At 36.6% G+C, this 144,179-nt stretch overlaps 7 protein-coding genes, 1 long non-coding RNA gene and 1 pseudogene across 12 annotated transcripts; 2 read left to right on the top strand and 7 right to left on the bottom strand.

Moving 5' to 3' along the window:
* The first annotated feature begins 23,297 nt into the window (after positions 1–23,297).
* LOC121246112 (probable pectate lyase 8) lies at positions 23,298–29,210 on the top strand. Of its 3 annotated transcripts, none has more exons than XM_041144125.1 (7): positions 23,298–23,590; positions 24,090–24,143; positions 25,448–25,519; positions 26,671–27,313; positions 27,412–27,515; positions 28,108–28,246; positions 28,359–29,210. In XM_041144125.1, exons 1-7 carry the CDS (start codon positions 23,484–23,486, stop codon positions 28,578–28,580), a joined length of 1,341 nt encoding a protein of 446 aa, XP_041000059.1. In that variant the 5' UTR covers positions 23,298–23,483; the 3' UTR covers positions 28,581–29,210. The 3 variants fall into 3 exon arrangements, with proteins under 3 accessions (XP_041000059.1, XP_041000058.1, XP_041000060.1); XM_041144124.1 differs by having other exon boundaries at positions 24,078–24,143; XM_041144126.1 differs by lacking the exon at positions 24,090–24,143.
* A 3,183-nt stretch (positions 29,211–32,393) lies between these two features.
* LOC121246131 (50S ribosomal protein L18, chloroplastic-like) lies at positions 32,394–36,221 on the bottom strand. 3 transcript variants are annotated; one of them, XM_041144147.1, is made up of 4 exons: positions 35,898–36,221; positions 35,354–35,425; positions 33,727–33,888; positions 32,394–32,831 (listed from the first exon to the last, which is right to left on the bottom strand). In XM_041144147.1, the coding sequence occupies exons 1-4, from the start codon at positions 36,093–36,095 to the stop codon at positions 32,685–32,687; spliced, it is 579 nt and encodes a 192-aa protein (XP_041000081.1). In that variant the 5' UTR covers positions 36,096–36,221; the 3' UTR covers positions 32,394–32,684. The 3 variants fall into 3 exon arrangements, with proteins under 3 accessions (XP_041000081.1, XP_041000080.1, XP_041000082.1); XM_041144146.1 differs by having other exon boundaries at positions 32,394–32,834; positions 35,898–36,217; XM_041144148.1 differs by lacking the exon at positions 35,354–35,425 and having other exon boundaries at positions 32,394–32,834; positions 35,898–36,213.
* A 1,638-nt stretch (positions 36,222–37,859) lies between these two features.
* On the bottom strand, positions 37,860–40,610 carry LOC121246121 (rhomboid-like protein 14, mitochondrial). The gene is given in 3 exon segments (XM_041144133.1): positions 37,860–38,803; positions 40,225–40,343; positions 40,346–40,610. Coding segments are annotated over 3 exon segments (978 nt in total). The 5' UTR covers positions 40,422–40,610; the 3' UTR covers positions 37,860–38,020.
* A 10,509-nt stretch (positions 40,611–51,119) lies between these two features.
* On the bottom strand, positions 51,120–52,275 carry LOC121246136. Its single transcript, XR_005937058.1, has 2 exons — positions 51,970–52,275; positions 51,120–51,630 (listed from the first exon to the last, which is right to left on the bottom strand). It is a non-coding gene; the product is annotated as an uncharacterized LOC121246136 (long non-coding RNA).
* A 1,248-nt stretch (positions 52,276–53,523) lies between these two features.
* LOC121246100 lies at positions 53,524–74,091 on the bottom strand. The gene is made up of 9 exons (XM_041144106.1): positions 73,906–74,091; positions 71,448–72,373; positions 60,529–61,204; positions 60,364–60,447; positions 58,900–59,148; positions 54,460–54,557; positions 54,167–54,266; positions 53,942–54,040; positions 53,524–53,849 (listed from the first exon to the last, which is right to left on the bottom strand). The coding sequence occupies exons 1-9, from the start codon at positions 74,011–74,013 to the stop codon at positions 53,787–53,789; spliced, it is 2,403 nt and encodes an 800-aa protein (XP_041000040.1). The 5' UTR covers positions 74,014–74,091; the 3' UTR covers positions 53,524–53,786.
* Positions 74,092–77,993: 3,902 nt separating this feature from the next.
* LOC121247358 (protein FAR1-RELATED SEQUENCE 5-like) lies at positions 77,994–80,599 on the bottom strand. The gene is made up of 8 exons (XM_041145721.1): positions 79,712–80,599; positions 79,297–79,590; positions 79,118–79,207; positions 78,915–79,022; positions 78,468–78,515; positions 78,312–78,359; positions 78,119–78,129; positions 77,994–78,027 (listed from the first exon to the last, which is right to left on the bottom strand). Exons 1-8 carry the CDS (start codon positions 80,597–80,599, stop codon positions 77,994–77,996), a joined length of 1,521 nt encoding a protein of 506 aa, XP_041001655.1.
* Positions 80,600–80,707: 108 nt separating this feature from the next.
* LOC121247357 (protein FAR1-RELATED SEQUENCE 5-like) lies at positions 80,708–81,385 on the bottom strand. Its single transcript, XM_041145720.1, has one exon. The coding sequence runs from the start codon at positions 81,383–81,385 to the stop codon at positions 80,708–80,710; it is 678 nt and encodes a 225-aa protein (XP_041001654.1).
* A 16,471-nt stretch (positions 81,386–97,856) lies between these two features.
* LOC121246105 (dihydroxy-acid dehydratase, chloroplastic) lies at positions 97,857–115,005 on the bottom strand. The gene is made up of 14 exons (XM_041144114.1): positions 114,287–115,005; positions 111,912–111,983; positions 111,246–111,293; positions 101,737–101,891; positions 101,453–101,647; positions 101,256–101,367; positions 101,030–101,099; positions 100,888–100,946; positions 100,637–100,760; positions 100,453–100,523; positions 99,032–99,133; positions 98,646–98,726; positions 98,339–98,497; positions 97,857–98,253 (listed from the first exon to the last, which is right to left on the bottom strand). The coding sequence occupies exons 1-14, from the start codon at positions 114,827–114,829 to the stop codon at positions 98,203–98,205; spliced, it is 1,842 nt and encodes a 613-aa protein (XP_041000048.1). The 5' UTR covers positions 114,830–115,005; the 3' UTR covers positions 97,857–98,202.
* A 2,303-nt stretch (positions 115,006–117,308) lies between these two features.
* LOC121246128 lies at positions 117,309–117,921 on the top strand (annotated as a pseudogene).
* Positions 117,922–144,179: the final 26,258 nt, after the last annotated feature.

The following is a 144,179-nucleotide window of genomic DNA, read 5'->3' as shown; positions in this document are numbered from 1 at the left end:
CAACTGTATACTTAACACCCTCGTCAAGCTGACAGGGGGTCATGATATGGTCAACTTGGAGCAGAAGAAAATTATGAATTGAGGGTGAGACAAGCTTTAGGTGAAGATATCGGCAGTTTACATATAAGAAGAAATAAACTGAACAATGGTAGAGCCAGATTGAAATCGTTCTCGAATGAAATGATAATCTAGAGCAATGTGTTTCGATCGAGGATGCGAGACATGATTAGTTGACATAAAAATTGCACTGCGATTATCACAAAAAAATAGTTGCAAAAGCTTTGATATCCAACATGAAGTTCAAGGAAAAGTTTCATGAGCCAAGTGACTTCAGCATTGAGGGCTAGAGAACAATACTTAGACTCGGCACTTGAGCGAGAAAAAATTGGTTATTTTTTTGTAATCCAAGAGACCATATTTGCTCTAAGAAAAATTGCATAACCAGAGTTTGAGCAACAAGTGTTAGGACAACCATCCCAGTTTGAGTAGGCCAGAATTTGAGTTTGAGCAGGCTAGAATTTGAGTTTGAGCTTTGGAAGAAAATCTGGAAGCTAAAGTGAAGAGTCTCCTTTATGTATCACAAAATTCTTTTGACAGCACATAAATGTTCTTTAGTAGGGGCATGCATGTATTAGCATACAATGTTGACAAAGTAAGCCAAGTCTGGATGTGTGATAGTCAAATATTGCAATGCATTGACAAGAGACCAGTACAAAGTAGGATTTGAGAAGAGTTTTCCTTTAGTTGTGAGACGTTGGCCAACGACCATGGGTGTAGCAGTTGGTTTAAAGTCTTGCAAAACAAAACATTGAAGGCGATCGAGAGCATATTTGGTTTGACTAAGGAAGAGACCAGAGGTGGTGTGTTAAACTTCAATGTCCAGAAAATAATGGGGGGACCCAAGATCTTGCATGGCAAAAACATGACTGAGTTGATTGATAAAATCAACAAGTAACTTTGAGTTGTTTCTACTATTAATAATAACATCTACATACAATAGTAGATAACACCAGAAGAACTCTTGTAATAAATAAGCTTGAGTCAACTTTGCTACAAATGAAGCCAAAATGTACCAAGAATGCACCAAACCAAGGAAACCAAGCCCTTGGTGCTTGTTTAAGCCCATATATGGCTCTTTGTAATCAACAAACATGATCGAGAAATTGAGAACTGGTGTATCCAGGAGGTTTAGAACTTCTTTATTTAAGGAGTTGTGAAGAAATGCACTCTTCACGTCGAGTTGATGGAGGGACCAGCCAACAGAGACAATAAGAGAAAGAATGATCCAAACCGTAGTTGCCTTAAGAACTGGACTGGATGTTTCATGGAAGTCTAGTCTAGGAAGCTGCATGTATCCTTTTGCTACTAAACGCACTTTATAACACTCAACAGTGCCATTGAGATCATGACGTTTGGTACGAAAAACCCATCGATAGCCTACAATGTTTTTGTTAGGTGGGCGTGGAACTAATGTCCACGTTTGATTATAATGTAATGCACGAATTTCCTCATCTATGGTTGAAATCCATTCTAGGTGTTTGGATGCAAGGATGAAACCTATAGAGAATAAAACACTGCACGAAATAATTTCAATGGAAACTGTTTACACACATTCATTGATTCACTGTAGAGCATTTTTATACAAGTCTAAAATTCTATCTTAGGAAATATACAACCTTTATGACTTAGAATATATAGCTGTTACATAGTGTTAAATATAGAAACGTATAAGCAAAATTTTCTCAACACTAATTGCAGAATATTCACACGTATTTCAGCTGAGAAGATTCATTTGTGATTTAATTGTGATTTGTGTCAATATTCTTAATACGCCCTGCAAGATTGTGTTGCCATCAGCAAGACCAATCTTGTTTCTTAGAAACTCTTTACGCTGTCTTGACAGTGGCTTTGTCATTAAATCAACACGTTGATCTTGAGTATGCACATGCCTGACATTAAGTATCTCTTTTTGAACTAAATCATGCACAAAGTGAAAATCAATTTGAATGCGTTTCATCCTTGAATGTTGAACAGGATTGAAGCTTAGATGAGTGGCACCAAGATTGTCACATAGAAGAGAAGGTGGTCCCTTGAGTGGAAAATCAAGTTCATAAAAGAGAGCTAAAAGCCACATTATTTCAACTACTGCATTTGCAAGAGCACGGTATTCAGCTTCCGTGGAGGAACGTGCAACCGCACGTTGTTTTTTGGAGCTCCATGAGATTGGATTGGAACCCAAAAATGTGATATAAGCCGATGTTCAAGTACTATCATCAATGTTCCCAGCCCAATCGGCATCACTATATGTGGTTAAAGACGAAGGAGCAGATTTTTGTAGTTGAATCCCATGAAAGATTATTTGCTTTAGATAGCAAAGAAGTCGCTTTGCTGCTGTCTAATATGTGATTGTCGGTTTGTGCATGAACTGTGACAGCTTATTGACCGCAAAAGAAATATCTGGACGGGACAATGATAGATACTATAGGCTGCCAGTTACACGTCTGAACTCATTGCTATCAGTTGCAGTAGTGCCATCTATCAATTTGAGGGAGGTGCTAGTTGAAAGAGGTGTTGAAATGTCTTTGGCACCATCCATGTTTGTGGATTTTAAGAGATCATGCACATACTTGTATCGAGACGAGAAGAAACATGCACAGGTTGGAATAACTTCTACTTAAAAAAAAAAAAAATGAAGCAAACACATATCCTTCAAGGAAAATTGTGCACCAAGTTTCTAAATAACAGAGGCCACAAAAGATTTATCACTTCCAGTAATAATAAGATTATCAACATAGACAAGAAAATATCATGTTATTGAAGCATGTCGATATATAAACAATGAAGAATCAACCTTTGAATTGTGAAAACCGAATTCCATTAGAGCATTCTTCAAGGCTGAATACCATACCCAAGGAGCTTGTTTAAGCTCATAAATAGCTTTTCTTAACCTGCATACATGATCAGGTTTGGACATATCTTTAAAGCCAGAAGGTTGCATCATATACACTGTTTCAGTCAATTGTCCCCGCAAAAATGCGTTGTTAATATCCATTTGTCTCAATTCCCATCCATGCATAATAGCTATGGTTAATACTGATCAGATTGTTGCCAGTTTGACAACAGGGCTGAAAGTTTCTTTATAATCAAGTCCAAGACGTTGATTATACATCTTGGCAACTAGCTGTGCTTTGAATCTATCGGTTGAACTATCAACTTTCCCTTTTATTCTAAATACTCATTTACATCCTATGGGTTACATTTTTCAGGTGGAGAAACCAAATCTCACTGGACATAGCATCACACCATTGAAGGTGAGATACAGCCTGACTAACACACGTTGGTTCAAGGAATGATGGGAGGGAATGTTTGGTGACTGTGTGCACTTGTTTCGGTTTGAAGATATTGTTCATTGGTTGTGTGGTCATTTGATGGGTTCGAGAAGGTGGGATTTCTGATTAAACAGGACTCGTAGGTGCAGATATTTCAGATGATGCATGAGGAATTGATAATGATGTCTGTGGGTATGACATTGAAATCTGAATTAGTGGATTGACAATTTGAACGTAAATCTCAAAGACCTAGGGCAACAGGTGAGTGTGTGAAATCTTGAGAAGAAAGAGGGGAAATGATACCTGAAGGTGATGCGGCAACGACAGCAGCAGTTTTCGTGAGCACTGGTGGCATTGATGAAGGAGATGAATCACCCATGAGCACGGGAGCAGAGTGCACAATTTTGAGAAGGAAATGGCATGGATCCTACGAAGAAGACAAAGGAAAAAATATTTGTGAATATGGTCTTTCATGGGTGGGTGGGCCGTGCACGGGAGTTGGGCTTTGCGCTTCATCAAATGTCACATGTCGTGATATGTACATTCGATTTGTTGTGGGATTCATGTTTTTATATGCATTTTAAGTTGGAGAATAGTCAAGGAAAATGCACGGAATGAACTTGGGGTGAAGTTTGTGAGTGTTGTAAGGTCGGGTGAAATGATAACAAAGGCACCCAAATTTTCTTAGTTTAAGATAACTGGGCTTTTGACCAAAATGGCCTCAAAAGGTGATTTGTTTTGTAAAAGGGAAGTGGGTTGGCGATTTATGAGATATGTGGCTGTTTGAAAAGCATGAGGCCAATATGAGCGTGATAGGGAGGCATCATGAAGAAGAGTAAGGCTCGTTTCTACAAGATGAAGATGACGATGCTCTGAAACACCATTTTGTTGAGGTGTGTAAGGGAGCAGTGGTGTAATGACTTATACCATGGAGATAAAGATATTTTTTAAAAATTAAAAATTCACCACCGTTGTCGGAGTATAAACTTTTAATTTTGAACTTGAAACGTGTTTCAACAAAATTTTTGAATTGCGGAAAAATGCTAGATACATCGGATTTGGTAGCCATAGGATAAAACCACATGTATTTTGTGAAGTGGTCAACAAGAATAAGATAATACCTAGATCCATCAAGACCGGTATAATGAGAGGGTCCTCAAACATCGGTGTAAATATTTTCAAGAGGTGCAAAACTTTGAAAACTAGTGGAACCAAACAGTTGTTGATGTGCTTTATTCATTGAACAAGAAGTACATGAAGAAGGTAATTTTTTTATGATGAGCAGAAGAGAAAATTGATTAACAAGATTTTAAACTATTTTAATGGACAGATGTCCAAGACGCTTGTTCCACCCATCAATTGAAGTTCGTTCATGCATATTAGCAAGCATTTTGAAAGGAGAAGCCACTAGTGATGTCGGAAACATGTAGACGCCATTTTCACATACACCTTTTAGTAGGATTGCCTCCATTGTTTGGTCCTTCACAAGAAAAAAAAGTGGATGAAACTCAATAAAAATATTATTTTGACTTGTGAAGTGATGCATAGAAATTAAATTTTTGTGAAAATTGGAACACAAAGAGTATCACGAAGATAAAATGCTTTTTAAGGAGAATGTAAGGCTAATGAACCAATATGTGAGACTGTCAAATCTGTACCTTCACCAAGAACAACTTCATCAATTTCATCATATTCAGAATGAATGGAAAAATTGGTGAGATCACCGGTGATGTTATGTGAAGCTGCCGAATCCATGAGCCATTTATTTTCACCTGCATGAGATGTTAGTAGTGCAATTTGTAGTCATTTCATTGGACTGCAATTGGGGGCAGAACTTGGTCGTGTGGCCCAGTTGTTCACAAAGCTGGCATTTGAGCTGAAAACGTCGATTATTGGAGTGACCCGAGTTGTTTGATCGACGTTGATCCTTGTTCTAGCCATTGGGCGAGCAGGTTGGCCCCTGTTGGCAAGAGTGCCCATTTTGCTTGTTAAAGCCTTTTGGCTGAGAGGCAGCAGAGAAACCAGATTTTCTGGTCGTGTAGTTGGCAGCAGCAACAAGCTGCTAGGTTGCCACCTCCATTCGACGCAGGTAACTTTCATGACCAACGAGCATATCGTGGAGTTCTTCAAAAGCAAGAGACTTTTCTCTTGCCTAAATAGGAGCTACGATTTCTCTAAAATGGGGACCCAAGCCATTTAGAACATAAAGGGTGAGATTGTCGTTTGAAATGAGATGATCGATGAGTGCGATCTCATCAGCCAAGACTTTGACAGCATGTAGATAATCTGGAATTGATTGATTCCCTCGCTGGATCAAAGTGAGTTCTTCCTTGAGTTGCATTGCTCTTGTGCGAGATCGGCTTGCATACATGTTGTTCAATTTCTTCCATGCCTTATGAGAGGTTTTGGCTATAGCAATGAGTGGTGTTATAGTGGTGGATGTGGATGCAAGAATAGCATTGAGAATAAGCTTGTCTTGCCTAACCTAGTGTGTTTTTTGGTAGGAAGATGAGGAAGTGCCATCAAAAGAGGGGCATTGAGACACACCATTGACATAATCCATGAGGTCGTATCCAATGAGAAGTGCTTCAAATTGAGCATGCCGTTATGGGAAGGTTGGGGGTATAAGTTTCTCATTATTCTAGGCAGTGATATTAAAAACGACAAGGGGACTTTCTTTGGAGGAGGAAGGCTGAGTGTTTAGGTTAGACATATTTGAATTGAGGATCGGGATCTTGGTGGAGGATGGGTCTTCTGATACCATATAGAGAATAAAACACTGCACGAAATAATTTCAATGTAAACTGTTTACACATATTCATTGATTCACTGTAGAGTGTTTTTACACAAGTCTAAAATTCTATCTTAGGAAATATGCAACCTTTATGACTTAGAATATACAGTTGTTACATAGTGTTAAATATAGAAACGTATAAGCATGATTTTCTCAACACTAATTGCAGAATATTTACACAGATTTTAGCTGAGAAGATTCCTTTGTGATTTAATTGTGGTATGTGTCAATATCCTTAATAAAACCTTTGTATTCTTTAAGAGCTAAGAAGGACTTAATGAAGGAGGAAGCTGGAACTTGAGTAATACTGTGATAAGTTTTTGGTTTTGAGATTCCAGCTTTGCCTCGTGTTACCATGGGATGAGAGTTCATTGGTGCATGTAGTGCCAAATGTTGTGGAGAAGTAGCAAGAGCTTCATTAAGTGATGGGAAGAGAAGATAGGATGAGCCTAGATCAATGATGCTACATTCACCCTTATTAATTTTATCAATTATACCGATCTTTGGCCTTTTGGCATCGTGCATTGCAAAGCTTAAGCTTATGTGAAGATGTATATTTAATTATTTGTATTATATTCTTAATACTCTCCCTCATGTGTTGACCAAACTCTTTCATAATGAGTAAGCCCAACATGTGGAATATTTAATTAAATGGGTTAAAATGTAGAGTCATGTTTCAAATTCAGGATTGTTGCTCTAATACTCCCATGGGAACAATCATCATGGATGGGGTTTCATTCTAAGAGGGACACCATTTTATTAGAAAACAACTTATTGAAAATGAGTTTTTGGATTTTCCAAGCTCACTTGTGAATTTTCTACTAACAAAAACACAAAAATTGAAAATCCAAGGATCTTTAGGAACAAGGAAAAACTAATTAGGGGTTAAACTTGGATCTAACTCGTCATCACATGATGATCTTTGAGACTAAGTACTGCAATTCTAATTAGAAAATCGTGTGGTGTGACTATTGCACAGTAATTGGCGGGGATATTTGGAAATAAAAAGGCATGATTGGTCAAAAGTATTACGATTAAGATTTAATTAATGAAAAATGATAGTTGCAGTCGTGAATGCGCAAGTGCCGTGCAATCACTTTGAAAAAAGTGAATAAATACGGAATTCACATGAAAAAATAATATTTTTTTAATAGAAGACTCCACTCTTTGTCAAAGCGACTGCATGTCGCTTGCGCATTCTACGATTGCATATAGTGTTACTCTTAATTAATAGATCATGTCAAGAAGATCAACTGATTAACTTAACAAGCTTGCTTGCTAGGGAACAATTAATAGAAATTAATTAAGCTGTTACTTTCTTTTTTATCATTAATTTCGAAACCATCTTCCATTGAATTCTAATTTCTCTAAACATTTGAGGTTAGGGGAATCAATCCCAAATATCCCATACACCCTCTTTCCTGATGAAATTACTTGCCCTTTTTTATTAGTTAATATATAGATATTAGTTTACTTAAAAATGTATATATAATTAATTAACCAAATTATTGAAATAAACTACAGATCAAAAAGGTAAAAGATCATTTCAGAAATAAATACAAATTATTCAGTTAGTTATAAGTTCATGATCATTTGATTCAAACTCACTTAAAAAATAAATGAATATTTTTAATTCGAATATTTCATGAATATTTCATGCTCAAATAAAAATTGAACTATGGGAAGGAAGAATATGACACCATAAAGATTATATTGTGATGCAGTAACACGATCATGAATCATCTAACTTGATCTATTGCAAGTTCTTGCCGATAGATCCCCGAAAAGTTCCTAAATTGGTTGATCCTCCAAACATTCTCCCTAATTAAATAGGAAATTAACCCCTAACAGTAGTAACAGTTATTTTCAAGTAAAATTAGTCTGCAACTAGCAAGAATAGTTTGAAAATAAATAAGATGATCATGAGTAGTCCCAAGTAAATTTGCTTCTTTTTTGCTAAATGTTGCCCTCTTTATAATATATATATATATATATATATATATATATATAGACATCATGATTGATCAGAATATATAAGAAAACCAGGTTCTTTATCCTGATCTCTATTTTGAGATTTTGTAATAATATTGCAAAAGGTCAAAGTTCATTTTTGGTGGATGTTCCTAATTAGTTGCTCAAACAACCACCATCTCCTTTAACTAAAGCTAAGACTTAAAAGCCATCTATAAAGTGCAAATAGACAGCCATGCATATATGCAAATTAAGGGTCAAGGACCTTTGAAAATTAGATCAAGATTGGTAATTAGGATTTGGTTAAAGTAACGATAAAATTAGTTTAATTACTACTTGCGTGCTTAGTCAGTGCGTATATAAACACACCAGTACTTACTGTGGAATACAGAACAATTATAAAAATATTGAGTACTTTCTAAATGACATTAATATATAATTTCAAACTTAATAAAGACAATAGAAGATCATAACATACATATCACGTACATACTAAATCTACAAATTAATAAGGGGCAAAGGTGGATTGATCTATGACAATATATATCACAGCTGCTTGGATATAGATATAGAGATCATGGATGCAGCTACATGCATGTAAAGAACGGTACTTGTCATTATCTTAGGTAGCACTACTGGTTTATTGGTTGGTGGAACCACAAGAATCTTTGGTTCATGGGCATGAGGAAAGATTTTAACCCATGCATGTGATTGTGGGGTGAACACCAAAGGCAATGTCTGTTGTCAATGGCTAGCTAGCTGTTTCTACTACTTTCTGGTATATATAACACATTTCATTATCTCTTGATCGATCCATACATCGCTTCTTGTTACTTTAGTTAGGCAAACAACCATGGGAGGACATGATCAACCACTCGATCGATGTTCAGTTAATACAGTACTTTAAAAGTATAACCGATGAGATTAATATATATAAATAAACTAAAATATATTAGAAGAGTTTTGTTATGTACAAGTAAGTTTGCGTACCAATCTGAATATTAATATTGTTGCCTTCATATTCTAAATTCAAATTAGCTTTATTTTTAATAAAATTTACTTTCTGACCAATCATATTGAATGAATGCACGTATTAGTGCGCAAAATCGTTTACAATTAAATTTTTTCATATTAGAATAGGTTGAGAATACTTATCCTCTTTAATTGTCTAATCGTCTAATAGATTGGATGGTACTCTTATTTTAAAAAGAGATAGATATATTATGTGAATCCTATAACATTTAATGCTAACCAGTACATACGGTTTTTGGGAGTAATGAATTCCACATAAACATTTAATAGTGTCTATCTCTCTATAATGTACGATCTAATCTAAAAAATAAAAAAATAAAAAGCTCAGAAAAGATACCAGTTGATTGAATTGTGAGCATATCATCATGGTAATAATTTATTATATAAGTATTATTATATGTACTTATAATTTTATTTATAAAATTTATTTTATTATTTTTTAAATTAAATTTTAAATTTCATAATTTTTCAGTCTATTAATAATTGATACGTAGAGAATTAAATTTTTTATAAATTTTTCTTATGCACCCTTAGCATTTTCCTTATTATATATCTCACAGGGCCACAAGCTTCTTTTTTCAAGATGACTTGATGTCTCTCTGGGCACACTATTAAATACTTGATAAATATTGTTGCGTGCATTTATCTCTAAATCTCCAATTATTGCCTTTTTGTATAAAATAATAAAACCCAACAAAATGATCACAAACCATATATATGCAAGTAGTCTTACGTACGTGAAAGAAGAAATAATAAAAAAAAAACAAGAATTAGTACACGTGAGTGGGGTATACATACAAGCATATATATATATATATATAGAGAGAGAGAGAGAGAGAGAATAGGATAGGTGATTGTCAATTATACATAGAAACTTATACTACTATTCCTAGCTCCTTCAAAACCCACTATATCCGCAACCTCTTTTCCGATACTTTCGATCTATATATGTATATAGAAAAATACTTTAGTAATAAAGTGATTACACAAAAATAAATTTACAAACTGATATAGCTTGATATAGTACGTCAGATTGTAAAGTTACTTTTATTATAAAGTATATCTAATGAATTCTATAAAATCACATCAATTTATGAGTTTATTTTATATAAATTTTTATATCTGTAACAGTGCTGATATAGGAATCCCTTCCAAACGGCTAACAATTAATTATCAGTTGTAAACAACTGATCCCCTAAAATACATATCAACCACCCAAGCCCACATGCCAATGCACACACAAACACGGCACATCTCTCTCTCTCTCTCTCGTTTGTGGATAAGAAGTCAAGTCATATATAGAATAGAAAGAAGATTCTTCAGTTGGCCAAGGGAATGGTTGCACCAACCAGGTTGACCGTACAGATACAACCACATGCATGGTCAAGTCATGATGTGCCCACATGCATGGTCAAGCTATAAGCTCTTTGCAACTTCCAAAAACATGAATTAAAATGCACAAAAAGAAGGTCGAAGAAAGTGGTCGACTACTCGATCGATCTGTATCAAATTAGATGCCCCCCCGCCAATCACTCTTGCCAGATCAATAGGTACTTTTATAATATAATTACATGCATTAGAGCCAACTAGATCAAGAAGTAAAAATAGAAAGAAAAGGACGAAAAGTGAAATATATATTGCTTGCCAATGCAAAGCAAAGACTAGCTAGCCAAGGTGGTTTAATAATGGCCAGAGGAGCTAGCAGCTTATTATAGCTAGCGGGACTCTTTTAATTTGCTCCTTGATGAACGCTAGCTAGCTGCATACGTGGCCAGGTGACACTGTGTTTGCGCATGTGTGGTGGGTGAATCTGGTACTTCCTATCTCATGATTGGCCAACCATATGTCCCACCATGCATATATATATATATATATATATATATATATAGGCTATAAGTAGGCCCCCAGGCCAGCCAAATGCATAACATTTCGTTTAAAGAGTAATGTTTTAAATGGTTTCATGTCACGTGTATGATCACCACTTAAGTCATGAGCAAAAGCTTAATTTAAATGTGATATATACAACAATAAATATAATGGAAAATAATAACGTTTAGGATGAAAACCATCCCGTCGATCTCTTTATTTGTTGATCAATTAATGTATGCATTGGTTGATCAATTTATTAATGTATGCACGTTTGAACACTTGCTACTTGATGTAATTTGGCATTAACTAAGCACCGGCGCCTGAAAAGTTTGGATCTGTATTCCAATTACTCTCTATGACTTTGCATTTCTCGTACATATATTGCTTAATACAAGACGACAATTAGTCACTCTTTGCACCTCGATCTTTGGCAACAGTACAAAGGGTTTACATAAATATCACTGCAATACAATTGAATTTTTATGACAATTTTGAACTTGTGACAGTCCTGAAACCGTCACAAAAAATGACGGTTTCAGGAAACCATCACTAAATGTGGACGAGAAATGGTTATGCATTCAAACTATATTAATGTTTCGTTCGAACGTAACTCAAAGGATGTTGTTTTGGAATGAGTATATGCGAATGTATAAAATGTTACGTTCGAACGGCTCATGTACGTTCAAACTATAAGCCCACTTACGTGCGAAAGTGTAAGTTATTCATTCGAACGTTAATTGCTTTAAAATTAAAAATGTAATTTCAAATTAAAAAAGATTGAAAATTGAAATAGAAAAACACTAGATATTTTAAATTATATTGTACATTACATAAAGTATAGAAAAAGAAATATATTAAAATATAAATACAAAATATGATAAAAGTGCAAAACACTTAGAATGAGTTGTTTACAAATGTATGAAATTCCTCAGTCAATGTGTTGACCTTTTCATTTAGGATATCTAAACGATGGCCAACCTTAGTGACACTCTGTTATACTGATGCGATATGCCGGTCAATGTGGGCAGTAATATCTGAGACCATTCCATCAACCCAAGCAGGGCGCGCATCCCCTGCATATGTACCCATTGGCTACTAACTAGTACTCTCACTATGGGGAGTAACATTGGCCCCAGACTGGGTCGGAGAAACAAGATCTGGTGTAAGCCCAGGCTCATGCGGAGCACACCCCCTTCCTTGTCCAATGCTCTGACAATGTAAGGTCATGCCTGGGGGTTCATCTGCTCAGTCAACCACTCCTCCGCTTGGGGTAGCACTCTCCGGTATAATAATAGTTGTGTAATGATCACCTCATAGGTAGGTTGTCAGTGGAGATAATACTCACCTCTTAACAGATCCTCTCAAATATCCACAGTAGCAAGTCGATGGACTTTCCACGTGCCACTCGTATGAGGAATTGTGTGTGAGTCCGACTGAAGGTGGCCTTATGTGCTACAAGATCCACGTTTGTTGCAACTATGAGATGCAACATGCGGAAAAATGGTAGCAGCAACGACTGTGAGAAAGTATTCTTCTTACTGAACGGTATGCGGTATCTCCTAGTGAAGATAAAGAAATTCTCATTGCAGTCATCATCCTGAGGTTGATCAATCCTCTCGCCCTCTGACTGGTCTACATCTATGGCCATAAACTCGATTGGGCCAGTAGATGATGCAGATATGCCTACATCTGGTGCGTCCTCAGCCTGAGCATCTACTGTAGTAGATTCCTTAGATACGTGACAGACCTCAAGTAGCTTGGCAATGACATCTGCCAAAATCTCGAACTGAACACTGCGTACAGTTACGGTATGAGATGATGTATCCTGATGCATGGATGACATCTCCATGTAAAACTTGCAGACCATGGAGGGGTAAATCTTCCCCCTCAGTGCTGTTGGTCCAACCTCTGGAAATAAAGATGAACCTCAAACTCTTCTCCTCCCATGTCAACTTGTTGAATTCGTTGATATACACTTCGTATTTGGCCATAACAGCTCTACAGTCTATCTAAGAAGTGTCTTGGGTTCCTTCCCTCCTCCGTTTCCTAATTGTCAAAAGATGAGCCATATTCTGCAAAAAGAAAAAACATTAGTATACATATAGATAAAGGGAAACAAATATAATCTATTCTGAAATACATTCGAACATAAAAGGATAACGTTAGGAGTCAAAAGTCTCATGAAACGTTTGCATCTGAACATGCGAGTGCATTCGAACATATTTAACTTAACGTTCAAACTTATGCAGATATACGTTCGAACGTTAGGATTAAAACGTTCCACGAGACCTTACATTCGAATATAAACATAAACGTTCAAACAATAGAAATGTTACTTTCAAACGTTAGGATTCAAACGGCCAGGAAAACGTTACATTCGAACGTTTTAGTGTATAAATGTTCGAATGTAGATTAACATACGTTTGGAGTACAGATGATCATTCAAACGTTGCCAATGAGACGTTTGAAAGTTGAAACCCAGAAATGACTGAGTCGACTTAGCCATTTTCGATTTCTTCAAATAGGACGTTAATCTTATAATGACCACCGTAGAAATGAATTATACACTGAGTGTAGACTATCTATGGTGGCCATTTGTCCATTGACCACTTATGGCAGTTGAAAAATCAAGTTACAAATTCGGCCCCAAATAGATTACCAAAACCCCTTAAAAACGTTAAAAAAAACACAATAAAAGGGAAAGAGATGGATACTAACCTTTTATGTGATGATTGTGGTGGCGATTGACGGCAGTGTGTAACAGATTCAATGGTTGAGTGCAACGGTTCAAATTTTAGATGTGGGTGAAAATTACGTTTGACGTTCAACATATATACAAGTAACGTGCGAACGTTACAACTAATACGTTCGAACGTAACTGTTATGGACAGCTTTCACTGCCACCACTTCATGACCACCTGCAACCAAAGAGCAAGACAGTTTAGGGGTTTGAGGGAACTCTTCTGATGCCTAAGTCAATGATTGAGAACTAACTGTTTAATACCAAAAGTCAGATCATTTTCACGTACCTAGATTCTCTCCTTATATAGAGTTTTATAAACTGTCCTCGTTCTTTTGGCGATAATAGTTATTCATTATTCAAATTTAAATCTGAATATGAAAGTTTATCCCTTAATGAATTCAAATGATAATTATTTTTATCTTCTATCACTGTTGAATGGTTACTCAATCGATATTGACAATAAGCTAGACTCTCTCGGTATTAATTAGATTTTTCGATAATGGTGCAAACCTCGAGCATAAGTAAAGGCCCATACCCATGTGGCAACTTTTTTCTCTTTTTGGGTCTTAAAATATCGAGTACTTTTGGCTACTACTAGACGCACGTAGTTGCTTTATCTATTGTCTCAAGTTATTCACAAGAAGCAAAACTTGAACGAATGAAATTTGCCTTTTCATAATTCCAAAAATAAAAGACATCATATAATTATGTATCTGCAGAGTTGTCGTACGAATACTTTCCGGAGATAATATCCTATATATATATATATATATATATATATATACATACATATACATGAAAGAGAGAGAGAGAGAGCTAATGAGAGAGACAAAGCATGTGGGGGATAAGTGGTACTACCCCATATAGTTTGCACAATGCACATGGCATTCACATGCTTGGTACGTAGCTCGTCATTATCAAATCAATATTGAACTGCTTTTTCTCTTAGAAGGTGATAGGATCTCATCCAAAACTACAATTAATGTGTATATATATATTACACACACACACGTAAAAACAGAAATTTCTTTCTTGACGAAATTAATGTATACGTTTCTTTGCAAAAAAACAAATGTCATTTTTGTCGAATTAAATTCCTTTTGTGCAGTGAAAATGAAATATTTTGCAACATAAAGACCTTTTCGTTGCATTGATATATGAATTATAATTATTAGATAACAACATCGATTTTAATTGCATAACATGTTGTGATAAGATGAGAATTAATATCAGTCGTATTAATAATCCATGAGTACTTAAAAACTTTTTCATGATCACCCAAAAAGTCTATATCCAACTTCAATGCTGGATGATGAATGAGTAAGAGTTGGTAGCGCATCAATTGGAAATTGATTCAAAGCTTTTTGAGATCACTATATACATGTAGCCATGTGGGAAGTTGGTATATGGTTGAGACATTTGGGGTCGATCGACTTGTAAAATACATGCTCATATACCTAACAGGGTTCATGATATTCATGTCGGCCGCCGGCCATCTCTTATATATATATTTCATCCATTTTTTGCTTATTAATTTTTCTGATCGATATTATCTATGAAAATGCATATATAATTCATAGAAACAACAATAATTCCTTTCCTGAATGCAGGCTGCGTGCATGTCAGAGTAACTCATGATGTAAGTTATATGGCCATTTTCTATTGCCTGCAGTCAACTGGAATATGATCGATGACTGGCCTATACATGATCAGGGAATAATATATATGCAGCACGCAAAACAATTCCACCTTAATTTATAGAATTTTTGTCTACTATGCTTTGCATATATTAAAATGAAATAATACTGATCATGTGCCAAAGTCTGATCATCAGTCAATTGATTTCAAAATAGTCATGATTGGGATTGAAAGAAAGAATTTTGTCATAGAATATCGTGTGGGACTTCTTGGGAATCTCTATCCAAAATTAGGAAAATCCTTGAAGAAAATTCATCTGAAGCTCACAGATATGATGTATCATGTACAATATATATATATATATATATATATATATATATATATTGTACATGATACATCATATCTGTGAGCTTCAGATGAATTTTCTTCATATATATATATATATATATATATATATATATATTTCAAAGCTTGAGCTTTGTTCTTGTTATAATATAGTTATGCATTAAAAGACAATGCATGGGTTTGGTTATTTAAGTTTAAGATATTTGAAAAGCTTGATATAATAAATATTACACAAATTAGAATTTTAAAATTCTAAAATATTTTGTATTCTTTCCTCTATAACGCTTCATCTTCTTCTTTCCTTTACATCTAATTTATTACCTTATTTCCTATCAAAGAAAAAGAATTATTACCTTATTAAAAACTGAATAATTCCATGTTGACTCTGATTATTCAGGCCCCCGTACCCGACCCGCCCGCCCCTGCTAGCTAGGTACTAGGATGACTACCCGCTCAGCATTTACAGGCAAACAGGCAGGTAAAATAAATAAAATCTAAGGGGCATAAAATCAAAGGGGCAGGTGCCTGTATATCAACTAACCGCATGTGTGTCTTGTATATAAGGGTTATTAACCCTGATTATAATTTTAAACCAAAAGTTTTTCTCCTCTCTCTTCTCATTTTCTTAGGGGTGTCAAATCGGGTTAATGGATCGTGTTCGTATCGTATCAAGACATGTATATTATACTATATAGGTTAACTCTAACCCGACCCGTTAATCTTATCGTGTCAAGATCTCAAATCCTAGCACGACCCATTAACATAACGGGTCGTGTCATGTCAATCCGTTTTGACCCGTTTATGTAAATAGATTGAACAGATCCAAAATTAACCCTCTTGATCTAGTTAAGTTTAGCATAATTTTATATAAATGTTAAAATCACAATATCTATAAAAAATATAAAACTAAGTACAAGTCTAAAATTACAATCCAAATAATAAAAATATAGAAATTAAAATCTCAAAAATTTTATTTTTTAGGTATAAAGGTATAATTGTAACTTTAAATTTCTTAACGGGTCATAACGGGTTGACCCGTTATCAACCCGTTAAGCTATCGTGTCTTAACGGGTCAACCCATTTTGACCTGAACCCATTAAAGCTAAACCTTAACCCGCTTTTATCGTGTCGTGTTTGTGTTGGGTTAACGGGTCGTGTCACATATTGCCACCCCTACATTTTCTCCCGCATGGCGCGAGCTTGCATAGCTCACACCTCTCCTTCATCATTTCTTCATCTTATTCCTTTCTACTCATCTTTTTCTTCTCCTCCACCAGACCCGCGCTTAGAGAGCCACAACATAGATTTGGAATGTCTCCAAGTGCGTGGTGGACTCCAAAGGCATATGGTGGTTGTGTTTTGTTTTTTTATTTTGATGGTTATGGTACGGTGGCTATGATATGGATTTATATCATAACACATTGGTGCTAGGGGGATCCGAATGGTGGATTGAACCACTTGTTTGCTCATCGAAGAAACAGAGCTAGGAAGTATATGGAAGCGGGTTGCGGGTGGGGAGATTGCCCGCCCATATAAGGTGGGTATTATCCCTATGATAAGCATTCATTAAAATCCCAAATCAAGTTATAAATAGATAATAAATTAATACTTTTATCATATATATATTGCGGGAGTATATATCCGACTAGTTGATTCTAATATAGGTTTCTCATACTCGTGCTACCCTTTATTACCATGAAGAGATAACGTATTTATGAATTCTATCCGGTTTGGCCTTTGAAAGTCCTTGGAGCTTAAGCTATAGTGGCCTTTGATCGTAGTAGGCTTTCATATTCTCCTTCCATTGTACTAATTTTTCAATTAATTATCCGAACAAGTTGGTCCTTTCCCAATTAAATTTCATACTTGGATAAGAAAATTAATTAAGAAGTCAGTAGTGTTAAAACATTTAGGTCTCATTTGTTTTTACAATTATCTTCATCTTATCTAACCATTACAACTTTCTCAAATTCTCACATAAAATAAAAATAAATAATTCAACTTTTTCAAATTCTAAAACAAAAATAATATTAAAAAAATATATTCTTACAACATTTTGTTCAACTTTCAACTTTTATTTCAAATTATCTCATCTCATCTGTGAAAACAAACGCGGCTTTAACATTTATGAATGATTATTTACGTGGTATAATTCAACCCACTAAGACCTCATTTGTTTTCAGCTCATCTCATCTCATCTCATTATTACAACTTTTTTAACTTCCAATACAAAATAAAATAAACAATTCAATTTTTTCAAATCTCAAAATAAAAATAATATTAAAACATATATTTTAATAATATTTTATTTAACTTTTAAATTTTAATCTCAACTCATCTCATCTCATCTCTAGAAATAAACTAGTCCTAAAATCCGTTCTTGAACAAATAATAAAATGTGATTACATGGTGTTTGTGATACGCAACCTAACCAAGGTAGGATCAACTTTTGGGCACACCTTTAGGGAGTAGTACTAGTGCATCCCGGATATATGACTCCAATTTTTTTTTTTTTTTTATAGGAGATGTGAGTCGATGACTCAACCAATTTGCTAAGAGATGTAAGTGTAATAGATACTTTACACCAATTACTTGACTTTTTCTCTGTCCCCAAACTTTAAAACGTCATGATGTCAAGGATATATATATATATATATATATATATATAGAATATATATGCTCTAATTAAGAACTATCCAAGAAATCGACTGAGTAGTACCGTTCTAACGACGGTTAGTTATTTTTTTTTTTTTAAATATATTTAAATATTTTTTTTTAAAAAAATACACTAATACATTTAAAATTATTTATTTAATCACTAAATAAAAAAAATATCAGATAATACATTTGAACGGTACAACTTGAGAGACAAAATAGCTTCTTCCTATTAAAATCATGACATGGCCGGCTGATTGCCCCAATTCTTGGTCGCTCCAAATTATGATGGTCCCTTCACTAGAGAATGTAATTCCTTGGGCGCACATGCACTTTGAGGACTGTCCAATCCAACTCCTGCTGGCTGCATCATCTCATCATCACCACAGGGGCATGCAGCGAGGCTAAATATAAATATTAATTAATTAATTAATTAATTAGACCCAGCTTTCAGATTTCTGGTAACAAACATTGGCCTACAAAATCTTTCTTTTCTTTTTCATTATGTAAAAAGATGCAATCTAGTGAAAAGTATTAAAAGCAATCCCACTGTCTCACACGTACGGTCTCACTCTCTCTCTCTCGACACTGTAATAATGCTTGTTCACTTGGAATATTTGATGATCTGGTACAAACATTGTCTTCCCTTAGAAAAAAGTTCAGCACCATCCACCTCAAATATATTGAAGCAAGCATGCATAGAAATTGTTAGGGATGATGAAGGTCCAAAGTGTTTTTTGAGTATGAGAGTATTTACATAAACTTTTACGTTTTCTAATAGAAGCACCGGCCGGGGGCTAATGAACACTCTAACCACAACGAGCGTGCCAGTAAACCGCGCGTGAGATATACATGCTCATGTCTATATATATTATTAATCTTATCCACCAATACGTCTCATTGATGGACCCATTGCTGCTACTTGCAACGTACGATTCTTTATTTATTTTTTCAATCAAATATGGTAAACTAACCTTAGGAGTAGTAGAGGGACTAGGGTTTTAAACTTGGATGGGTCTTTTTCACTATTTATTATGCTTACAAATGGGGGAATTTCATAAGTACTTTACTTGTAATATTTGTTGTTCTTTTCTAGTAACTAAAAAGGGTAAAGTAGGGGAGATTAAAATAAATGATATTTGTAGTCTAATAATGTGTGAGTTCCGCGCATTCTTTTTAAAAAAAAAAAATGATTAAATATGACATTCACATAAAATAAAATTATTTTTTTTAATGATGAACTCTATTTTTTTTTTAAATGAGTTTGTAAGGGTTATATATCCTAAAACTATATTTAATATTACTTAAAAAATAAAATATTAATATCGATATTTGGTACGAGTAGTACTAGAGATGTGTTGAGCGATATTCTACAGATAGAAAGCATACTGCATCGAGTAAACCTTCGTCTTTACTCTTGATTCTTGAATAAGACGGATATTCCATTCCACTTGTTTAAACTTTCAACTTGTTTATATATATATATATATAATTCTCAAAGCTCAAAGAAAGTCAAAGCCCTAAATCATAACTAACTCATGCTAAATTGGTCCACATAATCAATGGCCCTGGCCGGGAGGTTTGTTGTAGATCATGATGCTTTGTGTGTACCTTCTTGTACACGATGATGAGGGTAGAGCCGTAAATAAGGGGGACAGAGGAGGTTCTTGAACAGAAGTGACTATAAATTGCTATGATGGGAGCCACTTGGTGGTTGCATGGGAACATCATCTTGCCTTCAAAAAGGCAAATAGTCAAGGCCTCGAAAACATATATACGAATTATTAATTAATTTTATTTTTTGCTGCATCTGTAATATACAAAATAAACAAAATATTAATAAGAAATTCAATACCCTACTCTCCTTAGGTCTGACAAAAATTAAAATTTCACCATTTTGAATTTCTTTTCCCGCGTTAATCCTTTTATTCCAAGTTTCCAATACAAAAATACCTTAATGTTTTAATTTTTAGAATTTACAAAATAAATTCACTTTGCATATAATAATCAGTTCGCTTGAATGACTTCAAAGGCTTTTGAACCCTTGAAGAAATTTAAAATTGAGAAATGATATATGCACTCATACTCAATAGAGTGGGTAATTTTTTAAAATTAAATATGGACTCTTTTTGAAATAAAGTAAATAAATATGGACTACATGAAAAAATTAATTTTTTAATAATGAATTTCACTTATTTTCAAAAGAAATACACGACGATTGCAAAACTTATAACTGTATCTAACATTATTATTTAAAATTAGACAATTCTCAAGATCGTACAATTTCACTCGAGGCCGGAATCACTGTCAATGAGATTAGTGAATGGATTATGTTTTAATTTGGTGGTTTCCCTAATTTGTAACCCATATTTTCAATCCAAGCTATCTCCATTCACTGATTTTTGTTTCACTTCACCTTTTTTTTCAATTTTCTTTTCAAAAAAAAAAAATTAGAATTAGTACAAGGGAAAGGCTAATATAATGTTGCCGGTGGATATAATGATCTTATCTGTCAATATTTATCTTTTAATTCATTTTATATCACATAAGTTTTAATTAAGATATATGAAAAAGACAAGATGGATGTAGGGCATTTTCTTTCTTTGTAAGCAAAATGTTGGGGTTTAATAGGCTATTAATTTCAAGGCCTAAATCTTTAGTGCAAATAAATATTTTTTTTTTTTGATGAAATAAAAAAATAAAGCTTGTATATACGAGAATGTACCAATAAAATATTGGGTAAGACTCAAACCCAATTTCAAAAATTGAATCCATTGAATAAGAGATATGTATATAATAACACGACACAATGAACACGCTCACGAGTGTGTCCATTCAACCGAAATTCCAAAGAAGCCGAATCCTCAAATTGTGTATTGTGGAAGTTGGGAAAATAAACTTTGGATACTTGAACTATCCGTGACAAAAGACATGGATTTAATTAGGGGTGCCAATATCAACTAGCAATTTTCAAATTCAGTTGGCGGCCTCATGCCTACAAAAGATTGTCAACAAATAGGATGAATTGAAACTTAGAATCTTAATTTCCTACTCCTTGATGCAAGGCATTTATAAAGCATCATGTGAATGGTTTGATCAAATTTGACCAAAGTGGTTCGTATAATATTGGAGATCTTTATAAGGTTTCAAAACATGATCATCATCAATTTACACCGAATCTTCTGATTGTGTTATGTCTACAAAATCAAGTAGTATTTGTGTTTATCAATCGACGATATCTTTAAATTAACTCATATAGATTTATTTGGTTGATCTTAAGCAAAGTCACATGCATGCTACACTGAAATATGTGTGATCACATGTTGCTTTGAGCTTCTTCATGACTTCATGGTCATGGATTTATTTCAGCTTTGAGTTCATCTCGTTTGACCTCATGTCTTGCATGCAGCTCTTCGGCCCATGTACAAGAAATAAATAAATAAATAAACAAATAAAAAAAAACATTGTGATAATTAATTTTAGTGAATAATTTTACCAAACAACCTACCCCATAAATTGGGTTGGCATAATTATTAAAAAAGAAAAGAGACCGAAATAAAAAAAAAATATTAAAACAGCCTGTAAGCATTTTAAATTATACCCCTTCATCTGGTTGAAGCGTGTTGGGTTGGAGAGTCCAATATCTTGAAAAAGGCCGTGATTGGCGCCTGGGAATTACATCTATTTTAATATATATAATAAAATAAAATAATATCCACCTAACACATCAAAGTCGAAAACGAACAAATAATATAAAATAAACAAAAATAGCAATTCTTAAATGTTCGACGGTTAGTGACTGTTGGGGGAGGTGATTAGTTTCGTTTGGTAATACAATTCAAATAATCTTATTATATCTTATTTCATATAATTATTATAATTTTTTTAAATTCTTATATAAAATAAATAAATAATTTAAATTTTTTAAATCTAAAATAAAACTAATATTAGAAAACTATATACTAATAATAGAGATGAGATCTGTAAACTAATTTTATCTCGTCTCATTTCATTTCATCTTATATGTATAACCAAATGAGGTCGAAGAGTAAGCTTAGGTTAATTGCCCACATTGTGTGTCAAAGGAAGTGAGAAGATCCCCTCCCTCACATCTTAATTTTCCCACTTCCTCTCAAAACATAGGAGAGTAATTTAGGGTTTTTTTTGTGTGCCTATTGCTTAAGTCTCACATTACTTAAGTATAACTATTATATTGCATTGACTTCTTATATAAAAATTAGCCTATGAGGTTAAAACAATACAAAATATAACTCTAATAAGTCCTTGTGGTTATGCGAAGCTTTCTTTACATTATTCTTGAAATGTATGTATGTATTCCTTTTTGCTATGAAATAACTTTTGTTCCCTATCTTTACTATGTTATTTACAAGTTTAATATGTAATATACCATATCTACACAAATCCCTTATTGTTCACGCCATTGTATTTGTGAACCTAGTAAACAATGCGGTGTGTATACAAGTGTTACCAATTATCAATAATTTTTTAAAAAATTATTCTCATCAGTTAGTATTCACTATCCTCCATCTTACACTCTATGAAAAATATTCTCATACTTTATGAAAAACACTTACAAACCTTATGAAAAAACTATAGGTGTGACGTGTATGGGGTGTGAGAGTGAATAATAATTGATATATAGTAAATCTCTAATTTTTATATAACTCTTTTTAAAGAATAGAAAATGAAAGGCATAAAAAATCTTTCAAACTATGTTGTGGGTTAGTTTGTCTAATTTTAGTTTGTGTGGGGATTGGTTACGGGAAACCTAACCAGGGTCGAACTCGCTCGAGTTAACGGCGACGAAAATGTTTATTTCTGTTTATTTTTTTATTTTTTAGATTTTTTAGATTTAATTTATATTTAGTTGTCTTTCTCGTCTCTATAAAAAGGTCGCTTTGTTAGAGCTCGTTCTCTGACTATCTCACTTCTGCTTTTACTACTGCTTCTTCTGCCTTTTTTTCTCCTCTGCATTCGTGTGTCTCTCTTCCTCTGCTATACACATCCACAGAAAAAAAGAGAGGTTTAGAGGGAGACTAAGAGACATTGAGAATTTGAGAGAGAGAGAGAGAGAGAGAGAGAGGCAATGGCGGTATCTAGGAGATGGGTCGGTCTGTGCTCAATGGTGCTGGTGATGATGTTGTGTGTGGGGACAATAGCGAAGGTACTGGAGGAGCAGATCCCAGAAACTGAGTAAGTCGATCACTCTCCCTCTCCCTCTCCCGCTCCCTCTGTGAAATTCCGTACAGCATTTTCTCAGAAGTACATCTTCACCTCCTCTGTTTTCGATTTTGCGTAACGCATTTTCCGCCATTCCTTCCACTTTAGGGTTTTTCAAATACCTGTCTCTGAAACTTAAACCATCTTTCCGTAATTTTCTTTTTTCAATCTGGGACACGATAGGAACAGCTTCTGCGAAAGTTATAGCACAGAACACTGCGCCTCATGTACTCATGTATTTGCGGGCTCCATTAATGAGTGCTATTTTTCTTCTTTTCTTTTTCACCAAGCTTTCGTAACTTTGTCCCTCACATTTATTGTTTTTCTCCAAGGCCCACCTAATCCTTCTCTCCCAAAAATAGCAAGTAAAACCTTAATTTAGCTTCAATGGCGTCTCTAGAATCTCTCTCACGTTCTGTAAAAACTCTCCGAGGTAGTTTCAAAGCTTATCCCATGTTAGTCTGTCTTACAGGAATGGAGGAACAGAGAAATTGCAGAGCTCAAGCAAGTCGTCAATGGTTGCCGGGTCAGTGCCCATTAACCTAGTAAAACAGTTACTTAGGTGCTTGAGCTACCAAACAAACTGTACCCCCAACGTTAATGGCCGTTGTCGGTTGTTTATTTATTTTATTTTTGTTATTTTGTCCAAGTGCGATCGTTCGTGTTTTTAGACCGTTGGTTCATTTCGTGTTTCGTTGAGAAAATCTTTTCGAGCCGTGGTGGAAGAATATCAGCCGTTAGATCCATAGGCCAAGATCTGTATCGTTTATTCCTTTAATAACCCCAGACCCGACCCCCGAAAACAGAACTCTCTCTCAGACATTCCCAGAATTACCCTCGCACAATCTCTCTCTCTCTCAATGGAAACCGCTTTTTATAACGGTTTTACTAGAATAGTGAGCGAGCGACTACTGCTGCAATGTCCTCGAGCGTTGCGTACCGACATAGACCAATGTCTCTGTATACTGTCCCCCCCAACTCTCCATTTCCATTTCTGTCGTACTTACTCGCTATTACCTACTCGACACGTCGTCATTTCTAATTTGCCAAATAATATCCTGTATTTGAAGAAAAAAAAAAAAGGGTATTCGATATTAGAGATACGATTCAGTACGATATTGGAATCTATCCGAAATTATCTTTCATTTTCGGATTGGAGAGTGATAGAGTTATTATTTTATTATTATTTATAGTGTATTTATTTTTTACATTTTATAAAGTATTTTTTTAATATTCTTAATCATTAAAAAAAATTAAAAAAAATATATAATTTTATTAATAATAACTTTCTTAACTATTAAGTACAATAAAAAATTAAAAAAAAATCAAATATAAAAAAATATTAAATAGATAGTAGAAAAATAATAATTCCATTATTTTCTATTCTGGATTTGCTTCTTGATTTTTTTCGTTTTACGGAAATGTGAAATAATTGAACAGGTGTTAATTTTTTTGTACTTGTATTCGATAATCGTGATAGACAAATTGATCGATAAAATATAAATTTTGTCTTTTATTTTATTAATTGGAGAGAGAAAAAAAAGGAGATTTGGCATAAATTGCATTTTTATTAAAATTATCTAAATCCATATTATATATTTATTAAAACTATATTTATATATGGTTTTACATCGTATATGTTTTATATATTTTCTATTCGTTTCATGCCAACGTTGTCTGTTAAATTGTTAATGAATGAATCGTTAATAGTTTTGCGCAGTGAAATTAAGAAAACATTTGTTAATTGTTTATGTGCCTATATATATATATATATGCTAAATAGTGGGGTTGTTTCTTCTTCTTCACGTGATTTTTTCTTTTTTTAATCAGTTCGGAAGTGGCGGAGGGTTCGAACGAGCATGCAGTGGATAATCCCGAGGAGGTTGCTTCCATGGTCGAAATGTGAGTCTTCTCTCTCTCTCCCTTTATACCATTTTTCTTTTTCTTTTAGAAATAATTTGTTCAATATTTAAATAGATAATTTTCTTACAAGATATCTACTTTAAAAAAGTGAAAAAATAATTATATTTTATTAGTAAAATTTACTTTTTTATAAAGGTCTTGTATGAGACTTGTACCTAACATTACTCTTTTTTTAACAGTGTTACACCCACTAAGGATGTAGCACGAGATGGGTTCGATAAGGGCAAATATACCCTTAAACATTTTAAAAAAATAAAATTCATAACATCATTAAAAAATACTTACTTAATTACTAAGTTAAAAAATAAATAAATTGTCGAGACCCAATCGAAACCCAACTATCGGTGAGAGTAGCATTTTTCCTCTTTATTTATTTATTTTTGGTCTCTCCTAGTACTTGAAAAGGTACAACAAGGTATGCCGAGGCTGTTTGATTTTAGTATCATGTATGCAGCTGCTCCATATAGGCTGTTGGTTTTGGTTGATCGTTTTGCAGTATCAAAGTTATAATAAGAATAATAATGCGGGCGTCTACTGTTTGAAAAGTTGCTTTGTATTGTATGAGTGCATGTGGCATTTATATGTGTCCTGCAAAAGTAGCTAACAAAGATGATATTGGCTTTTAGAAATGGGTAGCTCAGTGTCAAAGATATTAAAAGCATCCTTCAACCTTCTAATATTATAATTATGAGGTTTGGTAGAATATTTAATTCTGTGTACCATAAGGCCAAACAGTGCATGTCATTCTGTTCCGTTACACTGAAAAAGACCCATTGACAAAACGGTTGCTGTTAGGTCTCTCTGTATGCTGCCCCTCTGCAAAGCTCAAACTTTGGTCGGTGTAGCACTTTAATACTTTATTGATATGAAGAACGTTTTACCTCCACCGACACACCTCGGAGGAATTGCTTGTCTTTTCAAGCTATAATAATTCTGTTAACGTTAGTGTAGTAAAATGTAAAACTAAACTAATTATCTTAGATTGTCATTTTTAAATGGTTGATATACAAAAACAGCTTTAAATGTGTCAAGATTAATAAGTGTGATCGAAAACGATTCAATTTGGGAATCCTTGAACAGCTTCGGAGATGTTAATGGTGGGAACTAAATCAATGTGTTTGATATGGCAGGAGCATCCGCAACAGCACTGAGAGGAGGAAACTGGGCTACTTCTCATGCGGAACAGGCAATCCCATTGATGACTGCTGGCGTTGTGACCCAAATTGGCAAACTAACCGCAAGCGCCTTGCAGATTGTGGCATTGGTTTTGGAAGGAATGCCGTTGGTGGCCGTGACGGCCGCTTCTATGTCGTCACTGACGCCGGCGATGATGACCCTGTCAACCCAAGGCCCGGCACTTTGCGCCATGCTGTTATCCAGGAAGAGCCTCTCTGGATTGTGTTCAAGCGGGACATGGTGATACAATTGAAGCAGGAGCTCCTCATGAACAGCTTCAAGACCATTGATGGCCGTGGGACCAATGTCCACATTGCGAATGGAGCATGCATCACCATCCAGTTTGTTACCAATGTCATCATTCACGGCCTGCACATCCATGACTGCAAGCCTACTGGGAATGCCATGGTGAGGAGCTCCCCGAGTCACTTTGGGTGGAGGACTATGGCTGATGGCGATGCCATTTCCATCTTCGGCTCGAGTCACGTTTGGGTGGATCATAATTCCCTCTCCAATTGTGCTGATGGCCTTGTTGATGCTGTCATGGGCTCAACTGCCATTACCATTTCCAACAATCACTTCACCCACCACAATGAAGTATGTTTATTATTATTGCATTTCTGCTTATTGATTTTGCTAAGATATATTCTCGAAATTGGGAGACCGACATCTGCTTTTTTGGGTTGCAAAAACAGGTGATTCTGTTGGGACATAGCGACAGTTACACGAGAGACAAGCAAATGCAAGTGACCATCGCGTACAACCATTTTGGAGAGGGACTTATCCAGAGAATGCCAAGGTAACATCTACTGCTTTTCATGTTAAAGCCCTTATATTTGAAAACAATTGTTGTTCAAACATGATTTTTTTCCCATTATAATTCATACATTCAGGTCTGGATTCCCATTTCATGATTGAACTGTCGAGTATTTTTATTCAATTCTGTAGTTTTAAAATTGCGTCAGTCCTAAGTTCTTATTTTTCTTTTTGAACTGAATCAGAATATAGGGGAACATGTCATACACACGGAGACCATACTCTCCCTTTATTATAGTAATTAAGATTACTTTTATATATATATATGTATATATATATGATATATCCAAGTACAAAATTTTAAAACAGGACAATTTAAGGAATCTAATTATTAAAAGAAAAAAAAAATACTAGGAAGTTTTGTAACTAAAGCTCACAGAAAAGACTCCTTAATTAGAGAAGGCAACCAATTGACAAATTTGCCACTACCCATGTTTGGGTTGGGCTCCTTTAAATTCCTAACCTCTAATATGACCTTTTACTGCAAAGAAATCAAGGAAAACTTTGTTCATATTGTTTTGGCTTGGAAGTTTTGATCAATCTGACAAGAAACCAATCTATGATTATCAATGCAGGTGTAGACACGGATACTTCCATGTGGTGAACAATGACTACACTCACTGGGAGATGTATGCCATTGGTGGAAGTGCAGATCCCACAATCAATAGCCAGGGCAACAGATATGCTGCACCCACAAACCCTTTTGCAAAAGAGGTATTGTATATAACTCAAAATATCCTCTTTTCTGCCAGCAGTCTCCATGGTCTTCTTGTCATTACAATGTGTGAACTCATTGATTGTGACTGACAAAATTTGTCTTGGGCAGGTAACAAAGAGGGTGGAGACATCTCAAAGCGAGTGGAAGGGCTGGAATTGGAGATCAGAGGGGGATTTGTTGTTGAATGGTGCCTATTTCACTCCATCAGGAGCTGGAGCTTCTGCCAGCTATGCCAGGGCCTCAAGCTTGGGTGCCAAGTCTTCTTCCATGGTTGGCTCTATAACTTCTGGTGCTGGTGCACTTGGCTGCCGCAGAGGCCGCCAGTGCTAAGTATATCACCCGAGTCAATTAAATTGGCCAAAAGAAAAGGCCATTACCCCAATTCTCTTTCCTTTAAATTTTCAATATTACAGCAGCATCCAATATCCATATTATTACTCCCATTGTTCTGTCATCTGTCTTTTCACATATGTCGACGACAAGTGTACATTCTTTACACATGTCATTATAATGGTACTGTTTGCCCCCATATCCCCCACCCCAACTCCGAGTTTGTGTACCTTTTATTTATTGCTCAACCTCCGCCTGCTTCAACTTGATGAAAGCAAAGCTATTTTGAGAAGCAGGTGCGGAAGAGTTGTTCATTGATATTCCGCTTCATGTGCTTCTCAGCCTCATCTCCACCCTCTCGCTCTCTCTCTCACCTTCTAACCACCCCCTGGTCTCTGTCTCTTTCCACTGTCAATCTTGGCCCCTACCCTACATACTGTTGTCTTTTGGGTTTTATAGCATTTGAGGTTATTCAAGTTTTTGTGTTTTTTTTTTTTTTGGGTCTCTTTACAATTATATTTTTTCGATGTTTTTGTCTAGCCATACAAAAGTATGAAACTATGAATGCCAATGGAGTTACGGAAAAGATTGTTACAGATGATGCATAGCAATAGCAGTGATGTTTTTTTTCTCTCTCTCTCTCTCTCTCTCTCAAAACTTTTTGGCCTCTTCTTTGGCAATGAAAGCACCTCTTTTTACTTGTGGTTGCGATTGTTCCATTGTGGGCTGTGTTAGGGTATTATTATAAGCGTGTGCTGAGCTGTCATTTGTTGTTTATTTTGCCGGCAATCGTGATTCTTCCATGTGATCAACCGGCATAGCCACATGACATTTGATCATCAGCTAACCAGCCAACAATTATGATCTTTTTCACCTTTTGGTCTTACCAAAACATTTCACTGCAAACCATTGGTTTAACTTTGACAATTTAGCCTTTAGTTTCCCAAATCCAACTCAGAAATTGTGATAACATATGAGTTCTCAACCTTGTTCCGACACATCATCACAAGAGGAGAGGAGAGAGAGAGACATGGGTGTAGTTAGCATTTTCCAAGTGAAAAACATAACGACTTCAACAAGCACATGAATGTAGCAACATCAACAATTCCTTTAAAGCCGCCGAAAAATTAAAGAAAGTGGAAAAAGAAAAAGAAAAGCTTTATGAGAACATGCAGCAGAACATGATAAATAAGCCCATGAGGAACTCCAAATGCCCCCACCACTTTGCTTCTAGGCAAAACTTAAATGATGTTTGCCCCCCACCCAACCCCAAACATGTCCATGGAGATCTATCTGTTCATTGCTAAACTGAAACGAAAAATGGATGATCCAAACCAGAGGCGCAGTAATGAGGATGAAGACCTAATTCACATGTTAGATAATGTACTATTCAGGGCTTTGCATATGCGATGGGGACCATATTGCATGTGAGTTTTTTTCTCTTTAAGAGATGGGTCCTTTTCATTCATTTTCCAACTTGCACACTCAGTGATCGAAGACGTGTGATAGCTGAAGAGAAACCGAGTTTTATGCACTACTGCCTCTTTCAGAGACCCTTTTCAAGCTATATTCATACTACAAACCCGAGTTCCCCCCCATCTTCAAGAGTTCTCATGTCGAACCACTAATTCTCCACCCAAACCCCACCAAAAAAAGCATATTTATATACCGTACCAGAAGTAGTTTCTGATAACCTGATTCCCATGTGGTGTGGGTCTCTGAATTAGTGGCATCGAGAGTCTCCTGCATGAGCTGTTTCAATTGCTTGAACAATCAGATCATGAGGCAGAATATCTTGGAGAAAACGTTGACTTTCATTACAATATCAACGCAGATGTTATACGGTTCACACGTTTCTTATATTGCCAAATTGATATGAATTTTCGCACTCCAAATGCCTGTTTTAGAAAGGAAGGAAAATAATTATTCATGTCTTAAGGTCAGGAGAAGGACAGCAATGTGCAAATATAATCAATCCTCAAACATGAAGGTTGAAAAACAAAATTAATTGTCGGTAGCAATTTGCCCAGATTGATGTCACAATCCTGTACCTCTACCGGAGTGGAACGGAGTCACCATGGACTTTGTTTTGGGATAATAAAGGGCTAGAGGTTTGGGCTCAGCACCGTTGGTTATTTGTAGGCTCATTGTCCATTTACTTGCTTTCTGTTCGGCCTTTTTGGCTTTTTGCTTGTGGAATTGGTCGTGTGTTTCGCCTTTTGTTATAAATGATGTTTCAGTGTGCTGGGCTTTGGCCCGTCATTTAGTAAAGGTCTTACTAGTATATGTAGTGGGTGTCGCTCTTTGTAATGGCAAAAAATCCTTAAAAGAAACTTTCATTTTCTCTCTCTCATCTTCATCTTCTCTTGAGGTTGCTCCCCTCAAAGGAGTTTGTTAGTAGAAGAATTACAGCAAGTATTTGGGGTGTATTACAATTGATCACATAATCATATCCTGGATGGATGTCAAGGAGTCCTGAATAGGCAGAGGATGATTTCAACAGGCCAGACTGAGACTGGGAAAGTTAGAAATAATGCTTGCAGAGGCAACAGCACTAGGATCTTCAACTCATCAAAACAAGTAATATAAGCTGTGTCAATTAAAAGCCCAAAGCGCTAAGCCTTTTAAAAGGTTTCCACATTTCTTTTAGGAACACTGTTATTAAAATGTTGTTAAATATTTACTTTTCAAATATAAAATATTTTTTTATTTCAAATTTTTCATTGAACCATTACAAGTTTTTCAAACTATCAAACAAAATACAAAATCCTATACAACTTTTCTAAACTTCTAAATAAAAATTATATTCAATCAATATTTTAATTTTATAATATTTATATTCAATTTTTTTCACTCATTTTTCAAAATCCAATAACATACGTTATATCCATAAATTTCATCACTAGGAGGTCTACACTGTTCGGATAGTCGGAGAATGCTTATCATCATTTCCTAATCCTGACACTGCTGCAATTGACAGCCGGCTCCATTCCGAGCAAGTAAATCCTACGCTTGTGTTCCTTCCAAAGTCCTCTCCCGTTTCATGCACTCCATGATTGGACTCATGATTGCACCAAAATTCCAAATGCAAGCAGCACCGATAAAACGAAGCCGAACAATATAGACTTTGAAAGTGCACTTTTGAAGATTTACATAAAAAGTTTTTCTGTTTGAAAGGCAATATTTAAATAATCACACAAGTAACAAGTAACTAAACTCTGCAATTATCTTCGAAGGATATCCCCACGAGTTTGTCCCCTTCCGTTGATTGAATGAATTACATTGCAAAGTAGCACTCTTCCTTCGAGCAATTCCATTTTGCCAAACATAATAAATGTGACTATGGGCAAAGGAGCGTAAAAGAAATGGCATCGTTAGCTAGGACCCGTGCTACATAGAAGCCTCGTAAAAAGATAAAATCACATGTTTTTAAATAACGAGCAGAATGTGAAGCTTATGTCTATAATTTTTCATGTTGTTAATTTGGATTGTACCTGCAAACAATTAGCCATTCAACGAGGGAGCCTTTTTCTGAATGGCTTAACCTATCCCATGTATATCCCATGATTTTTGGAGTGATCAAGCAAGAATTTACCTACTTTTAATAGCAGTTTGAAGGATCGAAAAGTAGAAGAGGGAAACAAGGATTCTTTTCAACATCTTTTATGCTCCAGGCGTTGGCTGTCTGTCTCTAGTTTCATCCCATGTGAAGCTCCTCCTAGAAAATGCTCCTACTATATGTCAAATTAGAATGACGACCTACTTTAAACGAACATATGTGAAATACCATCATGCAAGTAAAACTTAAAACACTTGTCTTCAAATACATCATTGAATATATTATGCTTGTCTAATGTTGGCTGCCAACTTAGTTGTGAGGCGGAAGGTTTGCTTCCTAAATCAGAGTATGCATTATGGCTATCAGCTACAGAGGAAAGATTCCAATTTGAAACTTCCTTTTCAATTCACATGAAGAAAGAAGGAAAAACAGAAGCAAAAGCCTTTCTAAAAACAATCCATTCACAAACTGATGCAGCATTCTTCCTTCCCAAGATTCCACATTAGAAAGACATGGTTTTGAAGAAAATATTGACTACCTAAATCTCAGAATTGAAGGCCATTTTCTCGAGCTGCATTGGCAAGGGCTTCAACACGTCCATGATAAGGGTATCCACCTCGGTCAAAGGCCACTTTTGTGATTCCTTTCTCCAAACAGGACTTTGCAATGACTTCACCCACCTTCTTTGCCACCTCCTTTTGTTAGAAATTTGCAAACATCAGGACTTTTTCTCTTGAAAAACAAAGTTCGAAAATATAACATTGAAGAGGAAGAAAAATAGCCAAATTATTAATAAAAAAGGGGATAACAATTACCAAATTACTAGCCAAGACACTTGGATTCAAGTGAACATGAGGCATGGGGCTTTGCCAGCATTTATTCACAATTGGACAATTCAAAAGTACGCAGAAATTACATATAAGGGTCAAAGATTTAAAAAACAAAAAAACCAAAAAAAAAAAAAAAAAAAAAAAAAAATCCCCCACCACATTGGTAACAGAAGCAATAAAAGTTTCAGACCCATAGAGGATCAAATATTGCCGTGACAACAGAGTACCCAAAAATCCAGCTTCAGATGATGATGCATTTAAGACAGCAGAAGATCAATATTGCCTAGTTTAGGAAGAGTACAGATATGTTTGATGGTGAGGGCAAGAGTCTAATACAGGAGCATAAATTTTGTATGATGAGGATAATGGATCTGAGAAAAAAATGAACTGGCTCATAAACTTGAATATATTACAACCTGCAATGACTAGGATACACAATAGAAGGAAATACAAAAAGGAGGCACTAGAATGGTTGAAGCAAAGATCCGGCCAAAGAGATACCTTAAGAAGCTGGTGTCTTTCTTTCTTTCTTTTTTTTTATAAGTAGAAGGTTGTGTCTTTCAAACAATACATTTTATTCTATTTTGCTCTGAACTTTGAGCCCAAATCCCCACCAATGTGTGGGTGTTTGATTTGATTAGAGAGAGAAGAGAGACTAAGACCAAGTCTGAGAGATCATCTTTTTAGACCAATGAAGACAGTTAGGTAGCAACCAGTTTAGTTCAGATAATAAACAGATAGATATTTGTGAACTTACAATAGTGGCACCAGAGCTATAATCGAACTCCTCAGATATGGGTTTCTGCATGGTTGAAGCCGAAGCAAGCGTGTGCATCTTGGTGTCATCAATCACCTGGACATAGAGATGCTTGTTGGAGCGGAAGACGCATAACCTTGGCCTTTCTGGTGTCCCTTCAACCTGATAAAACAAAAGATTGATGGCAAAATAGACAGTCACAGCATCACCAACAATCAAGATTAGCATATTTCAAAATGTAAAAGAAATATATTAACCCAAAGTACAGAAACAAAGATTCAAAGAAGAACAAGGTCATGCTCCCTCCTCCATAGGAAAAATTAACAAAGTAGGAAAAGAATACCACAACAGATAAATATCTAAGTATCGATGCAGTTGTATAACTACTGTAGAAAGTTTTATACATAACAAGTTGTCAACCTGTGCAATGTGCAGGAATAATAAAAGTAAGTAGTCAAGGGGTGAGGAAGCCAAATGGGTAAATAACAAAGAGTCAATAGCTACAATAAGATAAATAGTCTTTTTTTTATTATTATGAAAATGTAACAATAAAATGATAGAAAAGTTAAATGCAGGAAACTCATAGAAACATGTAATGAGAATTAATAACTACTACAAAATGAAAAGTCTTTATTTTTTCTTTCTATTGAACTAGTAATCATAAATGGCAGGAAACCTTTTGTCTTCAAACCTTTTTTTTTAACCTTAATTTCAAAAACTTGAGTGGGTTTATTGTGGCAACAAAAACGATACAATGAAAAGTCCTTTCTAGCATGTGAAGGGTTAGAAATTATATAGGTGATAGATTCAAAGAAAACACTCGCAAATGTTCATTTTCTAAAGGAAAGGTTGTATAACGTGGCAGGTAAGCAAGATACTCCTCAGTTTTAGGTTAGGCAGCAATAGAAAATAATTTAGGTACAATCATTTCATTCTAAATTTGCAGATCCTAAATTCTGGGAAGAATGCAAATGGTGTGCTTCTTCCCATTTTTCCTAATATATATAACTCAGAAGTATCAGCCTCGTGCCACTTGAAATGGATGGCAAGCACCCAGTCACAAAAGAATTTCCATTTGACAAAGGTTCTCGCCAACACCTCATTATCGTTGCATGTAGGATCCCAGCAACTCTTTGCTAAATCACCCCTAAAAGATTACTGACTACCATTTATATAAGATAAATGATTTGTATAAGCCCCAAATAAACAAGTCCCGCACAAGCCTTTGTGAAAAAGTGGACCTTATATAATATCTTGCTCCACTTTTTTTTTAGACCTGTAACACTAACTCTAGCCACAGGTAAAACCTCATATAAGCACTGCATGAAGTGTAAATTTACTGACCACGATGAATAAACTCAAAGCTTGTTGAGCAGGACCCCTCAGTTCCTTTCTCGTGAAGTAAGGGAGCAAAAAATGAAAAGTTTAATTCAACCAAATGCGAGTTTCCAAACCTCAATATCAACTTCAAGACATCAAGTCGTTCAATATCTTGAAATCAGATAATAAAAGACTCATCTTTATTAGGATATTACGCATCCCAATTAGAAAATGCAGGAACATTAAAATGCAGCTCAATCAGATCAAAGGAACCAACAGTGGTTAAAAATCCACAAGAGCTACCCACTTGACCAGAAGCAAAGAAGAAAAGATGAGAACGGCGGGGAGAGCCTTGATCAAAGAAAGCAGCTTTGTGCAGCTAAAATAAAAGCACCAAGATGAGAATAGCGATCGAGGAAGATTTGCATAAAATTTTCTCAAAGAAAGGTTAGAGCACCACTAAGATGAACATAAAATTTTCAAAATCACAACTCTTGCTCTGCCAATCAAATCAACTGGGTTACACAAGGTAAATCAATGATCACCGTTTCATTCAGGCATTTCATTGGCAATTTCCGAAACACAACGCCTGCCAAGGCGGAATTCTATTGTAGATGTTGGGTCAGTAGCCGACGATGAGTTTGGGAAATTTCAAAAAATTTTGTGAACTCTAATGTGATAATTAAACATATTTCAAGGTCTTCGGTCAAAGCCCAAGAAAAAAAGAAGAGATTAACAATATTCTAAAGCCATAGAAATAGATAGCTAAAATTTTACATTGAACAGACTACGATAGAGAACTACAACAACATTGTAGATGGCGAAGTAGAGAGATGGGCAGAAAAGAAAACCTTTTTTCTAATACGAGAATGGCGAGCAGTCCTGTCTTCCCTTCTGGTGGTGGCTTTGGCTTCAACAACAAGGGAAAGAGAAGGGCGTGGCCTTTGCGTAGAAGCAGAAGCAGAAGCAGAGCCAACAAACTTCGGCCCCATCCATAGCTGTTGGGAAGAGGCCAATGCACTCTGAAGAAACCAAGTGGAAGTAGACATTCTCTCCAATCCTTCCCCCCGCTCTCTCTCTCTCTCCCCCACAGCCCTCTCGGTAAGTGTCAACTCCTATTACTCCACACCTTATCCCTTCGCCCTTCCTACCCGACCTCGCTAAAATAGGATAGAGTCATAGACCCATCTTTTCTTCTTCTTTTCAATTGTAAATATATATATTTTTCTTATCAATATATATTTTAGGTTTCAATTATTTTTACAACTATTTTCAATTCATTATATTTTTTTTTTTATCTAATTATTATAATATTTTTAAATTTTCACACAAAAAAATAAATAATTCAATTTTTTCAAAAATCTTAAAATAAAAATAATTTTAAAAAAATATATTCTAACAATATTTTATTCAATTTTTAATTTTTATTTTAACTCATTAGCAAAAATAAACAAAGTTTATTATATACATTTGTATATCTATGATTTGGAAGAATTTGAATTTCTCTAATTCATGCAATATGGGACTTCATTTACTATCTTTCTTTTTCATAATTTTCGATTTAAAAAAGATGCAATTCAAATTTAAGCACATATTTATAAAAGATTGGTCAATGTTATAATTACAGTTTGAGTTCTTCTATCTAGTAGCTCTACTCTACATACCTAGAGAGAGAGAAAAAAAAAAATATATAATGTAAGACTGATGAGTATAACTTTTCATTACCATTATGGTAAAAGGAATTTTCCATTTTAGATATCGCGGGATCTAATTCACTACTTTCTCTTGCACAATCCAAGATATTAATAGGGCTATTTTCCCTTACACAATTTAAGGTATTATAATCCCTATTTATAAAATTAGTCAAAATTGTAACTTTTCATTTTTTTTCATAACTTGATTATGGAGTTTTCGGAATTTGACATTTTTTTATTACTAACAATAATAAATTAATTAATTTCAGAGAAAAGAATGAAGCATGATAAAAAGAATATGAATTATTTTGAACTTTTTAAATTTTAAAGTCTGACCTTTTAGATTAGTTAAACTTAAATAATCAAATTTATAATCATTTAAAACAGAACTGAATGACATTACTCAATACAAGCAAATTCATTGCATAAAAAACTACATATATGTATAGATGGGGAAATACCATCAAGTGGCAAGAACTCACCCTAGGAACAGAATGTTATCATATTAAAGTCTTATTTAGATTAGTTAAAAATAAATAAACTTATTTTAAATTTAAAAAATTAAATTCATGGTCATATAATATGGCTAGATGATATGACTTTAATAAAAACAAAATCCCTGCATTAAAAATTAATAAATATGTTAGAGATAAGAGGGATACCATCAAGTCACATTGAACTCACCCTTAAAAAAGAGTGTTATCAATTATCATATTAAGATCTTATTTTAGATTAGTAAAACTTTTCTTGAATGGAGTTTTGGGTCATACAAAGCGAGCTGAACCCCCGACCCTTTCAGATTTTTTCTTTTTTAAAAAATAAAAACTGCAACACCATCCTTATAACTTTAACAGGAAAGACCCAATTCAATATGATGTCGGTTCATGTCTTCTCTGATCATGAACATGAAAACACATCTTACACGGTTACATCCCAATGCCAAACATCAGGTGCACTACTTCCAGTCTTTCTGGACCTTCCAATTTAGTCATAAATTAGTGTTAAACAAACTGAGAAAATGAGGAGTTAACCCAGCAAAGAAGAAATATGTTAAGAGTTACTCAGCTAAAGTAGAAACCATAAAAGCAAACACAATATAGGGAGGGCCAGAGGAGTCGATGATGAGAAATTGAAAATATTATATTTAGAAATAATGTCTTGCTAAATATATCTGCATTCTTAAATTGAATCTTCTTTCTTCTTCTTGTGATTGTGTCTCCTGTCTTAATGACTGGACAAGCACGAGGGCCTCCATCATGAACTGAATCAATTGATTGATATCATCTCCCAAATCTTTCCATTCTCCTACGACGTAATTCATCTAAAGGAAGGTCACGAGAATGGTGTGATACCTGACGGGGAGAAAATCCATTGTCATTTCTATTTGTCCCACACATCTCACAAATGCTTAACCAACCAGAATTATCATATGTACATGCTTGGCATCTCCATCTATCTGAAACAGTCCTCCCTGTGTGATCCCGACCAACATTTCCTCTACCAGAAATTCGTCGTCGTGGGGATCGAAACAAGCCCTTTACAATCCTCACTGGCCAGCTCAATGCGCCAGCGAGACCCCTGAAGATTAAAGTCAATGGATCTGAGCCTGAATATCTACTTTTCAGCCGCAGATAGAGAAGCCCGGCTAGTATTCCACCAAGGTGACCGAGGAATGAGACACCAGGTACAAACATTTGGATGAGAATCAACTCCGCCCATGCAGCATAACGTGCCGGTACAACTACCCCATGCACGTAAGAGTAGTTTTCTGACTGAGAATTCAGAACAACTTTCATGGCAAAGAGAACACCAGAAAATCCAACAGAAAACTCGGAGTAGTAAGGTCTCTCGTAATCAAAGAACAAGAGAAGGGATTTTGCTAGTAGCAGTGTGATTCCCTGGGACATACCAAGAAGAGCAGTAACCATAGAGGCAAATTCAGCGCTTCCCATTGAAGTCTCCAACTGGATCCCCTTCCACAAGAGTGACATCATGTTATAGACCAGGTGAGATTCACCCACATGGTAGAATGCCGACAAGAAAAAACGCTTCAGGTCCCTGTGCTGCCAAAGCAAAAATTTGATTTTCCAAATGAGGAAAACATAGACATGCAATGATCATAAACAGCTTGAGAAAAAAAGGCCACCAAATTGCCCCCTTCTTCTCACCATAACCGAGTGAATCAGTCTTGAATGTGCTTATGAGGAAGACCCAATCGAGACAATATTAATGATACATAATATACTAGAAATGTAAATAGAAACTGGAAATTCTACAAATTTATTTTCTTATAGAAGCATATGCAAAATTTGGTAGTTTGGGACATTTAAGCCCTTCGGACATAAGCAGTATCTCACCAAAGATGCTACAGTAGTCATATTAGTCAAGACCAAACTATAAATTCCCACATTGAATATTCCTTTTCATATAGAAACCCAAACGATAGGGTTTGTTACCGTTTCCTCAGTTTGAAGTAATTGAGAATATTTCCAGCCAATACGTATGAACAATAGAAGGAAAAGAAAAAATAACACAAAATTAACTTCTTTTTGTGGATGTACAGGTAAGTAAACATCAATTCTTTACAGAGAATGTTCGTACCACAACGTCTGACATTTAATTTATTAGGTCTACTTGAGAGGTTTCAACCAATTCAGAAGCTGAAGTTATCCTGACATCTGTCCCAATTCTAAGATAAGTTGGGCTAGCCCATGACCCATCAGTGAGGAACTCAAGCGTCTATCAATATATTCTGCTGTAAATTATATCTAGGTACGGTTCCGTTCCGAACAAATAGAAGTAAGATTGGTCTAAGGAAACAAACTTAATGTCCCACAAACTTAGGCTTCGTTTGTTTTTAGAAAACATCTTATTTCATCTCATTTTATCATTACAACTTTTTCAAATCCCCACACAAAATAAAATAAATAATTTAACTTTTTCAAATCTCAAAACAAAAATAATATTAAAAAATATATTCTAACAATATTTTATTTAATTTTTTAACTTTAATCTCAACTCATCTTATCTCTGAAAACAAACAAGCCCTTAATGCTAAACCCCACCTCAACCTGAATCAAGTTGCGAACAATCCCCATCATGTTTTTAATTTTTAATTTTTTGCTTTCCTCTCTTCAGTTCCTGAACGGTAGACCCATGAGACTATTACTTAACAGAAAGAAAATCAATATAAATAATTGATTCTGTTCATATCTTGTACTTGATGAACAAAAGTTGTTTTGTTATTGCCTAGCTCAGGCATCCTGTGCCCTTGGTCTCATCGAGAACCATAAAATTGGTACTCTAATTATCAAGGGGAAAGGGATTAGGGTTTCGCAATAGTTTGTAATGCATTCGATTAGCAGAAGATGAAGTTTGTATTTATTTACTAGGAAACGAAGAATTCAGTACACGTAGAAGTAAATACCGAAGAAAAAAATTTCTTAATACGGAGAAGTAAGAGATGAAATGAGAGAGCGTGTACCTTAAGGATGAGGTGGGGATTGAACCAGACCTCGTCGATGGGAGGGAGGATGGAGTGGAGAAATCCGGGCCTCAGATAAATGACAGTATTGGCGGCGAGAAGGCAGGCAGTGACAGGGGCTTCCGGTCGAGCCTGTAATACTCGCTCGCGGCGTGGAAAGCCAGCAGTGGCAGCAATCTCCCTCTTCCTCCCTCCATTTTTTCTCCTTCGATTCCCAAAATTCAAGGCACGCACGGAATGCTCAACGTCGGCGAATGGTGAAAAGCTTGGTCGCCAAGCAAAGCACAAGCCTCAGGGTATTTATGCTGAGCGGCGTGAGCGCGATGGTGAGTTGATAAAGAGACTTCCAGGCAGTTCATGCGTTGGGGTCCTTTTGCTTAACGCAACGTCCAATTTCGGTTAAAATAATATTTAGAAATTGATGTAAAATTAATATTTATAAATTGACGATATGCTAATTTTTTTAGTAAACAAATATTTATAATCTAATATGTCTGAATAAATCAGTTAATTTGTAAATTTATTTTTGAAAAATCTTAATGAACCAACATGTCTCATTTATTCACAAATCTTTTAAACCATCTCATCATATTTTATTTCTTTTGAGCATCTAAAATTATTTAAATATAAATATTTTTCAATTTTAAATTTTAATTTTTTTAATTTTTTTATCTAATCATTACCTAATCATTATAATTTTTTCAAACTTTCAAACAAAATATAAATTTAACTTTTTTAAATTTTAAAATAACAATTATATTCTAATATTTTTTTAATTTTTATTATTTTTTAAAATTTTTTAAAAATTTTAACTTAAATTATTTTATTATTGTTTATAAATTATCTCATCCTTTCTAACCAAACAATGCTTTAATAAGTATGGAGTTTCGTTACTGTCACGTCAATGATCACGAATATGGCTTTCTTATATAATTTTAAAAAAAAATCAATCAATTAATATAATTTTATAAATTAAATAAAAGTAAATTTAGTTTTATACTCAAAGAGTAAAATAAGTTTAATTTTTATAAAATTTAATTTATTCTTAATTAAATTATATGATTATATTGACTAATTAAATTTATTTTCTTTTAAATTTTACAAAAAAGTCAACTTTTAATATAGATTCAAAGAAAAAAAAATTATTGAATAGTAAAATAATAATAAAAAAATATATAAAGATATCATTATCATTTTTATTGATATTTAAATGCTTTAATTGTCAAATGTTCGTACGATATCACTTCTCTTCATAAAGTCTGTCAGTAGAAGTGAGGAATTATTTTATTTCATAAAAATTAAAAACATGTAAAATCAGGAAAATAACTCGATGGTGTTGTATTTTGAAAAATATATTAGTCTTATGCACTTGAAAAAAGAAACACAAGGATACTTCTCTTGAAGCATAAATAATTTCACCGGGAGATGTAGTAGGTATGAATCAATAAGGGTGTAATTCGTCCGCCTCGTTCCGGTTTTATACATATTTTAGAACCGAATCGATATATATCAGTTTTGAGATTTACAAAATCGATATCGCATCGATTACATTTCTAAATTAGTATTTTCGATTTTACCAGTTTCGATCCGATTTTTCCGATATGTATATATAATATGGTATATTATAGTATATAATAATATAATAGTAATTTATTGTAGTGTATTATAATATATATTATAATTATATTATAGACTATAATGATATATTATAGTATATTATAATATATAGTGATACAATATTAATATAACTATTAATACAACAGACTATAGTAATATAGGATTTTAAAATTTAATATTATATTAATTAGTAATTTATCATATAATATAAAATTATTTTAGATATAATTATATATATTATATATAAAAAATCATATAAAAAATATTTTATACAATATAAAAAAGTAAGATATATATATGAACCAATCTGGTTCGGTCCAGTGTTAGAAAAAGAAAAATCGGAACTGGGCCGATTTTGATTGGTTTTGAGAAAAATGAAACCGGTATCGGACTGAACCAAACTCGGTACTAGACCAAACCCACTGGTTCAGTCCAGTTTGATTTACCAATTCACCTTTTTTTTACCCCTATGAACCAAATATGAGAATTTCATATTCCTCATAATCCATCAATTGCGAACCGGATGCAATGTCAAATCTATTTTTAGATCTTCTAATAAGAGATAGACACGTAAACATTCTATGATAATTACGATAAAACTGATTTAGGTGATTGTACGTGTTCTCTCTCTCCCTCCTAAAAATCAAAGTTGTTTTCTTTCTCTCCCTAATCTCGATTGGAAAAAGACCCTTGCAACCAAGAGAACTCTGTAAGTATTTGTTTCTTTTTTTGTCTGTTTTTTATTGATGGAGCTAGGGGAATTTCAGTAGTGTTTTCTAAGAAAAAATAGAGCTTTTTCTTCCACCAACGAAGCTCCAAGGTTGGGTTTGAGATTGTCACCAATAACAACTCATGGTTGTTTCTAGGTAATATTGACTCTAATAATCACAGTTATGCTCTCAATTGTATATATTTGATGTATTCTCTGCATCACTTTCTTTGTAAATTCATTGTCTAACATGTAAAACTAATAGTGTAAGGGATAAAATATAACAGACCCATAATATTTCCTAGGCCCAGCCCAATGAGGGGGAACCATCAGGAGAGAAGAAAGAGAGAGGCAAGAAGGGGACAAAGGCATGAGAGGTAGGGTTGTACACGGATGGGTTCGGCGTTGGTTTCGGCACAAAACCGAGACACCATTGATGTCTGCCATGGGTCTGTTGAACCAGCCAAAACCAAGGGTTTGGGGAGAGAAAACCGATCATATCGGTCTTGACGTGAGTCGGCGCGGTCTTCGGTCCACCGTCGGCGTCTTCTATGAAGGAGGAGGAATTAAGGAAGAATGAAGAAGTGTCTCGTCGTCGCTGCCATGGAAGAAGAAAAGAGTTGCAGAGGCTAGAGAGGAAGAAGACGACGCGGGCAAGAAGAAGAGGTGCGTGGGGGGGGGGGGGGGGGGGGGGGGGGGGGGGGGGGGGGGGGGGGGGTTATTAATTCATCTTGAAACGGCGCCGTTTGGCTTTTAAGCCAAATGGTGCCGTTCTATTATAATTTTTTTTTTAACTTTCAGGCTCTAAAATGATGCCGTTTCACTCACTGTAAGTGAAACGGCGCTGTTTTATATACATATATTAAAAAAAATATAAATAGATCGGATCGGCCGGTTCAGCGGTTTTCCAGGAATTTAAACCGGAGCCGAACCGCCGATATCGGTTTTCCTTCAATTCCTCTCGACCGCCGACCGATTCTTTGCCGGTTCCGTGCTCCGGCGGTCGGTCTGATTGGTTCACGGCCGGTTCCGGCGGTTCCTGTATAGCCCTAATGAGAGGATAGTGTGTCAAGAGAAAAAATGGATGATGTGACATGAAGCAAATGAAAGTGACATAACGCAAAGGAAAGTGACATAAAGTAAAAGGGGCATGAGATAAAAGGCACGGGCACATATGACTTCAGGGACTTTTGGCTAATCTTCTTGGAGACTTCATCTAGGGAGAAAAAAAAAACCGGTGAACAGGACTGGACCGAACCGGTGGGTTTGGTCCAGTACCGGGTTTGGTTCGGTCCGATATCAGTTCTATTTTTCTCAAGATTGGTCAAAATCGATCTCATTCCGATTTTCCTTTTCCTAACACTGGACCGGTTCATATATATATTTTAATTTTTTAAATTGTATAAATATTTTTATATTATATATATTTTTATATATAATATACCGAAAAAATCGGATCGAACTGGTAAAACTGGAAGTACTAGTTTAGGGATGTAGCTGGTGCGGTATCGATTTTTCAAATCTCAAAATCGCTATATACCAGTTCAGTTTTAAAATATGTCCAAAACCGAACCGAACCGAACCGGTTACACCCCTAACTTCACCTTCTTCAACCTTACCACAAAGACTCTAGCGAGAGGAGGAAAGCAAGAGGGCAAAACTCAAATCTCCATTGTACAATGAGAATAAGAGACCATGAGAGACTATAAACAAGCATATTATAGTGGACCCCTCCTCGAACCCTCGTAAATTTAGGCCTAGTACTGAACCACGTAAACCTGTGTCTCCCTCTAATTATTTTCTCTGCATTTATTTACTGTTCACCGCTATGGATGCACTCACACGAAACAGCTGCACCGGACCACCATCAGTGCTCCACACCACACTGATCTAGGCCCTAACAATCTCATCGGGGCAGAGAATGGATCTTTCTCCCATTTTGGACTGTTGTGCTATTTTTAGGCATTAACAGTTGGAGTCGTCTGTGGGATCGAGATTATATTTACACCGAAAGCGAAAGAAGAACGATTTCCTGGTGCACTAAATAATCTCTGAAGGAGCAAGTGAAACTCTTCTAGATAAGTATTCTCGGCCTTTTCACTCTTATGAAAAATACTATTGCAGTGAATGGTCAAGTGAACTTTTCCTCTCCCAGGTGGTTAAGTGCATTGCACTTGAGTGCTTACCATACACTCAGCGTGTAAAGCTGGGGGCCCAAACTCTCTAGCCACTTAAGTTGTAAGTGTCATTGCTCAGTGTACAGTACACTTGGAATACACACGTGGGCACACACAAGTGTACAGTGCATAAATGCACAATGGACAAGTGAACTATGCATGGGATACTATGTCTCGTGCATGGCATGAACAGTTCCATGCACGATGAGCAAGGACCATGCCCTGTGCACCGTGGGCGTCCCTTGCCCACCATCTGGACCGCTAGCTCAGTGGTGGTCAATGACCACCACGGTGAGCTGATGGTGGCCCATGGCCACGCACCAAGGCTCACAGTGTGCTCGTGGAAGCACACCACGAGCCATGAGGACCTGCCGGCAACCACTCCACGGGCTGCCGGTGTCGTTTGAACCTCCCTAGGTGGTCCTAAAAAACCTCCCCATGATGGAGACCTCGTCGCATGGCCACGTGCACGGGACTGCACGTGGCAGAGATATCTTCAGCCCAATCCCACCACGACATGAAAGGGCCATTGGCAACCACCTAGTGGCTTGCCGACGTTCCCCCCCCCCCCTCCCCAAGGGTGCTTCCTGACCACCCTAGCCACGGACAATGGCACTGGGCCATGTGTGCACTGCACGAAATGTGCACCAACGCACACAGCACTGTCGTGAGCCCCATGTCTCTATCGGCGATCACCACTTGGACTGTCAGCATGTTATATAGCCCTTGAGGTGGTCCCGACCACCATGGCGGGCAAAGGTGGCCTTCGGCCATGCAAGCCCCGTGCACAAAACTGCACATGGCTGAAAGTTTCTCAGCCCAAACCAACTGTGGCGTGGAAAGGGTGTCGGCAACCACCATGTGGACCGCCGACATCTTCCAACTCCGTCGTAGTGTCCTCGTGCACCATGGCGCACGATAGGCAACGGGTGCACGCAACATGCACCTAGCTAGGCCTCCCCCAGTCACGGACTCACGAGCTGGCGAGGTCACAGCCATATATTGCCAAGAAGTTGCTCCACGGCCTAAGAAGTTGCTCGACCACTAAGTGGCAGGTAACTGCTACCTCCACGGCCCAAGATCTTGCTCGGCCACTCATTGGCAAGCAACCACTCCCTCGCCCAAACTCCTCGACCTCCTTTAGCTCCTTGCCCAAGCTACACAACCCCCTCCTCGGCCTTACACTTCCTCGTCAGAACTTTTACCTATGCATGTCCTCGTCGGATCTCCTCGCCCAGCAACTCTCACCAATCAACACCTCGCCCTTGTATGTAGGATAGAGCCCCTCGCCCATGTACGTCGGATAGAGCCCTTCGGCTAGCTCCTCGGCAGTGCATATGGTCCCATCAAACCACGAACAGCACGAACAAAAATGTCTCGGCCAACCCATCACAGACTCCACTGCTCGACCACATGCATGATGGGTTTGTTGCCCGCCACCTCACTCAACGGGCAACATCTCGACGAATTGACAGCCGATGTTTATGCGTGCTTTGCACATGTGTGAAGTGCACCATGCATGAGCCATGCACAGTACACGTGATGGAGAACAAGAAACTACTAAATGTTCCACTCGCCCACAGTACACGACCCAAGACGAAAATGAACAGGAGATTTTCTAAGAGATGATTAAATCCAAAAAGCCTCGACTGTAGTTAAAGACAAACGAATTCCCAGTAGTAAACTGACTCAATTGCACAGAGAAAAAAAAAGAAAAGAAAAGAAAAGGAAGGAAGGAAGAAGAGCAAGAAGTGAAGAAATTGCAACCAGTAGAGGGCAATTTCAGTCAAGCAACAACTGGCTACAACAGCTAAAACACCCTGGTTTGTCTCCCACAAAACTTATGTAGATTTTATTTTTGCTAACATGATTGATTCCTATAGCTCGAAACATTGGCTAAACGCCTCACCACACTCAGGCATCGCTTGAACGCCTAAATATTTATCTATCAACGTAATCTACATCAATAACTACTTACCTCCCCACGAGATCCAAAGGGTGGGTTATGCCTTAAGGCTACTTTATCCCTCATGCGGTGGAGAATGGGATCAACGTCAACCTGACACGACACTTACCTTCTCTGTGGCGTCAACAGGCGGGAGAGGGTCTAGCCTCAAACTGCCTGGTAACTTACCTTCCCATGAGGGGCGATAGGTGGATCCAGCCCCCAGCTGTCCGACCTCCCTAAGGAAGGAGAGCGGGTCCAACCTCTCAGTTGCCGAACAACTTACCCCAACCTTCACACGGTGAAGAGCGGGTCTAGCTCCAGCCTAACCCAACACTTACCTTCCTTATGATATCAACGGGTGGGACCAGGTCTAGTCTCAAATTGCTTGGTAACTTACCTTATTGTGAGAGTCAACAGGTAGGTCCAACCCCCCAGGCGGCCCGACCTTCCTCACGGAGGAGACCAAGTCTAGCCCCTCGATTGCCTGACAACTTACCCCTACCCCTTCACGACGAAGAGCAGATTGACTTCTCAACTGTCCAACACTTACCTCCCCGAGAGGTACCAAAGGATGAGTTGCGCCCGAAGGCTGCTTTATCCCTCTCGCGGTAGAGACTAGGCTTAGCCTTCGGATGGCTGACACTTACCTTCCTTGTGAGCGTCACCAGGCAGGAGCGGGTCCAATCTCAAACTACCCAATAACTTACCTCATTACAAGATGAGGCAAGCCTTAAGACTGCTCTACCCCTCCCACGATGGAGAGTGGGTCCAGCCTCTAGGCTACCCGACAACTTACCCCGACCTCTACCAAGACAAAGAGCGGGATCAGCGCCAGCCTACCCTACACTTTCCTTCCATGTGATGTCAATGGGCGAGAGCGAGTCTAGTCTCAAACTGCCCGATGACTTACCTCCTTGCGAGACACAAAGGGATGAGTCATGCCTTAAGGTTGCTCTATCCCTCCCACGATGAAGAGCTGGTCCAGCCTTTCGGCCACTCGACAACTTATCCTGACCCCATCACGGTGAAGAGCGGACTAGCTCTTCAACTGTTCGGCAACTTACTTCCCTGGGAGGAACAAAGAGGCAGGCTTAGCCTAAGGCATCCCGACCTCTCCTCCGATGGAGAGTGAGTTCAGTCTTTCAACTACCTGACACGACTCTTGGGATGCCATCTCCTGCAACGAAATGCCAAACAGATAATGCCTCAGACCCTCGCCACACGTCATCTCCTGCAACAGACTGCCAAACGGATAACGCTTCATATCCTCACTGCATTTCATCTCCTGCAACGGAATGTCAAACAAGTAACGCCTCAAACCTTCATCGCACCCCAGCAAGACAGCTTAGGTTTGCGAATTCCATACTCGTGATTGGAGATTGTTTATACTAACCGGTTTGACTTTTGCAACATGATCAAACATCTCCTACTTACCTTCCCGTTGAGAGTCAACATGTGGGTTCAGTCTTAATAGAGGGAACTCATCAGAAGAGAAGAAAGAGAGAGGGAAAGAGGGGACAAAGGCATGAAGGAGGGTAGTGTGTCAGGAGGTAAAATGGGTGATGTGATATAAAGTAAAGGGAAGTAACATAAAGTAAAAGGAAGTGACATAAAGCAAATGGGGGTAGGAGATAAAAGGCGCAGACACATATGACTTCATGGACTTTTAGTCAAGCTTCTCACAGACCTCACCTTCTTCAACCTCACCATAGAGACTCTAGCAAAAGGAGAAAAATCAGAGAATAGAACTTAGGTCTCTATTGTACATTGAGGACAAGAGACCATGAGAGACTGTAAACAAGCATATTATATTGGATTCTCCCCTCCCCAAAACCCGGTGGACGTAGGCCCAATGCCAAACCACGTAGATCTATGTATCTCCTTCTATTTATTTTCTCTGCATTTATTTACTATTTACCGCCATGGATGCACTCATGAACACTGCACAACAACACTGGACCACCGCTGGGAGCTCCACACCACAATGATCGAGGCTAGAACAACCCCAACGAGGTTGGGAATGGATCTTTCTCCCCTTCCGGACTGTTGCGCTATTTTTAGGCGTTAACAAATAGATTTTTGTTCCTCTTAGGCATTACAAATCAACATTATTTTCTTGCACCAAGGAGTATCTAAGAAGATGGAGTTATGCTAAGAAATAGATCCAAGCATAGTTTTAAATTCCGTTCTATTCCGGTGGAATTTTTTGTTTCGGTGTAGTATCTGGTACACTATACCTCCTTATTCCATTTCACTTCAAATTCTGGCCCCTTCCAGTCCGTTTCTGCCATTTCAGTCAAATTCCGACCAAAATTGGCGTTAGAGGCCCTATTCCGTTTCAAACCTTTTTTGTAAATTTCTTGTGCTTGGATGGCATTTTTATAAATTTTAAATCTAGATGATATTGAATTAATTCTACAATATAAAATGTATTTATATAATTTTAATTTTTTTTTTGTAACTTTAAATATGTCCCCTAATTCTCTTTTTATTTTATTTAAATATCATCATTTTTAATAATTTCTCTATTCTTTTTTTTTTCTTTGTTTTTGTGTCTCAATTCAAGTTTGTGATTTTTTCTACGTATATTAGTTTTATAAATCTTCAATTCTTCCATATAATATACACATATACATGATATACACTTACATATATATGTATTTATTCTATTAATTATTAGTTGATATATACATATAAATATTTATATATAATATATAGTTAATCCTAAAACGGTACACCGGAATGCACTAGTATCGAAATATTATATTCCAATACTTAAACCGAAATGATCACCGGAACGGCTTTTTCCATGCATTACTAGAAGTTTGACTCTTATTTGGCGACTGATTTGAGAATGAGTTTTTCTATTCTGAAGTCGGTGTGTAGAGCACATTATCTACATCACTATTTACTCATACAGTTCTTCTAGGTACAGGCAAAATGGAGCACGAATCGTGTACCCAGTGCTGAGGTGGATTGTTTTACCAGATGCCCTTTTGAAAAAGAGAAAAAAAAAAGAGAGAGAGAGAGAGAAGAAAACACGATCGAAAGAGAGGAAGAACCATCGGCTTCACTGCTTCATCTCCCCTTCTCGTCTGGCTCTTCTCCCCTCTACGTGTGAATCCACTCTTACAAAAAAAATGTAATGGAGCACTAAGTGACCCACCCACTGTAGTCTGTCTCTTCTCCCCTCTGCGAGCCAATATTTGAAAAAAAAAAAAAACAATTACCCGACCCACCTCTGCCTGCGCGCGACCCACCTCCACCTCTCAAGGGATCTCCTCTCCGCGCGACCCACCTCAGCTGCAGATTGGCCGGTGGGATTTGTTGGATCGATGATTGCCCAGAAGTCCTAAATCTCTGTCAAGGTCAGTCCTCTGCTTACAAACTCATCGTAGCTTAAACTTCCATCATTTAGCAGACATACATTTAGGATATTTTTCTATGCATTTAGCAATACATACATTGAAGCTGTAGAAGTCGTGGTCGAGGTGCGTCCACTGATTGCTTGAGACCAAAGTTTCTCAACCCAGAATATACAATCTAGTAAAATTTCTTATTGTACTGAATAATGAATAGTTACATCAAATCTACAAGCTACACCTCATCAGTTGAGAATGTACTTCAAATGACAAAAGAAAATAAGCTTTTTGCTATCAAGAACCTCTGAGTGACATATTATCAAACATCAGTTTTGCAGTTCTCTGAGAAGCACCCAGATTTAATTAAATCTTACAAATATCTATATCCAGAGTTCTTTAAATTAATCTAGTTTTTTTTTATCTGTTGTTAGCCGCTCCAAAACACTACCCAAGTGTTGGACTTTAGTGGAACCCAGTTTGGCTTTGAGACCCAAGAAAGTGTAATTGATCTTGTTTACCTTGGTCACTCTATCTAAAGTGTTAGATTTTGTTACATGTGGATGAGTTTTTAACTGTTATATCATGTTCGCAGATGCAACTTAGGTGGATGGAAGCCAGTCGGATAGCTTGTCTGGGACACAACCGTGGCTATAAGTCAATATACTTGGGGAAAATCTGATTGATGACTGAAACTACTAGCTGCAGTATAAATTTGATGTGGAAGCTTGTAAAATATTTGGACTAATTTGCATGTATTGGCATATATTGGCAACATGTATGGCAGGTGAACTACTTTGTATTGAGTGCATGAACAAAGAGTAGTGTTATTTTCATCAGTGTATTGAGTGGGTGACTCAATTATCTTGTACACGAAATTACCTATTGAACTCGTGGACGAAATTACCAACTGAATGATATATGAAATGATGCTACAGATCGTATTTTGCTGCTATGTGTCTCAAGATTGTGCTCATGGCCCGTTATTCATGCACTCTGCTTGTTCTATTCGGATTACTCTGCTTGTTCATGCACTCTGCTTGGTTCTTTTTGTAAATAAATAATTAGGATGTACAACTCAAGTGTAACCTCAATACCTTCTTTCATCAACTGGATTAAATTACAATTTCCACAAACACATTTAATAGTTCACAACACATCGCTAATATGTGAACTTCTACATACACAGAGTTTCCAGCTACATCCATAATTCTATTACAACATCAAATGACTAACAAAATTAGAGAGACAAAACCTCACAGGGTTACAGCATACTAATGGCACTATGGTGACTACATACACACGGATCTAGTCTAGACATTCTTGGAGCTTTTGTCCAACTACATCAACCATATATCAAGCTACCTTGATCAGTGGGCATTCACTGTGATCGTATCAAGTACAATAAAATTAAAATATAAATCACCCAATAGATACGAAGAAGTGTGCGTACACGCCGGATGCCTGCTTGTTGCTTTTGAATATCAAGTTGGTCGTTGTGGACTCCCAACTCCCTCTTTACAATCTCTGTTCTGCTCAACACAATGACAAACATCTCTGTTCTGTTTGAGTACATGACCACCAATTACACATGATCTGAACACAATTAAAACACAACATTACAAATTTAAATAAATGAGCTTGACAATATGCACAGAAAACACAAAGAAGTAGCCTGGAGTTTTGTAACATCTAAAACCACTAAGACAAACCAATTGGTGAAAAAGAAAATCTATCAAAACATGCAAGTTTGGAAGTAGGGAGCTTTTCTCCTATTCAACCACGTAATTCAATTTCCTATCCTGTTAGTACATATGGTACTTTTTCTTTTAAAAAAAATTTCTTTACATGCAAATTGCACAGGTCTGCGAGTAGTTAGAATTAATGATGTACCAATATTAGTGTTTAGCACAAGTAATACAATTGCAAAGTTACCTTCGAAAAAGAAAGCCATCACCTGTTCTTAAGGACATAAGCTTGCTGGTATAAATATCTATGCAGACTATGAGCTAAAATTGAAGTTAATAGACCAACTCAATAGATAACTACAAGTATCGTGAGCAAAATAGGGCCAATGTGTTGGGTTTATATCGTATATGAGCCAACCTTTACCAAACCCATTTATTTAAATGAATCAGATCCCTCAACCTTAATCTCCTGGTTTATCTTTTTGAGTTGGTGTTGAGTTCAGAAATTGTAATACCTCTATCTAATTTTGTGCAGCACAAAGTAGATAAACCTTAATTACAACAAAATCAAAAAATAAATAGTGATGATCTGTATGAAATTAGTAATTTCATGACATGAAAAGTATCCTCTATTGAAACGGCTTTATATTCTATATATATAATTGTACAAGAAGTACGCGTATATATATATATATATATATATATATATATGTATATATGATCTTTGAGATGCTTAAAAGTCCAAAATCTATAAGTACTCGGTCCAGCTTCTTAACGTAATTAGTTGCATTATTCTGATCAATCTTCAAAAAGACAAAGGAGAGATTTGATTGTAGTCTGACTACCCAGCAAGAATCGCAACAATTAGAATAGTTTTTCATATAGTGCGCATACAAATTACAGTGCATACTTATCTGGTTCAGGGCATGGAGGATAGTAGTTCATCCTCATAGACTGAACTCCATCACTAAACAGCTCCCACATTTCCTCAGATCAAGCAAAAAATACAAAAAGCAAATAGAGAGAAGCAGAGAGAGAGAGATACCTGTACGTTGAATTGCGTTGACGGAGAAGAGGGATTTGTAGGGATTAGGGCTCAGAACCAAAAATGGAATTTGATTAGGGTTAGGATTTGGAACCAAAAAGGGCAGAGGACATCTGCTTAGGGTTAGGGTTCATAACAATCTCAAAGAAAAAAAATGGAATTTGACGAAGGAGAGACTGAGAATCGACAATGCTGAAGTGAAGAGAAATAGAGAATGGAAAGAGAGAAAAGAGAGAGCCTTATTGTTTCGGTGAGAATGGATGAGCCTTTAGGTTTCTGTGATGGGCAAGACAGCACGGAGAAGGTGGGATGCGAGAATGGCGGAGAAGGTGGGATGAAGGAGAAGGTGAGATGGGCGAAACGGTGCGTTGCGTTTTTTCTCTTCAGATTCCAATTCGATCCAAATTTCTTTCCCGCCCCAGACGACTAAAATGAAACACACCGTCTCATTAAATTCATCCATGTCAGCACTTCCGTGCACATCGGTGCGCATGACTGCCTGCCTTAAGACTTTTCCTTACTCATATCAATCTGAAATTAAGCCTAGTCTTCAGGATGCCATCCTAGTTGCATTGACCTCATAACAACTTTAAATTGAGAAGGGTATAGTTCTTAAAACTCCAAATATACAACTTATGTGGAAAATGAGGCCATAGTTCAATTCAGAAGGATAGAGGAAACAATCCAATCCCTTCGGAATAAGCTCCTCTCCATTTTAAATGAAATAAATAAGATCCTTGTTGGCTACATCGAGAATAAATATTCAACGGACCCATCAATTTAAGCTTCTCTTAAAATTCGTGCTTTAAAATGTAGGGATTCTAAAATCAAATGAAACAGGAATATGATATGCAGTCTGCCACTGTGCACACTTTCCCATTACAAAATCATCTAATGGGCAGAATAATATGATTGAACAAATTATAGCTTTAGCCCCAAAATAAGAATGCTTGCAGATGTGAAGTAAATTAGTAATTCACTACAACATGATTACTTGAGCACTGGAATCTCAATGCAAATTAAGTAATGGAAGACTTGCAAACTGGGCATGAAGTTTTTCTGCTCAGCCACGGATCAATGCACTGACAACAGAGGAAAACAAATAGAAAGAGTCAGATGCTCGATAGGTTATTCAATAAGAAAGTTTTGTTCTTCGAAAACAGAAAATTCTTACATCTTTGTGAAATTTGTGTAAGCAGGGGAGGTGGCGAATGGTTTCTCCAGTAGTTGGGACTTCAAGACAGATTGCACAAGCTTCTTCACTAGCGTCGGTCTGATGTTAAACATAAAACAGAACCGCATGTTATAGCAAATAAATCTCCAGAACTCTAACAAACCGGCGTACAACCACTAAAAAAAAAGAAGTGACCAGTCCAATTATTTACGCACACCCACTTACCCGTACAGTAGACTGTGGCAGACAATTAATCTGACTGACAGATGCACCGCCGTGTTGGTGATTATTGTCATCAAGGGCCAACAACATTTCATAATCATTTCTGCAAGAAAACAAAAAAGAGGCTCAACATATATTTGAAATTTAAGTTGATATATCCACCAGAAAATAGAAAATATACCATGGCCAATAAGAAACAGGACTAAAATAATAAATAAATTACTACAAGATTCATTGAAGATTAATCAAAGAGTTGACAGAAAGTGCAGATTGATTAACAGAGAATAAGATCTTACTCATTGAAATCACGCTGCACTTGAAGGATGCTATTAGCCGTACTCCCATCACTAAGGTGCCCAACTGCAGTCTCTAATGCTTCCAATATATCAAGTCTCTGTGTACGAAAGCAAAAAATTAGTGTCCATTATAAAACACCCCGCAAACTTTCATCGCATAATCAACAATCCATTGTCACGCTTAATACAAGTGAGTAGTCTTCCTTTTCTTTGAGGCAATGATTACAAATAAGAATCCAATTTGACTTTGGCTAAAAATTAAGACTTCAAACAAAATCCATATCACACTCTATGGCCTCAAAATTATTGAATAATCTAGACCCTACATGAGTCATAACTGGAAGTAGTTAAGACTAACATGAGCTGCATACGAAACCTTAAAGAGTGTCAAAGAACCATCCACATGATACTATGATAGTGGCCTTTTTAATTATCCAAATACCAGATGGCAAATGTGGTTCGTATTGAATGTTTTTTGCCAAAAATCCAAAGTGCGATTCACATGGGTCTGTAATTTCATTCAGCGGACGTTCCATGGGGATCCATATTAAATGACTACCAAAGTTCCTACAATCAAAACTTGACAATTGCTTCAGGATTTTTATGTAATTACGCCTTTTAACTTTTTTTTCCTTGAATAGATAAGACTGTATCTTAAGTTGGAATGTCTCAAACTTCTAATATAATCATCTATATACAAATTGTTTCAAAAAATCATAATAATGAAAAAGTATATATGACAAAAACCAACCCATCATCCAAAACTTGAGTAGTTATGCATCCTCAATAAGAACATTAAGGCCCGGTTTGTATTCGCAAGTCATCTCAACTCATTTCAACTCATCTCAACTCACAAATCTCACTACTATTCATTATTATTCATCAACTTTAACTCACAAATCTCACTACTATTCACAACTCATCTCACTACTATTCATAACTCATCTCAACTCATCTTCGAATCCAAACGATACCTAAAATTTAATTCACATGAAAAATGTGTCCTCAACACTGCTTTCCATTTAGGCATTTTTTTAACACACACTGCTTTGACATATAGGTCAAGTGAAAGCCATAATGCACAAGCTTTTATGCCTATAAGCATTATACTTGCCAGATTAATTAAGGATTATTGTCTAACCCTTGATGGGATTAAACACACTTTTACTTTCAACTTGCACAAATGGCCACATATGGGTTCTCCTTTCACACTTTCTTTTTCTAACAAAACACATACAGCTTCCTTTTACATTTTTCTTGTACAGCACTATGCATTAACAATATAGTAATCTCCAAATACTTCTTTTTTCCATAAAATTTATGACCATGGTATATGAGAGTTGAATTGTGATAACAGCACGAGGATAAGGTGAGACACTAGTGGTCGTTTTACCAGTTTGTGGGCACCCTTGTTTTATCCTGGCTCGTAAGCTCAAAGCTTTGAAGGACCTGAAGAAGTGGAATGTGGAGGTCTTTGGGAATGTCGAGGTTCTCTTTGAGGAGTTGCAGCGTTTGGAGGGCAGGGAGGAGATTGGCGCTCTCATGGATAAGGAGATTTCACTGAAAACTCTTATTGCTTCTGAACTAAGAAAATGCTTCACGTGGACAGTCAGGTTCTAACGGATCATGTCGAGATCAAGGATCACATCACCCACTTCTATGAAGAACTCCTTATTGAGCAATATAATTGGAGGCCTAGACTTGATGGCTTATTAGCCTTCAAGTCAATTGATTGACCCTTTGAGTGCCAATTGGTTGGAAAGACTATTTGAGATGGAAGAGGTTCAACAAGTGATTAGAGGGATGACTAAGGGCAAGCTCTGGGCCCGGATGGTTTCTCTATAGCATTTTTTCAGGCTTGTAGGGACATTGTTGGCGAGGATACCATGAAGATTTTTCATGAGTTTCATTATTATGGTAAGTCTGAGAAAAGCCTTGACAAGACTTTTATTGCTCTTATCCCTACGTAGGTCAGGGCTTTGGATGTGAAGGATTATCGCCTCATTAGTCTAGTGAATCGGGTGTATAAAATTATAACCAAAGTATCAGCTAATCAAATGATCACAACTATGGAGAAAATTATCTTGAAGCCTCAGGATGGTTTTGTCAAAGGAAGACAAAATTTTAGATTCGATTCTCATTGCTAATGAATGCTTGGAGAGTAAAATCAAAGATGGAGCACCGGGTTTATTATGCAAATTAGACATGAAGGAGGCCTATGATCATGTTAATTGAGAATTTTTGTATTGCTTACTTGGGAGATCTGATTTTGGGGAGAAATGGAGTACTTGGATTAAGCATTGTGTATCCATAGTCTCTTTCTCTATTTTGGTAAATGGCTTTCCAACAGGTTTCCTCAACCATTCGAGGAGATTGAGAGATGGGGACCCATTATCCCTCTTCATTTTTGTTATCATTATGGGCGCACTTAGGCACATGCTAGATGTTGCAGTTGTTGGCGGTTTTATTTCAAGTTTTTCGGTGGGAAGCGCTAATTTTGGTGTTGTCAGTGTTTCTCATTTTCTATTTGCAGATAACATCTTGCTCTTTTGCAATGCAAATCTTGGTCATATCCAATCTTTGAGGGCCCTCTTGCTTTTCTTTGAAGTAGTCTTTGGAGGGAACGTGAACCTTATGAACTCAAAAATGGCTCCGATGGACGTAGTGAGAAATATTAGTAGCCTGGAAAACATTCTGGACTGCAAGGTTGCTTCCTTACCAGTGAAGTATCTTGCCCTTCCTTTGGTGGCTGCTTTTAAGGCAAAGGTGATTTGGGATGGAGTGATTGAGAAGATAGAAAGAAGACTGGCTAGTTGGAAAAAATTTTACTTGTCTAAGGGGCAGAATTACTTTAATCAAAAGCACACCCTCTAACCTCCCAACATATATCCTATCTTTGTTTTTCCCTTACCCGCAGGTGTGGCCAATCATATTAAGAGGGGGTTGGGATAAGGTATGCACTCCAATTTCTAGTGGTGGGTTGGGAGTCCACAAGTTGAGGATGTTTAACAGCGCCCTCCTTCATAAGTGGTTGTGGTGATATCATCGAGAGGGGAGGGTTTATGGAGGGTGGTTATTGACACTAAGTATGTGAGTGATAGAGGGGGATGATGTTCTAATGAAGTTGGGGGTGCGTACGAGGTACGGCTGTGGAAAAATATTAGAAGTGGATGGTGGGGCTTTTCTAGACAATGCAGATTTGAGGTTGGTGAGGGTTCAAGAGTGTACTTTTGGCATGATACTTGGTGTAGAGATGGGGCCCTCAAGACCGCAATCCCTACTCTCTATCGGATTGCTCGAGATAAGGAGGCTTTGGTGGCAAAGATGAAAGATAGCTCTAGTGGCTCACTTAGAGGAATGTTTATTTTTTTAGATCAGCTAAAGATTGGGAGTTAGGTGCCTTCTCTGAAATTTTCAACTTGTTGCATGCTTTGAATATGAATGTGGAGGCGGATAGGATGATTAGGTTTCAAAACAGAAACAGGAGATTCACAGTTCAGTCTTTCTAAAAGGTTCTGACGGCTCATAGCCACAACCCTTTTCCTTGTAAGTGCATTTGAAGATATTAGGTGCATTTGAAGATGTTAGGTGCCTCCCAAGGTAGCTTTCCTTGGCTGGACTGCTTCCCTTGAGAAAATCCTTACCATTGATAATCTGAGGAAACATAGGCTTATTGTTATTGATTGGTTTTATATATGTAAGAAAAATGGTGAAACAGTGGATCATTTATTATTACACTGTGAGGTGGCCAGGATATTGTGGGATGACATTTTTAACAGGACCGGATTGGCATGGGTAATGCCCAGTAGGGTGGTGGATCTTCTGGCCTGTTGGCGGGTGGTTCTTCAAGGTGAACCCCAAATTTCCACTGTGTGGAAAATGATTCCTTTATGTCTAATGCGGTGCCTTTGGATGAGCTCAAGAGATTTTTCTTTAACACCTTGTATTTATGGGCTTCGGTCATTGTCCTCAACGGGGCTAGTTTCTCTGACTTTTTTTATTGGTAAGAAAATTTTATTAAGACAAGTAAATAGGCATAGTCCAAGCACACAGGAAGTAAATAGACTAGTTTCTATGACTTTCTAGTATCATTTCTAGGTCTTAATTTGTAATTAGGTGTTCTCATTGTATATACCTCCTGTGCACTTAGGCTATGCCTATTTTTCCTTTCAAAAAATAGATTTTACCTATCCAAAAAAAATGAAACCAGAAACACATCTGATCTTCCTAATACCTATAACAAGACATACCTGAGGTAGCATTAGAATATCACTTGACAACCATCAGATATGTCTAATACATCTAGCCATCAAAACTATCAAGGTGTCTCAATTTATATCCCATCATCAAATGACACAGTTAAGAAAAAGGAAGGGAAAGAAAAATAACGGGTAGAGAGAGAGAGAGAGAGAGAGAGAGAGAGAGGAGAGAGAGAGATACCATGTCTAAATCCATGTCCAAAGGAAACCGTAGATTCCTTCCATTTGATGACAATGCAGGAGAATGTCTGGAAAAGCGATTCCTCAACCGTGCTATTCTGCTAGAGGTAGGAACTCTCACCTGGGCTCCCATTGACTGTGCTATTCGTCGAGATGTAGGAGCTCGAGCCTGGGTTCCTCTCCTAGTTAAAGGGTTTTGAGAAAACCGAGACACAGGTTGTCTATGTGCATGTGATGCCAATGAGCCTCTCTGACAAATATGCAATCCAAATGAGCTGTTAGTGAAATCTAGTCGAATAGTCCAACAAAGAATAAGTTACACCAAGTAACTAACAGAAAACAAATACTACTACATATGCAGGGAAAATTGATGTCCAACTTGCCAGTAAAAAACTTCCTTTATGATTTAACATTCTAATTCGTAGCATCAACTTAGTGAAAATTTAAAAAAATATCAGCCACCATAATGATACTATCGTGCTTTCTGAGTGAAAGCTAGCAGTAGGCATTAGCAAAATAGAGCGAGCATTCAGCACAGTCAGACCATGTAGGCTTGTAACAACCCAGTTCCACATTGGGGAAAGGAATGTCATATAGAGTGTATAAGTTAGAAAGCTAGTCGTGAGTGCTAAGTCTCACATTGGCTACTTACTATGTAAAACTGGTCTTTATTAATGATTATAGGGAAGCTTTGACTTAACGAGTCCTTTTAGGGTCATACCACAAATGTGGCCGATGCCATCCTTGGTCATTACAAATGACAAACACTCCCAACTCATAAAATTTGTCCTTTAAATTTGCTATTTCTTAGGTTTCTAAGTTTTATCTTATGACCTTTCTTCCTATGATGAAACAAACATACATAAACATAAAAGTCCTATACAAATCTAAAACAGGCTGGGAATACTCCTAGAAAGTCGTATACCCGGGATGAGTACAGAAAATCATATACCCATATACTTGGGCTCTTGCCTACTCTTTCAATCAATAAAAATTTGTTTACCAATAAAAAAAACAAAAAAAAAAAAGAAAAAAGAAGATTTCTTATTGCCTGGAAGGGAGAAGTTCTTGTCCTTTCTAACCTTCTGTAGTCCTTTGGGCATGCATCACGCTTAAGGATTAGCTCGAGCTTGGCACTTGATATAAACTAAACAGATCAATCTCAAATATTCAAATTTAGCCTAGCTCACCTCAATTGCTGCCGTCAGGATTAAAGACTTTTAACATTACAAAGATTATCATGATCATTTGTTAAATACTACTCATACTATATAGAGGTCTCTATATATTAAATGGCCAAGGTATGAACGTGGCATAATTTTACAACCAATGCTTAATGACAACTGGCTTATACTTTCCAATACAAACTATTAGTAATTATGTCTGCAATGCCATATTGTCAATAACATGAATTTGATGCTGCATTCCATACTTATTAACATCAGCAAAAAGGAGGCTCACTCACAAGATGTGATTCATTGTGACTTCCACCAGAAGAGCCGTCGAAAACATCTTCCTGCTGCAGGACCCATGCTAAGTTTTCATCAATCTACAAAAACATCATGAAACACTTACAAGGATCACTACTTGCCAAAAAAAAAAAAAAAAAAATCCATACAAAGAAACCTACCTCACCGCCTCCAACAACAGGCACCTCCTGATATAGTTGTTCTTGGAGTTCCCGGGCCAATAATTCATCTGCTTCTAATTGTCTTGCCCTAGCATCTGAGTCATCGTTATCCATACACTCCAAACCACGGGAGATGGGTTGAGTCATTTCAGGTGATAATTCATCAACTTCAATTACTTGATGCAAACTGCCCTGAGGTTGACGATTACGGTCTCTGATTGATCTCGAATTAAATGATTCCCAAGATGAACCAAGAAACACAATATCTGAGTCATTAGAAACCGATGTAGAGCATTCACCAGCATTCCTTGAAGTCAATTTATGTTTCTTTTGCCTTCTAATAAGTGTATTTGCTGCACGATGTGGTCCAGCAATGCGGTCAGCCTCAGAGACAATCTTAGAAGCTGTTTCAGCTGCATCATGATCTTTTACAAAATCAAATTGAGCCCTATGGTTTATTCCACTCCCAACATCTCTTCTCTCCACTCTGTTTTCATGTTGTTGAGTGACAAAACTTTCAACACCAGATAGACACCCAGCTCTCTCAGACAAGGGATGACCAGTTTTCTTTGATCGATTCCGTGTGCTTCTCCAGCCACGTAGTTCTTCAGAGCATCCAAATGGATCTCCACTGACATAACTACTTCCATCTGCCTCTTCATTATTAATTACAGGGCTGCCCCAAAAACACAACAACTATAAGGCCTTAGAATAATATTACTTTAAAGAGATGAGACACCTAAGTTGATCCAACAATTGCCGGCAACAGCAATTACAACACAGTGTTGAAACTTGTAACAGTATCATATTTTCAAATGTAGCTCCCTCAGGTGCTGTCTAAAACTTCTGCCAGAGTTAAAGACTTGGTCTATACCAGATCTTTCACAAATGTTAGTCAAAAGAAATCGAAACTCAACGATTGTCCAACTATTGGCACAATAAGAATGAAAGATATGTCCAAAAAATACAAGCTAAATTGTTCGATACAAGTATATACCACTAATCCCTAACTTTCTGAGAATCCACATCCTTCAAATCATTCTTTGAAATATATCAGAAAGTTCAAAAACTAAGACAGGAGTTGCAATTATGCTGACTGTATATTCATGAAGTCTAAAGGTAGGAAGCATATGATACTTGGATTTACAAGCTAAAGGATCAGAAAAAAGCGAGCATCCGCATGTTTATGAGAGAAAACTAGCCACAATTCTCAGAGAGAGAACAAAAGAGAGCAATGAATTTATTTTGTAGTTAAGAACAAACCTCCAAAATGATGATGAAATAAAGACAGATAAACAGATATGATAATTGGTATTTAAAATTTAATTTAAGTGAAACTGATCAATAAGAAACTAGTTGAAAAGGACAATTGGAGAATGAATGACAGTATCAGAATAAAAAGAAGCAGGCATAAAGTCAAGTCCTCAAGTGAATTCTACAAAAAGATATAGATTTTTTTTTAATAAGTAAACGATTATATTGATATGAATAGGCATAGCCCAAGTACACAAGATGGTATACAAAAGGTCACACCTAGTTAGAGAGAAGTAATAGAAACAAAAAAATCATGAAAATCGAGGCCTTTGTCTTCAAATGTCCGGTCATTTCGCTCCTTCCATAGGCACCACATGATACAAATCGGGACCATTTTCCACACCGCTGAGATTTGTGGGAAACCTCGTAGATTTATCCAGCTGGCCATGAGCTCTATCACTGTGGCAGGCATAACCCAAGCTAACTCCATACTATTAACACTTCATTCCATAACATTCCAGCCACCCACAATGCAACAGTAAATGATCTACATTTTCAACTGTCACTGTGGCAGGCATAACCCAAGCTCACTTCATTCCATAACATTCCAGCCACCTCACAATGCAACAGTATATGATCCACATTTTCACCATTTTTCCTACATATACAACACTAATCTACTATGATCACCTTACATCTCCGTAAATTATCAATCGTCAAGATCTTACCTAATGGTGTTGTCCATACAAAAAATGCCACTTTGGGAGGCACTTGTTTCTCCATATCTTTCTCCAAGGGAATTGCGTATTTTGTGGTTGTGTAAGCGACTTATAGAAAGAACAGACCGAGAATTTACCTTTACCTGTGGGTCTCCACCACATCTTATTTGCTCCTTGGGTTCTCTGCCTCATGGTGTATAAAAGAGCAAAGAACTTCTCAAAGCTGCCGACTTCCCAATCTTGGGCGACTCTAGTGAAATTCAAGTTCCATTGGACTAGTTCCCCAAATGACTCCATGCAATTAGCCACCGAGGCATCTTTCTCACCTGCAATCCTAAAAACTGATGGGAATAAATCCTTTAGGGCTTGATCTCCACACCATTGGTCAATCCAGAATTTTATTCTAGATCCATCACCCAACACCAGTCTAGTAGGCCCATTAAAGATCCCCCACCCTCTTCGAATGTGTTTCCAAATTCCCACTCCATAAACCCCATGGACCTCCCTAGTGCACCCCTCCCCCCCAACATGCTTCCATATTTGCAATCAATCACTGACTTCCATAGGGCTTCCGGTTCCATATTATATCTCCACAACCATTTTCCAAGCAAGGCTTGATTGAAAATCCTCAAGTTTCTAATACCCAACCCATCTGAAAAGACTGGAGAACATACCTTATCCCACTTGACTAGATTGAATTCTTCTCCTATCCCACTCCAAAGAAAAACACGATACAGCTTCTCAATATGGTTCGCCACACTTGCTAGAATTGGGAATACAGATAAAAAATACATTGGGAGATTAGAAAGAGTGCTTTTGATAAGAGTGATCCTACCACCTTTCGAGAGATATGATTTCTTCCAACATGTCAATCTAAGTTCAATCTTCTCCACCACTGTATCCCAAATCGATATAGACCTTGTAGTTGCCCCCAAAGGAAGACCAAGGTAATTCATGGGTGTAAAAGCTTATGGAGGGAAAATACTTCACTACTCTTATTCATTGATGTACAATAACATATATATACTACATACAATTGGCAATTATACCCTCACAAATTACACTTATTACAACCATGTCCTCTAACACTCCCCCTCAAGCTGGGGCATATATATCATATAAACCCAGCTTGAAACAAATAAGTTTTAATCGACTCCAACACAAAGACTTAGTAAACATATCTGCGAGTTGATCGGCAGACTTCACAAAAGGTGTAGAAATGCCACCACTTAGTATCTTATCTCGAATGAAGCAACAATCAATCTCTATATGTTTGGTCCTCTCATGGAACACAGGATTAGAGGCAATATGCATTGCGGCTTGATTATCACAAAATAACTAGAGAGGGATAAGAGCTAGAAACCCAATCTTTTGAAGGAAGTGTTGCAACCATGTCAGCTCACTAGCAGTGTGAGCCATTGCCCTGTATTCAGCTTCTGCACTAGACCGAGCTAATACTGCTTGTTTCTTACTCTTCCATGTAACCAAGTTACATCCCACAAAGGTACAATATCCAGTAGTAGATCTTCTATCTAAACGGGATCCTGCCCAATCGGCATCTAAAAAAACTTCAACTCTAAGATGTCCATTTGGTCGATACAGTAATCCAAGGCCAGGGGCTCACTTAAGATAACGAAGAATATGAATTACAGCATCCTAGTGTGAGACCCTATACGTTTGTTAAAATTGACTCAATACACTCACTGCATAAGAGATGTCTGGTCTAGTGATAGTGAGATAATTCAATTTCTCAACAAGTCTTTGATACCTACTTGGATCTCCATACAACTCCCTTTCCTCTTTCATGAATTTACAATTTAGGTCTATAGCGGTGTCAATAGGTCGTGCACCAAACACATCGGTTTCTTCCAGAAGGTCAAGTGCATATTTCCTTTGAGATAGGTTGATACCCTCTTTAGATCTATTGACTTCAATTCCAAGAAAAATATCTAAGCTTGCCCAAGTCTTTTGTCCGAAATTGATCATGTAAACATTGTTTCAGCCTAGCAATTCCAGTAGAGTCACTCCCAGCAATTACAATGCCTTCCACATATACAACCAACAAATTGTGACCTGCATCACTATGTAGGAAAATACTGAATGGTCTGTTTGGCATCTATGAAGACCAAATGTCAATACAACATTAAAAAACTTCCCAAACCATGCTCGAGGAGATTGTTTCAAACCATATAATGTCTTTTTTAACTTGCATACAATACCTTGATACTCTCCCTGAACAACAAATCCAGGCGGTTGCTCCATATAAACTTCTTCATGGAAGTCGCCATGCAGAAATACATTCTTAACATCCAATAAGGGTCAGTCTAAACTAGTAGCAAGAGAGATCAACACTCGAACAGGTGATATTTTGGCAACCAGGGAGAAAGTCTCCTCGTAATCAATGCCATATGTTTGAGTGTAACCCTTAGCAACCAAGCGAGTTTTCAGACGTTCGACCGAACTATGAGGATGAAATTTGATTGTATATATCCATTTACAAACCAACAAGTTGCTTACCAGGTGGTAGTGGAACAAGATCCCATGTCCCATTATGGTGAAGGGCATCCATTTCATTTTTCATAGTTGTCCTCCATCCTGGATCAGATAAAGCATCTTGAACTGTCTTAGGAACAGAAAGTTTTGAAAGTTGAGAAGTAAAACATAAGAATGAAGGAGATAAGGCATGATATGAGATAAATTGACTAATCGAATGTTGATTAACATAAGATCGAGTACCTTTGCAGAGAGTAATAGATGGAGAGTCTGAAGTACTAGGTAACTCAAGATCTGAAGATGGAGACACGGTTGGTGGAGGCATGGAAGCTAGTGGCTACAAGCGACGCGAGTAAACCTGCAAAGGAATTGGGGGAGGCATTGAGGAGGTTTGGATAAGGTTGGGTGAGTGTGAAGGAGAAAGTGTAAGAGTAGGTAATGGTAGTGGATCACACTCAACACTCGAAGCTGTGTCCGAGAAATAGGGTATGGACTCAAAGAAGGTAACATCAGCACTCGTGAAGTAGCATCTAAGAACAGGACTATAACAACGATATCCTTTTTGAGTCCGAGAATAACCAACAAAAAAACAATTGGTAGAACGTAGATCAAGCTTATCAAAATCTAGGCCAAGGTTATAAACATAGCAAACACACCCAAAAATTTTTGGAGAAAGGGTAAATGGTGGAGATGAAAGAAACAAGATGAAAAAATAAGAGAAACCATCAGGAACTGATGAAGGCACACGGTTAATAAGGTGACAAGCAATAAGAACAAATCACTCCAAAATCATTTAGGAACATGCATGTGCAGTAAAAATGCTCGGGTTACATCTAACAAATGATATTTTTGCGTTCAACCACCCCATTCTGTTGGGGTGTATAAGAACATGAAGTTTGATGAACAATTCCTTTATTACTTAAGTAGCAAAGGCACTAGATTGATATTCTCTAGCATTATCAGAACACAAAACTTGAACTCTTTTGTCAAATTGAGTTTTAGTTTCTTTCCAAAACACTTTGAATATAGAAAGAAGTTTAGATCTTGCCTTCATCAGAAACACCAATGTCACACGAGAGTAGTCATCAATAAATGTGACAAAATACTGAAATTTCTTTGATTCAATGTTGATTGGTCCAATATTAGAGTGAACCAATTCAAAAGGACTCGAGGCTCGTTTATCAACTCGAGGTACAAAGGACACATGATGATGTTTACTAATTTGACATGCTTCACAAGGAAAGGGAGACACATTTCCTAGATTCCTAACCTGACGCTTCAAAAGGGAAAGAGATGGGTGACCAAAGCGACAATGTCATTCATAAGCAGATGAGGAGGAGGATGTAAGGGCTCGAATGGGTGACTGTTTAACAACAAGATAATACAGACTACCAGCTTCATGCCCCGTACCAATCTTGGGATGAGATTGCTGGCTTGTGTAGTTGGTGGGATGACTCGTGGTGTATTGGAGGGGACTTTAACATCACCCAGTTTCCGAGTTAAAGGTCGGGGGGACTCTAGTCTTGGCTCTGCCATGGCTAACTTCTCAACTCTAATTTTTTAGCTGGATTTGGTTGATCTACCTCTGGCTGGGGGAGACTTTACTTGGTCTAATGGGAGGGCTTGGTCTAGGTTGGACAGATTTATTGTCTCTCCTTATTGGGAGGCGCACTTTCCTAACCTATGCCAAAAACGCCTTCTTAGGCTATGTTCTGACCATTTCCACCTCTTATTGGATTTTGGGGTCCTTCATGAGGGGCGGACATACTTTAAATATGAAAACATGTGGCTGAAAGTAGATGGGTTCATAGACAAGGTTAGATCGTGGTGGTCCTCATACCAATGTTCAGGCACTCCTAGCTTTGTTTTAGCTGAGAAAATTAAAACCCTGAAAAATTATTTGAAAAATTGGAACATGGAAGTCTTCAGGAACATTAATGACCAGCAGAATATACTTTTTCAGGAGCTGCAGTGTTTTAAAGAAAAAGAGGTTGATGGGGCTCTCTAAATTGAAGACAAAGCAAGGAAAATGGTTGTTGTGACTGAACTGGGAAAAATCACCCTTATGGAGGTCTCTTTGAGACAAAAATCTCGAGCTCTTTGGTTGAAGGAAGGGGACAAAAGCACAAAGTTCTTCCACTAAGTAGCTAAATCCCATCGAAGGAATAATACCATTGAGGTTCTTCATTTGGAAGGTAGGGTTCTTACGGACAGCGCTGACATTAAAGATCACATTGTTCACTTTTACAAAAAGTTTCTCACGGAACAATACCCTTGGAGGCCTAAGGTTGACGGGCTAGTTTTTTATTCAATTGATCAGTCAAGTGCAACTTGGTTGGAGAGATCGTTTGAAGAAGATGAGGTGCTTAATGCGTTAAGAGGGATGGATAAAGACAAAGCACCGGGTCCAGATGGCTTATAACACCCCAATAGAAGGTCCAAACCACATGACCTATACTTCAAAAGGACTAGTCAATGATGCAATTGGAGCCCCATTGGAACCTTATAAAGAGCAAGAACTTCTCCTTCTTAAGCAATGTGGGATCTCATACACCACCTACTCTTATCCTTATCATATGGTATATCACATGTGGTTTGGGCCTTCCATTGGGGGCGTTACATGGCTTCTCAATGGCTTTCTTTCAGGCTTGCTGAGATATTGTTAGGGAGGACATCGTGAAGGTTTTTCTCAAATTTCACTCACTAATGAAATTTGAGAAAAGTCGTAACACTTCATTCATTGCCCTTACTCCAAAACGAGCAAGGTCAGTGGAAGTAAAAGACTTCCGTCCCATAAGTTTGGTAAGTGGGGTATACAAGATCATTTCTAAAGTCCTAGCTAATCGGTTGAGTGAAGTCATGGGGAAGAGGATTGGGAGGTGGGGGATATTACTGAACTCTACAATGCATATATGCGCTGAATTTACAGGTTGGAGAGGAGGACAAGTTGGTTCGGACTCCTTCGGGGAACAAGAAATTCTCAGTCAAATCCTTTTATAAAGCTATGTCGACCTATTCTTCCATCGACTTCCCATGGAAGAGCATATGGAAGAGTAATGTTCCTCTCAAAATTGCTTTCTTTGGCTGGCTAGCCTCCCATGGGAAAATATTGACAATCGACAAGCTGAGAAAGCATGGTCTTTTTATAATAGATTAGTGTTTTATGTGTAAAAGAGATAGTGAATCGATGGATCATCTTCTTCTTCACTTTGAAGTGACTAAGGCTTTATGGGATGAAATCTTTACTAGGCTTGGTATCGCATGGGTAATGCCAAGGAGGGTGGTAGATCTATTGTCATGTTGGAGAGGTATACAGGGCAATTGTCAAAGATGAAAGAAGGCATTTTAAGCTCAAAAAGCCATCGACTTGACCATCAAGAATTCCAGATACATTGGACTCAAACTGTGGTGTTTATGAAAATTTCTCTTGGACTCAAACAGAGCATGAATGAGTACATACAGAGAGTGAAAAGGACGAAGTAAACAAATTTGGGCTTTTTTCCTTCAACTTTCCCAACAACCAAACAGATTCATTAAAATAAAGAATCAACGAATCCATAAACAAGTCGATACCCAATACAGATTAAAAAAAAAAAACAAGTTTCCAAACATTCCACAAACCACACGGCCACCAGTAAACAGATGGTCAAAGCATCCATCCACCACCACACGACCCATCTCAACGGCAAACAAATTCGGCGACGGGGTCACGATGGCAGCGGCTAGGGACCTAGGGTTTCTGCTTCTGCCGCAGCGCAACGAGAGAGAGCGAGAGACTAGAGAGAGAGAGAGAGAGAGAGAGAAGTGAGTTGGGGGAGGGGGGGTTTACCGGAATAACAACCTAGAGGCAAAGGTTAACGGCGACGGGGTCACGATGGCGGCGACGGGGTCACGATGGTGGCAGCTAGGGTTTCTGCTTCTGCCGCAGCGCAACAAGAGAGAGAGCGAGAGACTAGAGGGAGAGAGAGCGAGAAGCGAGCTTCGAAGTGGTAAACGGATTTTTTTTTTAAAAGACCCGGGTACCGGGTTCCTAACTCGTACCCGGACTGTGTTGGGCCGGGTTTTGCAATCCAGGTTTCGGATCCGTTTTGATCCGGGCCGGAATCGGAATCCGGTTTTCCAGGTTCCAGACCTGGCTGGGAAAAAATTCGGCCCGGATGAACAGTGCTAGTTGTTTGGAAGATGGTGCCTCTATACTTAATGTGGTGAATTTTGAATGAGAGGAATAGCCACTGTTTTGATAATAGGGAGCGTTCATTGGGAGGGTTCAGGGACTTTTTCTTTCATACATTGTTACTTTGGGCTTCGGCTATTGTATTGAATGGGACTAGTTTTAATGACTTCTATGCTGTTTTTCACAACACTTAGCTTGTAATTAGGTTCATCTCTTGTATACTTCCTATGTACTTGGATTTTACCTAATTATGTGGATTAATAAAATTATTCTTCTTACTTATCAAAAAAAGAATATAAGAAATTTCAAAAAAAAAAAACTCTAGTCAAGCCAAGTCAAGCTCAATTAAGCACTCAACAGCTCGATTCGAGCTTGAGCTGGATTTTCTTTTCTTTTTTTATAAGTAAAATAAGTATTATTAATCCGAGGATGGGCAACAACTGCCAATTACAAAGTATGTCCTATCTATGTAGGCACATTAGAAACTAAGAAATCATGAAGGTCCATGCCATTAAAGTCCATAGCAATGGCCTGAGTACAAAGCGTTCTGAAAAAGAAAACTTTTAGCTCCTCCATAGATCTCTATGTCTTCAAACGTCCTCTCATTTCTCTCCTGCCACAAGCACCACATAATACAGATAGGAATTATCTTCCAAATCACTTTGATCTGATACACACCTCGAATAGAGGTCCAACACGCCAACATATCCACTACGGATTCCGGCATAACCCATGCTAGTTCCATCCTTTTAAACACCTCATTCCAGAGAGTCCTGGCTACATCACAATGTATAAGTAAATGGTTCACCGAATCACCCCCTTTTTTATACATACAACACTAGTCTGCAATGATTATCCTCCTCTTTCTCAGATTATCTATAGTAAGAATCTTGCCTAGTGACGTTGTCCACACAAAGAAAGAAGCTTTAGGAGAAGCCTTGTGTTGCCAGATCCTTCTCCAGGGAAACTGTATCTCCGGCACTTGTGTGAGGACCTTATAAAAGGACCTAACAGTGAATACCCCTCTCCCTACAGGAATCCACCACAGGCCATCTTCATGTTGGATACTTGGATGACACGAATACAAGAGACTATAAAAATTTGCAAAACTCTCCATCTCCCAATTATGTGCCACCTGGTTAAAGTTGATATTCCAGTTAATACCCCCTTCTGAGATTCTCATAACTTCCGCCACTGTGACATCTTTGGCACTTGCTATCAGGAAAAGTATAGGAAACAAATCTTGGAGAGCACTGTTGCCACACCAAATCAAACCAAGCTCAAGCTGAATTTTAGAGCCCAACTTCTATATGAACCAAGCTTGAGCCGGGTTTTTGAGATATTTGAGCCAAGCTTGAACAGCCTCAACTCACCCGAGCTTAGTTATGAGGTAGTATTTGGGCATATAATTCCTTGAAAGAAAAATTTGGCATTGAATTCCTCAAGTAGATCTTCTATTTGTTTATCTGATTTTCCTTCATCTCTCTTTTTATTCATAATTGTTGTGGAGATTTCACTTATAATAATCTTTTATTGTTGGGTGAGGGGTGGAGATGGGGGCTTTTCCTTGTACAAGTCCTTTATATCAATTTCACTTTCTTAAGGCCTTCGTTCTTTAGCGCGCGCACACACACACAGCAATTAGGGTTCAAGGTGGACTAGACATCACTTAGGACAGATGAGATTCTTCAGACTGCTCAAGCAATACAAGGTTGTTGCAAAAGCAGATTTACACTCAATAAAATGATAGAGCCACTGGTATATCATGTTCCGTGTCAGTTTTTAACTTGTTGCCCATCTTTAAGCTAAAACAAGAATTAGCACACGGGAGCATGGCTGATACAAAAAAAAAAAAAAAACGATGGCAAAAAATATACAATAACTGCTGTTAACATTGTCAACTTCAGGGCAGGTTCTCAGCAGAAAAATAACCAAGAAGCAGGCAAGATGCAACAAGCATTAGTATCAGATCTGTAAAATCACTACAATGGACTTCAATAAAAACAAACAAACCTAAGGGAAAAAAAAAAAACAAAGGCTTCATGAGAAAAACGACCGATTCTGCTGCGGGAAGGATCAGAAAGGTAAGAAAAAAATATCAACATAAGTACCGTCAATATTCAGGATACTATTGAATTCCTTGGAATTCATCATCTACATAACAAAATTGCTAGTTATTTATGAATGCAAAACTGAAAAGTTTGGTCCTAAATAGCAAGAATATAACTATCATTTTGGAACATCTGCACAGGAACAAGTGCTGCAAACAAACAAATTACCTGCCAGTTGTGCAAACAATATTGGCACCTTGCTCCTTTGATGCAGAAGGATGAATACTAACACCTTTTCCTTTCACTCTATTGCCACTATTGTCTTCCGAAACAATGTCCCTTATATTTGTCAGACAAGGCGGACTTTTGGAAACCATTGCCCCCAAATGACTCTGTTCAACAGTGGAACTGGTACTTTGCCGTTCAGCTAATTGTTTTGCCCTTGTTGCTATATTAAGTGGAGAGATACAACCATTTCGAACCAACCTTTTTTGCCCACTGAATCTTGGAAGGGTAAGGGAACTAACAGGCACTGGCATTTGTTTTACAGTTTCATGTTGAGAATCAATGGACATATTAGCTCCTTTTCCGAGAGCCAAAGCCAAACCAGGAACTTTAAATGTATCATCCTCTAATTTTTCCTTACCTTTATAGGCATTGCTAGATGCCTTAGAAGAACCTGAAATGAAACTCAAAGTGTCTTCTTGGCAGCTAGATGATTTAGAAGGAAGCATAAAGCGTGCGTCTTTCTCTTTATCCATATTTTCAGCTCCAATAGAGTGTCTGGTCTTATGATTATAGCTTTCGTCTTTTGCTGGTCTCCTAAGTATGCAAGCATTCCGAGGAGCATATGGGTTCTCTGATGGGGAATGAACAATAGAGTTGTTGGATCCCTTAGATTCATCATTTCTGATACTTTTCCGGGAACGAATAACCAATTTTCCATTTTGGCCTTTATCATTGAACAGCCTATTTCTGCCTCTCAGTCCATTCATGCATTTTTCATCCACAAAATCAGGAGTCCTCAAATCAACAGCCGATGATACATTTCTTTCTAGCTCCATACAATTTTTACCAAAACCACAATGGGCAGCTAACCTATCAGGCGTGTCAGGGACATCGACTACCTGATCAATGTCCATTTCCTCCATGTTCTGCATCAATTTAAAAGGAAAAAAAAAAAAAAAAAAAAAGAAATCCAGACAACCAAGTCAAATCAATAAATTCCGTAGCCACTACAACTAACAAGAAACTTTTACCCATTTTTTTATATGTAAGAAACTTTTACACATAAGATAGATTTCTTAAGTGGATAAGAGCACTGCATAGAATGAAAGCATCAAAAGAACTACAGACTACCCAAAAAAATCAGATAATAGTGCATGCAGTATTACAAAGTCAACATGATATAAATCGTGATTAAGGTATAATTGGCTACCGTATCCCATAGAACCAACATGTTGAATTGCGAGCTACAAATAAAAGAAGCCAATACATATGCATATAGGCATGACAGCATACTGACATCAACTATGTAGAAAGAAAATGGCTCAGATGAAAGGAAACTAAATAACTTCGAAAGTACAGGACATCTAAAATATAAGTATCCAAGATATTAATCGACTATAGGGATATATTTCAATGGAGAAAAAAACTAACAGTTGATGTGTATAGAGAAAGAAGGAAAGGATAGGTAACCTTTCTGCACAGAAAGTAATAATCTTGCAAAAAATACAATATGACGATCTCCTTTGATCATGATACTTAAAAGAAAGCAGTGCAACAGTTGCAGCATAATTATTTGAGAAGCCTTACACCAAACACTCCAATAAATTTAAAAGCACGATCATTTTTTTTATTTAATTAAAAGGATAATACTATCTTGTTAAGAAAAATTAGCATCAACACGGCATGGATCACGTTTTAAAACACTAAAAGAGCTAGTTGATTGGACTTTCCACATCTGATGTATCATGAGTTCATCTTGGATTCATAACCTCAAGCCCTATTCAAACAAGGGATTCCTTGTCAGATTTGTTCAAACCATGCACAGTTCTAAGCTATGAAAGCCATTAGCAAATTAGGCAAGCTTCATTGCCCTCCGACATTTTCACCTTATGATTATACACAGAAATCATTTTACCTATCAAAAAAATTTACATAAAGAACATCTGGAATAAGCTTTCACAAACACAAATTCATTTAAAGCCTCGACATCACCGTCGGAACAAGAGATAATACTATGAAAAAAATTATTTTTTTTAATGCAACCCCCCCATAAAAAAAAATACCCAGAAAATGATATTAACCATATGAAATGTTTCATAAACAAATTGTATAAAACTAGTAATTAATATTCAAATAGGGCATGTGGTTAAAAATTAAAATTACAATGTCTAAATGCAAGTATATCTACCCCACAAATATAAAATATCAAACAATATTAATTAATCAATTAACTAAATAGTATCAAAACAATATGACCGATTCAAGAAGAATAATTTTTTTTTTTTTTAATTAATAATATCGTAACAAAACAACATGACCGATTCAATGAAAAACTTTAAAACAAAAAAAAAATAAAAGAAAATTTAACATATAAGAGAATCAGAAGGAAGTAAACCGACCTCAAAAATAAAATGCGATTTACAACCCAGAGAGAGAGAGAGAGAGAGAGAGTAAATACCTGATCTTGTTGCAGGTTCAAATCCAAGAGAGAGAGAAGACCTGAAGTTGAATTTAAATTCGAGGAATCCAAGGAAGATGACGATGCCATAGACTCATCATGTCTCATCTCATTCTCCTTCCCCCACCGTGTTAGAGGCTTAGAGCCTTAGGCCCGTTGTTTCGTTTCCAGGCGAGGCGAAGGGTCGGGTACCTAAAGAACAGGCCGGGTCGAGTTAGCCCAAGCCAACCACCAACCCTCTTTTATCCTCTTCGACCCAAAAACTTCAAAAGGCCCGGTACGTCATCTCATCATTATAATTTTTTTAAATTTATACATAAAATATAATAAATAATTTAATTTTTTCAAATTATAAAATAAAAATAATATTAAAAAATAATATTTTAACAATATTTTATTCAATTTTTAACAAAATATATCATCTATTTTTATCTGAATTGCGTAGCAAAACGAAGTCTAAGTATCTTTTTGAGTTCTAAGTATATGAATGTATATGTGCATAGCATAATGATATCTTTACACTTTATTTACTACTATTTTATTATTCAATTTTTTTTCCTTTTACTATTTTATAAAAATTGGCATTCTTTTATTCTTTGAATCAGTTTTTAAAATTAAATTTATTTTTAATTAAATTATATGATTACGTTAGTTGATTGAATTTATTTTTTTAAAATTATGCAAGAATTTTATGTTCTAATATTTTTAATCTAAATTCAAAGAGCAAAATGGAAAAAAATAATTGAGTAGCAAAGTAGTAGTAAAAAAAAATGTTAGGGTATCACTATCCATGTGCATATATGGATTTTTTTTTTTAATAGTCCATGTGGTGCATTTTTATTGGTAGTGACGTGGCTTATAAGCCACATTTTAGAGGTTTCCTTGGTTGGTGTAACAATTCTATAACAAAAGGAAAACTCTGGCTGCAGGCGATCTACGCAGGCGATTGCGCACCTATCCAACGTGGCAAGTGAAACGGTACGGTTGGTTTAGATAAGTTTAATGAAATGATTCGTTTGGGCTAAAGGAATTGGGTGGGATTGAATTTTGAGCTACAGGCATGCTTCTTCGTTATTAGTGAAACGGTGCGGTTTAGAGCAAACGAACCGTTTGGGCTGAAGGAAGGAAGACGGGATTGAATTTTGAGCTACAGGCACCTTCTTCTTCTCTGGTTGGAGCCCCGACGCGCCCTTCTCTCTTCTCTGGTTTGAGCCCCGATGCACCGCAATATGCTTCTCTTCTCCAGGCCGTTGGTTCTCTTCTCTCTTCAAGCCGTCGAAAGCTCCCATTTTTCGTGCCTAATCTCTTCTCTGGTTTAACCCCCATTTTTGGTCCGAGCCCTAATATTCTCCTCGTGCCTTCGTTGCGCCTCTTCCCCACGAACACAGCTGCGGCCATCAGCTCTCTCTCTCTCTCTCTCTCTCTCTCTCTCTATAACAGATTAATGTAGTTGATTAATTTTCTGTTGTGCATATATTTTGATTTTGTGGTTCTGAATTTAGGTTTTGAATTTAGGTTTTTACATTCTCTATCAATAAAAAATGGTAAAAATCAAGCAACTGAAACCTAAGCCTCTGAGTTCTCAGGTAATAAAATTTAGGGGAAAAAGATGTGAAAAAAAAATTGTTGTTGGTAGGTTGGTTGGTTTATTGAGCATTTTATATTAATTCTGAATTCTTGTTTTTGGTTTATTTGAGAGTACTCTCAGATGCCTTGGATTTATTTGAGTATTCAGGTAATAAAATTCAGAGGAAAATGTTGCAAATTGCGTGAGTGGAGTACTCTCAGATGCCTTGGATTTATTTGAGTACTCAGGTAATAAAATTCAGGGGAAAATGTTGCATATTGCGTGAGTGGAGTACTCTCAGATGCCTTGGATTTATTTGAGATTGATTGCTGAGTTGCCTCTTTTTTATTTGTAAGGCTTTAAAAGATTTTAAAAGTTGGGGTTGATAGATAGAAAGCCTACAGATGAGTCGTGCATTTATGTGGAACACCCATATGATCATGCCCCTTTCTGACTCTGTGTGTGTGTGTGTGTGTGTGTGTGTGTGAGAGAGAGAGAGAGAGAGAGAGAGAGAGTTGTGTGCTTAACAATCCAAAATCCTGACAGAAATTCACCCATATGATCATGCCCATTTCTTCCACATGTTTCAAGTTTTCAACCCTATTAGGCCAAGCCCGGAAGCCACCCACCAAACTGTTCCTTGACAGAAATTTACAAATACTTCCAAATTCTTTTCTTTCCACCAACAGAATGTTTATCACCATGTTATAATGTTTTTATCAAAAAGAAATTATAAAAGTAAAACTTAGAAAAGAAAACCAAAAATTTGCTCCTATGTCTCATCTTAAATAGGAATGGTATTCTTTTCTTTGTGGGTTTAACTGCAGCATATATTCTGCTATGAGATGACAATCTAAATGGTAAGAGTAAACATGTTGATGCTTGTGATTTGCTTGTACATGGAGGACAAGCATATTTTCTTTTCTTTGATCCAATGGTTGTACTCTGTTTCATCCTAGATTGCTCACTCTTATTGTGATTCTAATTAAGATATTATATATAAAGTGCAGCTATCAAGTTGAGCTCCTTTTATTATATCTTGTCTACTTGATTGTCTCTATTATTTTGCTTGTGAGAGTGACTGTTTTGTCGTGTGCATGCAAATTGGTAACTTGCAAAGTTTTGGTAATATAGAATTGAGCTATTATTCAAAGTTTTGTACAAAGTTTTGGTAATGTGCAAAGTTTTTGTAATGTGCAAAGTTTTGGTAACTTGCAAAGTTTTGCTTGTGATATGCAAAGTTTTGGTAATGTGCAAAGTTTTTGTATTCTTCGGTTGATTTGTTGACATTGTCTTCATTAGGATGTCATCCTCAGCTTCTTCATGGATTTCGACGAACAACCCAATGCGCACTTGTGGGAAGCCCGCAAAACTTAGAACATCGAATACGCCAAAAAATCTGGGCCGATCATTTTTTGGGTGTCCAAACTACAATACAGAGGTAGAAATTTTTTAGTATAACTTTGACGTGCATTTGAGTTTCTACAAAAATTTGATATTTTACGTTTATTTCTTTATAATTAGGGATTACCACACTGCAACTATTTCAAATGGGCAAATTATAGTGAGAAAAGAGAAACAAAACTCTTCAAGATAGACGATGAGTTGTTAAGGAATGAGGAAGAGCTTCGAAGAAGAGATGAAGAGATTGTAAAGTATAAGTTGAGAATTCACAATGACCAACTTGATATTCAAAGACAACAAGCAGACATCTGGCGTGAACGCACACTACTTCGTGTCTGTTGGATTATTTTTATATTAATTTCATTGTATTGTGTCTGTAAACAATGAAACCATATTACTAGAGGGAACTTTGTATATACTTTTGTGGCCTTTGTTGTGTATAACCTTAAGCAACTAGTTGAGAAATTGAGATGTAAACGATGCATGCGCATCAATGTTCTTGTATATAACTTATCTATGTATGAAGCTGGGAAGTGTTTCCTAAGATTATTTGTTCCCATGAAAGTACTTTAAACAGGTTGATACCAGATATTGTCCTAATACATCAGTAGACATTAGTAGACAGATCATGGCAAATTCGTTGGCAAAAATAAACTATTCACAAATAATATAATTTCAAGTCCCTGATTTCATTTTAACCAAGCAACTATTCACAAATTACATGGAAAATTCTACAACTCAGTAGCATAACTTCAAGTCCCTGATTTCATTTTAAAAAAATATAACTTCATTGGTTGGCAAAATGAAATCAAGAAACCATTCACAAATTACATGAAAAATTACACAACTCAGTAGCATAACTTCAAATCCCTGAATACAATTTAACAAAATATAACTTCAACTCAGCCAACTTGTCAAGTTACATCACATTAGCATTCCCTTGAATTCATGTACGGAAAATGCAAGTAACTACTATTACATTCACTAACATTGTACAAATATTATGGTGGAACCCGCACGGCCACATTTTTTCTCTAATTGCTACAATGAAGTGAAAGGGTATCTAAGTATTTTTTCATGTCAGAGCAAATCAAGCAAGGAATTCGTCTGCATAACTTCAGTTATCTTCAATCTTTAACACTTTAGCGAACCTGCAAAATTGTTAATTAGATAGATGGAGAAACACAGGTTAAATAGTAAACCTGAATGCATAATCATAATGATCAATAACGTTGGGCATACCTTCCAACAGGCTGAAAAAACATAGGGGACATTTACCACATCTAATATGCATTTGTCTTCTCTGGGTAGTTCAAGCCATCGATTGTTGAGATAGGTATTTATTAACTGCATCAGCACACAAAGCCCAACCGAGGGAATGTTACATGGATATGTACAATAAAAATTTTAACCGAAAATAAACACTGATAACTACCTTTAGTTTTGCTGCTAAATGAGAAACATTGAAAGTACCAATATAAAGCTAAAATATATGTTAAGAAACAAATATGGGAGTAATAAGGAGATTTAAAATGTTAAGCGGAACAGTAGGGAAGAGAAAATATAAAACTTCAACAAAGGCAAGTTATACCTTTATTTGACTCAGTGGTGAAAGTTTCAGGCCAATCATGTCCAAAACCTTCACACAAGAGTAACAAGTCAATACCACATAGAGTAATGCAATTAAGATCATTACTTAGTGTAAGGTGCTCCCCATCAAGCAACATATTACAGTATTGAATATGTAAGCACTGTCCTGATCAAAGGAAGTGGAGTCTACAAAGCTGTGAACAAAGCAAATTTTTGTGAAGAAATCAAGCAACCATTCACAAGTTACATGAAAAATTACACAACTCAGTAGCATAACTTCAAGTCTCTGAATACACTTTAACAAAATATAACTTCATTGGTGTCCCTAATTTCACTTTAACAAAATATAACTTCATTATATACAAGATTCCATTGCATATACATGTAACATTCTACCAATAAAATTAATTATAAATGAAAGTCCCTGAATACATCTTCAGTCCTGCACGTGTCCATGATCTTGAGTCCCATCTAGAGCTTTATGAAGTTCTGGTTGTCTCCCATCCCCAAGTTGGGTTTCACTAAAGTCCAACAATTCGGTAGTGTTTTGAGGAGGCTAGCAATAGATAAAAAAGTAAAAAAGTCATAATCATATTACCAAACATTGCAAAAAATAAGAATAAAAAGTAAGACAATAGAATCATGAGATGCTTGAATGACAACACTCTCTTGAGTCCCAACAACTGTTTGCCCAAATAAATTCCTGCATGTGTCAACCCTATCGATATCTCTTCCATGTGGCTACAAATCAATAAAAAACCAGATTATGTCTAACAAACAAATACACAAGATAAAAATATCAAATTTTCATAATGGAACACTAAGTTTACCTGTTTACGTTTTCCCTTCTGAGTAGTCTTCTTTACCGTGGGTTTGACTCTCTCAATTATTGATTTTTTCCTGAGGCATGGTGATCTTCCTTTACCTCTAACTACAAGGGGACTTAGGACTTTCTTTGAACTCCCAGCTGTACTTGCATCGACAACTGTATTTGCAACATGTTCCAAGGGTCGTTGGGGTGACTTCTTGGTGCAGTAGACGATGTTCATTGCATGTAACTTATCTATCATATCATCAGCATGCTCATCACATGACGCTGCATTTGTGGCAACGTCATAGCATACCTATTCAATTTTTTATTTTTTTATTTTTTGTTAAGTTCAAAACAAATTAAGAATGAACAATCCGACTATATAACAAACCACTAACAACAAAATATACATGAAAATAAGATTGACTGCATACCTTCAAAATATGGGAATATCTGCTCACTTCTGGCCTTACATCAACTGAGTCATAAGTACTGCATTGAGAGTATGTCCTTTTAATGTCTTTTCTCCATCGATCTAATATATACTTTTCTGGCACATTTTTCACTTTGTTAACTCTCATAATAGCTAATGCATGTCTACACAATATCCATCTCATTTCGAACAGTGAGCATTGACACTTCACATCAACTTCGGCCTCATTAAAGTACACCGTTTGAGTCACCTCCTTGATGAAATCATCAACTTCTATTTCATCTTCTACATGGTACGTTGCAATTACATCATCTTTTCGGTATAGAGTTGGAAGAACACCAAGCATTCCCACTACTTCTTTTTGAACTTCTCTAAATTTAAAGTTCGTATATGTGGCTTGAAATATCTTCTCAAGTAGAGAAATAGAGACGGCAGAAATTGTGACGTTGAATGAGTGAAAGTCCGCTGCATTTTCATTCTCAATCTTCATTCTCAACGCATTATCGAATTGATCAACAAACTCTTTTAAGTTTGTCCTAGCATGAACGTACCCGTCAAAGAAAGCATTCATGCTCTCGCTTCGTTGGGTTATGCTCATTCCAGCCCAAAAAATTTCTTTCAGGAATACTAGTGCCCAATAGGTAAGCTCAGTATATAAACTCTGCAAGCAAGCATTCTCCTGCAAGTTGTATGTTGTAATCATCACTTCCCAACAACTCTCAAACTCTTCTATTATTTGAGAGTCATACACACACTTAAGCAACTGACTTTTCAACCCATCTTTGTATGCACCATGTGAATCGAGTTTTTCAGGTAATTTCTTCAGTATGTGCCATAAGCAAAATCGGTGTCGGGTTTTCGGAAAGACAAGCGCAGTTGCATTTTTCATGGCTCTATCTTAATCTGTGATAATAGCCTTTGGAGCTTCACCATCCATACAGTTCAACCAACTCTGAAACAACCATGTGAATGTTTCTGTATCTTCATTAGAAATCAATCATGCCCCCAAAAGGATTGACTGTCCATGGTGGTTTACACCAACAAACGGTGCAAACGGCATCCCATACCTATTTGTCAGATATGTAGTGTCGAACGTGACAACATCACCAAAATATTTGTATGATGCCCTACTTCGTGAATCTGCCCAAAAGATATTTTTCAACCTCCCATCATCATCCATATCCATTAGTGAAAATAATCCATTATTTTTGTATTGCATCCTAGCAAAATATTCATGGAGGGCTCCAGCGCCACCTTTCCCAAGTCGAAAGTGGCGTGCCTTGTCAATGTAGTTACGATAGTCTTTTTCATTGAATGGCAAGTTCTCAAACCCACCTGCTTCTTGCACAAGAACGGCGAAGCTCTTGTTCATTCTGATACCAGCTTGATCATTTGTATCTAACATTCTCTTAACAGACAAACTCACTTCTCTATTGCAGCGAAAGAACCTCGACTTTTGTGGACTTAGTCCGTGATTGTGGGTATTGTGAACAGTCAACAACTTCAACACCCCTTCAAAAAATATAGCATTTATCCTTGCACTACAACCTGTCTTCGATGTCGGGCGTGGTCGAGCGACATTTGTGGTCCGATTCCGTGCCTTCCCGCCACGAGCACAACCCAATGTGATATATCTGAGCCTCCCATCCTCAAACCTATGGCTCCTTTGCGTCATTATTCCAAAGCGGCATTGTTTCCCATAGCTTTTATAGTAAGAAATTAAATTTTCTTCAGATTTAAACACCATCCCCAACTTCGACTCCTCAATGATATCGGCCTCCTCAGTATGCATGTTAATTTGTGTCCCTTCTTACCAAAGATGTAGTAATAAATATAGACATTAATATAAAATAGATTATATATACATTAATTCAATCACCTAATGCACATGATCGATCCTTACAAAACATGATATATAGGTAATAATTAATTATAATCAAATAAAATTAACAATCTATTTCATTAGCTAAGATTCTCTCAAAGATCGTTCATATATATTATAAGCAGTACCTACCACTACTACTTTCATATATATATATATATATATATATATATATACACACGTACTTCTTGTACAATTATATATATATATATAAATATAGAATATAAGTAGTGTTTCAATAGAGGCTGCTTTTTATGTCAGGAAATTACTAATTTCATACAACTATTCACTATTTAGAAAATTACTAATTAGCTCAATCTATAAACATGTTATTTCTTTAGGGTCTATTATGATTAGGATGAAGATAGTAATTACAGGGTGATTTGTGTTTTAAAAGACCTTCCCTAGCTACCAACAAAAAAAATAAAAAAAAAAAAGAAATATTCTGACATCCAGCTTCATCTTTTTCTTATTCACTAAATTAATTTGTTGTCTCACAAAGAATTCCTACACGTGTTGTTTTTCCAATTAATTCATATCTGTATATATACACTAATTCAAACTAAAGATTTGAAGATAGATCAAAATCAAAATTAAATATACTGGCTGGCCTGTTCTAAATTTTTTATATTCATAATACCTGAGTTGCAGGATTGATAGATGGATCTATACTATGAGGTGTTGACAAATATGTATAAAATGGTCTTGGTATCATCTGATTTGATGGATTTGGTGATGGATTTGTGGTAGGAGGTGTGATAGGAGATGCGTGCTCTTTCCCTTTCTCCATCAGAATACTTTGTTGGAAGATGAGCCACTATAGACTTATTAATTTTGCTGATTAGTGCTTGAATGTCCTGTACAAGAATAAGAGTGTAAATTAAAAATTAATCCAATACAATCACTAAATGGACAGGACAAAGCTTAAAAGCATAGAAATTGCAGCGAAGCCTTTCAACATTAATCATGAAGAACAAGTTACCAAATAAAAACAAGTTATATCAAAGGAACTACACAATCATACAACCAGATTTGTCGCATTTACTGATTTTAACATACTTGGAATTCCAAATCCAAGCAATGCAAAGAAGAACTTCAAATATTTGAAACTTCTAAAAAATCTCAAACTAAGTTCATAACAAGTGGATATTCTAAATTCTAGAAATGCTAAACATAGATAGAATTGCACAACTAATAAAAGTTTTGCTTTAGATGATTTTCTTGAAGTATGAAATTCCCCAAACTTGAATTTTCATGAAGTTCCAAGCTAAGCCTTGAATCCAAAAGCAGCCATAATTGAAACCACTCATTCAAACTTTTAGACTTAATTATTTATGTGCGATTGCACTCATAGACAAGAAACTGAGCCAATTAGAAATATCATGTATACCTATTTGTTATCACTTAAAGGGTTCTTTTCTTGTAGATCTTCCCTCATTGTAAGACCAAAGTGGATCCAAAGCCACCAAGACATATAGTTTTCCTCACTCCAATTATTTGAAGTTTTACACGCAGCTCTCACTGCTCTCACTCCAATGGAAAAACTGCATGAAGAGAGATTTGAAAAGAGGGGCAAAGAAATCACCTCCAACTATATACATTCCCTAGGTGCGTGGCGGAAATATTTTTTATTTTATTTTTTACTTAAGTTTGTTAATGTGAAATATTTTTGTGATTATTTGTTCCATATCCCTGTCAGGAAACACTAATTACTTTAATTAGATTTGAATAGCATGGAATCTAATATTCCCTCAAAAGCAAGAACAAAGAGTAAAGTAGTGCATTCATCAGAAAAATAGAAAAAAAAGAAGCATAAATCCTAATTAATCCTAAAAGTGGGTGACTCATTTAGAGCAAAAGCTACTATCTTTTTCATTCCTCATGGTTGATATTTAACCCCTTCTTACGGGGATTTTAACACTAAAGCATGCTTTTTTTTTTTTTTTTTTTTTTTTTTTTACATTCAGATGGTTCACCCTTTTCATTCTTAGAAATTTTAGTGGCAAAAGCAGAAAAAAATAAATAAATAAATAAAGGTGTTCTTGTAGCTCAATGTACAACCAAACCTTATTACTTGACCATGTGCATAACTTTTCGGTTGGTTGATTCTTCAGAGGAGATTTGGAGAGATGGAAGGAAGCAGCTTTCGATTTAGGAGGGAGACAAATGAATAGTTCTGCTTTCGAGAGGGAGACGGAAGAATAGTTCAGTTTTTCTTTGTTTAATTGCTTTTCTTTTTTTAGTTCTTATAATTATATAAATACCCCTATTACATGCCATGTCATCTTTTGGTACACAATTGGTACGCATTTTGGCTTGTATGTAGCAGAATTGATAACAAAATATTCAAAATGACCGAAGTTGAGAGTACAAGAATAAAATAGTTTATTTTAAAAAGTTCGTGAGTTATCTGTCACATGGACTATTTTAGTATTTAAACATTTTTTTATCCATTAACATTTTTTTGTTCTTAAATCCTCTTCAGGGTTTGGTTTGGATGTTAAAAGCCTCTCATCACATCTCATATTATCTTAATACTTAAACACTACAAACTCAAACACTTTTCAATTTCAATTTTTTAATTTTTTTCATCTAATCAATACAATTTTTTCAAACTTCCAAATAAAACACAAAAAATAATTCAACTTTTTTAAATTTTAAAATAAAAATTATATTAAAAAATTATATTTTGACAATATTAAACTTTATAATATTTTTATTCAACTTTTTCTCTCTTTTCCCAAAATTCAATAAAATATCCCAACTCAAATCATTTCATTATTATTCACAATCTGTTTCACTACTAATCACAGATCATCTCATCACATCCCATTATCCAAACCAGACTTCTATTCAATCTCTTTTTTCCTCCATGAATAAGAAATATGATGCAATTTTTTATTTTATCCAAACTAAAAATTATAATATGACCTATTATTAAATTTGATAAAAATTACTAGTTAAACATTGAATAGATCGATGTGCAATGACTCGCATCTAAAATATATGTGTGTTACAATTATAAATCCAACTAAGTTTTGAATTAAGTTGACTCTAAAAGTCACATTTGTTTTCACAACTTTTCTCAATCTATCTCATCTCATCTCATCTCATCTAATCATTACAATTTTTTCAAATTTTCGCACAAAATAAAATAAACAATTCAACTTTTTTAAATTTCAAAACAAAAATAATATTAAAAAAATATATTCTAATAATATTTTATTCAATTTTTAACTTTAATCTCAACTCATTTCATCTCATTTGCGAAAACAAACGAGGATTATTGCAAAGGACGCCAATAAAGATCCAATCAATGACATTTATTAATTAATCATTGTGCCATTTAGGGGTGTGCATCTGGACCGGTTTTTTTCCGGTCCGGTCCGGAACCCGAAAATCTGGGTGTATCAGGGCGGTTATCCGCCCGGATTACACGCAGGCGGGTGAGAAGAATCCGGATCCGGTTACGGATCCGGTTCTGTGACCCGGTTATCCGTAACCGGTTCATTTAAAAAAAAAAAAAAACCCGCCCCTTGCTGCCCTAAGCTTTCGAATCCCTTATCTTCTCTCTTCGATGCATGCGTCTCTTCTCCTTTACGGAATCCATTCTCTTCTCCTTTTCGAATCCATTATGCCTTCTCTCTTCGACGCAGGCGTCTCTTCTCCTTTCCGAATCCATTCTCTTCTCCTTTCCGAATCCATCATGCCTTCTCTCCTCGATGTAGGCGTCTCTTCTGCTGAATCCCTTCGTCTTTCAAAGTCCTTTGCAGTTTGCGCATCTGGAAAAGAGATGCACATCTGGTATGGTAATCACTCTTTCTCTACTTTGTTAGTTTCTGTAAATGATGGGTTTAGGGATTTTTTATTATGAGTGTTGGCTTTTTTTTTTTTTTGTAAACAATGGGTGTTTTGAGATTTTTGTGTTTTAGGGTTTTATTGTATTTTTGGGTGTTTTAGGGTTTGGTTGTAAACGATGGGACCGAGTTATGAAAGAGAGAATAAGAGGGTTTTTTTTTTTCTTATGTAAGATATGAGTGGTTGTTTCAGATGGGGAGGGTTTGTTTCTGGTTTTGGGGAATTAATCAAGGTTTTACGGCATTGTTTCATGTTCTCCCATTTCCAGACTTTCAGTAGACTTGTTTCACTTAAAATGAATTTTTCAGTGGGTATAACTCTGTTTCTGCTATAGAACACACTACTGGTTGTTTTATTAATTATACATAATTATAGGGGCTAGGTATTGCTAGTGTACGTGGGATTGATGTAATTCTTGAATTACATCAATTATTTAGTCTTAATTTCCAAGTAGAAGAAGTGTCTTTCCCATATTGATACTCATTGTCGTAGATTTTTGGTTGGTAATTAAAACATTTATATGGTCCATTAACAGTTCAGTGGCAAGCTTGATAGTTTAGAATTGAGATTAGCTTATATGACTACATTGATTCTGGTTTTTGTACAATTTTAGATCACAAAAACTATTAATAATTAGTTTATACTCCTGCATAACTCCTGCATAATTATTCATGTTATCCAGTGCTTTTTTAATCTTCTGCACAGTGAACTTGGGTCATTATAGCTTACATGACTACTTGGTTCTGTGTTTTTAATTGGCCAAGCTTGTTTGAGCTTTTATCTATAATCTCACCCTCTTTCTCACTGATTATATTTGTTGTCATTGTTGGTTCTGATTATATTTGTTGAAGCATGTACATTATTAGAATTGAGATTGTATAATTGAGATTGAGATTGTATCTCGTCATTGTGTTAAAAATGTTTACTTGGAATATCATAATTGTGGTAATTATTATCTTCACACTATATTTGGGACAATTTTGGATGATACTTCATTGACAGAGAGAGGCAGACAATGACCAAATTTATAACTTTGTAATTCCTTGCATGCTAACATATTTTCATGTTTCCATCCCCATACTATGCAATGGCATTGTATTTGCTGAAATGTATCAACCTCCTGAATTTATGTTGGACTTATAGAACAAATAGTAAGAGAACAAATTATTTGTTGGCTTACAAACTGCAGGACCTTAAACTTCTAATATTGTAAGAGAACAAATGGTTTCAGGACCACAAGCAGTGTCATGCAAACTATTTGTTGAGTTACAAACTGCAGAGGCACAAACTAGGAGCAGAACCCATATTGACCCAAACCCATGACAAACTACAGAGCACAAACTGTATATATATTATTTTGTTAAGAATATCTTTTATTAAACTAAATTATGTCTTCATTATTTTGTTGGACTGTGGATTGTGTTGGTGCCTAAAAGGAATGTGGTGGTATTTATTTGTAGATTGTGTTGCTTAATACTAATGTTCATTTTATATATGTTGGACTGTGGACTGTGTTGAGGATACTAATGTTGGACTGTGGATTGTGTTGGTGCCGTGTGGACTATGTTGATATTTATTTGTGGACTGTGTTGCTCAATACAGCTAATTCATTTTATATATGTTGGACTCTGGACTGTGTTGAGGATACTAATGTTGAAGATACTAATATTTATTAACAAATAAATATTTATTTGTTAATGTTTATTCAATACTAATGGCAGAATATTTTATTTATTCTACTTATTTATGAAGTGTATTTGTAAAATATAAAAATTTCATTTTTCTATTGTAATTGATGTTGTTGGCAGCTTATGGATAGACAGTCCAGCAGAAAATTTCTCCCCAATTCCAGATTCAAGATGTGAAGACTAATGCATTTTGTTCTTTGTAAATTTATGTTTTAGTTTAATTAGTTGTGATGTATTATTATTTCTTTTGTTCTTTGTAAATTTATGTTTTAGTTAATTAGTTGTGATGTTTTATTATTTCTTTTATTTTTTGTAAATTTATGTTTTGCATTATGATGTAACAACAATATTATTTATTTTGTATTTTTATTTATTTTGTTCTTTATTTTTATTTTTTTTTATAAAAATATTTTAAAAAGTGTTTAAATTATTTTTTAAAAAAAATCTGGGCAATTTAAGCATATCAGAATTTAAAAAAAAAAAAAACAAATGCTATAAAAACATTTTTGTCAGTTTTAAAGTTTTTTTTAAAAAAAAAACTAATAAATAAAACCGGATTTATCCGGTTATAACCCGAATCCAGATTAAATCTAGATATCCGGTTACAATCCGGTTATCCGCCCGGATTAAATCTGGATTAATCCGGGCGGATAACCGCCCGAATTTTAGCATCCGGATCCGGTTATGGCCGGATATCCGGATCCGGATCCGGTTGAACACCCCTAGTGCCATTTGTCTATGTTTATTTTATGAAATATTTGTTAATTAACTAGCTAGAGACAAAAATATAGATTTATTATATGAAACATTTTGAATTTCAAGGAGTTTTGCTTGTGCAGTGTATAAAAATTGAGCACATTTATGTGTGATCATGCAGATGATATCTGATATTTTTTCTCAGTTGGCAAGATTGTGATTCATATCTACACGCGTATTTCAGTACAAATTTTCTCTGTTTTGATTGAAATATCCCAAGTTGTATAACTTCAAACATAATCATGTGTATTTAAGTTTCTAAGTACCTTTTCCTTGGAAGCCAATTTTGAAGAATTAAGTTCCACCTAAAATTTTGCATCATTTGGCATCAGAGCAACCATCTCAAGTATGAGATTAAGGGCTAGTTTGGATAGTACTATTCATTATTTTATTATTACTTTTTACATACTTTTACTACTATTCACTATTATTTACTACTATTCAATATTGTATCATTACTTTTTTATTATTTTTTTACTATTATTCACAAAATATCTAAAATCACCTTATTACTCAAACGCAACCTAACTTGAGTTATGAATTAGTGATTGGGTTTCCCAGGCAGGCGCAAGCATCTTAGATGTAGATTAGAATATCTTACTATCTCGGAGGGTGCAACTTAGAGGTAAATTAGAATATCTTCTAACTTATTAAATACTAATAGGCCCAAAACAAAAGAAAGAGATACCACAAAGTCGGTGTCAGTAAGATTATTCACCCAAGTCCGATTTTTTTTTCAATCCGATCCGAAAACTAAGTAGCCAAATTTCAAAAGCAGTTTTCGGCCCGGGTTTAGAGAATCTTATAACAAGTCAGAAGTCTTGGCCCAAACTATTTGAATTAGTCAAGATAATTGGGGAAGGATAAAAAAAAAAAAAAAAAAAAGATCTATCTACTTCTATTTAATACCTACCGAGTTTTGCTACTCATTATCCCCACATACCACATACTATATATATATATATATATTTTTTATTCTTCCTAAACTAATTGAGTTATTTTACTCATCATCCATACACTACATATTTAATAAGAAAAAAAATTAAAAATTATGTATGGTATGTGGTGGAAGGATAATAAGTAGAATTTTTCATACCTATATATGTGAGACTGTATTTGAACCAAATGACAAATATGGCTCGTTTCTCCCCCTCGGTCTCCCTCTAATTGGATATGTCCATCTTTATCATAGGAAGCCAACTTATTTCCATTAATCTCCTTATATTTAAAAGAGTCTATCTCCTTATGAACAGTAATTTTGTTTTGACTTCCACTTATGTCCCTTTGTACATCCTCACAACAATTATCTTCTTCACAAAATCACCATAAATCATTACAAAATCACCACACAACAGAGCAAGGGAGATGCGTCGTGGCTACTAAAGGCAGCATATGGCAGCGGTGTGGTGGTCCTACAACGATGGATTTGGGATCCCATAAAGAGAGAGGGCATGAGAGGAGCTGCGGCTTCGGCTAGAGGAAAGGAGGAAGAGGAGGGGTCGTCGGCGAAATAGGAGGCTAGTGGTGGTGATGCAGTGGCATGGGGGTGCTATGGGGAGAAACTCGTGCATGTAGAAGGGTTGCGTGCGTGGGGCTAGGGAGGAGCTACGGGTGGTGGGTTCCATGGAAGTGGTTTATGGCGTGAGGGGAACTCGGTGGTGGTGCTTGGTGGAGCTAGGGTTGAGCCGCGATTACACAAGGGTGGAGAACCCGTGCATCAAGATCCATTTTGGGTTGCTCACGTGCGACTGAGGGAGGAGCTGCCAATGAGCTTCAACGGTAGGGTTTGGTCGTCGGCTTGAGGGGAAGCCGGTGAGGTGGTCAGTGACGCAGCAGGGTGGCACACGGCGGAGCTAGACTGCTTGAGGGAAGAGATCGAGTGAGAGAGAGGGAAGACATGAGGCTGCTGAAGGGGAATGAGAGAGGGAGAAAGGGAAAGTGAGGGGAAAATATTAGGTTTGGGATTTTAAATCCCAACCCGTCATCTTAAATCCCTAGATTTGATCCAACAGTGGAGGTTTAAACACTGATTTAAACTAACTTAAAATAGATAATTAAAATATAAATACCATATCATACACTTAAAATCAACTTTAATTTATAAAATACTAATTTTTCATCATTAAATAAATGATGAAGTTTTGCTAAATATTTTTAAGAGAATAAAACCATCTAATTAATTAGAGTTAGTAGCCAACTCACTCGGGACCAATCCTCACACTGCTCGGGAGTCTCCATCGTAGCCTCCCTCAGCTCGGGATCCCTCCTCTGCCCACCAACTCGGGAGCCACTTACTCGGGAGTCACCTGCTAGGGAGCCACCTGTTCGGCACCTCTTCTGCCCAGGACTTACTAAACTTGGGAAGCACGGCTCGAGAACCATCTCAGGAAGCATGGCTCAGAAACCATCTTGGGAACACCTACTCGGGACAGACCCTCACTTTGCTTGGGAGACACTTGCTCAGATATACCTACTCGGCACCCCACCAGCTCGAGACAACACCTCACTTTGCTCTAGAGTTATCCGCTCGGTACCTCATGATCTCTTCAGGACTCCTCTACCCAAGATTTGTTAAGTTCGGGAAACAAGTTCACGCACGGGAGTTCAGCTCGGGATCCCTCATCTGCTCTACACCTCTGCTCGAGAACCTCCACCTCCACTTGTCTGGGAGATGACCTACTCGGCACCCCACCAGCTCGGGACAACACCTCACCTGCTCTGGAGTTACCCACTCGGTACCTCATGATCTCCTCGGGACTCCTTTGCCCATGATTTATTAAGCTCGGGAAACAAGTTCACGCGCGAGGGCTCTATACAATGCCAATCGAGGCCCAAGTCTCCCCAGTGGGCCGGGAATAACTCTTTCTCTCATTCCGGCCTATTGAGTGATTTTTACCACATCAACAATAATAATACAAGGCAAACTTGCCTCGCACGTAACCCCACTGCTAGTGTGAGTATATATATATATATATATATATATATATATAATTTGTTTTGCAATCAGTTTGTCCTCATTACTTTGATTTAGGGATTTGCCCTCCTTGCCCAATATTGTACACCAACCCTCCTTGTTGTGAGTTACTCAACTGCTTGTAACATGGAGAAATCAAAAGGGACAATTCAGTTCCCATGTGAGCAGTGTTTTCTTGTGAAGAACCAAAGACTATAGGAGCCCTAGGGCTGGAGTGGGTTTAGGAGGAAAATCCGTTGATCCATCCTTTGTTTTTTTTTAAAACTCTTTGTGCTTCGCTTGATGGAAGTACGAAATTTTTATTTTTGTTGGGTTTCAAGGAGAGAAAAAGAAGAGTGATGTTAAAATTAGATCCATTATTAGGACGAGCTTAAGGATAGATGGAAGGTTCCTATCGAGTTGTGGTTCGGTATGTTAATGAGCCTGAAGCAAATAAGCACCATATGCAAGTATGTGAAGGCCATCTTTCGTAGTTCTCCTTGGATAGTTTTGATATGATGGAAGAGGACCGGCTCTTCAATTTCATGAAAGGACTCCAACCTACACTTAAATGTCAAGACTTGGGGCGAAATGGGCTGCTAGCCTACTATATTGAGAGCGTGATTGAGATTGCAGTATGAAATATAGTTTTTTCATAGTAGCACTTTAATTGTAGAAATTTTCTAAAAATCTCTACTATTATAAAGTTGTTCACTGTTTGGTAAACATGCACCTAAAGTGCTTTTAAATTTAATGACTATGGTTTTTTAAAAAAATCTAGCATTATTTGCCTAAGATTTTCCACAAAAGCTTCAATTTGGTGCTTTTTTAAAAAGTGGGTTTCCAACTATTTTTTAGGTGCTTAAAACACTTTTCATAAATTTACCAAACATATTATTTTTTCTTTAAAAAACTTTTAGGTTGTTAAAGTCACTTTTTAAGCCTCCAAACTCAAACTCAACCAGGCACTGAAAGTAATTAGTCGAGGGGGGATTGCTTTGCTCAGATGTTATTGCCAAAGCACCCATGCCAACTTGTTCTCTCATCCCTTCCACTTTTGCCTATACCTATGCGTCTATTCCCTTCACTCATTCATCGATGAGTCTGTCGGCATCTAGAGCAATATATGTAACTGAAAGGTATGCTTCTAGACCAAGTGCTTGTTAGCAAGATCAAATTAGTGCAAATATCTTACCTAGGGGGCGGGTGGGGCTACTACCCGGCATATACTTAGCTCATGTATGTGTAATTTTGTATTTTGTAATGTAATATATAAACCCCAAATAATGTAATATGTAGTGGATTGCGTTACGTGTGTTGCATGCATTTTACATAATGAATATTGATTTTTTTTTTGTGCATTTAATTAAAAAGATAAGAGTAATGCTACATATAGTCGTGAAGTGCGCAAGCGCCATGTAATCATTTTGAAAAAGAGTGGAGCCTACTATTAATAAATTAATTTTTTTATGAGGATCTCGTATTTATTAATTTTTTCAAAGGGATTGTGCGGTGCTTGTGCACTTCACGATTGTAAATATCATTTCTCAAAAGGTAATTAGTTGTTTCAATTATTTTTTTACATAATATGTTTTTTGAATAGACAAACTTCATATATCACTCCATGTATCATTGTTGGTCTGCTGGTCCATTTATGTATTTTATTATTTTGCATGATTTAGCTCTATGAACATAGTTATATGTTAGTTAGTATAGAAAGGTGGCAGTTGTACATTCCATATTTATTCTCCATTAAGCTCATAACATTGATGTACGAATGGTCCATCGACCTTTGTAAATTCTATATATGTTAATAAACAATTTATGCACAAGTGTGCAGTTCACATTTACATGGTATCAAGAGCCACACGAGGACTCGATCTAAATCTGAATCATGCCTTCTTCCTTTACCTCTCAAATCGCTTTTGTGTCCGAGCTCTCTACCTTTGATCTGTTCTCCACCAAAACAAATTTACCTGACATCTCTATAAAGCTTGCTTCAACAAATTATCTCTTGTAGAAAGCGCAAGTAGTTCCAATCCTCAAGGGCCATGGTCTACTTGGGTATGTTACAAATGAAGTACCATGCCCAACCTCCACCATTCTTGATGATAACGGTGAACCCAGTCCGAATCCTACAGCAGCAAAGTGGTTGCACCTTGATCAGCTAATTCCCATGATGCTTGGGAAGTTCTTGAGACTCTGTATGACCAACATACAAAAAACCATGTCCAGCGAATGCGTGGTGAGCTGCAATCCCTCACAAAGGGAACATCTTCCATAGAAGAATATTTACACAAGGCCAAGTTGTTGGCCCTTTCCCTCCGTGGCGTTGGAAAACCAATGGAGGATGATGACTTTTTCATCTACTTGCTCAGAGGTTTAAGGCCAGAATTCGACCCTATTGTTGCTGCCCTTAATGCCATAGATGAATTTCCACCTCTTGAAAATGTTATAAGCAAGCTGCGAGACTTTGAATTGTGATCATTTTCTGCCCGTGATCAATCTCCAGTCATGGCACTCTACACTAATTGTGCCTCTGGTTTTAAATCCAAGAGTGGTCAGCCAACTTGTGCTCGAGCATCAACTCGTCCTCCCTGTTCTAACAACCGTGGTGGTGGTCGTTCTAATGATCGCAATTCTACTGGACGTGGTTAGCAATCTCCAAACGGTGGAGGAAATCGTAATTCCACCCATGTTGCTCGTTCTTCTCTTGTCACATATTTCTGGTGTGGTGGTCCAAACCACAAGACTAACAGTTGCTGTGCCTCTAAAGATGAAGCCGAGCAATACCGGGCATTCGTTGTCGTTCAAGCTGGTGGCATTGCTGATGAGGCTTGGTACCCAAACACAGGTGCAAATCAACACATGACTCCAACACCTGCAAATACACAATGTATTCAACCATACAAACGAACCACGGCCGTTTTAGTTGGTAATGTTTCCAATCTTCCCATCCCTGGAGTTGGTAATTTTGATGTTCCTAATACATCTCTTACATTGAAAAATACTCTGGTTGTGCCTAATCTTCAGAAGAAACTCCTTTCAGCGTTTCAATTTACAACTGACAATAGTTGTTATTTTATATTTTACCCATGGGGCTTTCTTATTAAGGATCTGAAGACGAGACAAGTGCTACAAAAGGGAAGAGTTCAAGATGGTTTATATCCTTTGAATTCAAGAATGCACCTTACTTCTCCAACTATTTACATGGTCACTAAAGTATCTGCAAATAAGTGGCATGCCCGTCTTGGCCACCCACATGCTCGAACACTTCAAACTCTAGTGCCATGTCTCTCTTTTTAATAAAAATGTTACTTTTTGTCAAAGTTGCAGCTTAGGAAAATCAACAAAATTACCTTTCAAACCCGTAGTACTCATGCTCCTCATTTTCTTCACACCACTCATATTGATGTGTGAGGCCCTGCCTCTATTACTTCTTATGATGGATTTCAGTTTTATCTAGTTATTATTGATGAACTTTCTAGATATATTTGGTTATTTCCTATAGCACGAAAATCCAATGTTATTCATTTTTTTCCCTTGTTTCTTAAATTGATGGAAAATCTGTTTAATGCTCATGTCAAGATTATACAAAGCGATGGTGGTGGGGAATTTGTGAATAATTCTCTCAAGACTTATTTTGCTTCACAAGGAATTAATCATCGATATCTTGTCCAGGACCCCCAGAGCAAAATGGTCTTGTTGAAAGACGAGATTGTCACATTGTTGAAACGGGCCTTACACTATTGGCACATTCTTCACTTCCAAGAAAATTTTGAACCGTTGCTTTCCAAACTGCTGTATTTATCATAAACAAATTGTCCACTCCTACTCTTCACGGAAAATCTCCATATGAATTTGTTTTTCACTCTCCTCCAAATTATTCATTCCTTAGAATTTTTGGGTGTGCTTATTATTCTCAACTCACACCGTTTGGGAGGTCCAAACTTAATTTTAAATCCAATAAATGTGTGTTCATTGGTTACTCACCAAATCCCAAGGGCTACCAATGCATGGCTTTGGATACAGGCCATATATACATATCAAGGCACGTTATTTTTAATGAGGATCATTTTCCATCCTCTTTTCAACAGGTTGCTTCTCCTAATAAGATGAAGCTATTTTCAGTTCGGCCCCTTCTCAAAGATCTACAAACTGAGTCTGGTCCTTCAAATTCAACATCCTTAGACCCCATTATTTTGAACACAGATTCACCGGGCCTGCCATTGTCTGGTCTGGATCCATCTGGCTTACCATCTCCTATGACTACAACCCCTTCTCAACTTCCAAGTGAGTTTGGCCCCACACGCACTCACCCAATGTTCACCCGTTCTCAAGATGGTACACGGAGGCCCAGAACATTTCCATCTACACAACATCTACTCCTCATATGTTTTGTGGCAGCCTTGGCTGAAATTCCAATCGCCCAAGACCTATAAACAGGCCCAAAAAGATTCTAAGTGTACAGGTGGCAATACGCGATACGACTTGTTAACCTAACACGAACATGACACGATAATAGCAGGTTTGAGTTTAGTCTTAACGGGTTCAGGTCAAAACGTGTTGACCCATTAAGATACGATTGCTTAACTAGTTGATAACTGGTCAACCCATTATGACCCGTTAAGAAAGTTAAAATTACAATTATACCCTTATACCTAAAAGTAAAATTGTTGGTATTTTAATTTCGATATTTTTATTATTTGGATTGTAATTTTGGACTTACAATTAGTTTTATATTTTTTATAGATATTGTGATTTTAACATTTAAATAAAATTATGTTAAACTTAATAAAGTTAAGCGGGTTAATTTCGGGTTTGTTTAACCCATTTACATAAATAGATTGAAACGGGTCGAGTCATGTTAACATATTTTGCAGCATTCACTAACGGGTCATCTCGTGTCAACCTGTTATATTAATGGGTCGTGTTAGGGTTTGAGATTTTGACACAATAAACTTAACGAGTCGTATTCGGATTGACTCAAATAGTATAATATACATGCTTTGACACGACACGAACACGACCCGTTAACACAATTTGACACCCCTACCTAAGTAGCAGGAAGCTATGCAATCTGAGATAGATACCTCCATCAAAACAAAACTTGGAGTTTTGTTCCCCCGTCTCCAAACATGAATTTAGTCACCACTAAATAGGTCTTCAAAGTCAAGACTCGTGTTAATGGTTCGATAGAACGTTATAAGGTGCACCTTGTGGCACGGGGCTTTACACAACTTCAAGGCCTTGACTACAATGAAACATTTAGTCCCGTTGTCAAACCAACCACAATTCGCTTGGTTCTCACCTTGGCTTTATCTCATGGTTGATCACAACTTGATGTCAATAACACCTTTTTGCATGGAGATTTGCAAGAAAAAGTCTATTTGACTCAACCACCAGGTTTTGAAGACACAAATCATCCAGATTATGTTTACTGCCTTCACAACGTTTTGTATGGTTTGAAACAGGCACCGCAAACATGGTATCTCAAGTTTAGCAATTATCTTCAACAAATAGGTTTTCAACAATGTCCCTATGATACCTCCTTTTTTTTTTTTGTCGCCGTGGATATGAGATACTAATGCTATTGATCTATGTAGATGACATCATTCTTACAGGAACGTCAACATCGTCCATCACCAAATCTGTTTCTCATTTGTCTACCAATTTCCATATAAAAGACTTAGATCTGCATTACTTCCTTAGTGTTCAAACCAAATACCTCTTGTCCTTACTTCAGCGTTTTGGTTTTGAAGGGGCCAAACTAGACTTGCTACTAGTGCTTATCTTTTTGTCCATGAAGGTGTTCCATTATCCGATCCTACTCTTTACAGGCAAATGGTTGGAACTCTCCAATATCTCACATTGACTCACCCTGATGTTGCTTATGCTATAAATTTTGTTTGTCAATTTATGCAAACTCCATGTGCAGCTCATTTTATTGTTGTTAAAAGAATATTCAGATATCTCAAAGGGACTCTCAACCGTGGCCTTCATTTCACCCAAGCACCCATTTACTCTACGTGGTTTTTGTGATGCCGACTGGGTTGGCTCAAGAGATGATAAACGCTCTACAACTGGTTTTGCCATTTTTGTGGAAAATAACTTATTGTCTTGGGGAGCAAAGAAGCAAGTTACAGTAGCTCGATCCACAGCCAAAATTGAGTACCAAGCTTTGGCATCCACGACGGCAAAACTAATGTGGTACATGCATTTGCTAAAAACTATTGGCTATGATCTTCCTCCTCCCACGTTACATTCAAACAACAACAGTGCTCTGAGTATGGAAAAGAATCCCGTTTTCCACAATCGCACAAAACACATCAAAATCGATGTGCATTTTGTGCAAAAACAGGTAACTCAACGCATGATACAACTAGTCCATGTCTCTTGTCCAACCAGATAGCGGATATCTTTACAAACTCTCTCTGCAATCCAAAATTTGTCCCAAACCATAACAAGCTCTGCATTGCCCCTGGAGAAACAAACTCCATATATCACCCCACGTATCACTGCTAGTCTGCTGGTCCATTTATGTATTTTATTCTTTTGCATGATTTTAGCTGTCTGTACATAGTTATACGTTGGTTAGTCTACAAATGTGGCAGCTGTACATTGCATTTTTATTCTCCATACAACTCATGGCATTGTTGTACGAATGGTTCATTGACCTCTGTAAATTCTGTGTTAATAAACAATTCATGAACAAGTGTGCAATTCACATTTACATTTTTATTATCATGGACAATGGACACTGTTCGTTGTTTTAAGATTTATTTCATTACCTTTATTATTTTTTCAACGCTTTTTTTCTTGAAAATATTTTCGTAAAATAGAGTTTTAAAAAATAAAATAAAGGGTACAACCCTGGTACCCGAATTTCTGCGTTTCAAAACATGGATTCCTCTGACTACTGGCTTGGGTCATATCCCAGGCTGCATTACACACTTGGGTCCAGGTATAGCTGAGTACCCAAACTCGGACCCAGACGAACAGTCTTAAGTGGCGATAGATAAGTCACCATCGTTGTTAGCTGTGAAGCGTGGTAGAATATTACAATTCATGTCCCACGTGACAAAAGCGAAAGCTTAAGTATGTGTAAACAAGCTCTTGGACATCCTCCCTTGCAAGCTGAGTTTTCAATATTGAGTTCTACCCCTCCCAAAATCCATTAAGATAAGCAACATGTTCGTACTTCATTTGGGCAAATTCAAAAAGTATTGGTTTGAGAAACCATGGAGAGTAAAACTAGTTCTCCCTGAAATGATAAAGAACAAATGAAGTAAAATTTGCCAGATACCCCAAATAGACGCAATAAGAGGCATGTACTCTACGGGCTGGCTGCCACACTACTCATCAGTCACGCATCCCTTTGAAGCCGACTGCACGTTCTTGATGTACTGGAAATAAAATAGGACGCTTCTTTAGTAAATACATCAACTAGTATATACTGAAAATGGATGTCAAGGCAGAGTCTCAAAGTACCTTGTAAAGCACTCCTCTGTTGGCCTTATATGCAGGTGGAGTCCATTTCTTCCGTCGCCGCTCCATCTCCTCATTCGTTACCTGCACATCTATTCTCCTCTTCTGAACATCAACATTGATGATGTCTCCATTTTCAATCAAACCAATCGGACCACCTTCCTGAAAACGATTGGCAACGCATTATTTTGGTCTCCTATTTTTTGTAATTTTGTAGGTTTTTGTTTCCTTAGAAAGATGGGAAACTTTTCCATGCTCTAGTATTTTTTTTAATTTAGTTATCCATCAAGATGATAAATAGTTGGTGCACCTGTGCTTCAGGGCATATGTGGCCAACAACAAATCCATGTGAACCTCCTGAAAACCTACCATCAGTCAACAAAGCAACATCCTGCAGCAATCGAAAGCAATATCCAAACAAACACGTCATATTCTTAGGAAACAACATGCATAGTCAACCCAGTTCATGCATTTAGCTTTAAAAAGACATTTAACGAATTTATCAGTTTTGTTGTAGATTCATGACCTTGATGAATCCCTATAGATTGAACCATCCATAAAATTTGAACACAAAAGAAGTATTTAATAAGTGTCAATGTCTCACGATCCAGAAAACTATAGGATAATGAGTTGACCCAAATTCTGAAAAGAACAGACCATAGCTCAAACCAAAACTGGGATTTAATAAAACCAAACCTTTCCAAGACCTGCTCCCATTATTGCACTTGTTGGTGTCAACATTTCAGCCATGCCTGGTCCCCCCTTCGGCCCCTCTCCTCTAATAATGACTACCTTTCCCTGAAACATGGCAAACATAAACATGATATCAAGAAAAATCACACCACATCTGAGTTCCACAATAATATCTATGACTACACAAATAAAACCAGAAAAGATACCGCTATCATGAGGGACACTGCTTACATTTGGATGTGACGGAGAAATGCCAAGACTTTAGAATATAAATAACAGTATCATGGGAAAGCATCACGGGTGCAAGTTAGAAAAAGAAAATATCAAAATTTACAAAATGCAGACAGAATACCTAGAAGTCTAACAAGAGTAGTGGAATTGAAATTTGTTGATGCAAGAAATAAGGATTTAAAATATGATATCCTAGAATAAGATCATTTCAAACTCCAAATTTCGTGAGTTTTCAGCAGATAATTGATATTAGACTGGTCTGCATGTAATGCATAAGCAGATATCGAGGCACAACTTCTAAAGAAGAAACCAAAGAAATCTTTCAGCCCCTCAAAATAGAGTTTGGAAAGTTCTTCCAAGTATGAAATTCCTCTTCGATCATTGGAAAGATAAAATTAACAAATGAGGGTAATGCAAATGAATGTTCAAGATGAATATCATATAGGAAACAAAAACAGATAAGTTTCACTGTTTCAGGCCTCTCCTTGTAGAAAAATCAATAATAAAAATCAACGTTAAAAAATGATCAATGAATCATGCATAGTCCTTTGGGCATAACAAGTCTTTAACAGATAAGGGTGTAAGTTCAGCCAATTCAAGAATAATTCGTTAAGTATCACCCAACTGTTGGAACACAAACCCAAACTCGGATTTACTGGATTTCCTTGGAGAAAGCTCAGTTTGGAGAACTAAAATCGACACGCAAGAAAATATCATTCACTACCAGGCCAAATGATATGAGAGAAAAGCAGCATCTGGAAAAGAAGCAGTGCTTGGCAATGACGCTTGCTTTTAACTATTTTTTACCCAAAACAATTCCTAATTCCTCTTGTTTTATCCTTTTTATTTTTGAGATAAAAGGTGGCCATTTTTAGTAAATAAATTATATCTGAAACAACTTTTTGGGCAACAGTCATTCTTTTCCCTAAAGCTAAAATTTTTAATGATGAGGAATCTTGAAGACCGTGCGTGCAACATGTCTTTTGACTGGTTAAACCCGGACTGTGTAATGCATCCCCATCATACGGATCAGATAAATCATCGGCTTTTCATTGATGGGACGTATAACCAGACATTTATCCAATCCTCTTGTTTTATCTTTTTGGGTTTGACCTTAACAATCAGTAACACAGCAGTAAAAACTGCTGCCAATAAAGACCTCATTAGGTAACATTGTTGACTAAAACACATACCTTAAAGCTCAGAGGATCCTCTGAGATAGCTGCAATCATAGATTCCTCTCCTTCAAATATAAGTGCAGGACCTGGAGAACGATTTTGTAATAAATACCTAGATACTTTTACAGTAGAGTGAAGATTAAATATAGAACGTGGAACTTCAAGAATAATAGTACAGAAGTAAAACATAAAATAGCACCAGAGAAATATAGCCCTTCTTTTCCAGTGATTTTTGCTACAGAACCATTTGGTGCAAGATTTCCATATAATATCTGGATGTGGCCTGTTTTCTTTATGGGGTTTTCCAATGGTCGTATTACATCCTGAATGAAGGGGAAAAAACAAGCAAGAACTGCATTGTTTGCATTCAAATGTAATTGATCAACAATAAAAGCAACAGAAAAATTGCAATCAATAGATGATGAGGATAACAATATAATGCCATCAAACCTGTCCCTTGGCTAAGGGAGGGAACATTGCTGCATTTTCAGCCAGTGTCTTTCCAGTGACTACAGAGGAAATAGTTCTAGGTTAATATAAAAACACAGCAAAAAAATGAATTTTCTGGTGAAAGAGATCAAAATAAATGTACCAGTCATACAATCCCCATCTAGAAGACCGTGCTCCAAAAGGTAGCGAATGACAGCAGGTGTTCCTCCAATCTATCAAAACAATTATTCATTGGCTCATCAAGAGGAAACGGTGACAAACAAAAACCATATTAAAAATGTCACATGCACTTAAAAATATCTCCAGCCAAATTCATTCATAGAAGTTGTAAATTTAAAGCACAAGACGATATTTATTATAAAGCAGACCTTGTGTACATCCTCCATGACATATTTGCCACTAGGCTTAAGATCTGCAAGAAATGGAACCTCATCGCTGACTATTTGAAAATCATCAAGAGTTAGTTCCAGACCAACAGACCTGCAAAGAATTTCACCATAAGGCACTTCCATTTCATTCAATCAATGGTATTCAGGGAAAATCAGGTCCCGAGAACTCTCCTCACCTTGCAATAGCAATCAAGTGTAATACAGCATTTGTAGAGCCACCTAGTGCCATGACAATAACCATCGCATTACGTAGGGATTTTGGAGTAATAATATCTCGTGGTTTCAAGTCCATCTTTAGTAATTCCAAAAGATACTTTCCTGCTAAACGGCACTCATCCAACTTCAATGGATCTTCAGCAGGTGTCGAAGAGCTTTTGTGAGAGAGAGAGAGAGAGAGGATAAGAACAACAATGCTAGCTGATGCCAATTCAAGTGATCAGACGTTGAAAAATAATTCTACCTGTAAGGCAGACACATTCCCATTGCTTCAATAGCAGAAGCCATGGTATTGGCCGTATACATCCCACCACAAGCCCCTGCCCCAGGGCATGAGTTACGGACAACAATCTTCCTCTGCTCATCAGTTATGGATCCACTAACAAATTCTCCATAACACTACAGTGAGAATTGAATTAAACAAAGATGAGTTGCAAAGTTAGCATGACAAAAATATGAGTTACAGCATTTACACGATACAGATTATTCTTAATTTTCAAAAGCTATGGCTATACATATTGGCAAAAGCATACGATACAAATTAAAGTAGAATTTTCAACAATTTAACTAAGACATGCAATACAAAGCTGCCTTTCCAAGCACAGCTGCAGGTGAATCATACAAAAGCATGCAATCAACCATAGCCACATGAGTTGCAGTCCCTCCTTACAAATGCAAAAAACAATCGGTTATCCTACTCTTATAAGATTTTCCACGAATATTTATAAGTCAGGACAAGAAAAATATTCCATGCAACAGCAAACTGTCACCATAAAACTTCTATATATATTTGTTTTACTTGTCTATATTCACAATTTTTGGGGACTTTCTTTAGAGCTCATCATTAAAGAGGCCGCTTATATACCATGTAATGGAAGTTCAGACGTAACATGAGAAACAGACATAAAGCTAAATCGCTATCCCCGTTTCCCAGGTCTATGTCATCCTATCACACATTTCTTCCCCAACAATTAACTCCACATAGTTATTTTCAGAAAAAATTGGATATCACCTTAATAGTTTTCTTAAAAACAACATTTTTCGTGTTTCATGAAAACCAATGTTCATGAGAATTACCAACCTGACTTCCATGAATTCCAAGACCATTACAACAACCTAATTGGCAGCATATGCAGCTCAAATTGAATATTGCAATTTTTTAAGACGTCGGTAGATGGAATATTCAACAATATTAAACAACCTTCATATACAAGAGAAGTACTATTAAATTGTTTAACAGATGATGAATATTTTGATTTTTCACTAAATCTTAATGGTTTTAGTGCTCCAAACAGATGTGAAAGAAAAAAAGGCCAATAGATACTAGGGAAAAAAAAGATATGGGAATAGGTGAATTCTTTGGGGGATGAATGTTTCACTTCAAAGGCAAGGGCTTTTTTTGGCAAACCATCAGAGTTCCACCTTACTTGCTCTTTCAATTAAGTAACGCTTTTTTTTTTTTATAAGTAAAAATATTATATATATATATATATCAATAGGAGTAACCAAGTACATTGGACATATAAAAAAAAACACCTAACCCATACTAGAGAGCTCCTAATGACCCAAAAATCCCGTGAAAAACTACCCCAAAATACACCAAGCCCGAATAGGAATAAAACACACCTCCCCAACCCCAACCCCTTGTTTCCCGTAAAACTAATACTCCACCCGAAACTCCCTCTACGAGAACGTCTTCATAATGCCCTCCCTTTAGTCTTCCCTTGACTTGAGCTACCACCCTTAGCGTCGTAGTTGATTGCCCAAGAAAGACGCTTTAACTCCCTACTTTTCTTAAAACTTGATTTGATTTCAAGCAAGTAGCTCGCCTCAATCATAGTGAGTAGTGCTTTAAACAATTCTGCTATAGGTACCTGCCATTGGGTACCTGTTGCAGAATCGTCTAACCTTTATATTATTATTTTAAAAAAAAAAAAAGAAGAAAAGAAGAAAGACTCGATTTTTTCAGAAACCCATAGGCGCCAAACTCATCCCTTATATTTTGCATCTCAGAACTTGTCTTCATCGTCTTCATTCCTTGGCCAAATGCTCAGATAGCTCATGCATTTTAGTTCGGTTGCTGCAACAAAACAATGTTTATAAGAATCCAGAACTATTCCCATTTCCTAAGGCACAGGTAACCGCTGTGTCGTCAAACCCCCATCTGTGTCGGTTGTCGATTTCTGAAAGAGAGTGCCGTCGTGGGTATGAGCATTCTTTGCTCTGTTTTATGCAGTTTTTTTTCTTCTATTTTTCTATATTTTTGGCCACCCATCGGAAGGAATCTAAGCTTTTTTGTTTTTACTCCTATTCTTTAAAGGTCCAAAATATGATTTAAAGTTCATGATCTTGCAATTGCCACCACTTTGATTCATTAGTTTCTGCACCCAGGTCCAACCACTTCCAATTGTGAAACATTCTACAACACAAAAACATCCTCCAGGTCCAACCACTTCCAGATGTTCCGTGCGAGGTGAAGATTGGGGTTCGTAGCAGTCTTCCCGGGCAGGGTGTTCTGTGGGGTTCCATGGGTGTGTTCTTTGAGAGGTGAAGTGCCGAGGTGAAGATTGATTTGTCTTCGTGGGGGTGGAGTCGAATTTCAAAAGTAAATCAAAAGGTGCAAACGCACCGTTTAACTAATGCAGACATGGAACCTCGGGTACGCGAGGGATACCCGTCCCGGGTGAAACTAGAGTTTTTGGTGCTTTAAATTGGTTTTCACATCCTCCATGTGAGAGCCCCACGACATGCTGAATCTCATTAACCTTATGCAGAACCCAATCCGATGGTGAACACATTATATTGTTTATCGGAGGAAGAGAAATCAGGGGAACAACATTATCTCCAGACACAGTACCCAACTGCACTCCCAACCCTAGACATTCCTCCTCACAAGGCACCAATGACAAACCCATAATTTCCTCCCCATCGTATCTTACATTCAAATCTCGAACCTCCTCAACAGCTATATGGTTGTTGTCCATTGTTGTTGTCACCATTAAAGGTTCCTCCCCTCCATTGACAAGGACATTGCTTGTATGTGCTCCACCCCCTGATGATCCTTTTTGTGCAACTTTGTCAGACCCTACTACTCCCTCAGGAGGCATAGAACAAGTAGGGAAAGCACTACCTTTTGTTACCCCATTTTCATCTTCTAAAAGAGGCTCGTCAGTTTCTTCCAAAGTACTCAAGACCCTAGGACCCTCATCTTCAACTGAAAGTGAACCCTGGAAAAAAGTAGCAACCCCATTAGCAACTGGTGATTGAGGGCAGTCAGATGACAAGCTATCGATGTCCTGAGTGACACCAGCATGAACAGTGATGCCGACGTCCAACGACCCTATCTGTGACAGCATCGAAACGCCCTTTGTCAGCGCACTTGAGGCCTTCAAACCCGTAGGATCTACCCCCCGCCCCCCCTCGTCTGTTTTCGACCCACCACCCAAACCCACGACTAGGTCCAACCCCTTATCCACTTTAATCATAAGATCACTCATACTCCATAACTCTCGTCAATTGAGCTTTGACAACCCACAAGACCCCTTCCACTTCTCCAAATATCATATGACAGCCTTTGTCTCCTACAAGTGCCTTACCATTTCCTTCTACCGCGGAGCTATTCCTGGCTGAACTACCCTCCAGTGACCTCAACACCGAAGTGTACGAGGCACCTTTGACCAAGAAAGGCCTTCTCACTGTCTTTCCATCGACAAACTCCCCTTTGTTTGCATGCTTCAAAATAGTGACTTTGGACCCAGTAACGCTGAATGGACTGCAGAAAACCTTTCCATTTCCTCCTTCCATTCTAGAATTATGAGAGTGGTAGAAAGCTGGCCCTTGCGTTAATATGATGTTAAATGATGAGAACTTCATTACCCATCCTTAGCTCCTTGAAGAATCCTTCATGACAGTTAAGTTCTAAACAATCCTCTATTCCCTTAGCCACCCATGAAGCTGTCGTCCCACATAGACACATGAACTTAGCCATCCTTTTACTACATTCAGAGATGCAAAAACTATTTCCTCCCTCTTTCGTAAAAACAAAAAATTTCCATTTCACCTTCAACCACCTCTCACCTTCCATCTGAGACGAATCCACGTCGGGCATCATCATCGTCTGATCCCAAGTCACAAGATCATCTCTCAAGATCATCTCGCTTCGTCATCTCAAGGAAAAAGATATTATACGAAAATAAAAAGCAGATTAGAATAGGAGATCTTCGCAGACAAAAATAAAGTGCAGATCAAAATCCCGGTCATGGGAGGGGGACCGATGTCGGAGGGCCCTCAATGGAGATGTCAGAGCCCGTCGATCTTGTGTATAGCGGTGGCGATGGCGAAGGCACAGGTTCAACAGTCGATGTCGCCTCCAAGAAAAACAGAGAGAGAAACTTGAGAAAGTCCAGGTCGCCTGAGGGAGGACCTACGCCGAACGGCCCTCAGCAAAGTCATCGGGGCTCGTTGGCCTTGTCTGTGCCGGTGGTGAGGTGTCACTAGCCAGTCTAGGATGGGTGAAGGGTGGCAGCGGGGTGCCCTAGGGTTTTCTCTCTCCGTAGGGTCAGCCTAGACCTTCAACATTAATCATCTTTTCCTTCATTGTGAGGTGGCGACCTCGTTGTGGAATGAGATTTTTGCAAAGGTTGGCATAGGTTTGGGTAGTGAGAAGTGTTGAAAAGAGTTTTGAATAGTAGTGAAAAAGTAACGAAAAAGTAATTATAAAATATTAAATAATAGTAAAAAGTAATGAATAGTAGTAGAGTATACTGAGAATACCTGAGGTACTCTTGGTACCCAAACGTATAAATTCCCTTTGTCCCAAAATAGATGAAATGCTTCCTTGCTTGGACTATTTGAAAATATATGGAAGTTGTGAAGGATGAAAACATTGATCCACCTAACTTCTCATATTATCAGTAAATAAGAACATAACTTTTCCTCAAATTTGAACCCACTATTTTGTATCAAATTTGATAAGAAGATTGTTACGTTTAATTTGTTTCATTCAAATGCACACCATTTGGAATCACCCCATCCCTTTTTGAGATGGAGACACCGTAAGTATACCCGCGAGGGGGGGGGGGGTATACGATAGGTTTCCTGCAAATTATAATGAAAATTTTAGACATCATTTAAAATCTAAGGAAGAAAAATGGACACATCCAAAAGCAAGCTTCGGGTCATATGATGAGTGCAAAATCAGACCTAAGTTGAATCAAACAACAGTCAACACCATTGAAGGTCGTGTTGTTCCTCTTCCTCTAAATAGTCCATATCATACCCCTATACTTGGGCTCTTGTGTACTCTTTTGATCAATAACAATTTGTTTACCGATAAAAAAAAAAAATTGTCCATATCATACCTAGAGGAGTAGCATTCCATATCAGCTCATAACTAACCTTCAAAAAAAATCTCTCGATGTTCCCCAACATCTTTTTTTTTTTTTTTTTTTTTTTTTTTATGTCGGGGAACTTCTCCAAGGCAGGGTCTTTGGGACCCACCCCTACAGAGTAAAATCTGGTCCCTTGCACCACACCTTCGAAAGTTTCCCTACACAGAACTGGTTAAATTGCTAGTTTTCTACCAGGAGGTGTGGCCCCAAAAGATTATTTGCACTCATGAGGTGTTGAACCTTAGACCTTGAAGGGAGTGATACCACAAGACCAAGACCTTCACCACTTGGGCCAACCCCTTGAAGTTCCTGATGTTCCCCAACATAAATTTTAAAAAATAATGAAAACCTCCCTTATCTTGTCCTTACACTTTTCAAAGGCCCAACCCCGTTTTACTAAATAAAACAAAAATGGTTCTAGTGAATTTTAATGTTTTCTCTGCAGCTGGCTTCACTAGTAGTTCAAACAAGAATGTAAGGGGGTGCTTAGGAAATGAGATGAGATGAGAATTTTGTGAATATTAGTGAAAGAATTTGTGAATAATAGTGAAATAGTTTGAGTTAAGATGTTGTATTGGGTTTTGGGAAAGGAGAGAAAAAGTTGAAAAAAAATATTGTAAAGTTTAAATATTGTTATAATATTATTTTTTAATATTATTTTAATTTTGAAATTTGAAAAAGTAGATATTATTTTTCGTATTTTGTTTGGAAGTTTGAAAAGTTGTAATTATTAGACAATGATTAGATGAAAAAGTTGAAGATTTGAAATTAAAAAATATTTGTGTTTGAGTGATGTTTGGGAAGAAAATTATAAGAAATTTTGATATGAGATGTGTTTCCCAAACAAGCTCCAAGTCTCAGAAGGTCTATCAGAAATATCCCATAAAAGCAGTGTTTGCCCAAATGAAGTTTTGCAAATTTGAGCACTAATCTAGGTTGACAAAAGAGCAATATTGCTAAAAGAACGGTTAAGCGCAAAGCGCCAAAGCTAAAGCGCTTTGCTTATGAAAAGCAAAGCAGATTTACAAAGCTTGCTTTTGGGCACTTTTTTAGTGAGCTTATAGTGCAAAAAACCACAATTTTTTTTTATAAGTAAAAATATTAAATATATAAATCAATAGAAGTAACCAAGTATACTGGATGTATACAAGAAAACACATAGCCCATACAAGAGAGCCCATAATGACCCAAAAATCCCATGAAACCTACCCAAAATACACCAAGCCTGAATTGGACACACCTCCCCAACCCCAACCCCAACCCCAACCGCTTGTTTCCATAAAACTAATCCTCTACCCGAACATCCCACAACGAGATTGTCTTCACAATGCCCTCCCTTTATTCTTCCCTCGACTTGAGCTACCTCCCTTAGCATTGTAGTTGATTGAACATAGAAGACGCTATAACTCTCTGCTTTTCTTAAAATGTGATTTGCAGGTTTTTAATGAATTTCACTCTTGTCAAAAGTTTGAAAAATCCCTTTATGCAACCTTCATTGCTCTCATTCCCAAGAAACAAGGGGCTTCAACTATTAAGGACTTTCGTCCAATAAGTCCCATTAGTAGCATTTATAAGATCATTTCAAAGGTTCTTGCCAACCGACTTAGTCCAGTACTGGAACCCATTATTTCCAAGTCTCAAAACGCATTTATTCGTGGGAGACAAATTCTTGATTCGGTACTCATTGCCAATGAATGTTTGGATCACAGACTATGGGAGGGAGGTTCAGGTGTTCTTTGCAAGCTTGACATGGAAAAAACATATGATCATATGAACTGGGAATTCCTCTTATATCTACTTAAGAGGTGTGGCTTTGGGGATAGGTAGATTTCATGGATGAGGCACTGTATTTCAACCGTCCAGTTCTCAGTTCTAGTTAACGGCACACCTGCTGGTTTTTTTGATAGTTCGCGGGGATTGCGGTAGGGAGATCCTCTATCTCCCTTTTTATTTGTTATAGTTATGGAGGCTTTAAGCAAGATAGTGCAGGCTGTTGTTGGGGGAGGATACTTATCTGGTTTTCAGGTGGGTAATGGCTCTAGTGGCTCTGTTATTATCTCACATCTTCTTTTCACATATGACACTTTAGTCTTCTGCGAAGCGGATAATAGCTAGATCCAAACTTTGCGAGCACTGTTACTTTGCTTTGAAGCAGTGTTAGAGCTTAAGGTGAACCTTGGCAAGTTTGAGATGGTTCCTGTAGGTGCGGTTTCTAACATCCATAGTTTAGCAAGCCTTCTGGTTTGTAAAATGCCCTCTTTCCCAATGAAATATTTGGGGCTTCCGTTGAGTCAACTTTCAAGAATAGAACTATATGGGACGGAGTTGTGGAGAAGGTAGAGAAAAGGTTGGCTGGTTGGAAATGGGTGTATTTATCAAAAGGGGGTCGCCTCACTCTTATTAAGAGTACTCTCACTAACCTCCCACATTTTTTATCTTTGTTTCCTATACCTGCAGCTGTGATGAACAGAATGGAAAAACTCTTTAGGGCGTTTTTATGGGGAGGCTTGGGGGAGGAAAAGAAACTTCATCTGGTTAGATGGAGAACAGTTTGTGCCTCAATTGTGAATGGGGGGTTGGGAGTGTGTAACTTGAGAACTTTTAATAGAGCTCTTTTGGGGAAATGGCTTTAGAGATATCACTTAGAGGGGGGATCATTGTGGAAGGAAATTATTGACGCTAGATATGGTGTCGCTGGGGGTGGTTGGTGTTCCAACGAAGTGAGAGGGGCCATGGTGTGGGTTTATGGAAGTTTATAAGGAAAGGGTGGTCATGCTTTGCAAATCACATACGCTTTGTAGTTGGTGAGGGCAATCGAATCAGTTTCTAGCAGGACGTGTGGAGATCGAGCATTGGAAAGAGCTTTTCCGGGCCTATATCGTATTGCAGTTAACAGGGAGGTTTCAGTGGCAGAAGTGCGGCTACTTTCTCATGGCTCGCACCAATGGAATATTCTTTTTATTAGGAATTTTCATGATTGGGAATTACCTATTGTTTCAAACTTTTTCAGCCTACTATATTCCATGGAGACTCCTATAGCACAGCGAGATAGATTGAAGTGGAGGTCTAATAATCACAAGATATGTACAGTTACGGCGTATTATAACATCTTGACATCACAAGAGCATACTCCATTCCCTTGGAAGAAGATTTGGAGGTCCCGTGTGCCTTCTAAAGTAGCCTTTTTTGTTTGGACTGCCACTCTTGGGAAGATATTAACTACGGACAACTTGAGGAAGAGAGGATGTGCAGTGATGGATTGGTGTTACATGTGAAAAGAATGGAGAATCTGTAGACCATCTCTTACTTCACTGTGAGGTAACAAGAGTGTTATGGGATGAGATCTTTCAAAGGGTTGATGTTGCTTGGGTTATGCCTATGAGGGTGGTGGATTTGTTGGGTTGTTGGAGAAAGTTGCAAGGCTATCATCAAGTGGCAGCGCTATGGAAGATGATTCCGTTGTGCATCATGTGGTGCATTTGGACGGAAAGGAATGCGCGTTGCTTTGAAGACAAGGAACGAACAATGGCCGAGATGAAGAATTTTTTGTTACACACTTAAATGCGCTGGTTTTCTGCTATTGCATTGCATGGGGACAATGTTCATGATTTGGTATTTAATTTATCGCTCTTAGAATGTATTTAGGTGTTCTTCTGTATACTTCCCGAGTACATACGCTATGCCTCTTTCATTCATATATATAATATTGATCTCTTATCAAAAAAAAAATGTGATTTGGTTGCAAAAAACCACAATTTTGTAATTCTTTTAAATAATATATAAAAATATGAGTTTTAACTACCACACTTCTTGTCATGGTTTTGTATAATTTGTAAAAGGACAAGATTATTATATAAAATCTTATTTGAATTATCTAATCTTTCCTTTTTATTAAAAAATTAAGTAAATAGCTATTATATATATTACTTTCCTTTTTAAAACATTTTTATATTTTATTCCAAATGGCAGAGAAGTTTCAATATTTGTTTTTGCTCTCAATTACACTTGACAATCCAAAAATGCCAAAACAATCACTAAAAGCAGTCAAAAGTATAAGACCCAGATGAATCTGCCGAGAAAAACTTCTCTGCTTTTCAAATCTGTTCAAGATGATTTCTTGTATCGCTAGAACATCACTCCTAGGCATTGCTCTTGTATATGACCCGTGTACTTGGGCTTTTGCCTATTCTTATGATCAATAAAATTTTATTTACCGATCAAAAAGAAATCTGTTCAAGACACCAAAGGCATTGCAGAAGGGAGAAAAGAAGTGTGACAATAAAAAATAATTGAGGGTTAAAATTAGACTTCAAAGAACTCATATATAACTTTAAGCTAGAAGAAATAGCCTCAGTAAGTATACCTGAAAGGCAGAGACGATATCATAAGAATGGCCTTGAAAATGACCAGGCTGCAAAACAAACAGTTAAAGAAGATACTTTACGAACACATTAAACAAAACTTCAACTCTCTAACCAGCTACAACTTGAATAGGGGAAACCAAGAAAAGAAACAGTAAGTTCAAACATGTCAAGAAAATAGTTGCATCAGAATTGTGTATAATTATATGATATACAACATTGTGTCTTAATCATTAATAATTATATTGGCCAACCCATCAGTTAAGATGATTATTTTGGAGTCATTTCAAGACTTCAAACAGCACCTTCTTTTTTCAATTATTTAAATTTAATTTCACTGATCTTTAGGATACTGAAAACCTAAAGCAAAGAGGAAAACTTCTTTTATTTTTATAATATATGATTTTCTGGATGCATGTCCTATCACAAGACTACGTAAGATAAGAGATCCTTTAACATTACCTGCATGGTGTTTTAGCAATTTAGAGGTCATGCTCATAATTACGACAGTTTTTCATCAGCCAAGTAAGCAAAATAAATCCAGCAATACGTAGGCGCTCATTGGTTCAAAAACGATATTGAATATTTGGGTTGAGGTTCATTAGCTAAAATAATAAACCAATTATTAACATCAAATCTTCATAAGCAGTCAAAGTCAAGTCCCAAACCTTGATAGTTCCACCATAAACCATAATACTTGGTCGATTAAGCCGGCCCATTGCCATAATTGTACCTGGCATCTACAAAAAAATTACCAACATAAGATTCACAAAAAATTTAACCGTAAAAAATTTTAAATTTTTACAGTTGCAAAAGAAAACAACCACACACTCAAGTCTACACAAAAAGCCACAAAATGTCCTGCCCAATCACAACCTGTAACATCCAAACCCAAATTTCATAGGCTTTAAAGTTTGGACCATGGGACCGATTTTGTTACAGCTAGAAGAAAGATTATTTTATTGGGCCATTAGCCCGTACTTATTATTTGAGGATCTAGTATTGAGGAGATAGGATTGGATACGAAATTATGGACCAAGATTCAAATGGAGAAGGTTCGGCCCAATAGGCCCAAATATGTATGGATAAGCCCAAGTAACATGCATCATGATATGTTTTCATTTATGATTACAATAAGCTATGTCATTATATGTTCTATATTCATCATGGTAAGAAAGATAAAAGAGAAGTTATGAAAGAACCTTTAAGAATGGCCATAAGAGAAGCATGGTACCAATGCAGTTATGGAGGGGGATGTGTAAGCCACGGACTTAAGCACGGCCCACCATATTATGTTATGATAAGTTAAATGGTTCCCCTTGTGGCCACAGGCAGTGGAACCAATGCACAACCAATACTTATACTAACATAAACATGTATCATGTACTATGCATAACTCATTAAACTTGTCTTCCCCCCCCCCCCCCCCCCCTTTTTAAATAGTCAGCACACCTTAACAACAAGAAAAGGGATCAGGACATAAGAAGGGATCACTGGTTCCTCCTTATCAAGAAAACAATATATTTATTATGTTTAGTATCTGATGTACTACTTATTGAGTATTCAACTCATTTTTGTTGTTTGTTCGTATTTTTTATGTTTTTAAAATGTCCAGGTAAAGAAGATAGTGTGAATGAGCTAACAGCCAGGCATAGATCATGTGTCAAGGGGCTTTCAAACTTAGTTAATATGTGTTTTTTTTTTCACAAAAAGATCAGTTTAAAATTTTATTGCTATGAGATTATGTTTTTATTTTTCGATAAACTAGGTATTTTTATTAAGTTGGGTCTCTTAACTAGACACAATTACGAAAGCACGTAACACTCCTAACCTATGGGAAGGGGGGGCTACACAACCGCTAAACCCAAAACAAAACCCGCATAGACCTGCTTATAACAACATTGAGCCTCTAACCAATTAAGGTCCTCGGGAACCAATAGAGCTCACTACCAGTCATTATCCCTACTTATTTCTACCCTATTCTCCATCCTTCTGTCCTCAAAAAGATCTCAGAGTCTTCAGCTAGCCCACCAGAGACCCAAGTCTACTCAAAAGCCAATATTTGCCCTCCTACCCAGTCATGCAAAACTCACGCAAGCTCCTCCAACACCCACTTATAACAACACCCCTCTGGCCAATTAGGATCCTTAATAGCGACAAGGTGCTCCCAAGAGACCCTAGGAACCCAATAGAGCTCACTACCAATCAGCATCCCTATTCATTCCTACCCCCCCCCCCCCCCCAACCAATTCTCCATCCTTCTGGCCACGGAAAGACCATAGCCTCCAGGTTTTTGGCTATATAAAAGCCGAGATGCGTGCCTCAAGTTAGATAAGTGGATAGGTTGGCGATAACAGGACTAGAAAAAACCGCATTCTTAGAATCAGCTAAACGTTTTCCTGTAAGTAATTGAGAATTTATAGAAGAACTCAAAAGGCGTAGCTCAGGTACCCATGACGTATTCTAGACTAAACTAAAACATTGAAACTTGATCGAGAGATACGGAGGAGCTTTATTTATTTGGTCAGAACGGGTGGAAGAGGACCCTATTTTCAGGAAGTTGGACTCAAATTCCATCTCTATTGGGTTTTAAGTTCGAGGTGATCGAGGAGTCCCAGACTCTCTCCTTCAGGGAGGCTTATTTCGTATCAAGAGTATGTTGTGGACGCCAGGGAAGACGGATTGAATCAAGTTTTAATCAGTTTTCTTTCTTTAAGAAAACAAACACACCGAGGCATTGAACAATACGAAAAGCCTTCCATGCAAGTAAACATACCAGCAACGAAACAAATATTGAAAAGAAAATAGGACAACAAAGTGAAAATGACCAAAAAAGGGGAAAAAACAAAGATAAAAGGATATAAAAAGGCAAAGAGGAGAAATGAAATATAGAATTTTGGGTCATTACTGAAAACATCAAGACGATAACAACCAATAAAGCAATCGCAATCACCAATACCCATCACAGAAAATTAAAAAACCAAGCAAAAACCCATCAGCCAAAAGCTCCCAGCCCCCGATAAAAAAGAGTTTCCCGACTCACATTCTTGTCACAACCAGGAATAGAAATATTCCCATCGTACCACTGAGCACTCATCACTGTCTCAATGCTATCAGCGATGAGGTCCCTGGACTGCAGGCTGTAGCACATGCCTCTGGTCCCCATAGAGATAGCGTCACTGACCCCAACGGTGTTAAACCTGAACCCAACCATACCAGCCTCCCGGACACCTTCCTTGACAGCCTCGGAGAGCCCGAGTAGGTGCATATTGCAGGTGTTGCCCTCGTACCAGACGGAGGAGATGCCGATCTGGGGCTTCAACAAGTCGTCTTCTGAGAGGCCCACGCCAAGGAGGATCGCCTGGGACCCACCCTGGGACTTGGGCTCGGTGACGCGGGAGCTATACTTGTTAAGCTTGTAGGTTTGGGCGGTGGGGGGTGCGGACGAAGAGTCGACGGTGACAGACGGGGGAGGTGGGGAGGAGACGGACGCTCGGAGAGAGAAGGAGGTGCGGTATTGACTTGGCCCATAGTGTGAGGCAATCAGGGCGGCGCGCGGGGTTGGGGCTACTAGAGTGGCTTGCATTGCGGCGCGTCGTGTGACACTGGGGTTTAGGGAGGGGATTGAGGGCTTTTATTTTATTTGAAGATGCGAGGGGGGTTTTGAACTCCAGGATTCCCTGTTTGTAGAGGGAGTAAAAGACATGAACTCAAGGCATGCGTTTTGCACCTGTGGCCATGAACTCTCTTGTCTGCACTCATCTTGAGTTTAACACTGTAGCTAGATGTAACCCGTCCCTGCATTGTAGGGATTCCTGACTTCTCTGCTTTTTGAAAAGTTATTAGTTTCGGTTTCCATATCAAATTTCTTAGTTAAAAAAATACCTTTTTTAAATTTTTCTTTTAATTTTATTCATTTTTCAAAAATTTTTTAAAACATTCACATTAGATTAGTTAAAAATTAAATCTATTAAATATTTATCACATATTTTATTAATTATTTCTCTCCTATTTTTTTTCTATCACATATTTTATCACAATTAGTATATTAATTTAAGTTAATGATACATTAATTTAATAATAATACGATTATTAATTAATATATAATAGGTAGAATAGTAAAATATGATAAAATAAAATAAATTAATAATTAAAAAAATTAAATATTTTTAAAATTATTAGTTATTTATTACTATATAATGAATAAATGTTTAATTTAATGTAGAGATTTGATGTGAATAACCAAAATCAAATTCATCTTATATTATTTTATCGTTATATAATGAAAAATTAGTTATTCTAATGTAGAGATTTATTTGAATGGAATAGCCAAAAGTCAAATTTCTCTTACATTCATAAAAAATGTCATTTAACTTTGGCTAATTCAATGAGAGTGCTCAGAACATTAGCATTGGATTGGTCATCCTATTCTTCAAATTTTGACTAATATTTAACTTTTTCACTTTTAGCTAATCATTCAAAACTTGAAGTCTATATTGTATTAGTCATCACACTCTTTATAATAATAAAATATTATTATTTTTTATTATTTATATTTTTTAATTAATTTACATTTTATTTTTATAATCTTCAATAACCTCCAACAATCATATTCATTTTCATTTTCACAATCTAACAATCTATAATATAATAATCTCATATGTATATAGATGATAAAATATCATATAAATAAAAATCTCAAATCTATAATATAATAATCTTAAAAAATATTTTAGACTTGCTATAGTTCTTTTCATATTTGAAAAGAATAATTGATTTACTGTAACTTATAGTTTGAATGAAAATAATTTAACTAATTCAATGTGGAGTAAATATGGATGATATTTGCTAAATTTGAAGATGAAAAAGTATTTGACTAATTCAATGTCAATGCTCATTCTCTATCTATTTTCTATTATATTAAAATAATATTTCTTTATTTTTTCTTTATTATTTTTTTCTCACTTCCATTTACAATTTTAATTATTCAATATTTTTTCTTGTGTTTTGAATTATTACTCTAGTGAATATTTTAAATAAAAATTTAAATTATTTTTAATATTTTTAAAATCATTATTTTTTTTTTGTAGTTATTTAAATTATTTTTAAAACTATTATTTAAAACTATAGTAAATATGAATATAAGAAAAAGTGTAGATAATTAGAAGAAGAATTAATTTAATTAAAAATGAATAAAATGTTGATAAAAGTGATTTAGAAATGAATAGTAATTCTCCAAATATAAAGAACTACTATTTATTTTCTAAATCTTTTCTCTAAAATAGTGATCCAGATGAAAAAAAGTTTTAAGACCATTTCTTAAATTTTTTCTCAAAAGTAATTCTATACATCTCTCATCCGTTCTCCAACACCACACACCGGCTATGACATGACTTTTGTTTTCTTTTTTCTCTTTTGAGTAATATTATACCTCTGTTATTCTTTCTCCAACACCACGCATCGATTCTTTTGTTTTATTTTTCTTTTTTACTTCCTAAAAGCAAAACGCACGTTTTAACTTCCCTCATCTCTATCCCAGCTCCAGTATCCATTTCAAATTTCTTTCCCCTCTCCCACATTGTGTCTCTGCTCGACGAATTTTTTCTCCATGATTTTCACACAATTCAAAACTGAATTCTTGTGTTCATATTGAGTTAGAGAAACCCAATATGAACAGAATAAAAAAAATCTCAAAATATTCAAATTAGTGAAATCTACGGAACTCGACAGTGCCATTTTTATCGTCTTTACTCTCGATTTTGTATTTAAAATTCACCTCAACTCATCTTATTAATATAAATTTTTTAAATTTCTACACAAAGTATAATAAATATTTTTAATATTTTCAAATTTCAAAACAATTTTTTTAATTTTCTACATAAAATATAATAAATAATTTAACTTTTATTTTATTATTTATAAACCATCTCAATTCATCTCAACTCATCTATGAATACAAAATCACTGCTTAGGTAAGGGATTAAGCCATCCTGTCGTCAGTCGTCCAGTGAAAGCTCAAAGCGTAAACGTTGATTTTCCATTAATAATAGAATAGAAACGTGAAAATGAGCTTCATTTTAAGAAGGCATAATTTACCAATGGGATTATTCAGAAAAGCTGTGGTGGCACTAAATCCTATTAACATCACTACGTTCACTCAAAGATTAGTCAACCTGCAAGGGAGGAGGAGGAGGAGGAGGAGGAGGAGGAGGAGGGGGAAGAAGTGGAGATTGCTCAGCTACTTTTGATCCCACAGAGCATCGTAGTCCTCCAACTGAGCGTGTATTTAGGCTTGTAGATCGTCTCAGGACTCACATTGGCTGAAGCTTGCCAGCTGGGAGCCATTATGATGAAAAAAATGGGAATGAAGGACCTACCAACAGTTGGGGTCATGAAACCAGGAGTTGCAGGGCTGGCTGGAATTGCAGCAAATGCACCTACAACAGCCAAGGAGGAGAAGAAACCAGAAAAGACTGTTTTTGAATTAAAACTTGAGTCCTATGATGCAGCTTCAAAGATCAAGATAATCAAGGAGGTTAGGAGTTTTACTCATTTGGGTCTCAAGGAAGCTAAAGACTTGGTGGAGAAGACCCCATCAGTTCAGTTTTTAAAAGGAGAGTAGGTGAGCAAATAATTGAGAAGATGAAAGCTCTTGGGGCCAAGTTTATCATGGAATGAAAGGAAACTGATGCAAAATTCGTTGGCACTAAAGATATAATTTTGCAATGCAAATTCTAAGGCAAAAAAGTGATTGAAATCCTGGCGTATGGATGAAAGGATTTGGAAATCTTTTGTATGTCAGGATATATTCAGTCTTATCAATATATTGCGTTTTTTTCTTCTTAAAAAAAAAAATGTGAGGGAGAGAGGTGTACGGAAGTGGGAGAGGGAGAGAGGACTCGAGATTCAGACGGGAGAGGAAGATCAATTCAGAAGGGTCAATTTCGCTACTCAGATGGGAGGGAAAGATCAACTCCTCAGCCTTTCTGCATTCTGCGTGTAGGAGAAGCCACTGCGTTCTGCGTGAGGAGCAGATTTGAGCAATGGGTGCAATCAGACCGGGTTTGCCACCTCACGATATGTGGTGTTGAAGTAATGGACCGGCTTAGAGTAAAATTTTTCTTTGCTCAAATTATTATAGGAGAAAAAAAAAAAAAAAAAAAAAAAAAAAAAAAAAAAAAAAACTACTTATCATCTTATTTTATTTATTAGATAATTAAAAATTATTTATTATTTTTTATTTTTTATTTATAAGTTATTTTTTATTATAGGACGATGATAGTTGAGATGAATATAAATTTTTTTAACAAAAAAGAGGTTATGGAAACCAATAGGGAATGCTCTGAGTCTCTGACTCCTCCCTCTCTCTCTCTTTCCCATCCTTCTTCTTCCCCAAGCCGTCTATAACCAAGACCAAAATTCCCATTCCATCACCGTGCCACCTCGAATGCTAACATAGTCATCTTCACCGCGCCCACTGAAATTGGCCTCGCAATCGGCACCCGATTAAGCCACTCTTCTCAATCGGGGCCGATTTCTAACTCTGGTCGTCCCCCACAGTCGACAGTTTCAATTTGAGAGCCGTACGATCTGTTACCGCTGGTGTTCTGTGTCAACAGAAACACTTCCCACCATCAACCCCTCCAACGTCTGCAACCCTCGTGCTCCAACAGTGCCTCAAGACAACAGAGTAATTGGTGTCTGAACCGCTGCAGCCCTCTGGCTTTTGCAATCAGCGTGCTAAATAAACAGCAGGTATCTGAGTTCATTACACTTTGGTCAAACTGATCTCTGTCCATCGGCACTCAACTTTATTTCCAATCTCTCAACTCATAGGTGCTACTGTAAACCCGTGTGAGCATCTCCTATGCAGGTCTAGACTGTGGTGCCCCCATTTGTTTCTTTCCTATTGAGTATCCTATATAATTCCACCATGCCGAAATCAAGATGTCCCACCAGCATCTTACTACGGAAGCAGAGCTCCTCCACGGTCAAGCTTCACGACCGAAGGCTTACCATCAAGAGATCACCAATCACGGCTCCAAGGACGCGCTCTTACCAGGTAAGCAACGATCTCAACTTTTTGTTCTCATTTCTTCGTACAATGTTTCATAAGAATTTTCTCAAACATGTGGAGGGCATTTCGAGTCACTGCCCCCGTACTCTTGCTAATCAAATTTTGAGTTGTTAATTGTGTAAAGTGTGTTGGCTTGCGTTTAATGAAAGTACTTACTAAGTTGGCTTGATTAAAAATTAAAATGGGGTGTGTTGGCTTAAGTAATTGCCGACTATGTAGAGTTCAAGGGAATTCTTTCTTTTTCTCGAGTTATTCCTATTTCTTGTTCATAGTTATTCCTAGTTCTTGTTCATACATATTCCTATTTTTCCAAGTTGTTTGCAGACAGTTTATGGTTATAGAGATATGTTTTTGTTGGGCACTGAAGAAAATTTGCACTAGAATTGACTGTTTGATTTGTGTATTACCTTCAGCATAATTTATGTGTGTATGCAATGTACTTTCCTTTGGGACTGGCCAAGATATGTATAAATCAATCGTTGTCGCTGCCTTTATCAAGAACAGAACTTGCCGGGAGTCAAATCAATGTTAGGGGAAATAAACAAAGGTCACTCCTAGTTTGAGTCGTCGAAGGCAAGGCTGCGAGTGAAGGTAGAGGAAGAGGAAAGCTATTAAGACGACTTTTAGCTACAAGCCCTTTTTATGTGCAGGACCTTCCGCTTTCACACTTGAGCAAATTATATATATATAGCTAGCGACTTAGTAGGTCTATGACCTGCCCCCGCAACAAGTACTAGCTTGAGATTAGGCAACACCTCAAGGGAGTATGCATTCTGCATCTTGGATGCATCTGAAAGTTAACAGAACCTAGGAGTTGTGACTTGCCTGTGAGGTAGTGCTTGCCTGCTTGGGGCACAGGTGCTGTGGCAGGGAGCTACGACATAAAATTACTAGGGAACAACTGTGACCTTCAGGCTTCCTTTGATATTTACTTCGGCACAATGCACCTGGGAAAATTTGCAGTAGAAAATTTGCTTTAAGATATTCATAAGGTAGGAGTTGAAGGTCCCATCACTATCAACATAATTCTAATTTTCTATAGCAGTACCTTTATTTATTTCCCTCCTCCTTTGACTTGACAAACATTTGGAAGGGAAAAACAAATATATATGGCATAGCCTTATACGTTGCCCCCGGGTACTCAAAAATGTGTTTTTTTTTTTAAATATAACTAGCATACTCTTAAAGAAAAATAGAGTTTGCTGAGACACCTTTCTGAGTTCCCAGTTCCCAATTTCCACTGATATGAAAATCAGTACCTCTCTCTCTCTCCCTCTCAATCTCATGTCCATTATCCCCCTTGCTTTTTCTCTATCACTCTTGTTTTGCTTTCAAGTAAGTGATGGAATAGACAGAAGAGTCCACTGCCTTGTCTGAAATGCACCAAAACAAGAAGTTTCAGGGACATAGCCAACCCTCACAAGCATCAGTATTGCTATCAGCATAAGCTACAGCAGTACAGAAATCAGTAAGGTTCTACAACCAGAAATGAGTATGGTCCTGCTACTACAGTACTCATTTCAGCTAACTTTACCTCCTCTCCCTCAAAACCCTCTTCTTTTATTTGTTATGTTCCCTCCCCCACCCCCCTTTATTTGCGTTCTTCCTCTTTGGAAACACACGTCTGGTTAGGGGTTAAAGATTCTGTAGAGGATATGCACTCTGCTTACACAGCGTTTCAATGAGATTCTAATCAATAGAGAAGGGTGAGAATTGAGCAACAGGAGCTGTTTTATTCTTTGACAAATGGTTTCTAAAATAATTGTTATCTACATGCATTTGTGAAAAATAACTTCACTGTTTATATCAAAAACAGTGTAGGTAATTGTTATGTTTTGACAATTGACAATCTTTTTTGAAACTTACTATGTTTAAGGAATATTTACTTTGGTCACTGTTTAAATAATTATTTTTTGGTAATTGTTATCTAATTCTTTTTTGGCAATTGACAGTAATATTTACTTTCCTAATTGCTATGTTTAACTTGCAGCCATACTTCCTACGCTCATCCAATAGCTCCTCGTAAAAGGTTTTACATTAATCAGTATCACTGTGTTATAATAAATAATTTTACTCGCATGTTGGCTTCAATTCCTTCTATGATATATTACATGCATTTAATATTATAGTCAACTTAAATGTTTGTGCTGAATGAATGTACCATGTATCTGATGCATATCAATACGATCTCATATGGCTTCAAGTGCATTGTTTATTGTTTGTATTGTCATACTTTCCCATTAGCAGCATGCCATAGATGACGTAGAGGTTCTACGTGATCGCGACCTTTGGGCTGGTGGGTTGGACGAGATGCTGGTTGACATGTTGTACCAAGAAACAATGGAGGGTAAATTGGTGGGGTCTTACTGAACTTGGTATTAAGCCAATTGATTCATCACAAGTGAAGGGAAAAATCATCCGTCTTAAGAAGACACAATGCCAGTTTACGGATTTAATGGGCCAAACAGGCATGGGTTGGAATCCCGTCACGAAAACTGTAATTGGTACGAAAGAACGTTGGGCAAATGCTTGTCGGTTAAACTCCCTCTTCTTTTGGTCTAATACATTTCTTTTTTTTTTAAATTGCATTATGTAATAAATTCATGGCCCATTATATGATTAAATGTTTTTTTTTTTAGTAAAATTATTTAATTTTTTTCCCGTTTCTTAGGTTTGACCGCAGTGGAAAAAGTTTAAGACTTGCAATTGTCAAAACTAAGATGTCCTCTGCATGATTTTTGGTCAGTCGGTCGCCATAGGGGTGCTGCATTATGCCTCAACGCAGGAACCCCCCTCTAGAAAGGAGGAGCAGCGGTTGGAGGATGAATTAGGGCCCGAGGGCCCGTGTTGGGCACAGGCACTGGCACTGGCAGAGACTCGACCATTGATTTGGATGGCATCAAGATGATCGGCTTGCCTCACGGAGGGGGGCTGCAGTTGAGGAATTCTTGTAGGCAACGTAGAGAATTGGCCAGGCTGTCAATCTCACCAAAGCTTAGCAATGCCCTGCAAACAATTGTCACCAGCGTTACAACATGGACAAAGTTGGATGCTAAGATGTATGCTGAATGCAGTTTGAAGCGCAGTAAAGGCGATGGTTCAAATAGTGAAACTGATGTAGCCTTCAGCAGTATTACACAATGTATGAAGTTTTTGTATAACATTACCCCTCTGCTACCACCGGACCATCATCTTTGTGCAACCAAAGCTTTTATGGATCCTAATATTCTCGCTGTCTTCTAGCACATGACTCTAGAGCTGAGATTACAATAGGTCTGGTCGCTATAATGACAGCACATCCCGGGCCCCCACATTTTATTTTATCCAAACATTTTAATCAGTTGTAGTTTTCTAACTTTAATGTGTTGCTTGATTTGATTTTCACTGTATTGTTAGTTGAATTGTTTGCTAACACTTATTTTGTGTTTGCTAATTTAAGATCAAACATTGGCTTGCGTGGAAGGGAGTACATCATCAAGATCTTGAATGGACATCTTAACAAATGTTATAAGATGTTCCTAATGGAGGTCTATGCATTTCAGGCCTTATGCGACCGGTTACTTAGAGATCTTAGCTTACGTGATTCGTCACGAGAGGTCTCAGTTGAAGAAGCCTTAGGAATGTTTTGCTACACGGTCGGATATGGTGTCGTTCAACGAAATGTGGTTGAGCCGTTTCAACATTTGATTAAAACCACAAATCAACATGTCTACGTAGAAATGCGGGCATTAAGTCGCCTATCGCGCTGAGTGATTCAACCAACTCAAATGATTGGAATGATACCTTATATTTAAGGAAATCTCAAACATTATCTATGGTTTGAGGTAACATTTTTTTACGTGAGCTACTTTCGTAGGTTAATGAGTGCAAAGTGCAGCTTACAAATGTCGTAATGTTATCAATACAAGAATTTGAAGCTTATGCAAATTTAACAAAAATTTGTAGAAATGTCATGGTGCAATGGATGAGATCATGATCGACGCATCTATATTGGCTTCAGTAACTAATGCATATCTAAATCAGTATCACTGGGTTGCCCAAAATGTCTTATGTGTATGTGATTTCGATATGAAATTCACATTTATATACGCTGGGTGGGAGGGTATAGCACATGATGCTCGCATTTTAATTGATGCGTTAAGGCATCTAGAGTCCAATTTTCCATTGCCTCAAAATGGTAATTTGTACACATTATTTAATTTATACCTTCATAGTTTGCGATAATTTTTATATACCATCTTTATAAAAGATTAATGTTGTACTAAATTCTCAAGTTATTATTATTTAGTAGATTATGCATTTCCTTACACTGAAAGATTTATGTCGTCATATCTAATGGTGAGATACCACAAATCTGAATGTTACGGCAATTGTACCTTCCAAGGATATAAAGATCTATTTAATTATCAGCATTCATTCTTTCGGAATGTCAATGAATGAACTTTCGGTGTGTTGAAGAGGTGTTTTCAAATTTTAAATTTAGTGCCCCATACCTCAAACTTGGCAACGATATCTTGTTGTTGCATACAAAAAGTAGTGGGAAATTATTTTTTTACATGCATTGAGGGAATTTATGTTTGATTTATGTTATTTATTAGTAAAAGATTTAATAAATTAATTATTCAATCATTACTACAATTTTCCAATCATTGGTGGGTCTCATATTTTTTTTAACTTCTTATAAATACATATAAATTCATCTTAAGATCCAAACACATCTAAACTCATCTTAGGTGGACCACACAAAAGTCACTTTATCATCTCAACACACTACTATTCATAGATAACTCAATTCAATTCAGGTCAACTCAACATCCAAATGCAACCTTACAGTCACAAAACTATTACAAATGTGTAGACAGTTCTCAAACCAGGAAGCCATGATAAAGATTTTTGTAAATTATATTCAAACAATTTTTTATTTTTTTTATTTTAATAATTTCCAGAATAACCTTTATAGATTATTTTTCTAAAATTCATTTTGATCTTTATAGCCATTACTTTTTATTAAACTCTATATTAAACTCTTTTGTTAAACTCGAACTTATAAAAAAAAAAAAAAACTTTTTATTAAACTCTAGTCTCTAAAAGCATTACAATTTCATTCTCATGAAATATCTTATAATTTAGCTAAAAAGTACATTTCCTGTGAGGGGATAAAAATATTTGCCCTTGGCCCAGCAGGGGATAAGGGGCAAGGAGGCATGTGGAGAGGGCTAAAAGTAAGGGATAGGGGATAGCATGGGATGTGGGGCTGTCAAGAAGTAATGGACTGTCAGGGGAAATGTACAGCTAGGAGAGAGAGGGTTGTCAGGGGGAATGAGAACCTGTCAAGCACGAGCAAATAGATGTATAAAATGCCTTCAGCCAGGTGACCAAGGGATTGGTTTTTTCCTTCTTCGGTTCTTCTTCTTCTCATTTCAAGTTCTCCTTCTCCAAAGAGAGTTTTTCCTTCCTCAGCTTCTCCTTCGAAACTAGATACGCAGGGAGCTCCAATGAAAGCCTTTTCTTTAGTAAAGTTATATTTCGAAGCCATCATTGTATAGTGAGGAATGAGAGACTGTAAACAAGAATATTATAGTGGATTTCTCCTGCCCAAACGCCCGTGGACATAGCCATTATACCAAACCACGTAAACACATGTGTTCATCTCTTTTATTTCTCTGCACTTATATTTTCCACTCACTGCCATGGACGTACGCATCGCCACCCCGTATAGCCGCACCGGAACACTGCCAGGGGCCCCAAACAACATCGAACGAGGCCCAAATCACCCTAGTGGGCCAGGAATGACTATTTCTCCCCTTTCGGCCTATTAAGCGATATTTACTACATCAACAGTGGCGCTATCTATAGGATCTGATTTCCTTCTTTTTTCATCAGAGGTGGGACAAGGACGATTTCTCGGCACACTAGATAAATCATTGGACGAATGAATAACGCTTTCCCATATAAGTATTCTCAATTTTCCTAACTTTTACATTTATGAAAAATGGGCGGGTAGCGAGTGAGAAATCTTTTTGGTGAGGAAAGATAAAATCTTTCTCGCCCAGGCGAGGGACTTACTGAAATCCTCGCCCCTACACCCGAGTCACTCTATCGCATAAAAGCACACTGCTCAGACACTAGCAGGCAAACATTGTGCACTTAAGTGCATAGAAGCACACAAGCACTGCCCCCGCATGTACTGCACCCCACATGTATAGTACTCGAGAGGGCACTGTGCACATCTTCTACCCCTAGGGAGTCACATGCGTACCCTCGCACGTGATAAGGGACGCGAAACCCAGCCCCACAATGGCATGGCTGGCCATGACTGTTGGTCGCGTGGTGCACCAACTTGCGTTTAGGCTCGCGGCAGTGTCGCGAGCTCCATGGACTTGATGGCAGTCACCACTTGACCGCCAGGCTTCTAAGGGATGAGGCTCACAGTAGACACACCCCCACTTCTCGGGAAATCCATGCTCGGTACAGGCCTTCACTTTGCTCGGGAACCACCTATTCGGGAGCCACCTGCTCGGGAGTCACCATTGCAGCCCTTCGGCTCGGGACTCTTCTGCTCGAGAACCACCTAATCGGGAGCCACCTGCTCGAGAGTCACCATCGCAGCCCCTTAGCTCAGGACTCATCCGCTCGGGAACAATTACACTCGGGAGCCACCATCTCCTATTCCTCTCATCTCTTTACTCAGGTGTCACCTGCTCGAGAGTCACCATCGCAGCCCCTTAGCTCATGACTCATCCGCTAGGGAACAAATACACTTGGGAGCCACCATCTCCAATTCCTCCCATCTCTTTGCTCGGATGTCACCTGCTAGGAAGCCTCCTCCCTAGCTCGGGAACCTGCTGCACGATTGATACCAGCTCAGTATCTCTAGCCCACCAGCTTGGCACCTCTCCTGCACAGGACTTGCTAAGCAAGAAAAACATAGCTCGGGAAAATCATTGTCCTAGTCGGAAAAGCAGTCGACCCGCTCAAGACTTATCTACTCAGCACAGGACCCATAGCTTGAGATTCACCTGCTTAAACCCCTCAGCACGGAGCTCACTTACGTGTGCGGGAATCACGACCAACAGCAGACAACTTTTTAGTCAAAGCAAAAAACTTCCCAGTATTGTCTCTCAAATTATGTGTGAATTTATTTCTACTAACGAATTTACTTCTTATAGTGCTGAAACACCGGTCATGTGGCCCTGCGCTCCGGCAAAGCAATTTGGCACGAACGAGACCTTCCGTCCAACAAAGTCGAGTCTCTACACTTGCAAGAAGACGGGTCCCTTGACTGGCTGTGAGGTAAGGCCAAGTACCAGGACTTGCCGCCGACCCCCGTCCAACAAAGCCGAGTCTCTACACTCGCAAGAAGACGGGTCCCTTGACTCGTTGCGGGGTAAGGCCAAGTCCCAGGACTTGTCGCCAACCCCCCGTCCAACAAAGTCGAGTCTCTACACTCACAAGAAGATGGGTTCCTTGACTCGCTATGGGGTAAGGCCAAGTCCCAAGACTTGCCGCCGACCCCCCATCCAACAAAGCCGAGTCCTTACACTAGCAAGAAGACTGGTCATTTGACTCGCTGCGGGGTAAGGTCTTAAGTCTCTGGACTTGCCGCCGACCCCCCGTCCAACAAAGCCGAGTTTTTATACTAGCAAGAAGATGGGTCTCTTGACTCGCTGCGGGGTAAGACCAAGTCCTAGGACTTGCCGCCGAACCCTCGTCAAACAAAGCCGAGTCTTTACACTCGCAAGAAGACAGGTCCCTTGACTCGCGCCGAGTGCCACACTCGAGCCATAACCATTGCCAATGGGTTACCTTCGGTAATGAGCCGACGAGCTCGACAACCGCCCAAGGTGGACCTAGGGGGTCGATTGGCCCTCTGACCACTTTGCGTGGGTTACTTCATACAAACTCCAACATTAATGACAAAACAAAGGCATCAAACGAACATACACTTTACAAATAACAACAAACATCCGAGCTCCGCGCTCGCACCATACGCGGTCGAGTCCATCTCTTGCCTTAGCCGAGCTTCGCACTCGCACTTGCACTCTACACGATCGAGTCCATCTCCTGCCTTAGACAAGCCACACTCTCGCACTCTACGCAGTCGAGTCCATCTCCCTCCTCAGCTGAGCCTCGCGCTCACACTCTATGCGGTCGGGTCCATCTCTCGCCTCAGCCGAGCCTAACGGTTGCACTCTACTTGGTTAGGTCCATCTCTCGCCTTAGCCTAGCTCCGCGCTCGCACTTTACGTGGTCGAGTCCATCTTCCACCTTAGACGTGCCACTCGCTCGCACTCTACGCAGTCGAGCCCATCTCCCGCCTCAGTCGAGCCTTGCGCTCGTACTCTACGCGGTCGGGTCCATCTACCACCTTAGACAAGATCCGTGCTAGCACTCTACACGATCGAGTGAATCTCTCACCTTAGCTGAGCTACGTGCTCGCACCGTACATGACCTGGTCGAGTCCATCTCCCTTAGATGAGCTACATGGTCACATCGCACGCGGTCTAGTCCGTCTCCCACCTCAAGCAAGCTACGCACTCGCATTCTACGCAATCGAGCTCATCCCCGCCTAACCCTAAGTTCAGAAGTATTTACCGCTCGCACCAGAGGGACAAATGAAACGAGGACTGGCCTCCAGAACTCATTTCCCAAAAGTACTTAGATAGATCGATTCGGCTACATTTCTACTTTTAAAGATTCTCAAGATCTTCTTTTGAAAACAAATTGCCTTTAAGAATTGCAGGGTACTATAAGGGGATAAAAGTATTTGCCTTGGGCCCAGCAGGGGACAAGAGGGCAAGGAGGCATGTGGAGAGAGCTAAAAGTAAGGGCTAGGGGACATCAGGGGACGTGGGGCTGTCAGGAAGTAGTTGGCTATCAGGGGAAAGGAACAGCTAGGAGGGAGAGGGCTGTCAGGGGAAATAGGAAAAAGGAACCTGTTGGGCACGTCAAATAGATGTATAAAATGCCTTCAACCAGATGACCATGGGATCAATTTTTTCCTTCTTTTGTTCTTCTTCTTCTCATTTTAGAGTTCTCTTTCTCCAGAGAGAGTTTTTTCCTTCCTCGGCTTCTCCATCAAAACCAGATATGCAGGGAGCTCTAGTGAAGGCATTTTTCTAGTAAAGTTATATTCCGAAGCCATCATTGTACAATGAAGAATGAGAGACTATGAAGGACTAAACAAGAATATTATAGTGGATTTCTCCTCTCCAAACGCCTGTGGACGTATGCATTATGTCGAACCACATAAACCCATGTGTTCATCTCTTTTATTTCTCTACACTTATGTTTTCCAATCATTGACATAGACGTACGAATTGCCACCATACAGCCATACCAGAATACTACCGAGGGCTCCAAACAACATCAAACGAGGCCTAAGTCGTCCTAATGGGTCGATAATGACTCTTTCGTCCTAATGGGTCGATAATGACTCTTTCTCCCATTCCAACCTGTTGAGCGATTTTTACAGCATCAACAGTTACAATGGGTTGAAATGGGAGGACGAAGCTAAAATGGACCATAATCACATGTATTGAAATTTAGAATTATTCTATTATCAAGTCGATCGCTCTACACATCGACTTGATAATAGAATTTTTCTAAAATTTATAATAAAAACAATAGAAAGTTGACGAGATAGAGCGTCCATTGGAGGGTATAAACTTAGAAACCATTTGGATACTTAAGGCCTAGTTTGGTTTCACAAACTTTTTAAACCATCTCATTCAATCTCGTCTTATCTCAACGTCTAAATATCATTTAAATACAAATATTTTTCAATTTCAAATTTTCAAATTTTTTATCTAATCATTATATAATCATTACAACTTTCTTAAACTACCAAACAAAACACAAAAACAATTCAACGTTTTCAAATTTTAAAACAAAAATAATATTAAAAATAATATTTTAACCTTCTTTTACTTTATAATTTGTTTATTCAATTTTTCCTCTCCTAATTTTCTAAAATCCCATAAAAATCTTAAGTTATTTTACTATTATCCACGAGAGAAAATATATTTGCAACCATGAAATATGCAAAACTCTTGTACTCCTTTAAAAAAAAAGTGGGGTTCACCATGAAAAAATAATTTTTCATCTGGATTTTAGATTTACTCATTTTTTTAAAGGGAGTGTGCAGTGCTTGCACACCTTGGGACTGCAAATATTATTTCTTCTTTTTAATATTATTTTTTTAAAAATTTTAAAAAATAGTATTATTTTTTATGTTTTGTTTGAGAGTTTGAAAAAATTATAATGATTTGATTAGTTAATGATTAAATAAAGAAATTGAAAATGTAAAATTGAAAGTGTTTTATGTTCGAGTGGTCTTTGGGAAGGAAATATCTTATTAGATATTTTAAAACAGTTGTGTTGCTAAACAGACTCTAAGGCCCGGTTTGAATAGCAAGATACTCTCATCTCATCTTATATCATCTCAATATCTAAACACCATAAATATAAACACGTTAATTTGAAATTTTTAATTTTTTCATCTAACTATTACCTAATCATTACAATTTTTCCAAACTTTTAAACAAAATAAAAAAATAATTCAATTTTTTCAAATCTCAAAACAAAAATTATGTTAAAAAATTATATTATAACAATATTTTAACTTTGTAATATTTTTTTTCAAATTTTTCTCTCCTTTGCCAAAACTCCATAAACATCTTAACTCCAATAATTTCATTACTACAAAACATTTAATTACTATTAATAAATCATCTTATCTCATTTTACTATAAAAACCAAACCTAGACTTCACACACGACCTTAGGAGGTTTTATCTTTAATTATAGACCGTTGAAATTATTCAAACCGATCTTAACAGGTACGAAGAAAAGTAACTAGGTCCAAGCGGTTAAAAAAGACAACGATCGATTTGAGTTTCATATATGATCACCATAATCTTTTAAGATCTTTTCATGATCCAACTTGAATGTGTCTCAACTTGATTGCCTCAAGGAAGATATATTCAAGTTTTTTTTTCTTTTTTTATGTCATTCAAAATCGTATTTTTCAAACTTACTTTATAGCAATAGCTGGAAAATACTGTGGACACATGAAAAACAACTCCAAATAAGTTTATAAAAAAATTTCAAAAATTCATTAACCAAATATTAAAATCACGTATGACATATATAATGGACACACATCACACTTTGTAGGCTTTTAAAATTATTTGATGTCAAAGGAAGATTCACTCAAGTATTTTATATATAACATTTGGCATCAAACTCTGCATGCCTTTTTTAGAATGGAAGCAAGTATGATATTATCGATACGAGTAATATTAGATACAGTTATATACTGATTAAGGGTTGCGTACTTTTTTAAAAAAAAAGTAATGCCTATTATTAAAATATTAATTTTTGCATGGATGTTCCATATTCACCCACTTATTTCAAAATGAATATGTAATACTTGCACAAACTATGACTATAAATATCATTTATCTATAAATGCAACCTTATACTAAAAAAAGTACTACAAATAATTTTTAAAATTTGAAGATTTAAGTGTTTAGTTTAAAAAGTTTACATCCACTTGCGAAATCGTTAATAAAATAAAAAGGATAAAATACACATACTCCCTTGAACTACTACCCAATTTGTAATTAACCCCTAAATGATCAATTTTGACAATTCTCCTTCAAATAATTAACATAAACACTATTAAGGAATTCAAAATTCAAAAAAACTAAAATGAACGAAGAAAAAAATAAAAAGGTATAAAATATTAATAACAACCTCGTTTGAATTCAAAACCCAGCTCAAATCATTATTAAAACTTTCTCAAATTCTTACACAAAATATAATAAACAATTTAATTTTTTCAAATCTCAAAACAATTTTTTCAAATTCCCACACAAAATATAATAAACAATTTAATTTTTATTCTACTATTCACAAACTATCTCAACTCATATCTAAATCTAAATCATTCCTAAATCCAGTCCCTTTTGCGCACTCCTTGCGCATGAGACACATGGCGAGCTGAAAAATGAAACGATGGGTTTCACTTAATGGGTTGTTGGGATGCATATAGGCGGGAGAATTGAAATGGGTGGGAGAGGGAGGAAAGATAAACAAAAGGAAAATGCTAGATCTCCCGCTGGGGTGTAGCAAGTGTATTTGTATGTGTTTTTTTATGTTCTTTTTTATATAAATTTTTTTAACAATTTTAAATATTTTAAAAAAATAAAAAAATATATATAATATTATTAAAAAATAATTTCTTATTCACGAAGTAAAATAAAAAATCATAAAAAAAATATTTTTTATGATTTTTTATTTTACTTCGCTTTTAAGGAAATATTTTTTAATGATTTTTTTTTTTTACTTTCTGATTAAAGAGGTATTTTTTTAATAATGTTCTTAATTCATTTTATTTTTTTAAAATATTAAAAGTATTAAAAAATTTATATAAAAAATAACTTAAAAAAAAACACATATAAAACAATACTACACCCCAGCGGTACGCTTCTCCTAAACAAAATGAAACGGTACGCTTCCAATTTAGATTTTAGGGGAGAAATTGAAACGCAACGTTTCTATCTCCATCTCCGTTTCATTTTGTTTCCCGTCCATTCTCATTCAGACTTTTTTCCCCTTTTGCAAGCCCTAACCATGGCGAAATCTGAGCTGACGATGCCGACGACTGGGGAACTGCTCTTCGAAAAATCTGAGCACAATCACGGGGGAAGAACCAGCAGATTGTCAATTCCATCCCTATACATACAATGTTGTATTGGGTATTAATGATTAGTCCAAAAACAATTGAACAAATGCAGAAATTACTAATTGCAGTGAGAACTTTCTGTAAGTGCCCAACTTGATTGGTGCTATCGACCAAATGTGCGGCTTTTCCGAAAAAGGTGTGGACACCAATGGCGATCATTACTGCTTCTATTTCACCTTGTTTACCTGTTGATCCAGAAAATACTTCATCTAATGGGTTCTTTGTAACAGGAAGAGATATTATTCCTGTTGATGCTTGTCTTTTAGAGGGTGATCCATTAAAAATTGATCAATCTGCTCTCATTTCATTTTGTTTCCCGTCCATTCTCATTCAAACTTTTTGCCACCGGAGGCGTGCAGCGCAACCAACCAAATGGGTAGTGAAAATGGGGTGCGAAAATCAGTTTAAGGGAGAAGAATGGGACGTGAAAAACCAGATCTGAGTCTGAGAATGGAGAAACAGATTTTGTCTTTCCTAGGACTGTTCATCTGAGCAGAGTTTTTCCCGTCCCGATCTCCCGATCTGGAATCCAAGAAACCAAATTCCGGTTCTGCTTCCGGTCCGGAACAAATCCGGGACGGAACCCGGGTAGCCCGGTACTTTTTTTTGTTTTTAATTCTTTTTCAGCAGTTTGAATGTTTTGCCTCGTGTAATTTCATGCCAATTAGTACAATTTGTCAATTGATGCCTTTAAGCATTGTAATTGATTTCATTAAAAGCATAACTAAATGTAAAATATAATAAATTTTATTAAAAGAGAACTGTATGAGATTAGCTAAAAGGATAAGTGTGAAACTTTAAGTTACAGTAAATAGATATATTTTTTCAAATTTAAAGAGTTACTATTCACTCATCAAATCTATTTTTTATTCACTTTTAATCTCTAATATTTTTTTATTCACTTTTAATCTCCAACCGTCTTATAATAATAATGTAACAATCAAATTAAATTATTAATTAACATATGATTAGTGTAATTATAAAATATGAAAAAAAATAATATTATATTATTGTTTTGATGAATTCAATAGCTAATCTAATATGAAGTTATGGATAAAAAAGTTTTAGATATATAAAAAATATGTAATTTTTATTAAAATTTAAAGATAAATTTGATGAATTCAATGCTAATTGCTCTTAGACATAGGCTCAATGGTCAATTCCCATTTACTGCGCCCTTAAACTAATGTCCTTGACGACGCTGTTCCTCTGGTAGTAAAGCTCCTTGATGTACTTCTGGTCCCTCGTTGCAATCACACGAGCTAGTGCATCCTCATCAGTCCCATTTCCTTTTATTGCACTGCGTACTGTCTGCAGTATACCCAAGAAAATGCTCCTAGTCATTAATTGGAACTTATTTTATTACTCAAAATTAATCTTTGTTCTATAAAATTATGATTGTATCGAGGAGAGAAAAAAATTGGGTTAAACCCGCATTCCGATCCAGATTCAACCGAATTCTGGCTCGAGTTTGAAATCCTGATTCCGATCTAGATATACCAGATGAACAGTCCTAATCCTTCCTCCATCTTCTTCATCTTTGTCGCCTTTTATTTATTTTTTTATTTTAATAAAACAAGAGCTAACATGGCATTGTCAGTGGTGTGCACAAATTTGTCATCCAAATCGTCAGTAAGTAGTGGTATTCTTTTTTTCAAATTTGGTCAGGAAATTTCCTATGCATAAGCTACTATTTACTCCCACATCTCATACTTATAGCTTTTTCATAAGTTGGGAGTTCTTTCACAGGATATGAAAGTATTTTTTATAGGATGTGAAGTAGTGAATAGTAGCTGATGAGAATAATTTTTTTTGCTAAGTGTATCTTGTCTGTTTTTGCAATTTTTTTAGGACTACATTTTATATGTTTGAGAAAAAATAGGGTATATTATGATTTTGAGAGTGATTTCTCCCTTAGAGTGAGATTTGAAACTTTTGTTAGTCCAGAAATTTGAGTGCGGATGGATCACTCTTGTTTGGAAGATAAAGCGGTGGGGTTTTCATTTGCTCTGAAGAACTATAACGTCAGATAGTTACCACTCAATACTATTTAGCCACTGCGGAGGGAAAGTGGGAAACAAATGGCGAGGGATGTAGTTGATACTAAAATCCTCAGCATTTGAGCTTGTTCTTGCCAAATTCATAAGCTAGAGCATTTCAAGCTGCAAGTTTTTCTATTTTCAAGTTGGTATGTAAAACACACAATCCACATCGCTTATATTTATAAGTTGGTGTGAATAACACACATAGTAAAGTGTTTACCGACATAATTTAATTTTGAATAAAAGTTTTGAAATTTGAATCTTAAAAATCAAATTTTACTATTTAAATAATGTAGATATTATACTCTACACACCGACTTGAGAATAGAACACCTCCAGACTATAATTATGTTGCTAATTAAGTACTTGCTATATATCTCTTTTGATTTTGGTGTCACCTTCTTCAAACTAATTAACTCCAATATTGCTGCTATTTTATAGCTCGGGACAAGTCTCCATATGGTTGGTGAATCCAATCCAAAAGCTGACTCCTCGAAAAACTCTAAAATTAAGTCTTTAGGAGGGAAGGTTTGGATAGTGAGTTGAGATGAAAGTTGAAAGATTGAATAAAATATTATTGGAATGTTATTTTTTAATATGATTTTTATTTTTATATTTGAAAAAGTTAAATTATTTATTATATTTTGTGTGAGAATTTAAAAAAATTGTAATGATTATAGTTTTATTGTCGCTCTTTACACGTATTGTTTACGTGAGTGTGGTGGTTTACCTCCCATAAAACCTTTCCAGTTTTAGCAAAATATTTTACTCAACAGTCATATATCACATATTTATCGTAAGTTTTTTTTAAAATTAAAAAATAATAATAATAATGCACCGCACATGTATCGGACACTCAACACCCATCTCTCCCTTCTCAGAAAAACCAATAGTGTAACACAGAATAGAAACAAGCAAAAATAGAGGCATCATAAATTGGATCAAATATAAAGAAAACCTAAGAGAAATATGAAAAAAGCTATACATAGTCCACTATGTAACCGCAAGGGAACCATGGCTAATGTGGAAAATGACACGCACCGTTTTGTGTCTGTTGTAAAACGATACGTTTCATATCAAGACCAAAACCCACGTCCCATCCTTTCTGGGTCTGCTGGATCTCTGTGTCTGAATTTGATCCAATAGAAGATTCATGGGTTGGTTTTGAGGTGAAGTCAGGCTCCTGTGACATTCGCACCAGCAAGAACTCACAAATAAAAACTAGGTGAGCAAGTGTGCGGCATATGAATGTTGATAAGAATAATTTTAGGACTCGTTTGAATAGTAGTCTTCTATCTTATCTCATTTTATCTTAATATATAAACACCACAAATATAAATATTTTTTAATTTTAAATTTTTAACTTTTCAATTTTTTTATCTAATCATTACAATTTTTTTCAAACTTTTAAATAAAACACAAAACAAACCGTTCAACTTTTTCAAACTCTAAAATAAAGATTATATTAAAAAATTATATTCTTATAATATTTTAAATTTATAATATTTTTATTTAAAATTTTCTCTCTCATTTTTCAAAACTTCAAAACATATATTAACTCAAGTCATTTCATTATTATTCACAAATCATTTCAATACTATTTACAGTTCATTTTATTTTATCTCACTATCCAAACTAGGCTTTAATAGTGTTTGAATAATACGATTGATTTTTTTAACTATTTTATAAATTATTTTATATAAATTATTTTATATAATTAAAACTCATTTTAAAAAAAATTTTAAAAAATGTGTATATTATTATTTTTTTAGAAATTATTATTATCAACATTATTTATAGATGTGAGAATCCTCCCATATTTCGGGAGTTTTTTTTTTTTCTTTCTTTTTTTATGTATGTGGAATCGTGGATGCGTATATTTCGGGGACTTATTTTGCAGCTAGCAGGTGCGGATGGATGGATGCTAAGCGCAGCCGCTTCGCGATTGGTGGGTGAAAGAAAGAAGCACCGTTGTTCCGAAATCCCTTCATGTGGGGGACCCATCTACATTCGTCCAAAACCCAATAATGATTTTAATAAATAATAATACATTCTCATTGTCATTGAATAAAAAAAATAATTATTCTACGCCAATATATACTTCCATAATTATAATTATGCATGCGTAAGGCTTTTATTTCAACATTATTGAATTTTACCATTTTCCTCAATTCCAATTAATTCCAAACTTTACTTTTATAGCTATTAATTAGAATAAATGTACGTCTGATTTGTTTTCACAAATCATCTCATATCATCTTATCTAAGCATTATAACTTTCTCAAACTCTCAAACAAAGTATAAAAAATATTCAACTTTTTTAAATCTTAAAACGAAAATTATATTTTAATAATATTTTATTCAACTTTCATATTATTTCCTCTCGTCTCATTTGTGTAATCAAACACTAATTACACCGTATTATCAATTTATATAAAAAATAATAATGCTATATACAATCTAGGATGTGCAAATCTCGTGCACTTCCTATAAAAAATTAGAGTCCATTAAAAAAATTTGATTTTTTCTTGTAATTCCATATGTCTATTTTTTCAAGTGTGTGTGAGATTTACCCACTTCAAGACTGTATAAATCATTACTATAAAATATATATATATATATATATATATATATATATATATATATATATATATATATATAATGGGTCACATGGTAAGTGTCGCAGTACACACAAGATTGATAAATTGTATAAATCTACTAATTATTATTGTTATACTCTAATTATCTTTCCTTTTACATTTTTGTCATTTTAATATTTAGATTACTACAGCTTTTCTATGGCACTTTCAAATTATCCAAAACGGATATATTACACCTTATTTTGTTAAATTATGATCGTTAAAATAGATTCAAAAAATATATAATGTGATACAATAATAATGACTTATTTATTATATCTTTCTTGCATTTGTATGGATCTATCGTTTGCACCAATTTTCGTCCATTTTTTCAATGACATTTAATTAGTATTTATGGATCAAATTGAATTGTCAGTTGAAGCATGCGTGCCAGATTCATTTTGACCATTTATTAGGTTTACTTTGATATTCATCATTCTCACACATCACACATTATATTTATTTTTATTTTTTATTTTTTAAAATTTTTAATTTCAATTTATTTTTCATAAATTAATTGATTTATTCTACTCATTATCCATATACGACACATTTAGTAAGAGAAAGAAAAAAAAAATTATATGTAATGATGTATAGTGTGAGACTGATGAGTAGAATTTCTTATTAGATATTCTCGAAACACATAAACATAACATCTAGCTTGTTATATGATTATTGATTATATCATAATATGATCATTGATCACACGATATCAATAGTATGTCAATTAAAATTATACTTATATAAATAATTTTAATTAGATAATATATTGTAATGGGATAAAGTTTAATTCACGCCATCCATTCTTTGAAAATACCTAATAATTTTTCTTATTGAATAGATGATTTACATATTTTACACATTTTTAGGCCAGCATGCTGCTTGTATTAATAAAAATAAAATAAAACGAAATGAAATGAAAAATGATCCCGTACAACCATCCCATTACAACGAAGTATAAGAAGAAAATTATGAAAAAATTAATGGTGACAATTAGTTGGTTGGTTCCATTCATTTATTGATGATGAATAGGTAAATTAATTAGGATAGGGTTGCCGTGCACCAAGATGTTTTTAATTACAAAAGTTCTATATATAATCACTTTCACATATATATATTTCTTATACATTTTATTAATGTGATTGGTTGCGTCATTTTTTTTAATATAAAATAATTTTTTTGATTAATTACATCAATAAAATACATAAAAAATACATAAAAGCGACTGTACGTAACAAAATTCTTTTAATTAAATTAAGCAAATTAATTCCATATAACGTAGAATTTGCACTACTCCGAACCCTGGCCTCGTCCTTTAGATCCTCAGATAATCAAGCTATAATTTACCCAATAACGAGAGGCTAGCTAGCTAGGCTTCTTTGGAAAACTAAAATAAAAAAATAAAAATACCAATGCTGCTAAGTGATTCATAATTTCCATATATATATATATATATATATATATATCACAATAATAGACTTTAATTTCTTGTCTTAATTCAAAGTTGTAATTCAAGTTTATTGATTTTTCTTCCTTTTCATGATGCAATCATGTAATATAATCTCTTAGCGTTTTAAAATTATTTCATACCATACCGATCATGTATAATATCAAGCCATGTGCTTTGATTAAGTTGACAAAAACACTTTCAAATAACTATTTTCTTTCTAGTATCAAAATATATAGTCGACTTCAAAATTTCACTACATTTTATCTAATTTAATTAAATACTATATGTGTTGGGTCTACTTATTAAGAAGAGTGAAAATATTAAAATATAATTTAAATAAATAAATTTATTTATTCTCATCAATTTAAACTTTTAGAATAAATAGCGAGTACTTAACGAGTTAGTGGACATTGATTTCTTCGATGAGGATGTGACATGATGGTTGTGAGTGGATGATGATAGATCTAGGTTTTCATACTCGATAAAATTTAGGAAAGATTAAAAAAAAAAAGAGTTTTGTTACTCATCATCTCCACACACCATACTTATTTTTATTTTTTGTTTTATTCTTTATAAACTAATTGAGTTCATTTACTTTCATCCATACACCACATATTTAATAAAAGAAAAAAAAATAAAAAATAAAAAAAATTATATATGATGTGTAATGTATAGAAATAATGAATAAAATTTTTCAAAAAAAATAATGAAGAGAATTTGGAGGATGAACAGCTTAACTCAATGCCAAGCTTAAGTTTAAGTGGTTGCTTGGTTTCATGTTTTAGAAGTTCGTTAAAAATTACTTTTAGGTTGAAGTAGTTTTAAGAATCTAAAAGTACTTTTATAAAAATAATAAAAAATTTCGTACTTAAATTTAAAAGGACGTGCAACCGATGTATCGGTCCAATGCTTCAAGTCCGATAAGCATTTTCCATTTTTAAAAACAGCTTTGGGAGGTTTATTCTGTTGGGGGCGGCTACTATGGCGCCCCATTTTGATCGCTGGGCATACCGTCCAGCATAATTTTTTTTTTTTCTTTTCACATTTTTTTTAACATATTTAAATATATTTAAAAAATAAAAAAATACATCAATATACTTAAAATCACTTCCTTAATCACTAAGTAAAAAAAAATAAAATAAAAAAATAAATTTTAACTAGAGGTCAAATAGAGGTGTCAAATTAAGGAGGCAAAGTAGACTTTCTCTTATTCTGTTTGTATAGTAAACATTTTTAATATTATCTCATGTCATCGTTATAATATTTTTAAATTTTTACATAAAATATAATAAATAATTCAACTTTTTTAAATCTCAAAACAATAATAATATTAAAAATAATATTCTAAAAATATTTTATTCAACTTTCATCTAAAACTATTTTATCTCATCTCACTATCTAAATCCCAATTAAATCTAACAAAAGATATACATGAAAACAATGACTTTTAGGACTTGTTTGGATTATGAGTTGATCTGTCTCATCTGATCATTACAATTTTTCTAAATTTTCAAACAAAATATAATAAATAATTCAACTTTTTCAAATTTTAAAACAAAATTAATATTAAAAAACTATATTATAATCGTTAACGTCGTGTTTCGCATACCTTTGAGCCAGATTCCGGCAACTCAAGTCTTCTAAAATAGGCCTGCAAAAGATGAGGAAGAGTACAGTTAGGAGAGGGTGGCCTTGGGGCCGGAGAACCTCCGATGCCAAAGTCAGTAAGTATTCTTAGAAGTTTGTAGATAAATGAATGAGTGTAAGGGTCAGAGAGCTTTCTCATACTTGGAGATGACTATTTATATCGTGGGTTGGGAAGATGAAGATCATCTTTCTCCGCATAGAGTTTGTGCCTCTTTTGCAGTTTCTGCTATCAGAACTCTTTAATGCGGTGTGACTTTATTACAGCACCATAAATGTGGTGTGTAACTCGGTAGCGATGTCATTAATGCGACGTGGTTTCCTAATTTGGCATCTGGTCTCTATGGGCCGTAGATGATATGATGCAGATGGATTGAGGGCCCTCCGTGTTTCCCGTTGTGCTCTGCTCAAGTCTCTAGATTCTGAGTGCGACCGTAGTTTATCAAGCTGATCTGTCTTGTTGACTACTTGATGACTTTCCCTGGTAGACGTTTCGCCCTCTATGCAGACTTGGGGGCCGTAGGACCGAGGCCTAGTGAGCCTTGTCAGGTGAGAAAAATTCACTTCTATTAATAATATTTTATTTAATTTTTTATTCTCATCTCATTTTATCTTATTTTAATTCAATTTATCTTATTATTCAAACCTTTCTGGATGCTAAAGTGGTAAACTCTCCAACCAGACCGAGTATGGGGTAGCTGCTGTCGCCCCCATGCATGGATTCCTTGACTTTTCTTGTCACGGAGGACACCGGTTGATGTTGGACAACAAGGCGCGATTGTGTTGTTATGACGATGAAAAATAATTTATGAAAAGTAGTTGCCGCCCAGACCAAAAGAAAATTCAAGTAAATTAGGCCCAAATAATGCTGACAATCGTTGCCCTCTGTGGACAAATCGCCGTACATATTTTCATAAAAAATAGGAATGTATTATTGTATTTGCTGTGCCAAATTTGTATTAATAGATCCCTTTTTTTTAAGGACAATTAATTAGGATGTGTCTTTTTGTTATATATTGGTTTTGAAAAAGTGAGTAGAAAAAATAGTAATGATATATATAGTTATAGAGTACTGCATAAATATTAAGTGATTGTTTTGAAAAATAATTGAATTTATTATTAAAAAATTATTTTTTTATCATATGAGTCTCATACTTACTTTTTTTTTTCAAAAACAATTATGTGGCATCTGCGCATTCTACAATTATAAATATTATTTTTCTAGAAAAAATTAGAGGTGATTTTTGCTTGTTTGGAGAAAGTTTTCTTTTATGAAGATGTTGGGGATTGTAAAATTTAGGATCCATGGGGCTTGTGTTTAATTTTGCAAAAATGAGTAGGAAAAACAAGCTGTTTGCTTGTTTGGGTAAGATCTTTTTTTAAGATGTTGGGATTTATAAAATTAAGTAACTAGATCTGAATAAGGGGTTGTTTGGATTAAAAAATACTCTCAATTCATGTCATCTAATTATTACAACTTTTTCAAACTTTCAAACAAAATATAATAAACAATTCAACTTTTCCAAATCTCAAAATAAAATTATATTAAAATATAATTTTTAACAATATTTTATTCAACTTTTATCTCATCTCATCTTATCTCAACTCAACGCAATTCACTATCCAAACTTCCTTGACATTGTTTGAATTGACAAAGTATCTCAACTCATCTAATCATTATATCTTTTCCAAACTCTCACATAAAATATAATAAACAATTCAACTTTTTAAAATTTCAAAACAAAAATAATATTAAAAATAATATTCTAACAATATTTTATTCAACTTTTAAATTTTATCTCATCTCAACTTACTATCCAAACCTCCCTTAATGTTTTGATAAGATTTTTGTAAGGGGGTCGTTTTTATATTTTTGTAAAGTCCTTTTTAGTTTTTCTTCATAGAAAACTATTTTTAGAAATTGATTTTTTATGTGTGTGTGTGTTTAAGAGATATTTTGATTGAAGCTGATTTTTTATTTTTTGTAAAGGGATTTGTTATACATCAGCCATTATTCATCCTACACTTGAGAAGTTTTTCTTTTTCTTTTTTAATCATTGGGTATGGGATGTAAGGGTGAATAGTGACTAATGAGAATAATTAATCTTTTTTAAAAATCTAAAAAATATTGAGAAGTGAAAGCTATACATAGTCATTTTTTCATCAAGTAATTAATAAGAACTTGGAAGGAAAACCCCTCTCTCTCTCTCTCTCTCTCTCTCTCTCTATGTAAAGGGATTTCCCCTTCACTCATAAGCCTACTAAACGCTTGGCCGAGAGTAATAAGTTTCGTCCCGATATTCGGCCCCAAGGCCCAAACTTGCCCATGAAGCAACTCACTTGTAAGGGAAAGTAAGCAATAATGGCTGATGGGATAATGCCGCTCAGCCGCATCTTGCTCATGTGGACTTGTATATGGTAGAACGGAGAACCTTTGATCTTCTGAGAAGTGAACATTGACGGATGGCCAATGGAGCCTATAGAATAAAGTGATCAGGAAGGCACACCGCATTAATTGCACCACTACCCAAGCAATACGTCACATTAATGATGTCGTCGCAGAAGCACGCCGCATTAAAGAGCTCTGACAAAGGGAACAATAAAAAAAGGACATGGGCACCATGGGGCAGGCACGATCTATCCCCCAGACTCCCGGTATCAATAATAATCCCCAAGTTTGAGAAAAGTACTCTAGACTCTCTTATTATTTACAAACTTCTAAAATACTCTACTAACTTTAGCATTAGAGACTCCCCGGCCCCAAGGCGACCCTCTCCCAACTTCTTTCTTCTTCGTTTTCGCATGTCCAACTTTAAAGACCCGAGTTGTTGGAACCTGGCTCAAAGGCGTACGAAATACGATTTTAACAATAGCACTGTCTATGGGATCCTTGTAGATCTTACGTGTACGTCGTATGCCTGTGACAACCCATTCTAGATAGCTCAAGTCTTCAAAGAACAATATTGCTGACGAACATGAAAGATCACCAACAAGGAAGCAAAGCTCTTAGAATTGGAGGAGGAGACGCCACTGAAGAGATGAGAGAACATACCCAAGAAGGGGTGCCTCAGAGTGGCGGGGTGAACGCAATATACCCAATAGTGGATGACTGCACCTTACTGCCGCCGCCAATCTGTGCCCTAGCAGAAGGTGAAATTCGAGACGAGCAGAGACTGAGAATGGTGGAACCAAAGGAGCCGTTGAAGTTCGTTCCCTTAAACTCGAATCGACCAGAAGCCACTGCAAGGATCGGAAGCGAGATGACGCTTGAGGTGCAGAGCACCATGTAGCAACTCTTCGTCGAACACAAGGACGTATTCGCTTGGAGCCACGAGGACATGCCCGGAGTAGCCCCAAAGTCATACAACACAGCCTTAGTGTGGATCCAAAGGCCAAAGGGGTGAGGCAAAAAGGCCGAAGTGTCAACACAGAAAAGAACACCTTCATAGTTGAGAAAGTGGACCACCTGATAGCCCCGGATTCATCCAAGAAGTCCACTATCTAGAGTGACTGTCCAACGTGGTACTAGCGAAAAAGTCAAGCGAAAAATGAAGAATGTGTGTCAACTTCATCATTCTCAACAAAGCCTGCTCGAAAGACAGCTTCCCATTTCCCCACACAATCCAATTGTCAATTCCACGACGAGCCATCGTATGCTCAACTTCAAAGTCGGAGATCTCATACTCAAAGAAACAGGAATAACAACATGAGACAAGGGAAAGACAGGCCCACGATGGGAAGGCCCCTATATGGTCACTGCCACCAATCGCCTGGGCTCCTACAGACTCCAAGACTCCTAAGGAAACGAGCTGTTGCACCCCTGGAACATCGAACAACTACAAAAATTTTATTGTTAAAGCTAGCTCCATTATTGGAAATTTATGTTTTTATGCATACACTACAAATATTAATGGAAGAGGTGTTGTGTTTCAATTTCAAGTTTTAGGATCGTAATAGAATCTCCATCAACGTAATCTCCGTCAATAGAATCTCCATTAGCGTAATCTCCATCAACAAAATTTTCATCGACTTTTTACCTCTCGGGTCCAGTTACAGAATGTCCGGACAACGTACTTCTTGCAAGGCCAAAAGGGTGGTTTGAGCCAAAGGACACATTGTCTCTCCCTCAACAGAGAGCAAGTCCAATCTCAAGGCTACCTAAAAAACTTACCCCGACCTCCATCACGACGAAGCCAGCCGAACCCAAACTTACCTTATCCTGTGATGTCAACGCGTGGGAGTGGGTCCAGACCCAAACTGCTGGAACAACCTACCTCCCCATGAAGGATGATAGGTGTGCAGGAGGCTCTACCTCCTCGTCCAGGAGAGCGAGA

Source organism: Juglans microcarpa x Juglans regia, chromosome 1S, assembly GCF_004785595.1.
Source record: "Juglans microcarpa x Juglans regia isolate MS1-56 chromosome 1S, Jm3101_v1.0, whole genome shotgun sequence".
In the NCBI taxonomy this organism is placed as follows: Eukaryota; Viridiplantae; Streptophyta; class Magnoliopsida; order Fagales; family Juglandaceae; genus Juglans; species Juglans microcarpa x Juglans regia.
This window is presented reverse-complemented; position numbering and strand designations above follow the sequence as displayed.

Excerpts from the sequence above, each read along its gene's own strand:
- LOC121246112 (XM_041144124.1), top strand. The coding sequence starts at position 23,484 with ATGGCGGTATCTAGGAGATGGGTCGGTCTGTGCTCAATGGTGCTGGTG. Across the intron at positions 25,520-26,670 it reads GTTGCTTCCATGGTCGAAAT|GAGCATCCGCAACAGCACTG; the intron begins GTGAGTCTTCTC and ends TTGATATGGCAG. Across the intron at positions 27,314-27,411 it reads ACTTCACCCACCACAATGAA|GTGATTCTGTTGGGACATAG; the intron begins GTATGTTTATTA and ends TTGCAAAAACAG.
- LOC121246105 (XM_041144114.1), bottom strand. The coding sequence starts at position 114,829 with ATGCAAGCCACTCTAGTAGCCCCAACCCCGCGCGCCGCCCTGATTGCC. Across the intron at positions 111,294-111,911 it reads TTTATGGTGGAACTATCAAG|CCTGGTCATTTTCAAGGCCA; the intron begins GTTTGGGACTTG and ends TTTGTTTTGCAG. Across the intron at positions 101,648-101,736 it reads GGAATGTGTCTGCCTTACAG|CTCTTCGACACCTGCTGAAG; the intron begins GTAGAATTATTT and ends CTCTCACAAAAG.
- LOC121246100 (XM_041144106.1), bottom strand. The coding sequence starts at position 74,013 with ATGAGACATGATGAGTCTATGGCATCGTCATCTTCCTTGGATTCCTCG. Across the intron at positions 59,149-60,363 it reads GTCACAATGAATCACATCTT|AGAGGCTCATTGGCATCACA; the intron begins GTGAGTGAGCCT and ends CATATTTGTCAG. Across the intron at positions 53,850-53,941 it reads TACACAAATTTCACAAAGAT|TGCATTGATCCGTGGCTGAG; the intron begins GTAAGAATTTTC and ends CTCTGTTGTCAG.
- LOC121247358 (XM_041145721.1), bottom strand. The coding sequence starts at position 80,599 with ATGAAAAATGCAACTGCGCTTGTCTTTCCGAAAACCCGACACCGATTT. Across the intron at positions 79,023-79,117 it reads AAGAGAGTGTTGTCATTCAA|CCTCCTCAAAACACTACCGA; the intron begins GCATCTCATGAT and ends ATCTATTGCTAG. Across the intron at positions 78,360-78,467 it reads CACCACTGAGTCAAATAAAG|CTTTATATTGGTACTTTCAA; the intron begins GTATAACTTGCC and ends CATATATTTTAG.
- LOC121246131 (XM_041144146.1), bottom strand. The coding sequence starts at position 36,095 with ATGTCTACTTCCACTTGGTTTCTTCAGAGTGCATTGGCCTCTTCCCAA. Across the intron at positions 33,889-35,353 it reads TCTTCTTTGCTTCTGGTCAA|GTTGAAGGGACACCAGAAAG; the intron begins GTGGGTAGCTCT and ends TTGTTTTATCAG. Across the intron at positions 32,835-33,726 it reads ATAGCTCTGGTGCCACTATT|GAGGTGGCAAAGAAGGTGGG; the intron begins GTAAGTTCACAA and ends TTCTAACAAAAG.
- LOC121247357 (XM_041145720.1), bottom strand. The coding sequence starts at position 81,385 with ATGACGCAAAGGAGCCATAGGTTTGAGGATGGGAGGCTCAGATATATC.